Source organism: Mytilus galloprovincialis, chromosome 7, assembly GCF_965363235.1.
Source record: "Mytilus galloprovincialis chromosome 7, xbMytGall1.hap1.1, whole genome shotgun sequence".
NCBI classification, from domain to species: Eukaryota; Metazoa; Mollusca; class Bivalvia; order Mytilida; family Mytilidae; genus Mytilus; species Mytilus galloprovincialis.
In genome coordinates, this window is record NC_134844.1 from 93,450,366 (window position 1) to 93,592,548 (window position 142,183).

Here is a 142,183-nt window from a genome sequence, read left to right on the forward strand (position 1 = left end):
CCATTTTGAATGTCGAATTGGAATCAATGTAAATAAAAATGTTTGTTACAAAAACATATCTTAAAAAATAAATGGACGTGCAGATTTCCGACTATATGGTCGAGGATAAAACTAAGGGCCCCTCTGATATAACTTGGACATCAAAAGGTGATTTGTCATAGTTTAAACATTGGTTATAAAGACTAATATCATCTATAATCTGACCAATTGAACCCTTGTTCACCTCTTGAAGTCATATTTAGCTTGATATACAGAATAAAACACTTTCAGAGGAGCATCACTGCTGGATTTTTTTTCTTTTCACTAAGTAAGTAACGGAACAGGAACTTGTGAAATGGTTTTAAATGTAAAATATGAATTCTGCTTTACACAATTTTAAGTCCTATTCCCACACAAATAACACAATTAGCAACACTTGATGCATATTGATCAGGATATTCACAACATGCAGCTAGCTATCACGTTTGGTTTCAATAGTTTCAATTGTTCTTGATAAACAGATTACTTCCCTAAGTATAGCAATTGCTTATGTTCAAGTGATGCGTTGAGTTGAATCAAGATTTTTTTTATATAATAATATTATCAACTTCTTAGTTCTAAATTACATGATCTTGATTCCAAATATGCCACTTGTCTTTAGAATGTACAATCTGATGTTTATCACAGATCCATTCGTCAGTTGTGAATGCTGTCTTTTGAGGAATATGGCATTCTAACCTGGAGCATGCATATTCAATATGGAAGGGTAGTTTTTGACTGCTAGAGGTGGCCTGGACTGTGAACCGATAGAACTCTGATTATCTCTCCAATGTTGTAAATATGCTTTCCTTGATGCCCGTGGCAATATCTTGAACAATCAGCCCGTTTGAGTTTTTAGGGATTATGTGCAGCATATTCTTGTTTCCTTCAACACATACCACAATATCATGTACCTTATCGATCGATAATCCAATAAATCCTGAAAACAGAAGTTTTCTCCCTATATATTCCTTCACAGTCCACATACTGAGACATGCGCTAATGAGACGATTTGGTAAAGATGGTGGTATAATTGTCCCATTGAAAACAAAGGCTAGGCTGATTGCTTTCTCTGGTGTTCACTTATTTGCCATTAAACTTGTGTCGTTTCTTTGTGTTAGCATACAGGGAACAAAGACGTTTCCCACTGGTAACCGATTTCCTGTTTTCGTATCATACCTTCGCTGCTCTGACAGAATATCAAGGTGGATGAGCATATCAAATATAAACTCTTTATACGGTAATATTTCATTGAAGTGCTTTTGCTCTCAAATAAGATACAGATCTTTTCTTTGTATGATTCCACTTCCTGACATCCTTTCAAAAGTTTTCCTTATGTCTCCTTTTTTTGGCCAAAAGCCTTTATTTGTAAAATGAAAATAGAATAAAATATCAACAGTGAAGAATTTAACATCGCATTACTTCTATATTGGATTGTTTAGCCTGTTTTATATGGTTTTTTTACGTTTTCTATTTTCTGTACCTTTTTCTTATACTTCAGAGAACATTTAAAGCTGGATTTTTAAATCGTGCACTATGCATGTTTATTGTTTACTAACAAAAAATAAACCATGACTTGATATGTACAGCCAAATACTATCTAAGAAAATGAGATACAGTGAATGCTAACATGCATTTATTTATGAAAATATGTTCTCTTTTTTAGAAGACTCATGGTTGCGCTTTAATGAAGTAGTGTGGCTGGTCCAGAGCTTACATTTTGACATTATTTTTAGTGTTTAAAATCAGCCGTGAGTCTGAAACTGTGAATTCGTTTAATATGTTGTGCTGACATAACAGATTTACGATGGAATTTAACTTTATTAAGCGAGTGTTAACAAATCTGTCATTTTTTTAAATGTCGGGATCGGAAACAAAAAGGTCTTTTACTTCTATTTTATCATATCGAAAGGTTAACAAAGGAAACGACATGACAGACGGCTGGTCTTGTAATTCATTTCCGGAGTTATTTTAAGGGGGAAATGACAAGATTGTGCAATGTGAAAACTGTACTTTATATTGTTGCAATCAATGTTTAAATCTCTCAGAAGATGATTATAAACACGTTGAGTCACAAAGCCTGCATTGGTTGTGTGTTATGTGCGAGATTAAAGGTTATAGAGGGTAGGATGTCAAAATTTGAGGACCAAATTAAAAATAAAGTTGATTAATCCAAGGTCAAGGATATAATACTGGAACTTGCTAGTAATAATGACACCAATGAGGCTGCAGCTAAAGTGGTTGAATCTGTAAATCAGAAAGATTCAGATTCAAGAGATAGTGCACTGCGCAAATAGAACATATACTCATATGTATTGCAGCAGAATCAAACGCAGATGAAGGTAACGAAAGACAGGTGAATGAGCGTCACTAATAAGGCTTGTGTAGACGAAACGCGCGTCTGGCGTACTAAATTATAATCCTGGTACCTTTGATAACTATTCACATCACTGGGTCGATGCCACTGCTTGTGAACGTTTCGTCCCCGAGGGTATCACCAGCCCAGTAGTCAACACTTCGGTGTTGACATGAATATCAATAATGTGGTCATTTTTATAAATTTCTTTTTTACAAAACTTTGAATTTGTCGAAAAAACTAAGGATTTTCTAATCCCAGACAAAGATTACCATAGCCGTATTTGGCATAACTTTTTGGAATTTTGGATCCTCATTGCTCTTCAAGTTTGTACTTGTTTGGCTTTATAATAATCCCGGTACCTTTGATAACTATTGAAAACACAAACTTTATGAATAGCAGTTTGATTTTCTTGAATCTGATAATAATAGCATTAAAAAGGGGACAATATTTATGTAAATGTTGTTCCCAGGTTATTCAAAAGAAAATTATTTTATGTAAACCGTTACACAAAACATAAATGAAGCAAATATGATTTTTGACCATGTATTTCGAAGGCAGAGTTTATTGTTGACTGTTTTCTCAGTGTATATTTTTTTTTATAGTTTTCAAAAATATTATACTCACACGACAAAAACACAATTAAATATAATACTCCTTTACAACAAATTCAGGTGTTTTCTCTTACAGATAATAAAATAATGTCATCCTTTCAGTGCCTCCCTCTTTGACTTCGAATTTTAAGGCATCACAACCTCCTCATGTCTTAACGTTGACATCTTATCAACCATGGCTCTGGGTCAACGCTGTCAACAAGAACACGTAACGAATGCTTCCTCAGACAAGGCCTTTTTCAGAAACGCTTGATTGACAGTGGCTCAATCTGTCAATCAGCTCTAAAAACGACAAAAACATCTATTATCAGCTCCAAGCTTCATCTCTTGACCATACCCAGCTTAAGATGGGTTTAAACATCGACAAATTGTCATCTTATCTGACATTATTTTTATGGATTACGCAATTTATTGGTGTGTTTTGAATCTTTCAAAGTTAGTACATTATCTTCATGGATTACGCAATTCATTAGTGTGTTTTGAATCTATCAAAGTTAGTACATTATCTTCATGGATTGAACATTGTATTGGTGTGTTTTGAATCTATCAAACTTTGTACATTATTTTCATGGATTACGCAATGTATTGGTGTGTTTTGAATCTATCAAAGTTAGTACATTATCTTCATGGATTGAACAATGTATTGGTGTGTTGTGAATCTATCAAACTTAGTACAGTATTTTCATGGATTGAACAATGTATTGGTGTGTTGTGAATCTATCAAAGTTAGTACATTATATTCATGGATTGAACAATTTATTGGTGTGTTTTGAATCTATAAAAGTTAGTACATTATCTTCATGGATTGAACAATGTATTGGTGTGTTTTGAATCTATCAAACTTAGAACATTATCTTCATGGATTAAGCAATGTATTGGTGTGTTTTGAATCTTTAAAAGTAAGTTCATTATCTTCATGGATTGAATAATGTATTGGTGTGTTTTGAATCTATCAAAGTTAGTACATTATCTTCATGGATTGAACAATGTATTGGTGTGTTTTCAATCTATCAAAGTTTGTACATTATTTTCATGGATTACGCAATTTATTGGTGTGTTTTGAATCTATCAAAGTCAGTACATTATCTTCATGGATTGAACAATGTATTGGTGTGTTTTGAATCTATCAAAGTTTGTACATTATTTTCATGGATTACGCAATTTATTGGTGTGTTTTGAATCTATCAAACTTAGTACAGTATTTTCATGGATTAAGCAATGTATTGGTGTGTTTTGAATCTATCAAAGGTAGTACATTATCTTCATGGATTGAACAATGTATTGGTGTGTTTTGAATCTATCAAAGTAAGTACATTATATTCATGGATTGAACAATTTATTGGTGTGTTTTGAATCTATCAAAGTTAGTACATTATCTTCATGGATTGAACAATGTATTGGTGTGTTTTGAATCTATCAAAGTTTGTACATTATTTTCATGGATTACGCAATTTATTGGTGTGTTTTGAATCTATCAAAGTCAGTACATTATATTCATGGATTGAACAATTTATTGGTGTGTTTTGAATCTATAAAAGTTAGTACATTATCTTCATGGATTGAACAATGTATTGGTGTGTTTTGAATCTATCAAACTTAGAACATTATCTTCATGGATTAAGCAATGTATTGGTGTGTTTTGAATCTTTAAAAGTAAGTTCATTATCTTCATGGATTGAATAATGTATTGGTGTGTTTTGAATCTATCAAAGTTAGTACATTATCTTCATGTATTAAGCAACGTATTGGTGTGTTTGAAATCTATCAAAGATAGTACATTATCTTCTGGGATTAAGCAATCTATTGGTGTGCTTTGAATCTATCAAAGTAAGTTCATTATCTTCATGGATTAAACAATGTATTGGTGTGTTTTGAATCTATCAAAGTTAGTACATTATTTTCATGGATTAAGCAATGTATTGGTGGGTTTTGAATCTATCAAAGATAGTACATTATTTTCATGGATTAAGCAATGTATTGGTGGGTTTTGAATCTATCAAAGATAGTACATTATTTTCATGGATTAAACAATGTATTGGTGTGTTTTGAATCTATAAAAGTTAGTACATTATCTTCATGGATTAACCAATGTATTGGTGTGTTTTGAATCTATCAAAGATAGTACATTATCTTCTGGGATTAAGCAATCTATTGGTGTGCTTTGAATCTATCAAAGTAAGTTCATTATCTTCATGGATTAAACAATGTATTGGTGTGTTTTGAATCTATCAAAGTTAGTACATTATTTTCATGGATTAAGCAATGTATTGGTGGGTTTTGAATCTATCAAAGATAGTACATTATTTTCATGGATTAAGCAATGTATTGGTGGGTTTTGAATCTATCAAAGATAGTACATTATCTTCTGGGATAACACAATCTATTGGTGTGTTTTGAATTTATCAAAGTAAGTACATTATCTTCATGGATTAACCAATGTATTGGTGTGTTTTGAATCTATCAAAGATAGTACATTATCTTCTGGGATTACGCAATCTATTGGTGTGTTTTGAATCTATCAAAGTTAGTTCATTATCTTCATGGATTGAACAATGTCTTGGTGTGTTTTGAATCTATGAAAGTTAGTACATTATCTTCATGGATTAAACAATTTATTGGTGTGTTTTGAATCCATCAAAGTTAGTTCATTATCTTCATGGATTGAACAATGTATTGGTGTGTTTTGAATCTATCAAAGTTAGTACATTATTTTCATGGATTAAGCAATGTATTGGTGGGTTTTGAATCTATCAAAGATAGTACATTATCTTCTGGGATAACGCAATCTATTGGTGTGTTTTGAATCTATCAAAGTTAGTTCATTAACTTCATGGATTGAACAATGTCTTGGTGTGTTTTGAATCTATGAAAGTTAGTACATTATCTTCATGGATTAAACAATTTATTGGTGTGTTTTGAATCTATCAAAGTTAGTTCATTATCTTTATGGATTGAACAATGTATTGGTGTGTTTTGAATCTATCAAAGTTAGTACATTATCTCTATGGATTAAACAATGTATTGGTGTGTTTTGAATCTATCAAAGTAAGTATATTATCTCTATGGATTAAACAATGTATTGGTGTGTTTTGAATTTATCTAAGTTAGTACATTATCTCTATGGATAAAACAATGTATTGGTGTGTTTTGAATCTATCTAAGTAAGTTCATTATCTTCATGGATTAAACAATGTATTGGTGTGTTTTGAATCTATCAAAGTTAGTACATTATCTTCATGGATTGAACAATGTATAGGTGTTGTGAATCTATCAAACTTAGTACAGTATTTTCATGGATTGAACAATGTATTGGTGTGTTTTGAATCTATCAAAGTTAGTACATTATCTTCATGGATTAATAAACAATTTATTGGTGTGTTTTGAATCTATCAAAGTTAGTACATTATCTTCTTGTATTAAGCAATGTATTGGTGTGTTTGAAATCTATCAAAGATAGTACATTATCTTCTGGGATTACGCAATCTATTGGTGTGTTTTGAATCTATCAAAGTTAGTTCATTATCTTCATGGATTGAACAATGTATTGGTGTGTTTTGAATCTATGAAAGTTAGTACATTATCTTCATGGATTAAACAATTCATTGGTGTGTTTTGAATCTATCAAAGTTAGTTCATTATCTTCATGGATTGAACAATGTATTGGTGTGTTTTGAATTTATCAAAGTAAGTACATTATCTTCATGGATTAACCAATGTATTGGTGTGTTTTGAATCTATCAAAGATAGTACATTATCTTCTGGGATTACGCAATCTATTGGTGTGTTTTGAATCTATCAAAGTTAGTTCATTATCTTCATGGATTGAACAATGTCTTGGTGTGTTTTGAATCTATGAAAGTTAGTACATTATCTTCATGGATTAAACAATTTATTGGTGTGTTTTGAATCTATCAAAGTTAGTTCATTATCTTTATGGATTGAACAATGTATTGGTGTGTTTTGAATTTATCAAAGTTAGTACATTATCTCTATGGATTAAACAATGTATTGGTGTGTTTTGAATCTATCAAAGTAAGTACATTATCTATATGGATTAAACAATGTATTGGTGTGTTTTGAATCTATCTAAGTTAGTACATTATCTCTATGGATTAAACAATGTATTGGTGTGTTTTGAATCTATCTAAGTAAGTTCATTTTTTCTATGGATTAAACAATGTATTGGTGTGTTTTGAATCTATCTAAGTAAGTACATTATCTCTATGGATTAAACAATGTCTTGGTGTGTTTTGAATCTATGAAAGTTAGTACATTATCTTCATGGATTAAACAATGTATTGGTGTGTTTTGAATCTATCTAAGTTAGTTCATTATCTCTATGGATTAAACAATGTATTGGTGTGTTTTTAATCTATCAAAGTTTGTACATTATCTTCATGGATTACGCAATTTATTGGTGTGTTTTGAATCTTTCAATGTTAGTACATTATCTTCATGGATTGAACAATGTATTGGTGTGTTTTGAATCTATCAAACTTAGAACATTATCTTCATGGATTAAGCAATGTATTGGTGTGTTTTAAATCTTTAAAAGTAAGTTCATTATCTTCATGGATTGAATAATGTATAGGTGTGTTTTGAATCTATCAAAGTTAGTACATTATTTTCATGGATTACGCAATTTATTGGTGTGTTTTGAATCTATCAAAGTTAGTACAGTATTTTCATGGATTAAACAATGTATTGGTGTATTTTGAATCTATCTAAGTTAGTACATTATCTCTATGGATTAAACAATGTATTGGTGTGTTTTGAATCTATCTAAGTAAGTTCTTTTTTTCTATGGATTAAACAATGTATTGGTGTGTTTTGAATCTATCTAAGTAAGTACATTATCTCTATGGATTAAACAATGTCTTGGTGTGTTTTGAATCTATGAAAGTTAGTACATTATCTTCATGGATTAAACAATGTATTGGTGTGTTTTGAATCTATCTAAGTTAGTTCATTATCTCTATGGATTAAACAATGTATTGGTGTGTTTTTAATCTATCAAAGTTTGTACATTATCTTCATGGATTACGCAATTTATTGGTGTGTTTTGAATCTTTCAATGTTAGTACATTATCTTCATGGATTGAACAATGTATTGGTGTGTTTTGAATCTATCAAACTTAGAACATTATCTTCATGGATTAAGCAATGTATTGGTGTGTTTTGAATCTATCAAAGTTAGTACATTATCTCTATGGATTTAACAATGTATTGGTGTGTTGTGAATCTATCAAACTTAGTACAGTCTTTTCATGGATTGAACAATGTATTGGTGTGTTTTGAATCTATCAAACTTAGTACAGTATTTTCATGGATTGAACAATGTATTGGTGTGTTGTGAATCTATCAAACTTAGTACAGTCTTTTCATAGATTGAACAATTTATTGGTGTGTTTTGAATCTATCAAAGTTATTACATTATCTTCATGGATTGAACAATGTATTGGTGTGTTTTGAATCTATCAAACTTAGAACATTATCTTCATGGATTAAGCAATGTATTGGTGTGTTTTAAATCTTTAAAAGTAAGTTCATTATCTTCATGGATTGAATAATGTATAGGTGTGTTTTGAATCTATCAAAGTTAGTACATTATTTTCATGGATTACGCAATTTATTGGTGTGTTTTGAATCTATCAAACTTAGTACAGTATTTTCATGGATTCAGCAATGTATTGGTGTGTTTTTAATCTATCAAAGTTAGTAAATTATCTTCATGTATTAAGCAATGTATTGGTGTGTTTTAAATCTATCAAAGATAGTACATTATCTTCTGGGATTACGCAATCTATTGGTGTGTTTTGAATCTATCAAAGTTAGTTCATTATCTTCATGGATTGAACAATGTATTGGTGTGTTTTGAATCTATCAAAGTTAGTACATTATTTTCATGGATTAAACAATTTATTGGTGTGTTTTGAATCTATCAAAGTTAGTTCATTATCTTCATGGATTGAACAATGTATTGGTGTGTTTTGAATCTATCAAAGTTAGTTCATTATCTTCATGGATTGAACAATGTATTGGTGTGTTTTGAATCTATCTCAGTTAGTTCATTATCTCTATGGATTGAACAATGTATTGGTGTGTTTTGAATCTATCTAAGTTAGTTCATTATCTCTATGGATTAAACAATGTATTGGTGTGTTTTGAATCTATGAAAGTTAGTACATTATCTTCATGGATTAAACAATGTATTGGTGTGTTTTGAATCTATCTAAGTAAGTTCATTATCTTCATGGATTAAACAATGTATTGGTGTGTTTTGAATCTATAAAAGTAAGAACATTATCTATATGGATTAAACAATGTATTGGTGTGTTTTGAATCTATCTAAGCTAGTACATTATCTCTATGGATTAAACAATGTATTGGTGTGTTTTGAATCTATCTAAGTAAGTTCATTATCTTCATGGATTAAACAATGTATTGGTGTGTTTTGAATCTATAAAAGTAAGTACATTATCTATATGGATTAAACAATGTATTGGTGTGTTTTGAATCTATCTAAGCTAGTACATTATCTCTATGGATTAAACAATGTATTGGTGTGTTTTGAATCTATCTAAGTAAGTTCATTTTTTCTATGGATTAAACAATGTATTGGTGTGTTTTGAATCTATCTAAGTTAGTACATTATCTCTATGGATTAAACAATGTATTGGTGTGTTTTGAATCTATAAAAGTAAGTACATTATCTATATGGATTAAACAATGTATTGGTGTGTTTTGAATCTATCTAAGCTAGTACATTATCTCTATGGATTAAACAATGTATTGGTGTGTTTTGAATCTATCTAAGTAAGTTCATTTTTTCTATGGATTAAACAATGTATTGGTGTGTTTTGAATCTATAAAAGTAAGTACATTATCTCTATGGATTAAACAATGTCTTGGTGTGTTTTGAATCTATGAAAGTTAGTACATTATCTTCATGGATTAAACAATGTATTGGTGTGTTTTGAATCTATCTAAGTTAGTTCATTATCTCCATGGATTAAACAATGTATTGGTGTGTTTTGAATCTATCAAAGTTTGTACATTATCTTCATGGATTACGCAATTTATTGGTGTGTTTTGAATCTATCAAACTTAGAACATTATCTTCATGGATTAAGCAATGTATTGGTGTGTTTTAAATCTATTACAGTTAGTACATTATCTTCATGGATTGAACAATGTATTGGTGTGTTTTGAATCTATCAAACTTAGAACATTATCTTCATGGATTACGCAATTTATTGGTGTGTTTTGAATCTATCAAAGTTAGTACATTATCTTCATGGATTGAACAATGTATTGATGTGTTTTGAATCTATCAAAGTAAGTACATTATCTCTATGGATTAAACAATGTATTGGTGTGTTTTGAATCTATCTAAGCTAGTACATTATCTCTATGGATTAAACAATGTATTGGTGTGTTTTGAATCTATCTAAGTAAGTTCATTATCTTCATGGATTAAACAATGTATTGGTGTGTTTTGAATCTATAAAAGTAAGTACATTATCTATATGGATTAAACAATGTATTGGTGTGTTTTGAATCTATCTAAGCTAGTACATTATCTCTATGGATTAAACAATGTATTGGTGTGTTTTGAATCTATCTAAGTAAGTTCATTTTTTCTATGGATTAAACAATGTATTGGTGTGTTTTGAATCTATCTAAGTTAGTACATTATCTCTATGGATTAAACAATGTATTGGTGTGTTTTGAATCTATCTAAGCTAGTACATTATCTCTATGGATTAAACAATGTATTGGTGTGTTTTGAATCTATCTAAGTAAGTTCATTATCTTCATGGATTAAACAATGTATTGGTGTGTTTTGAATCTATAAAAGTAAGTACATTATCTATATGGATTAAACAATGTATTGGTGTGTTTTGAATCTATCTAAGCTAGTACATTATCTCTATGGATTAAACAATGTATTGGTGTGTTTTGAATCTATCTAAGTAAGTTCATTATCTTCATGGATTAAACAATGTATTGGTGTGTTTTGAATCTATAAAAGTAAGTACATTATCTATATGGATTAAACAATGTATTGGTGTGTTTTGAATCTATCTAAGCTAGTACATTATCTCTATGGATTAAACAATGTATTGGTGTGTTTTGAATCTATCTAAGTAAGTTCATTTTTTCTATGGATTAAACAATGTATTGGTGTGTTTTGAATCTATCTAAGTTAGTACATTATCTCTATGGATTAAACAATGTATTGGTGTGTTTTGAATCTATAAAAGTAAGTACATTATCTATATGGATTAAACAATGTATTGGTGTGTTTTGAATCTATCTAAGCTAGTACATTATCTCTATGGATTAAACAATGTATTGGTGTGTTTTGAATCTATCTAAGTAAGTTCATTTTTTCTATGGATTAAACAATGTATTGGTGTGTTTTGAATCTATAAAAGTAAGTACATTATCTCTATGGATTAAACAATGTCTTGGTGTGTTTTGAATCTATGAAAGTTAGTACATTATCTTCATGGATTAAACAATGTATTGGTGTGTTTTGAATCTATCTAAGTTAGTTCATTATCTCCATGGATTAAACAATGTATTGGTGTGTTTTGAATCTATCAAAGTTTGTACATTATCTTCATGGATTACGCAATTTATTGGTGTGTTTTGAATCTATCAAAGTTAGTACATTATCTTCATGGATTGAACAATGTATTGATGTGTTTTGAATCTATCAAAGTTAGTACATTATCTTCATGGAATAATAAACAATTTATTGGTGTGTTTTGAATCTATCAAAGTTAGTACATTATCTTCATGGATTGAACAATGTATTGGTGTGTTGTGAATCTATCAAATTTAGTACAGTATTTTCATGGATTGAACAATGTATTGGTGTGTTTTGAATCTATCAAAGTTAGTACATTATATTCATGGATTGAACAATTTATTGGTGTTTTTTGAATCTATCAAAGTTATTACATTATCTTCATGGATTGAACAATGTATTGGTATGTTTTGAATCTATCAAACTTAGAACATTATCTTCATGGATTAAGCAATGTATTGGTGTGTTTTGAATCTTTTAAAGTAAGTTCATTATCTTCAGGGATTGAATAATGTATTGGTGTGTTTTGAATCTATCAAAGTTAGTACATTATTTTCATGGATTACGCAATTTATTGGTGTGTTTTGAATCTATCAAACTTAGTACAGTATTTTCATGGATTCAGCAATGTATTGGTGTGTTTTTAATCTATCAAAGTTAGTACATTATCTTCATGGATTGAACAATGTATTGGTGTGTTTTGAATCTATCAAAGTTAGTACATTATCTTCATGTATTAAGCAATGTATTGGTGTGTTTTAAATCTATCAAAGATAGTACATTATCTTCTGGGATTACGCAATCTATTGGTGTGTTTTGAATCTATCAAAGTTAGTTCATTATCTTCATGGATTGAACAATGTATTGGTGTGTTTTGAATCTATGAAAGTAAGTACATTATCTTCATGGATTAAAAAAATTATTGGTGTGTTTTGAATCTATCAAAGTTAGTTCATTATCTTTATGGATTGAACAATGTATTGGTGTGTTTTGAATCTATCAAAGTTAGTGCATTATCTTCATGGATTAAGCAATGTATTGGTGTGTTTTGAATCTATCAAAGTTAGTTCATTATCTCTATGGATTAAACAATGTATTGGTGTGTTTTGAATCTATCTAAGTTAGTTCATTATCTCTATGGGTTAAACAATGTATTGGTGTGTTTTGAATCTATTTAAGTCAGTTCATTATCTCTATGGATTAAACAATGTATTGGTGTGTTTTGAATCTATCAAAGTTAGTACATTATCTCTATGGATTTAACAATGTATTGGTGTGTTTTGAATCTATCTAAGTTAGTTCATTATCTCTATGGATTAAACAATGTATTGGTGTGTTTTGAATCTATGTAAGTTAGTTCATTATCTCTATGGATTAAACAATGTATTGGTGTGTTTTGAATCTATCTAAGTTAGTACATTATCTCTATGGATTAAACAATGTATTGGTGTGTTTTGAATCTATCTAAGTTAGTTCATTATCTCTATGGGTTAAACAATGTATTGGTGTGTTTTGAATCTATTTAAGTTAGTTCATTATCTCTATGGATTAAACAATGTATTGGTGTGTTTTGAATCTATCAAAGTTAGTACATTATCTCTATGGATTTAACAATGTATTGGTGTGTTTTGAATCTATCTAAGTTAGTTCATTATCTCTATGGATTAAACAATGTATTGGTGTGTTTTGAATCTATGTAAGTTAGCTCATTATCTCTATGGATTAAACAATGTATTGGTGTGTTTTGAATCTATCTAAGTTAGTTCATTATCTCTATGGATTAAACAATGTATTGGTGTGTTTTGAATCTATCAAAGTAAGTACATTATCTCTATGGATTAAACAATGTATTGGTGTGTTTTGAATCTATCTAAGTTAGTTCATTATCTATATGGATTAAACAATTTATTGGTGTGTTTTGAATCTATGTAAGTTAGTTCATTATCTCTTTGGATTAAACAATGTATTGGTGTGTTTTGAATCCATCAAAGTTAGTACATTATCTTCATGGAAGTTAGTTCTCTTTGATTGCCTTACTTACATTCAATTGCCATGGTGAAATGCCTCGAAGTCGAATTATTACTTGACTATGTGGACAAAATAAAATGGAAAACATTTCAGCTCATATATATTTGTTGAAATATCATAGCACTTTAAATTAGTTTGAGGCAAATAGAGTGTATTATGTATGGATATAATTTAAAGTTAAAATGTAAATTACAACATTTTATAACATTCTAAAGAGACTTGACAATATGTATAGGTAAAAAGGTTAATGTACTTCCTTTTGAGATGCATGCATTTTTTTTAAATGAAGTGAAAAAGTGTTTTTAGATTTGGTGTATTGGAAGAAATTAATGAATTTGATAACATTTTTAAATAAATTGTCAGAAATATATTAAAACAGGAGTATAAGAAGATGTCGCAATAAGTCAGCAACACAACATTTAGAACTACATCTGTAGCCTGTTTTATTTTGTCTATTTCACTGTATCTTCACCCAGTTCATTAATGATGGCGCCATTGTCATGTGTTGTTATGACCCTGCCGCCATCACAAAGGACACGAAGACACAGTGATCGTCGTAGCAAGTTGGTATAGTGTAGATTCATTTTTATTTCGTGGCTACCAATTTTCTTTGATTTTGAGGCTACAAGCAAACCACGAATTAATACGTTCAACCATGACTAATTTCAAGGTTTGTATGAACACTTTTGTACAACCACGAAATTAAATATCTTTAATAATATGATCTGTTCTTAATCCATGAGAATTGGTTCTAACGAAAATCAATGAATCCACAGTCATAGATGTTTTATGATTTTTGATGGATATAGAGCAACACAGATCAGGAAACTACCTTACGAGACGTGTTGGTAGCAAACTATCATACATTTTTGGTCATTTTGTGTTCGCCAGTCCTTCACCTTTCTTGTGAAACCTTAATTAATAAAACATATTCTACAAAATAAAGGATTTACACTTATATGTGTACGCATAGTATTATTTTGTTTCAACATGTGTCGGAATACTCATGATTTTTCCTCAATGCTAGGCATATATTTAGGACACGAAAAATGTTTCGTTTTAAGCAGAATATTGGTCTGATAGCGGAGGCGTCGTTTACAAACTTATTAAATGCTTAATATTCCAGATGGTAGAAGACCTGAATCCATCATACTGTGTGTGTCTATATGCCTAATGTTATGAAGATTTATCTGTCATATGTACTTGACCTTATCTTCATGGTTCAGTGACAATTTGAAAACAAAAGTTAAGATTTTAGTGTCCTTAATTTTTCTCTTATTATGAGTAATATGTGCGTACCTTGCAAGGTTCTCATGCGCCACACTTGACTCCTACTTCGACCACATGTCATGGATCAGTGAACAAGGTTAAGTTTCGTATTTATTATAATAAAGAAGAGACCAAAATGACACAGAACATAACAACTATAGGTCATCGTACGGCTGCTTTCAACAATGAGCAAAGCCTATACCACATAGTCATCTAATAAGGGCCTCGAAATGACAATAAAAAACTATTCAAACTATACAACTAACGGCTTTATTAATGTACAAAAAAAACGAAAAACTATATAACACATAAACAAACGAAAACAACTAAGTTACAGGCTCCTGACTTGGGACAGGCACACACATACAGAATGTGGCGGGGTCAAACATGTATGTGGAATCCCAACCCTACCCCTTACCTGGCACAGTCAATATCTCAAACAATATAGCAAAATGTCCCTATATTTGGTGTATGGAATGATTGTAAGGTTAATATGTCCAACTGGCAGGTGTCATCTGACCTTGACCTAATTTTCATGGTTCGGTTCTTAAAGTCATTTATTTGTGTTTTGGTCTGTTTTCTAATACTGTATGCAAAAGTTCTACTAAATGTTGTGAATGGAATGATTGTAAGAAGTACATGTCCATCTGGCAGGTGCCATCTGATTTTGACCTCATTTTCATGGTTCAGTGTTCAAAGTACGTTTTTGTATTTTGGTCTTTTGTTTTATAACTGTATGCAATAGTTCAACTTTATTTGGTGTATGCAAATATTGCATAATGTACATGTCAGTCTAGTATGTTGTATTTACCTTAACCTCAATGTTAATACTTGTTTTTTTAGGGTTTGTTTTTCTTAAACTATTTTTCTTAAAGGTCAACTATATTTGGTATATGGAATGATTGTAATGTGTTATGTCTGTCTTGCAATAATCATCTGACTTAGACCTTATTTTTATGATTAATTGGTCAATTTTGTGTTTTCTTGGTTAAGTAGGTCTCTTAGATACTAAATGCAACAGGTCAACAATATATTACATATGTAATGACTTGAAGATGTACATGTCTGACTGGTGGGGTTTATTTGACCTTTGCCTCATTTTCTTTGTTTATTGATCAATGTTAAGTTTTCCTGGTTGAGTTTGTTTCTTCGGTGTGCAATAGGTCAACTATATGTAGAGTATAGTTAGTGCATGGAATGGTTGCATGGTGAACATGTATTACCAGTTGGGTTATCTGACCTCGACCTCATTGTCTTGTATCATGTAAAATTGATGTGATAGTTGTAGCAAAGCTTTATATTCAGGACTATCAACATAATGTCAATGGTTACTACAGAAGGCAAGACATTTCAGCGTGTTCACTTTTGTTATTTGTCATGCATTTATGTATCTTAAATATAGCAAATTAAAAAAAAATCAAATATTTTCGTCAACAAAGGTTTTAAACAACAAGGTAACTTCATATTTTATGAAATTTATACTGAAATTAGCAAGTAGAATCATTCTTATTTCTTTGTACGCCGGTTGCTCATAAAAGATCATTATCGATATCGAAGTGATTTAATGATTTCAGTTGATTTAAATATATTTGCAGATTTGACTGACTAAAATCAAATATGTTCTTTATATCTGTACTTCCTCTATACAGGTGAAGTTGGTAGTGATATTAGGTGCTTTAAAATAATGCATCAAAATGTTATTATTGGTTCAGTTGACCATGGCTGTCACACATTCTTGTTTTATGAAATGGTTATTGCCTAATATATATTCACATATAAAAGCATTATAAATGGAAACATGTTTTAAGCAAAAACAAAACACCAAAAATTAACAGTATTGAAGATTTTTGCTATACACAGAAAGACACTCACAATCAAAATAAAGATGTAAACACAGACCCTTTAAACCGAGGGCATTTGCAACAACAGTTTAAAAAATACACAAAACAACACGAACTCCACTAAAAACCGGGAGTGCATTCAGGTGCAGAAAATCCGATAAACTGCTTATCTTACTTCATTTCTGTTGGTTTTCCCTTCTCTTCAAAATTTTTTCGACAGACGAAAGAAAGCTTGATACTTTTCCTCAGTAATTTGCACGTCCCTAAACAGTTCTGCTCAGCAGGGTGAAATAGTTGAAGAGAGTAACGATCATTTAAGTAAGTAACCAGCTAAAGAAGGATAACAACGATATTGTCACATAATTATATTTGGATACCAATTGTACTCCGATAAACATGTGTCCAAATTTCTGTAATCATATTGGCCAACACTGAATCAGAGATGTCTACACAAGATTCAAAATATAAAAATAAATTAAAAAGAAGAGTCATCAACGTGTCATACTATACTTACCTTTAAAAAGAAGCTGTCGTATGATTGCCAATGAGACAACTCTCCACAAGAGACCAAAATAACACGGAAATTAACAACTATATGTCACAGTACGGCCTTCAACAATGAGGAAAACCAATACCGCATAGTCAGTTATAAAAGGTTTAAAAGACTGCAGTTCCCAATTTTGTTTTAAACAATACATGCAATATGCATTCAAATTAAAAAGATTAACAACATCAAATTCACTGCTATAGTTATACATAAAGAAACAACTATATAGATAAGTTACGCACTGAAAAGTAAGTATTTACTAAAACAGCGAATGTAAAATCAGAACAATCAGAACAAGACCATTACTGACAAAAGCACTACTACTGACACAAGTACTGACAAAACCAGTACTGAAACAGTACTGAAAAAACCCAGTAATGAAACAGTACTGAAAAAAACCAGTTCTGAATTAATAGAATTTGTAATTGTACCGTTTTTATATAATAAGAAACAATACTAAATTAATAGAAAGTATTGCAGTCTTGCCAAAACAGTACTGATATGTAGGAGGGTAGAAATATACATACAAAAGTACATTCTTGGTAGTGTATGCACCGGTTAATACAAGGATTTTTTTTAATTTTCCCCAAGCCACTCCCGTTACATTTAGCAAAGTTAGTTTTTCCCGCTATAGTTTTGTTTTGTCTTGAAATTTATGTCAGTTGATATGTATTGTATCGTTCAGAAATAAAAGGAATGTGAAAAAGCATGTAAGTCTTCAATATAAAATATTACCGATTCATCTCATTTGTAAATATATATTAATATTTTTTCAATGTTATGTCAATTAAATTAAAAGCTTGTAATGATAACCAATATGAAGGTGAAATATACTGATTCCGTAAGGACAGAGTTGTTGGCTTTTTTTTTTTCATAAACAATAATAAAAAGAAAGAAACCTTATACAGCAAAAATAATCAGCAAAATAAGAGCTACACTTAGATTGAAATTGTGATCCCTTCTAGAAGTTATTGGTCTTGCAAGATAACCATTTGAACAATTTTTCGCACATATTATGAACGATCGGGAGAAACTTAAAACAGAAAATAAAAGTTCTGCAAAATAAAACCTAGAAGTTAGTCAAAAAAACCGAAATCGTCAATTGATCCTTTATAGAAGTTATTGCCTTAGTAGATATATTTCACCATTTGATTCATATACAAAACTGTGATATATAATGAGAACCATTATAAAATTTTAAAAACACACTAATTTAAATTAAACAGCAAAAAAATCATTTTAACAATATTAACACACACACTTCCAGGTGAGCGACCAGGCTCTTATAGTGGGTCCTATTGGTGTTTGTTTTTTTGACATCATTTGCAAGGCTTTAAAAAACTATTTTTAGCAAAAACAAAATGATACTGTTTGTTATGTTATCATTACAATATTTAATACAGTTTGTAATCTTAACATTGAAACCGTTTGTGATTTTTACATTGAAATAGCTTGCAGTTATAACAGTTTTAAACATCGACCCCAGTAGTAGGTATATATTAGACGAGATACATTTTCGAAACTGAAAAATTCATATAGAAACTCAAAAAGAGTCCATACATTATATTTGTACTTGAACTTCTAATGTCAAAGGTGTGAGATAAATGAAGCATAAATATTGCCCAATAGCAGGGATAGGGTCGATTACTTTAAAATGTAATCAATTAAATTACAATTACTTTGCTAATACGAATGTAATCGATTACATGACAATTACACCTTATTGTAAACGTAATCGATTTCATTAGATTACTTTGGATTACTTATGATTGCATTGTATATTCCAAAATCAAAGAATTTCTTATACATTGTAACCTTTTATTTTCACGAAAAAGCTAAAAAAAATTAAAAGCCTGACGATTACCCTATACCTGCCCAATATTGTCCTAATACATTAGAGGTTGTATTCAGATTAGGATTTCACACTCACATTTGTAACATTTTGTTTTAGTTTGGAGTTTTCATGTGTTTTGAGAGAGAACATAATGGTGGTATCTATCATTGCTGCCATATATGTCAGATCTTCAGTTTGTATGAACCATTTGACGAATGACGAAAACTCCATGCAAAACATGTAGTAATATAAAATGTTAGAGACAAATGATAATGTAAAAGGTAAAAAAAACACAACATAAAACTGTCGGCGATTCCAGTCATCCAATTTTATTTTTGCAACTGTTGATCAAAGACTGCGTATATTTTTTTTGGAAAGTTGATTTTCAGACCATAATTAGGGAGGCTCGCGGGTATAAGATTTTCGGAAAAAATTAAACATTTATTTTTCATTACAAGTTTTATTAATTGACTTAAGTAGTTGTTACTTAATCATATGGTACAAAAATCATTCCAAAAAATCAATTGGTGTTGGCCCAAGATGACTTTTAAAATGTAGATATCATTGACAATTATCTGCCCTTTTGCAAAAATGCCATTTTTGGGCATTAAAATTGAAATATCTTTTTAAACTCATCGGTGACCAGGGTTTCCGCTGGCGGTCGCCATTTTCGCAATTTGCGAAAAAATAATAATTGTGGCGATAAAAATTCGTCATTTGCGAAAGAATTTGGCGAAAGAAATATATAAACCGATTTATTTTCCTCCATCTTGTTTATTTACTTTTTTTCGAGTTTCTCGGACTTTACCTGATCAGACAATACTCGGAATTCATCTTGACCTCATTAAGATTTAGACAGAAAATCAATAATCAGCTGATTGCATTTTATAGCTATCGACAACAAAGGACTAATTAATAAAGGTGTTGATTGAATTGTTTCACAAAATGATATGGTCAAATGGCTTCCGCTATAAATGTCACATACAGAATTTATTTACATCTTTGCGACGCACGTGTTTGAAGCAAACTTTTGACATCTCTCCCTTTAAAGATAGTTTTGAAAAGAAAGCTGTTGTTGTGACGAAAATTGTTCAAAAGCAAGAAAAATCTCCGATTTAAAACTTTAATTCTTTTATCCTTTGACTTTAATAAAGTCGTTTGAGTGACACATGCACGTGTTTCAAGCATAGTTGTACATCTCAACTTTTTCATTTACGATGGTCAAGAAAAGAAAACTGTCGTTATGAAAAAATCTATCCAAAAGGCTGTGAACAACCCCTCGAATGAGAGTAACCCTTCAATGTAATGAGGGATCAATTTCATGTGATAAAAGCTTTTGTTTTGTTGTAAAAATTACTTCTTAGTACAAAAGGGCACAACAGGAAAAATATCTTTATGTTACTTGGCGAAAAAAATAATAAAGTGGCGAAAAATATATTGTTTTGGCGAAAGAGGTGGCGAAAAAAATAATTGACCCAGGGGAAACCCTGTCGGTGACCTATATTTTTTATTGGTTTTTTTTCGAAAAAGTTGTACATAAACCAAATAATTGTAAAATGTTTAATAGCGATTTCTGTTATTTAGTTCTTTTTTTATTTTGAAATTACCTCTTTTTTTCCTAACAGTTCAACAGAAAAAAGTACTTTTACAAACACGTATGCTTCTTTCGAAGGCAGATCGTGAGCGTAAATGGATGGTGACCCCATTTTGTTATTTCATTTTTCTATTATGTATAAGATCAAGTTCATTTACAGAAAAATATAGCGAAAACCTATTTAAATTAAAAAAAATGATTTAGACCCGCGAGCCCCCTTAATACTTAATTCGTGAATATTTACGTACTTTAAATAAGCTGTATACATTAATTTTTGTGGTTTTTCCTCATTACTCTGTTGATGCGGTCATTCTGACAGCACACCTTTTTTACTGAGAACAATACACATGTACGATGTCAGTATGCACGTTTGTAAACAATCATCTATGATATGTTAATGCATTAGGATTCTATAGATTTTATCTATATATCTTTGTAAATAGCAAGCAGAACGCCGAGACATTATCGACACATTTTGGTCAACTTCGAATTTATTGATATCAATGAGATGCAAGCATTCATGAGGGATAGGTGCGGATCAAGGATTTAAAAAAAGGGAGCCAACCTTCTCAGAAATACTTGTAAAATATAAGATATATAAACGTTACTCTTTAAAACTTATTCCATATTGTACATTTTTGTAAGTATATATACTAGCTAAATTATCCCTTTTCAAGCACTTTTTACAAACCTTTAAAAAAAAACAATTAACCACACTCTATGGTCGGGTTGTTGTTGCTTTGACACATTCCCCATTTCCTTTCTCAATTTTATAGTAAAAGAGAGATATTTAACAAAAGTTAATTCAATTCACTGTTCGAAATAATGCTTCTCGCCTTCTTAAGTAGGCTTTGTGCTGCTCAGTCTAGTTTTCTATGCTGTGTTTCGAAGACTGTTGTCTTTTTTTTTTGTCATCCTTTTTGACAATAACTTTGTCAGCTTGTCTCCGACTAAATGATTTTGAATATGCAGTTGGTATATTTCATCTATGTATTACTTTATATCGATTATTTGCAAAGCATTCTTTTTATGTTTGTAATTGACATCTTCGTTTTAAGGTGGATAAGACCATACACATTGTTGTCTATATAATGGAATTATATGCGACTGTCATACAAGTGAAAGGTTTAGCTAGCTATAAATTGAGATTTAGTCCACCATTGTCTACATAAGGAAATGCATGTACCAAGTAAGTAAATATGAGTTGTTTTCCATTCCTTTCATGTGCTTGAGCTTTAGATTTTGCCAATTGAAAAGGAACTTTCTGATTCAAATTTTCCTTTGAGTTCGAAATTTTTGTTATTTCACATTTTACTCCTTAGTTTCGTGTTGGAATATGCTGCTTTTGTGATAGGTTGGTCAGTTAGGTTGAACGTGTCGATCTTTCTTTGTTTTTTTTGCCAATTGAATAAGAATAAGAACAAAACATTTATTTATTTATTTTTTTACATAAGGACACATCCAAAGTTCATACATATATAAACAAGTAGAAGACACTACTTAAACACAAATAATGCTAAAATAACCACATCAAACACACAACGTAAATCTTAATTTTACAAGATATGTATAAACATGAAAAAGTCAGTAAATCTGGCTAAAGACTTTTATATACGCATCTAAGATGATTGAATACAAGAAGAAATATATTATATGTGAAATTAATATTATGGGATTCTTATAATTGTTGCAAAACTTTTTCTGACAAGATTATAGAATATATAAACATTAACAGGTTCATATTGTACCAATAGAAATAGCTTATAAGTGAAAAAACAAATGAGTTGAAGAAAATGAATAACTATACAAAATTTGATATTGGTGATGATATGAAATTTTTTTTTTTAAATTTGCAAACTCAACTTCTCTTTAATAACAAGAGTGCACACACTGAAATGTCTCGCCTTCGTTACTAATCATTGATATTATGTTGATAGTCCTATTAAGTATAAAGCTTTATTACAACTGTCACATAAACGTTACATTAACCAAGATAACTAAACAAAGACTAATGAACCATGAAAATGAGGTCAAGGTCAGATGAACCATGCCAGGCTGACATGTACAGCTAACAATGCTTCCATAAAACAAATATAGTTGACCTAATACTTATAGTTTAAGAAAAATAGACCAAAACACAAAAAATTAACACTGAGCAATGAACCGTGAAAATGAGGTCAAGGTCAAATAAAACCTGCGCGACTAATATATAAATCATAAAATATTTCCATACACTAAATATAGTTGACCTATGGCGTATAGTATCAGATAAAAAGACCAAAACTGAACAAGAGTGCAGACGCTGAAATGTCTCGCCTTCTTTACTTATCATTGATATTATGTTGATAGTCCTAAGTATAAAGCTTTATTAAAGACTGTCACATAAACTTAACATTAACCAAGATAACAAAACAAAGACCAATGAACCATGAAAATGAGTTCAAGGTCAGATGAACCATGCCAGGCAGACATGTACAGCTAACAATGCTTCCATACAACAAATATAGTTGACCTATTACTTATAGCTTAAAAAAAATAGACCAAAACACAAAAACTTAACACTGAGCAATGAACCATGAAAATGAGGTCAAGGTCAAATAAAACCTGCGCGACTGACATATAGATCATAAAATATTTCCATACACCAAATATAGTTGACCTATGGCATATAGTATTAGATAAAAAGACCAAAACTCAAAAACTTAACTTTGACCACTGAACCATGAAAATGAGGTCAAGGTCAGATGACATCTGCCCGCTAGACGTGTACACCTTACAATCATTCCATACAACAAATATAGAAGATCTATTGCATAAAGTATGAGAAAAAACAGACCAAAACACAAAATCTAACTATAACCACTGAACCATGAAAATGAGGTCAAGGTCAGATGACATCTGCCAGTTGGACATGTACACCTTACAGTCCTTCCATACACCGAATATACTAGCCCTATTGCTTATAGTATCTGAGATATGGACTTGACCACCAAAACTTAACCTTGTTCACTGATCCATGAAATGAGGTCGAGGTCAAGTGAAAACTGTCTGACGGGCATGAGGACCTTGCAAGGTACGCACATACCAAATATAGTTATCCAATTAGTTATAATAAGAGAGAATTTAACATTACAAAAAATATTAACTTTTTTTTCAAGTGGTCACTGAACCATGAAAATGAGGTCAAGGACATTGGACATATGACTGACGGAAAATTCGTAACATGAGGCATCTATATACAAAGTATGAAGCATCCAGGTCTTCTACCTTCTAAAATATAAAGCTTTTAAGAAGTTAGCTAACGCCGCCGCCGTAGCCGCCGCCGTAGCCGCCGCCGCCGGATCACTATCCCTATGTCGAGCTTTTTTCAACAAAAGTTGCAGGCTCGACAAAAACTGAACTTTGACCACTGAACCATGAAAATGAGGTCAAGTCAGATGACATCTGTCCGCTAGACATGTTCACCTTACAATCATTCCATACAACAAATATAGTAGACTTATTGCATAAAGTATGAGAAAAACAGACCAAAACACAACAAGAGGCTCTCAAGAGCCTGAATCGCTCACCTGAATTTTTTTGGTTTAATCTCTCATCAATGATTATTTTGGCTTTTCAATTTATGTAAATGTTCTTTGAATCGTCCTATTTTCTTCAAAAGCAAAAAAAAAATCATTTTCTCCTATGTTCTATTTTAGCCATAGGAGCTATGTTTCTTGACATACAAGGAAATGAAATATAAAATTTATACTAGATACTCTGAAACTCTAAAACTCATTTAGCCTAAGTTTGGCTGAAATTGATACAGCAGTTTCAAAGGAGAAGATTTTTTAAAGTAAGTCAACATGATGAACAAATTGTGAAAAAAGTCTTTAAAGGGCAATAACTCCTTAAGAGGTCAATTGACAATTTTGGTCAAATTGACTTATTTGTAGATCTTACTTTGCTTAACATTTGTGCTATTAACAGTTTATCTGTAATAATATTCAAGATAATGACCAAAAACTGCAAAATTTCCTTAAAATTACCAATTAAGTGGCAGCAACCCAACAATGGTTTGTTTGATTCATCTGAAAATTTTAGGGCTGATAGATCTTGACCTAATGAACATTTTTACCCCATGTCAGATTTGCTCTAAATGCTTTCGTTTTTGAGATATAAGCCAAAATCTGCATTTGACCCCTATGTTCTATTTTAAGTAACGGCGGCCATGTTTTTTGACGGATCAAAAATCGAAGCACACACTTTGTGCAGGATAATCTAAGGAACAATCATGCTAAGTTTCATCCAAATCCATTCAGCAGTTTCAGAGGAGAAAATTTTTTAAAGTTAGCAAATATGATGAACAAATTGTGAAAAATTGTCATTAAAGGACAATAACCACTTAAGGGGTCAATTGACAATTTTGGTCATATTAACTTATTTGTAGATCTTACTTTGCTGATCATTTTTGCTGTTTACAGTTTATCTTTATCTATAATAACATTCAAGATAATGACCAAAAACTGCAAAATTTCCTTAAAATTACCAATTAAGTGGCAGCAACCCAACAATGGTTTGTTTGATTCATCTGAAAATTTCAGGGCTGATAGATCTTGACCTAATGAACATTTTTACCCCATGTCAGATTTGCTCTAAATGCTTTCGTTTTTGAGATATAAGCCAAAAACTGCATTTGACCCCTATGTTCTATTTTAAGTAACGGCGGCCATGTTTTTGACGGATCAAAAATCGAAGCACACACTTTGTGCAGGATACTCTAAGGAGCAATCATGCTAAGTTTCATCCAAATCCATTCAGTAGTTTCAGAGGAGAAGATGTTTGAAAAATTGTTAACGATGACAGACGACGACGTCGACGACGACGACGGACGCCAAGTGATGAGAAAAGCTCACATGGCCTTTTAGGCCAGGTGAGCTAAAAAAAACTTAACTATAACAACTGAACCATGAAAATGAGGTCAAGATCAGATGACACCTGCCAGTTGGACATGTACACCTTACAGTCCTTCCATACACCGAATATACTAGCCCTATTGCTTATAGTATCTGAGATATGGACTTGACCACCAAAACTTAACCTTGTTCACTGAGCCATGAAATGAGGTCGAGGTCAAGTGAAAACTGTCTGACGGGCATGAGGACCTTGCAAGGTACGCACATACCAAATATAGTTATCCTATTACTTATAATAAGAGAGAATTCAACATTACAAAAAATCTGAACTTTTTTTTCAAGTGGTCACTGAACCATGAAAATGAGGTCAAGGACATTAGACATGTGACTGACGGAAACTTCGTAACATGAGGCATCTATATACAAAGTATGAAGCATCCAGGTCTTCCACCTTCTAAAATATAAAGCTTTTCAGAAGTGAGCTAACACCGCCGCCGCCGCCAGATCACTATCCCTATGTCGAGCTTTCTGCAACCTAAGTTGCAGGCTCGACAAAAACCAGACGTGCAAAACAGAAAAAAAAATATAAAACATTCCACGTTTATCACTGGGTACGTTTGGTTTGTGTGTTTGGTTTACAAAAATCATCAGTCACATTCGATTAAAACATTTATAGGCCAAATAAGCACAACTTTAATTTTGTTTTAGGTAAAACACCAACAAACACATATGTAGATATGTCTGATGATATTTGCTTGGATAGAGGTCTACAATGTTTTATGACGTTTGATTTGTTCTGTAACACTTTCAAATATTTGAGAAAATAATATAATCAAACAATTATCACTGATCTGTTTGGATTTAAAATCCTGTTAATGATGGATAAAAGATAAGAACATTTGACACAACAGATGCATTATGTGAAAAACATTAGTTGTGGAATACCATGCCATGTAGCAAAAACTATATTTACATAATAAGTGCATAATAAGTGAATATCGTCGATTTTTGTTCAAAACTATATTGATGACGAGACATTTGTAAAAAGCAGCTGTTTGATAAACACTATATACAACAAGCTACTGTCAAAATATTTAGAAACACCTTAAGAACAGGATTCTGTCTCTGTATTAGTTATTTCATTTGTACATACTTAGAACTAAATTGACTATTAATTTAACATTGAACAGCTTTAAGATTACCATGCAAAGTTTTGAACTGAAATTAGAACAAACCTAATTGCAGCTATGTAGGTTATTTAAAATTTATCAAAATAGTACATATAGTATATATTGTATCAAGTTATGACATTTCCCTTACAGAGAGGGAACAGATATAGCTGGATATTCATATACACAGGAATAAAAATGATACTAGCAATTTTTTAATAACAATTTCAATCTAGCATTGTGATTTTAAATGTAAAAATACACTTTAAACAAATAATTTTAAAAACACAGGTTGATCTCATCTGGTCATCTAGTAAATGGTGTTATTTAATAAAACGAAAAACGATTACTGCAAAGTTATTTGATAACTAAACACAACAAATTTACTCACTTGCGCACTTATTGCAAAATAAATAATAAAATTGGTATATTTAACAAGTTTATACAATCACCATGTTGATGCCACTGATGATGGATGTTTCGTTTATGAGCTAACCGCAGCTCTATTGTCAACAATTCTTTGTTGTCATGAGCTATTTATTTCCAATAGTTCTATCTAAATATTCTAATATTATATGTCATGACTCTTTCAACATTATCACATCTATTTAGGATTGAACACTCGTAAGGGGGTTTTCTACATATTTTAGCCTTTTCGTCCCATGACATTCACACATAGCATAAGCTTAAGGATGTACTTAAGTGAGATTTTTGAATAAGTATCAAATGTTCGGACTCCTTGGTGTTTTTCCATATAAAAAAGGTATAATATTTTGCCCCATAACACATATTTATCTTTTAACATAAGGCTTAAGGAGGTAGACCTAGGTTAAGGGAAATAACTCTTAAAATCATCAGTACGTTTGTGTTAACCATTTTCAAAAATATATTCTAAGCTTCTAGGTTACATAGATTATTTTCAATCTGTTTCAGGTAAATGCTTAAAATACATTGATGAACTTGACTTTTACAAACGCATAACTGATTTACAGAGTTATCTCCCTGAACCAAGGTCTACCCCCTTAAATGCTCATAAAAGTTCATTTGACAAAATTTAAGCAAATTCTTGATTTTCTTTCTTTTGATTTGAGACCCGATTAATACCAATGCAAATATAAGGTAAAAGTCGGAGTCAGCCTTTTCACGCCATATTTTATAAATCAAATTTCTAGAAAAGGAGCTCCGTGACCTAAGCATATTTTTAGCTTATTTTGATCATTAACTAATATTCTTCCATCTTTAGGTATAAATTTTGAATTCTTGATTTATTTAATTTTACCTTAGATCACCTATGCACATCCTTAATGTTAAAGATTGTTATCACTAGTATATTGTGATTTATTCACATTGATGATCATTTAAGTGATCAACTCATTAAACACTGGATTAGCAATATCTTATCTTATTGATTGTTTACAGCTGACTTTAACTTGTTGTGTACATTATTTTTAAATTATCTAAATTATTTTATTTATAGCATGTCTGCAGAGTTGACATATCTCTACTTGTAACTACTGTGCTTTCTATTTCATCTGCAAGATCTGCATACATAGAGTCTTTTCGTAGTGCTTTGAGAAACTCAATATATCCTTGCTCCTTTTTACGTAACAGTAATTTCATTAACGTCCTGTTCTTTTCCTGCGTTGTTTTACCAGATTCTATCTTTTCACTATCATTAACTGACATTACCTCTTTTGTTATTAGATGATCTACTATGTTATCATGTTGAATACCAGTGATAACCTTGAGGTAATTCTTCTGTAGACGAACTTTATACAATGGAATATTCCAGTCTGATAAGTCTACAAAATATAAAAAGCTTTTTTTTTCTCAAAAGTGACAAAAAATGTAAACAATAATCAGGCTTGGTGAATACTTGGACTATTGTACGAACGGGACTGGATTGGTCTGTAGAGATTTCATTGTCCCGATAGCGGCTTTTTTTTTTTTTTTTTTTGATTGACAGCTTATTGTGTCACGTGGTTAATTAGCCTTCAATACATGTAAACAATTGATTTTGGCGAACATGTCAGCATGTTTATACCGTTAAAACAGCAGGATTAAAATAAAATATAATTCAATGAACAAAAAATTAAAAACATATGAATTACTTCGATTCCAATAGGACAAAAACTGTCATTTAAAAACTGAAGCGAGAGTGGCTATGCGGAATGTGTGACTGTTCTTTTTTTTTACCACCCCATCCCGTTAGATAAAGCTTAAGCATTTTAATAAATCTATAGCTTGCATGAATTATTTCGGGAATAACCGTTAGAAAAAAATATGTTTAATAATTTTAATTCTCCAACCAAACATTTGCCATTTTTACTTTACATGTTTTTCTTGTATTAAGTTACCATCAAATCAAAAGTTGACATTTCAGTTGATGAGTCGCCATATTGACTTGATGAAATCAGTAATATTCGAATAATGCAATACAATAGAAAATTAGGCTCACGTAAAATAAAACTTTCAACTCTAGCGTTTTCATTTGTATGATGTCATGTTTTGAAATAACTTAAATGCGCCAAAATCAGTTATATACTTTCACGGAATTTTAATTTATTTCTATTTTGTTGATTTCTTCGAGCTCTTGTGCATTACTTCTTTTTATTAATCATCGGAATAAGAAGACACGTTATGTTTCTCTTTTTAATTGCAATTTTTAAAACAATAAAATCAGCAAAGGGTTTGCAAATAGCTTCCAATACATTTGGATTTACATGGGAAGTATATTGTAACAGCCATTATTATGTATCTCTGAGTCTGCGCTAAGTATAGATATATCGAGAATTTTATCATGGTGTTGTTTACAAAGCGAAAGAAGCACTTCATATTAGAATTAATTATTTAAACAAATTGAATATATTTACTAGAAAGAAATATGGGGATGTACTAAACGTAGTAATGCCGATTTAAAACTAGGAAAGTTAATATAAAAAAGAAGATGTGATATGATTGCCAATGAAAATGAATGAGACAACTGTCCACAAGAGACCAAAATGACACAGATATTAACAACTATAGGTCACCGTACAGCCTTCAACAACGAACAAAGCCCAAACCACATAGTCAGCTATAAAAGGTCCTGATACGACAATGTAAAACAATTCAAACGAGAAAACTAACCGCCTTATTTATATGAAAAAATGAACTAAAAACAAATATGTAACACATAACCACTGAATACCAGGCTCCTGACTTAAGACAGGCACATACATAAATAATTTGGCGGGGTTAAGCATGTTAAGTTCTTCTTTATTTTAACATAATCATCAAATTTCTTTTGAAAGTTAACTACTTTCGTTATTGTTAAAATAACATTAATAAGTAGTCAATTAATGCTGTTAAAAACAATTATGGCCGAAATGGCGGCGCTTTACTTGATCGCTAAGAAAACAACGTGTGGAAGGTCGATAGATCTTAATTAATTTTAATAAAAACAATAATTGAAATCAATGTCGACAATTTAGTTGGGTCTCATAAAATATTTTAATAGCCTCATTGTTTTCTAAATTTTGTGTTTACACATAAATTTCTCAAAAATAAATCTAGCTTGGCTTCTCTTTGTTAAGAAATACTTTAAAACATTTTCATCTGTTTCTTCTGTTTATTATTGTTTCAATATGTGTAGTAAAACAGACTTTTGGGATGGTGATATTGATTTCATTTTTTTATTTCATGGGGATTACACTGATGTTGATACTGGCGATTTTTTCAAAGATGGCTAAAACAGTTTCCAGTCCAGTTAGTCTTCAAGTGTTATGACTGGATATACCTCAATGTAAGTTCCTAATTACGAACATTTGTTTCTCACCAATGCAGTAACCCTACTTTACCTATGTATGCAGAAATTATCAAGATTATACCTTCATTCTCTACAGGTACTAATGCTGCACTTTGGGTCATTTCTTGTGAATCACATTTTAAATTATTTGCGAGCTCTTCATATCCATATGTATCCAATCCGTCAACAAATACACCATACGCAGGTTCTCTTCTTTTAATCACAATATCCAGCAATGCTCTGTTCTTATCATCTTGTCCGGCATGTTGTTCAATACGGCGTCTGTCATCTACTGATAACACCAGATGTGTCATCATATGATCTAAAATCTGGCTTGTTTGTACTTCTTGTATGATTCTGTTTTCATTTTCTCTGATTCTGTCTGTAAATAAGCAGATCGGAAAAAAGTATAATGAATCATCAAAAAAACAATGCTTAAAATTATCTTACATTGCTGTTGTATATAAAATGTCATTGCCCGAAAACTTATCATTCTTTTGAAAGAAAAAAGCAATGAAATGAACACAAGAATTAAATAAATTGCACATTCAAAATTTAAAGTAAGATGTATATATATATAAAGTAGACATTGCATAATTGACAGTGTACCTCTTATTCATTATTTGTGTAATGCATTGAACATGCCTTTCAGTCCATTCGTCATCTTAATATTCCAAAGAACCAATACCTGACAGATGTATTATCAATTCAAACCATTTTGAACATTTAGTAATGACTTCCCAAGAGAAAACGAAAACGGGATCCATCGGGATCCCAATGCAATCCCGGTGAAATTGTCGGGATAAGCCGGGATAAGCATCTGGAGGCGGGATCCCATTCGGGATAAATATCTGAAACTGGGATCCCATTCGGGATAACTGTCTGAAGCCGGGATTCCAGTCAAGATGAAACGGGATAAATATCGGACACTGGGATCCCAATCGGGGTAACTGTCTGAAGGTGGAATCCCAATCGGAACTGTTTAAAGCCGGGATCCCAATCGGGATGACTGTCTGAAGCTGGGATCCCAGTCTAGTTAAAACGGGAAATTGTATGAACCATATATTATGTTGTTGAAAATATGTAAGTGTTTCTGTGGTCGGGTTGTTCTCTTTGACACATTCCCCACTTCCATTTTCAATTTTATTTTTATATGTCTCTGATAACATCAAGTACAGGTTATTGGTGTTAATTAACAATGCGTATGACACCAAAGCTGTCAGTTGAAGCCAATCACATTTAAGTGTCACTTAATATTCAGTTTGACAGATATTAATATAAAGTCAGAAAAATGCCGAGATTTTCGCGATAAAAATGGCAGGGCGTCCGAGAAATGTCAACGAGTGTTTTGCCAGAAAAGCTTGGGCGTTTCTGTTGTTCCCCAAGTTCCCATAAGTGCGTTTCTATTAGTTGTCGTCCGGCATCAATGATAAGATAATGATCGACATCTTAAAACTTTGATTTCTCAACTTATGTAAACTGTAAAAAATCATAACCACGTGCTTTGTTTTCAACTGTACTGCCGCGGGACAGTTCGACCCTAGAAAATACTGACTACTGTCCTAAATAATGCGGCCACTATCTTATCCGCATGCACCATGTGCCGATTAATAAAGTATAATTTTCTTATATTTAGTAAAAACTGACCAGTAATTAATACTTGTATGCGATACCCTTAATTTATTTATAATACCGTTACGGAGACAGATCAACTTGGCCGATATAAATTGGGGCGAGATTGTCACGTCGACGTTTGTGTACTGGTAAAAACGTCATCAAAATTTGTTTACGCTGAATTATGGACAGGACGAAGATGAAGATGTCTTCAGATAAGTGCATTAATAATTTAATTTAACATGTGTATATGTGCATATAATGATTATAAAAATAATTTATTGAGGAACTATGATTTGTATGGTTTTTATCTGAGCAAATCAACTTCAGAAAGTCTGAAAGCATAAACTGAAAATATATTTATTTTTAACATATAACGTTACAATGAATAAACTTGTTAACTTGTCACATAACAGGCATAAATAGTAGGTATGTCAAAATTTAATTCAGTTGTGTGTATGTTTATTTGGTGAAAATAATAAGTCGCTATAGTTATTTATCGTCAGGGGATAAAAAAAGGGGAAGGTAATTAATTTGCCAAAAAATTAAAATAACCTTCCAAGACTTCATAATTATTTGGACTAGCTTCCACTCTACTGTATTCTATAAACATTAAACATGCAATAATATTTCTATTGAATTTGTTGCTTCAAAACGTATTGAACAAATGATTCTTTGTGGATTTTTTTGATACTTTTAGGGGATATACTGATCTTTTTAAATGGAGCTTCCAACGAAACAGATTGCATGCAGATATTCCAGTTACCATAATTTACTCAGCAATTTTTGTTGGAAGTACAGAGACAGCAAATTGATTAACAGAAAGGAAAACATGACATGTATCCTTTTGCATAAATAACCCAGGATTCCCAGTGGCAGTGCAATTTGAATTGGTGCATGTATATCCTGCTGGTATTTATTTTTGGGATCCCGCTTTTTTTTCCCGGGAATCCCAGTATATTTCCACTGGGATTTACATCAGGATCCCGCTTCTTTTACGGGAATCCCGAAATTTATCCCAATACACTTACATCGGGATCCCGCTTATTTAGTGGGAATCCCGAAATTTTATCCCAGTGGGATCCCAATCAAAATCCCACAATATCCCACCTAATTCCACCGGGATAAAATTTCGGGAATCCCGGACTTTTGGCGGGATTCCCGAAATTTTATCCCGGTGGAATTAGGTGGGATCCCACTTGGAATCCCATCAAAATTCCAGCCGGGATTCCAGTGGAATTCCAGATTTATTTTCTCTTGGGTTTATAATATATTGATGTCAATAAATTCGAAAAGAATCATCATGTAACATTATCAGTATGGAATAAAAGGATGATAACACATTACCCTTTCCAATAAATCTTTCTGTTTCGCATTTTTCATTGAGTTCGGTATTTTTGTTATTCTGCTTTTACCTGCAGCAAGTTTTGTTGGAGCTGACATGTGTCATGTGTTATTAAGCATGTATTAGGCAATTAGTGGCCACGGTCTGGAAGCAACAAATTGATTTGTGAAACATTAGTTAAGAGATTTTTGCTTCAACACATGGTGAGGTACAAATTAGACCAACGTTGTTTGATATATTATACATATGGTTGTATATAATTTCATTCAACGAACATAACGACAGGGGCAATGTATAATACTAGGCAAAACTATTTTACAAATAATGGTTTAGCTCTGATTCTATATATGTCTGTTATAAATCTATGATATACATAGTTCCTGTAATCATGGTAATGAATAACTGATTTTAATAATAAGTATGTAGTGTTTTTTTAATTAACTCAGACCGTGAATTAGTATTACCTGTAACAATTTCTACTACTTTAAGTGTTTTTGGATCCACATCCTTCACAACGTTCTCTAAACAGTTTGCTCCTCTCCCAATATTTACCAAAGCTTCTTCAAGAACCCGTAGTGTAGGTTTCACTCTTCTGTCTTTCCTCCAGGTAAATAATACTTCTTTATTCTGGGCTGGAGAATCACGATTGTATTTCACTTTTATGTTCTCTATATCTGTGACTAACAATCCAAGTTCTGTTCCTAGCTGAAAGACCATATTACCAATCAATGGTGCTACTTTATCTAATATTTCATCTGTAGGAATGCAATCTAAGATATCACCAGGAATACCTACAAGAGAAAATTATCCAAAATATTTCCAAATAAAAATTCAAACTGACTTGAATATTAAAGGTGTAAAACTTATTGATTTATTTGTTAAATTGTTTTCACACAAAGTAAACAATACAAATACAATGTACCTATAATAACACTTCTGTATCATGATGTTTAATTGAAAGTATATAGTTTACTTAAATGATTTATTATTTCTAAAGAGAGGACATAACAAAGTCATCAAAGATCACAAACAAATAATTTTGAAATAATAGACGTAAAAAGAAATTGACGAAATATAAGAAAAATCTGAAAGAAAATCTTAGTATTTCGAATGCTTTTACTATAATTGTTCATAATAACAAATAGATACACATGGTACATCTCAAGGTATATTATGGTTCATAATAACAAATAGATACACATGGTACATCTCAAAGTATATTATGGTTCATCATAACAAATAGATACACATGGTACATCTCAAAGTATATTATGGTTCATCATAACAAATAGATACACATGGTACATCTCAAGGTATATTATAGTTCATAATAACAAATAGATACACATGGTACATCTCAAAGTATATTATGGTTCATCATAACAAATAGATACACATGGTACATCTCAAAGTATATTATGGTTCATCATAACAAATAGATACACATGGTACATCTCAAAGTATATTATAGTTCATCATAACAAATAGATACACATGGTACATCTCAAAGTACATCTCAAAGTATATTATAGTTCATCATAACAAATAGATACACATGATACATCTCAAAGTATATTATGGTTCATCATAACAAATAGATATACATGGTACATCTCAAAGTATTTTATGAGGACAGAAAAGCATATGCAGTTGGAGAAGTTTAAAATCTTAGCTTCCACTAAAGTTAAATGCATTTAGTGTTCGCTAGGGTGAGCTGACATTTCAGCTGATGAAGTCAGTATCAAAACATGAAATGTCATTATTCTTTTTATTGGAAATTAATCTTAAGTATGATTTTTTTATTGTTGAAAATATGAAGTAATATGTCATATCTAAATATTAGGGGAATATCATGGTATACTCCTGTTCATGAGAGTAATACAAGCAACATGCACATATATCAAGAAATGTATTATTGGCAAAATAAGTACACCGCTGTTCAAAAGTCATAATTCGATTCAACAAAAAAAAACATATCCGGGTATCAAACTAAACCATAAGGAAACTCATCAACTATAAGAGGAAAACCACGGAACAACAGAAACATTGAACTACACAAGCAAACATACATAGAAACGGACAGTATGATATCAACTGCCATATTCTTGACTTGGTACAGGACATTTCACTAAAAAATGGTTGATTGAACCTCGATATATGGCTAGCTTAACCTGTTGCTTATATAGCAATGCTAACAATACTAGACAGGAATACTGTACAAACGAACGCAAGAACACTCAACACAGAGAAACACATACAAACAAATATGTAAATTACAACATATAAGCCGCAGAGTATCGACAGACACCTCCATGAATTTACTACAGCGCACCAGGACAACACAACAAAAAATAAACTGCGCGTCACATGTAAGGATTAACACCACAAATACTGAAATAATTTTTGTGACGATTTTATTTCCGCAAGATTTTTTTTTTTTTTAAAACATTGTAGATTTGTTTTTATTTTATAGACACTTTCATAAGTATTATAATTTATTTACAATAATATTAAAATTATCATTGTGTTGGTGATGGCGTTATTATTTTTATTTTCTAACCATGTTGCAAATTGCTTGTTCTTCCAATTCAAAACTGTGTATAAACAAACAAAAACATCCTAAGCATATAGTGGTTCTAAACTGAAAATCATTTAAATGAAGTAGCTGAGCATGTAAGACCAAACAGGAAATTTATAAAATTTCAATCCTGGTATCTATGATGAGTTTATTTACAACCACTGGGTTGATGCCACTGCTGTTGGAGTTTTAATTCCCCGAGGGTATCACAAGCCCAGTAGTCAGCACTTTTGTGTTGACTTGAGTTATCATTGATATGTTCATAATTGTAAATTTACTGTTAACAAAACTTTTAATTTTTGAAATGCTAGGGCTTTTCTACCTCACGAATAGATTACCTTAGCAGTATTTGGCAAACCTTTTAGGAATTTTTGGTCCTGAATGCTCTTCAACTGCGTACTTTATTTGTCCTTTTAACATTTTTTTATTAGAGTGTCACTGATGAGTCCTTTATAGACGAAACGTGTGTCTGGCGTACATATAAAATTCCAATTCGGGTTTCCATGATGAGTTTATTTACATGGAAACAAACAACCTGAACCCACAACACCGAAGAGGAACCACGAGTTACTCGACTATACCGACAAATAAGACATATGTAAAATGAAACACAAATACTAAATTCAAACCAAGAAAAAAAAAAGACAAAATATCTGCACGAAATAACCTATCAGACCTAGACGTACAAGAAAGTAACAACAAAATCCCCAAAAGCGGGATAAATAAATAATACTGAACCACATCATCTCTAACAGCAAACATAAGATATACAAATATATCTAATCGGACTTCAAGAAAGAAACATCAAAACTAAATAAAAAAAATAGTTACATGGATGCTGGATATTAATACAGAGACACGTCGTATAGCAATGCAAATTCACACTCAGCAAAACAGTCATACTTAGAATCCTTTTTGGTACAAGGCAGACTAGACAACGTACATTGCAAATCACAATCTTAGACGTGGTAAAAGATTAACCAATTCGTGATGGTGTCCATAAAATTTGCGGACTGTAATTTGTTATCTTTTACCTAATAAATCTGTTAGGGCGGTTTCTATGCCATCGAACTAGAGATTAAGGATACTACAGATACAGTTAAGTCGGCCTCATATCTTGACTTAGAAATTGACAATGAGGGTCGGTTGAAAACAAAACTTTACGACAAAAGAGATGATTTCAGCTTTCCAATTGTGAACTTTCCATTTTTAAGTAGCAACATTCCAGCAGCACCTGAATACGGTGTATATATCTCCAAATTGATACGATATTCCTGTGCTTGCATTTCCTATCATGATTTTCTTGAAAGAGGGTTGCTGCTCATAAGGAAGCTATTAAACCAAGAGTTCCAACTGGTGAAGTTGAAATCATCCCTTCGTTAATTTTACGGACGCCATCACGATTTGGTTGACCGTTATGGAATAACCGTTTCACAAATGATATCGGATATGTTCCTTACGTCGTAACTACAATCACCTTCCCTTTCATGAATGTGACCTACCGAATTAGACTATTTACCGGATTTGTTATGACATAAGCAACACGACGGGTGCCACATGTGGAGCAGGATCTGCTTAGCTTTTCAGAGCACCTGAGATCACCCCTAGTTTTTGGTGGGGTTCGTGTTGTTTATTCTTTAGTTTTCTATGTTGTGTCATGTGTACTATTGTTTTTCTGTTTGTCTTTTTCATTTTTAGCCATGGCGTTGTCGGTTTATTTTCGATTTATGAGTTTGACTGTCCCTTTGGTATCTTTCGTCCCTCTTTTCTGCATAAAGAGCACACTGCTGTAATATCAGTGTCATCTGTCAAAAAGTGTACAAATGAGAACGCTAATGATGCAATTTTTCATATAATTAAAAACCAATTCTTCAGAGAACAATTGAAGGTCTTTCCACCTCGATAATAAGAATGAAATTTAAACCAGGTGCTCCGCAGGGCGCAGCTTTATACGACCGCAGAGGTCAAACCCTGAACAGTTTGGGAAAGTATGGACAAAACATTCAAGCGTGATACAGCTCTGAATTTGGATTGTGATCAAATTTTTGACAATACATGGTTTTTTTTTACACAAAACAAGTGTCAAGATTTTACAAATCAATTAAAGATTTCTTCTTCAAACTTTTTAAATCTAAAATTAAATAGTTGACACAGCATAGGTTTCTGACACAGAATGAATGTGGTCTTATGAACTTAAAAGTTTTTTTTTGCCTTTGAGCAATTCACTATGCTTTTGAATATTAATCCTCTCAAAAAAATGTTTGAAGAAATTTTACTTTTTATTTATGAAATCTGAAAGGAGAAAAATTTAACCCCCTCCCCCCCTTTTTTTTCACATCCCCGTTTCCCTTTTTCCAAAACTGATATCAATTCAAATTTCTAATGGAGTTTGCAACAATAGCTACTCTTTTAAATACATCATAAAATATTAAAATGTAAAATAAAGTGCTTGTTATCACTGAATGGTAAAGATTGGTTGGTAGTAAAAGTGAATATACATTGTTTATTGTATAAAACAATAAAAACCAGATGCTCCGCAGGGCGTAGCTTTATACGACCGCAGAAGTTGAACCCTGAACGGTTGGGGCAAGTATGGACACAACATTCAAGCTGGATTCAGCTCTAAATTTGGATTGTGATTAAATAGTTGACACAGCATAGGTTTCTGACACAGAATGAATGTGTTCTAATGAACTTAAAATTTTTGTTTTCTCTTAGAGCAATTCACTATGCTGTTGAATATTAATCCTCTCAAAACAAGAATGTGTCCTCAGTACACGAATGCCCCACTCGCACTATCATTTTCCTGTTCAGTGGACCGTGAAATTGGGGTAAAAACTCTAATTTGGCATTAAAATTAGAAAGATCATATCATAGGGGACATGTGTACTAAGTTTGAAGTCGATTGGACTTAAACTTCATCAAAAACTACCTTGACCAAAAACTTTAACCTGAAGCGGGACAGACGGACGGACGGACCAACGAACGAACAGACGGACGGACGGACGCACAGACCAGAAAACTTAATGCCCCTCTACTATCGTAGGTGGGCATAAAAATGTTTGAAGAAATTTTCTTTTTTATTTATGAAATTTCAAATGAGAAAAATTGAACCCAATTTTTTTAATCACATCCCCCTTTCCCTTATTCCAAAAACTAATCTCAATTAAAATTTCTAATGGAGTTTGCAACAATAACTACTCATTTAAATACATCATAAAATATTAAGATGTAAAAAAACTGCTTGTTATCACTGAATGGTAAAGATTATTTTAATTTATCAGTTGGTAGTAAAAAGTGAATATACATTGTATATTGTATATAACAAAGATTTAAGTTGATTCTGGACAAAGAAAGATAACTCCAATTAAAAAAAATCTTGCTATTGCACAATATTTTGCAATTAGATATTTCTTGCTTACTATTCTGGACAAAGAAAGATAACTCTAATTAGAAAAAAATTTGCTATTTCACAATATTGTGCAATTAGATATTTCTTGCCATTGCGCAATACTGTGCAATTGAAAAGACTTGCTATTGCACAATACTTAATATAATAATTTTAGATCCTGATTTGGACCAACTTGAAAACTGGGCCCATAATAAAAAATCTAAGTACATTTTTGGATTCAGCATATCAAAGAACCCCAAGATTTCAATTTTTGTTGAAATCAGACTAAGTTTAATTTTGGACCCTTTGGACTTTAGTGTAGACCAATTTGAGACAGGACCAAAAATGAAGAATCTACATACACAGTTAGATTTGGTATATCAAAGAACCCCATTTATTCAATTTTTGATGAAATGAAACAAAGTTTAATTTTGGACCCCGATTTGGACCAACTTGAAAACTGGGCCAACAATCAAGAATCTAAGTACATTTTTAGATTCAGCATATCAAAGAACCTAACTGATTCATTTTTTGTCAAAATCAAACTAAGTTTAATTTTGGACCCTTTGGACCTTAATGTAGACCAATTTGAAAACGGGACCAAAAGTTAAGAATCTACATACACAGTCATGACAGTTAGATTCGGCATATTAAGGAACCCCAATTATTCAATTTTGATGAAATCAAACAAAGTTTAATTTTGGACCCTTTGGGCCCCTTATTCTGTTGGGACCAAAACTCCCAAAATCAATACCAACCTTCCTTTTATGGTCATAAACCTTGTGTTTAAATTTCATAGATTTCTATTTACTTATACTAACGTTATAGTGCGAAAACCAAGAAAAATGCTTAATTGGGTCCCTTTTTGGCCCCTAATTCCTAAACTGTTGGGACCTAAACTCCCAAAATCAATACCAACCTTCCTTTTGTAGTCATTAACATTGTGTTTAAATTTCATTGATTTCTATTTACTTAAACTAAAGTTATTGTGCGAAAACCAAGAATAATGCTTATTTGGGCCCTTTTTTGGCCCCTAATTCCTAAACTGTTGAAACCTAAACTCCCAAAATCAATCCCAACCGTTCTTTTGTGGTCATAAACCTTGTGTCAAAATTTCATAGATTTCTATTAACTTAAACTAAAGTTATAGTGCGAAAACCAAGAAAATGCTTATTTGGGCCCTTTTTGGCCCCTAATTCCTAAAATGTTGGGACCAAAACTCCAAAAATCAATACCAACCTTCCTTTTGTGGTCATAAACCTTGTGTTAAAATTTCATAGATTTCCATTCACTTTTACTAAAGTTAGAGTGCGAAAACTAAAAGTATTCGGACGCCGGACGACGACGACGACGACGACGACGCCGACGCCGACGCCAACGTGATAGCAATATACGACGAAAATTTTTTCAAATTTTGCGGTCGTATAAAAACTTCATCAGCAACATTTTATATTGGCAAATTTCCAATGAAGTTATTTACATAAAGTTATTGGCAAATAAAAATAGAAAATGACATCATAGTCATGTCTGGCAAATGCCCAACATACACTATCTAAAAACATTTTAGATAAGATAAGGAAAAAAAGCTTCATCAGCAACATTTTATATTGGCAAATTTCCAATGAAGTTATTTACATAAAGTTATTGGCAAATAAAAATAGAAAATGACATCATAGTCATGTCTGGCAAATTTCCAACATATATTATCAACTACTATTCTATACAAAGAAAGATAACTCCAATTGAAAATTAATTGCTATTGCACAATATTGTGCAATTAGATATTTCTTGCTATTGTGCAATACTGTGCAATTGAAAATTTCTTGCTATTGCACAATACTTGATATGGAATCCTGATTTGGACCAACTTGAAAACTGGGCCCATAATCAAAAATCAAAGTACATATTTAGATAAAGCATATCAAATAAGCCCAAGAATTTAATTTTTGTTGAAATCAAACTTAGTTTAATTTTGGTCCCTTTGGACCTTAATGTAGACCAATTTGAAAACTGGACCAGAAAGTAAGAATCTACATACACAGTTAGATTTGGCATATCAAAGAACCCATTTATTCAATTTTTGATGAAATCAAACAAAGTTTAATTTTGGACCCCCATTTGGACCAACTTGAAAACTAGGCCAATAATTAAAAATCTAAGTACATTTTTAAATTCAGCATATCAAAGAACCCCAAGGATTCAATTTTTGTTAAAATCAAACTACGTTTAATTTTGGACCCTTTGGACCTTAATGTAGACCAATTTGAAAACGGGACCAAAAATTAATAATCTACATATATAGTTAGATTCGGCATATCAAAGAACCCCAATTATTCAATTTTTGATGAAATCACACAAAGTTCAATTTTGGACCCTTTGGGCCCCTTATTCCTAAACTGTTAGGACCAAAACTCCCAAAATCAAACCCAACCTTTCTTTTATGGTCATAAACCTTGTGTTTAAATTTCATAGATTTCTATTAACTTATACTAAAGTTATTGTGCGAAAACCAAGAATAATGCTTATTTGGGCCCCTTTTTGGCCCCTAATTCATAAACTGTTGTGACCTCAACTCCAAAAATCAATCCCAACCTTCCTTTTGTGGTCATAAACCTTGTGTTAAAATTTCATTGATTTCTATTTACTTATACTAAAGTTATTGTGCGAAAACCAAGAATAATGCTTATTTTGGTCCTTTTTTGGCCCTTTATTCCTAAACTGTTGGAACCAAAACTCCCAAAATCAATCCCAACCTTCCTTTTGTGGTCATAAACCTTGTGTCAAAATTTCATAGATTTCTATTCACTCAAACTAAAGTTATAGTGCGAAAACCAAGAAAATGCTTCTTTGGGCACTTTTTGGCCCCTAATTCCTAAAACGTTGGGACCAAAACTCCCAAAATCAATCCCAACCTTCCTTTTGTGGTCATAAACCTTGTGTTAAAATTTCATTGATTTCTATTCACTTTTACTAAAGTTAGAGTGCGAAAACTAACCGTATTCGGACGACGACGACGACGATGACGCAGACGACAATGCCAACGTGATAGCAATATACGACCAAAAAATTAAAATTTTTGCGGTCGTATAAAAACGATGTTAGAAAAAGTCAATCCTTGTTGATGTAATTTGGTTCTTCAAATTGATATAAAAGAATAAGTAAGATTAATAGGTATATATGCAGAAGACTTAATTGTTTTATTATGAATAGAAAACAATGTTTAGCAAAGGTCAAAATCTAGAACGTCAAATTGACCTTTGACCTTGACTTCAATTTCAAGGTCATAGGTCAGTGATCTCAAATTAAAAGACCCCAGGTCAATCATTTGTATGGGTGTGGAGAAATAATGATTTCAAATACACAAGGGGAGAAAACTCCTATTAGGGTTAACCAAAACACTTCAACTGAAATAGGTTGAAGTTTCGCTTTTTTGTAAACAGTAATTTGGCAAACAAATCATATCATTAACTGTAACAGTTTCTTTTGAATAACGATAACAAGCAAAGTTCAAAAATGTATAACATGACCTTGACCTTTGACCTTGACCTCAAGTTCCTTCAAATGGACCAAGGTCTCCATATCAAAAGACTGTAGGCCTCTACGACTTATAACGTATGAATTTATCCAACAAATCGCCTATCTTAAATTTTCAAAGGGAAATAACTCCCATAAGATGTCTTCCGATCACTCAAGTCAAAATAAACCAAATCATTCTCACGCGTAGACGAACAATTTGGTGAAAACAGTTTGCTAAAATCTTTTACGGTTTTAGAGATATAGCGATAACAAGACAAATGGGATGCGGGGAGATAACTTCTATAAGAATAAGTGTTCGGTCACACAGGGTGAGTTTTGAAACCCCCATTACTGTACAACATTATTGTCCAAAAAATCCTTTCGATATGTTGTACGACAAAAAAGCATCTCAGACGGCAGAAGAAGAAAAAAAAATAATCAGAAGAAAAACAAAAGGTCTTTCAACGAAAAGTGGAAAGACCTAATTAATGTTTCAAATGGGCATTGGATCGACACTGATCTTTTAACGGGAAATTGCTGATACAAACCTATGATATATGTTTGATAAAAATCAGACAGGAATTTGTCATACGACAAAACAGAAATACGCACAAACATACATGCAGACAGATGAAAAGACGGATGCCTGAAATGTATATGCCACCTGCAACACGTTGTGCAGGGGGCATCAAGTATAAGGCATAACTATCAACATTGAAAAAATCAAACAGTATCTCTTACAGTCATAATATGATACTCAAAATGTCAGGGAATATATCAAGTCATATACGGTGATACACATGCAGTTTTAAAGTATAATAGTTTTACTTGCCAATGGGTGTATCACAAGTGTTTGGTATCCAAATAACATTATCATGTTTGTAGATATGTTTTCATTCTACTCAAACATTATTCTAAATGCTTGTCAAATACAATTGGTAGATACAAAGGTTGAACATGAATCTGTATACACACCTCTAAGTTTGTTTATGCTTTCATGGAGACAATATTGATGTGATTACTTATGATGCATTTACTCACAATGTCTTAATTGCAGTTTGTTAAATATCGATCTGGGCATTAAGATAACACCTAAAACAAGGAACATGCAAACAAAATTATATATCTCTTTTCAACTGTTAGGGGTTTATATTAATTAATTAATTAATATATGTTTTATGTTAGTTTGCATTCTTTGGCAGAATAATTTAGAAATACTATATGAAAAATAAGACACTTACTAGATTTTACTCGTTTTCTCCTCTTAACCTGCAAATAAAGTGATACAAAACATTAATGCGTGCATGCTTCATTGTACCAAGTCAGGAATATGACAGTTGTTGGGTTAGTTTCGTTTGATGTGTTATATTATTTGATTTTGCCATTTGATTAGGGACTTTCCGTTTTGAAATTTTCTCAGATTTTTATGATTTTACTTTTTAGTTATCTTCAGAACTTGATCGAGCAGAACCTACTTTTCATAATACTTTAAGGACAATTGTTGTATAAATTGAAATTTGTACTAAAATAAAGATTCCAATTAGATTAACAACATATCACAAAATACTCAAATAAAGAATTCCTATCCCTTTCCCCTTCTCCATTTGTTTAGGACAAATAAAACCGTCTTTGAACAAGATTGGCAAGATTCAAACGATACCATACTGTGGATTCATTTTTATTCATGGTACTAATATAATACAAATTTTCGTGGGTTTCTTGAGTCCCAGCAAACCACAAATTTAATAATACCGAAAATTTTGTAATGACTTGGATATTTTATCTGGTTGACATGCAATCAAAATGGTTGTTAAAACGTGTTTTTGAAATAAAAATATAGTAATATTTTGATAAAAAAATGATCAAATTCTTAGTATATCAGTGAGATTTTTTTTTTTAATTGTTTAAATGCATTCATTGTATATATTAAACGCAAACTGTCTATTACTGTGTCATAATTTGCTTGCTGATTAAATACCAATAGAAATAAGAACCAGTCATTGCCTGTTAAATATCATACCTTTCATTACTTTGGTTTATTGACAAAATTTTAATAAGGTAGGATAAGGTAGGATAAGGTAGGATACGGTAGGATAAGGTAGGATAAGGTAGGATATGGTAGGATATGGTAGGATAAGGTAGGTTAAGGTAGGAGAAGGTAGGATAATTAGGACACAAATTGCTTTTCAAACAACATTTCAATAAATTGCTGTAGAAGCGTTTTTGTTTACCTAACTATTTGACTTTGTTCTCACTGGCAATTACCAAGCCAGGATCTGACATTTCAAAATCTTTACAGTGATTTCTCTTTTTTGTATATCATCATTTAAACAGAAATCCAAGAAAATAGGTACTTGATACATCTTTTTTTGATATTTTTGAAACAGCTATCCACCAATTATCGTATCCCACGAACCGTCTTTGTATCTCTATCTATAAGAGTTGATACCCACGAAAATAAATGAATTAACATAAAAATGGTCCATAACCAAAGCGGCAAACTTATTGTAAAATGAATTATCTTTCATTGTTATGTTAACCCCCTATATCTATTATCGCTAATAATCAACTGCTTTCTGGTTTGGTTATTGTATGCCATTGTTCTTCAAATGTCTTATCTTCAATTTGGTACTTAGCAACATCAAAATGAAGGGAATACATATAAACCTGCAACTGCTAATCTTTCACTTGTATTTCCTATCATGTTTTTTTTGAAAGAGGGTTGCTGCTTACAAGGAAGTTATCAAACCAAGAATTCCAAATGATGAAATTGAAATCATTCTTTTGTAAAATTTTTAGGACGCCTTCACGAGTTGGTTGACCGTTATGGAATAACCGTTTCACAGATGATATCGGATATGTTCCCCATGTCATAACTATAATTCCCTTCCCTTTTCACGAATATGACCTACCAAATTAGACTATATAATAATATAAGCATTACGACGGGTGCCACATGTGGAGCAGGATCTGTTTACCCTTTCAGAGCACCTGAGATCTTTCCCAGTTTTGGTGGAGTTTGTGTTGCTTAGTCTTTAGTTTTCTATGTTGTGGCTTGTGTTCTACTATTTGTCTGTTTGTATTTCTTAGTTTTTTAGCCATTGCGTTGTCAGTTTATTTTTTATCTATCAGTTTGACTGTCCCTTTGGTATCTTTCGCCCCTTCTTTCACGAGAACCTGAGATCGCACATGTTTTTGTGGGATTCATGTCGCTTAGTTTAAGGGGAATTGTTATGTAGACTGTGCGTTTATATCTATTTGTTAACTATCGTTCCTTTTACTTCGTCTTTTCGTTGTCACTTTTTTTGCTTTGCTAATTACAATTACTACTGTCATATTGTATACACATCTCTGTCTACTACATCTGTCTACTGTTGAAGGGTGTATGATATATTTAGGAGCAGTTTGGGTTTTAGGGGTTTTGTGGAAGCTGTATATATGATATTCATATTACAAATCTACTTTTTCAATAATTAATAATAGTGAAATGAGATGAACCTTCTCAAAATGTGAAGTCATAATTGCCAAAGGCAAATATGAATGAATCGTGGATAAAAAACAGGAAAAATCTCATAGACATGAATTGATAAAAAGTACAAGGCAACAATAGTATTAATAGCTTACCATACACAGTTTGTGTGTAGTTATTTCTAACTTTCTTAAACCTTTCTCTAAGTCTGCAAACTTGGCTGAATAGTTTTCTTTCAAATTTACAAGTGTTAAAAACTTGACTATCTGTGCATTCTCTGGGTAGTTGTCTTCCATATCACACCATTCTATCTCTTCCATTCCAAGATGCAGCGCTAAATCATGTATCATGCGTTTAGTGCAATTAACAGAAAAACGAAGCAACTCTGGATTACTTGGAGGCTGACATAAAGCATCTACACTTAAACCTAAAATTATTATAAAAACAGATATAAGATTATATAAAAGTTAACTTTGCATGTGTTTCTTAGTGTTTCTCAGTGCTTGGCTGTTAAGGTTGATAACTAATGTGCATGCTCAGTAATCAAGGATTAGTTATATATTCTCTATTTTTATGTACGACTTTTGCTTACTTTAAATTTCATTGCTCTGATACATTAAAGGTTGTGTCCAATGCAATGCCATAGAAAAACTGGCCTCCATTATATAACCAGGAGTGGTGAAGGTATTGTTAAACATCAACAAACAATCAATCTATTCACAGGCCTCTACATTAACATTTTTTCTAACTTGTCCCTTCGGACAAGTGGCAAGAAAATCAGCTTGTCCGAACTCTTAACTCACTTGTCCGAATTCATAATTGAAAATCTAACATATTGATGATTTATGCAATAATAACACTTGGGCTTTGATTGTACCTAATAAAAGCAGCATTTTGTAATGTTATATGAATACCGCATCAAAATACATTTCATTATTTCAGAATGAAAGTTTTTTTGCAAGACTGTTTTCTCTGACTCAATGTCATTATCATTTGTCAATCATTAAAACATCATTTCTTCCCAAACCACTACGTTCCCCTATGGACCTATTCATTCTTTAGTAGTGGTATGGGTTAAACCAAGGATGTAAATACACCTGGCCACCTTGAACATGTATATGAGTAAACCTGTTTAATTTATTGATGATGTCAAAAAAAGCTTTTACAATTTATTTTGATTTGTATATACATTGATATATGATCACGAAGTACATACACATTTCACTAAAAAATCAGGCTGCCTTTTTAGATTTTTTTTTTTTTTTTTCATCTTTAAATTTTTATATTATAGATCTTATCAAATAAAACCTCTTTTAATGTATTGTTATGCATAAAAGCAAAATCAAATGAAACATACTTTAATTTAATATTTTAAAGTTTAGGTAAAACTCCATATGGAGGTGCTCCTAATTCAAGGAAGCTTATACTAAGAAGATACATTAACATTGGTTTCTTTCCCCTTACTTTAAAATATCCCCCTGGTCAATGGCTGCCAGCATGTTCAATACTCCAAATCAGAGACATATTATACAAGTTTTATATGTCTCTGGTTCAATCAATGAATAATTATTTCATTAAGTATGATCAATAAAACAATCATTCATATTTTTGGGAATGTATAAGTCTTGAATTTGATCTTTTTTAATCTGACCTTGATTTTTCACTTGTCCCATCGGACAAGTAGTATGGTGAATCTACTTGCCCGACACCTGTGTCCACTTGTCCCGGACAATCGGACAAACGTTAATGTCGAGCCCTGATTCAATGTATTTTATTCAAGTGTGATGAAGGTATTGTTAACATCAACAAACAAACAATAAATCTATTCAATGTACTAGCCATGGAAAAAGTGGCATCCTTTATATAGCCAAGTGTGGTGAAGGTATTGTTAAACATCAACAAACAATCAATCTATTCAATGAACCAGCCATGGAAAAACAGGCCTCCTTTATATAGCCAAGTGTGGTGAAGGTATTGTTAAACATCAACAAACAATCAATCTATTCAATGTATAATCAATGGAAAAGTGCCTCAATTATATAGCCAAGAGTGGTGAAGGTATAGTTAAACATCAACAAACAGTCAATCTATTCAATGTACCAGCCATGGAAAAACATGCCTCCTTTATATAGCCAAGTGTGGTGAAGGTATTGTTAAACATCAACAAACAATCAATCTATTCAATGTACTAGCAATGGAAAACTGGCCTCCTTTATATAGCCAAGAGTGGTGAAGGTATTGTTAAACATCAACAAACAATCAATCTATTCAATGTACTAGCCATGGAAAACTGGCCTCCTTTATATAGCCTATCCTATATTAAAGGGTTTTTCAGAGGCAATTACCTGTTGGCATAGCACTTGAAAGGTAGGTGTCAAAATCAAGCAAATTGAAAGTGACGTGTATTCTATGGTCCATAACATTGTGTTGAAGTTCATAGGAGGCAGATGTATAATAATTGCTTAATCTGCGGAATCATCATCAGTGGTCGTTTAAATGTTGTTGGACAAGTGAAGCAATGTAAAGGGATGACAAACTGTGTTAATAATTGTTTAATATGAAGTGTAAACAAACGTGTACTTTTGTGAGAAAGAATAACATAAATAGCATGAATAGTAAGGAGGTATACTAGAAAGTAAAATTAATGTGATTTTACTTTATATATTACTTCTGCAGAAATCAGACTTCCCAAAGTTAATATGACTATAAAATGAATTATGTAGTCTTCGGTGGTTGATCAAAATTAGCAAATTAAATGTTTACCTGGACAATCAGAATCACACTGCACTTGTTCCTATAACACAAAAGGAAAAAAAAACTAAATGTATTTGTAATAACAATTCATTTTCACATTCACAGTGATTAGTGAATAACAAAATCACCGCATCATCTAGTTTTCCGATTTAGAAAAGAGGTGTTAATATAACCAGAAATATTTACACACTCTGCGTTTTTGTTAGTTGTTTTTCTCCTTTGTACTGCTTTGACAAGTTTAGTCCTTTTCTACTGATTTTGATAGTTTGTTGTTATGTTGTACTGTTACATAACTATCCAAGGTTACTGGGAGAGTTTGGTAACAGCAAACATGTTTAATCCCAGAAAACTCTGTCCCAAGTCAGGAGCCTTTAATTAATTTATAGTTTGTTGTTTGTGCTGTATATCATATGTGGTTTTGGTTTATTGTTATGTACATTAATCACGATGTTATCTTGTGTTTGCACTTTTTTACATTTGTCATGTAGGGTACTGTAATTAAAACTATTATAATGTTTACTAGGGCGCATCTTTATACGACCGCAGAGGTTGAACCCTAAACACAGACAATTATGTATAACTCTTCATTAGCTTGATACAGCTCTGAATTTGCATTGTGAGTAATTATTTGACACATCATAGGTTTCTGACACAAAATGAATGGGGTTTAAGAACTGAAAAATTTGAAATTGGTATATATCTAATATGGTCAAATATCCAAAGTCTAAATTAACAGCGGCTATATTCAGCATATCAAAGAACCCCAATTATTCAATTTCTTCTCATATCAAACACAGCTTGATTTTGGACCAATATTAGGACCAATTTGAAAACTGGCATAACAGCCGTTTTTCCAAATCTAAGAAAATATGCAAGTGAACATTTTATTCAGTTGGAATTCATTGAAAATCTGTAAGATCAACATCTTACTAATTTAAATCAATTAACTACTGTTATGCTAATTCAATTTTTTCTCTAGATTTTATAGTTGAAGTGATGGAGCCAAATAAATAAGGTAAATTTAACCCCTCCACATTTTGCCCCTGTCCCAGGTCAGGAGCCTCTGGCCTTTGTTAGTCTTGTATGATTTTTAATTTTAGTTTCTTGTGTATAATTCGGAGTTTAGTATGACGTCTATTATCACTGAACTAGTTACATATTTGTTTAGGGGCCAGCTGAAGGACTCCTCCGGGTGCCGGATTTTCTCGCTCCATTGGTGGCCTTCAGCTGTTGTCTGCTGTATGGTCAGGTTGTTGTCTCTTTGACACATTCCCCATTTCCATTCTCAATTTTATCAGTAAGTAAGGGCAACCACTTTTTTTTAAATCAGCTTATAACGCTGGCCATGTTGATGTATCTGTAGCTACTTATCTTACAGATCCACTCACCTCTTTCTGGTTCCAGATACTCCGATAGTGTTTTATGTTTTCACCATGTTTGCAAAAACATTCTTTTGTTTCAACACCTATCTTTTCATCTGGAGTGAAACAGCTTAATTTTGAACAGGAATACTCTGTATGAAATGGTAGCTTGTTGCTAGTTTTACAATGAATAGTGGAATGATAAAATTCTGAAATTCTCTCCAAAGTAATAAACAAGCATTCTCTGACACTAGTGGCTATTTCAGGTATTATCAACCCCTTGGAGCGCTTGTGGACTAGGTACAATAAGATCTTGTTTCCTTCTACACAGATAACAATGTCATGCTCTTTATAAACTGATAACCCAACAAACCCAGAAAACATAAGTTTCCTACCACGGTATTGTTTTAATGTCCACATACTGAGACATGCGCATATTAGACGGTTTGGTAAGGCTGGAGGTATGATGGTTCCTTTGAAAACAAAAGCTAAACTGAGAGTCCTCTCTGGTGTACATTCGTGTGTCAAGTAATCTGTATCGTGTCTTTGTGTTAGCATACAGGGTACAAAGAAGTGTTCCACTGGTAGACGACTTCCTGTTTTTGAATCATATCTACGCTGCTCAGATACGATATCTAGGTGTATCAGCATATCAAATATGTACTCTTTAAATGGTAAAATCTGACGGAATTCTTCTTGCTCCCAAATCTGGTAGAGGTCTAATTTTTGTATCATTCCATTTAAAGACATCTTTTTGAAGGTTTTCCTTGTTTTCTCTTCTTTTGGCCAGAATTCAACATCTATGAAAATGAAAATAAGAAAAGAATATCTTAAGATTTTAAATTAAGATTTTAGATTTAAGTCAAAAATATATTAACATTATAAGGTATTAATTCTCTAAATCGCCCACCTAGATCAGAATAGGAAAACAAACTAATCTTGATAATTCAATTAAATGTCCTATTTCAAAACAAAGTAATTTTCTTATTCTGTATGCAAAGCATCTGATGATAAAAATTGAATACTTTCCAATATAGAAAAATATTACCGCAACAAAGCATGCATATTTCTTTAATAATGTTCACAATATTAGAGAGAATCTGTATATTTTTTGTACAAGCAACATAAATGGCAATGGTGAAATGTGATCTGAATGTATAGTTCAATCTTGCTTCTTCTTATGATGAAAAAGAATGTATTTTAGTTATAAAGTCCTTTACAACATTTTTGCATGTTTCTAAATGATTTTGTTTTTGGTTTGATTATCATTGTTTTAATGTAAGTGATTGTTTATTTGAAACCAGATAGTGGTTATGAAACCAACCAAAGGTGCGAATTTTTTTTTTCATTTTGCAATTTAAAAGACTTAAATCATTTAATGGTTTATAGAAAATAATGCTACTGTAATTTACGTATTTAAGGGAAATCAGCAATCATAAACAAACTGAACGACAACACAATACAAAAATGAAAACGAGAAGAAAGTCCATTAGGTATGTTTAAATTAGTGTATTTCCTAACAACATTTGTAAAGCTGTTGATCGTCCTTCTTAATTTAAACACGGATTTTTTTCTTGCAATTTTATTTTGCTGGGGAGATTATGTTTAAAGAAAACAGAGCCATCAATGATGAGTTTTAAAGAGTTTCATCCCTTGTTTTCAAAATCATCATCTAAACAAAGGTCTATAAAACGTCACAATGAAAACTATATGTTTTTAAAACAATATATGTTTGTTCTCTTAAAATTTCAACTCAAACGATGATGTATGGCATTAACCTTGTCAGTTAATTGCTGTCTTTGATCGTAAATTTAAGTGTATAGTTGTTTTCAGGGTAAAATCTACTACAACTAGTATACTAGTATTCTTATTCAAAAGTATTTTGATTAGATTTTGACTTGATCTAAATAATACATTCCTTTGACTTGATTAAGTCTTATTTTATTTGCCAGCTATGGTATATAATAGTTCAATAGTTGATAACTGGATTGATTACAGGCAGTGTACTTCTAACATTCTAATATTATATTAATTTTACAAGAAATTCATGCTTTGTTTTTTAGGTTCAGATTTCAGGATGAGATTTCAACAATAAATTGAGAAGATTTGCAATTTTGATTTTGGCTACAAATACTTCATTTTCACAGGTGTATGAGTTGAGTATGAATATAACAACTACACTTTGTCTCAAACATAATTGTGTTGGTCCTTAATTGAAACCCGGATAGGAATACTTGCATTTTCAAAGTTTCTATACATTGTTGAGATATTCTATATTTAGAAACTATGTAGTTTTATAGTTATACCTAAACCTTTATACCTATTAAATAACAGTTTCAGTTTAAACTAAGAAAACTTTTTTTTTTTAAATTTGCAATTGTGTTTTTACAAACATTACAAAACGTAAGTTAAATCAGCCATCATCTTCAAATTTTCATAAATATTAATGCTGTGAATATAAACTAAAGGCTCCGAGTATAGCATGTGTCTCTCACCTGATATTTTTGTTTACAATTAATGCATGAAATAATGCAACCATTATAATTTTGTTTTAGCTTCAGAGATATATGCCAAAAACTGCATTTTGCCCTTATGTTCCATATTTAGCCATGTCTCACTCTGCCATGTTGCGAATTGGTTGGCAGGCAGGGTCATCCGACACATTTCTTAAACTTAATATTTTAATGATTATTGTGACTAAGTTTGGTTAAATTTGTCTCAGTAGTTTCAGTAGAGACTTTTGTAAAAGATCACAAAAATTTACGAAAAATTGTTCAAAAATTAGTAAGGGTTTTGCGGAAACCAGTGTCTCTTTGACTTTTGTTTTGAGTCGCAGGCTCAACAAAAATTGGGAAAGAATTATTAAAAAAAATTCATCTAGATACTATCTTTTGATTGCAAGAAAGCTTCTGTTCAAGTTTGGTAAAAATACAGGATGGTTTATGAATATAATTAATGTTTTAAAAAACTTCAACTGTAGACTGTATGTTCTGTATGTTCTGTTAACACTAAGTCTATTTATAAATAATATACGGAAAAACAGGAAATAAATTTTTACAAAATTTCCTTATAGATACTAGCTTCTTATGATAAACAACATGCACACATTTCTGTCCAAATTTGGTACAAATCCAGTACAGTTTAAGAACGTTTCAAAATTTTAAAACACTAACCACAGAGTGAAAGTTATGTTACCTGAAAAAAAACTAAGTCCATTTATAAGTAAAATACGGAATAATAGGATTTTTTTTTTACAAAATTTACTTCTGGATACTAACTTATAATCATAAATAAGCTTCTGTCCAAGTTTGGTAAAAATCCAGGATAGTTTAAGAAAGTTTTTGAAATTTATTAAAACGACGATGGCGCCGACGACAATGTAGTTCGTTATTTCTCGCTTGTCCATCAGGCGCGACAAAAATGACTTTAAAGGGCAGTAACTTATTATTGAGTCAATTGACCACATTTTTTATCATGTTGACTTATTTGTAGATCTTAGTTTGGTTAAATTTGTCTCAGTAGTTTTAGGAGAAGATTTTTGTAAGATTACAAAAAATTAGGAAAAAATTTTATTATAAAAGACAATAACTTTTTAAGGTGTCAATTCACCATTATGGTCATTTTGACTTATTTGTAGATCTTACTTGGCTGAACACTATTGCTGTATGCAGTTTATTTCTATATATAATAATAATATTCAAGATAACCAAAAAATGCAAATTTCCTTAAAACATTACCAATTCAGGGGCAGCCACCCAACAACAAGTTGTCTGATATGTAGGAAAATTCCAGGGCAGATAGATCTTGACCTGATAAACAATGTTACCCCATGTCAGATTTGCTCTAAATGCTTTGATTTCAGATATATTAGCCAACATCCAAATTTTACCCCCATGTTCTATTTCAGCCATTGCGTTCATCTTGGTAGGTTGGACGGGTCATCGGACACATTTTTAAAACTATATACCCCAATGTTGATTGTGGCCACGTTGGTTAAATTTTGCACAGTTGTTTCAGAGGAGAAGATTTTTGTAAAAGTTAACAACGGACGACGACCGACGGACGACAGACGATAAGTGATGAGAAAAGCTCACATGGCCCTTTTAGCTAGGTGAGGTAAAACTGATCAATTTTGACTAACTGTAATACATAAAAGTTCTGACAAACCAACAACAAGATTAGTATAGGGCACCGTTCAACAGTCCTCAGTGCTCTGGAAAATTGCTGGTTATCAATATTTTGGTATGTTAGTGTTTTACCAGCCATATCATCACTACTCACTGAAAATATATACACACCTGTAATGAAAGATCTCATAACTTCCACCATAAGAAGGGGACTGATGATAACATTATCTCTAAGTTGTGGGGTATCAAAATACACAATCTTCCCTAGAGAATGCTGAAAATGTAGAAAATCTGTTAGCTGCTCAGGAGACAGGACAGACACCTCACTGATGGCATTTAATTCTTTAATTTCAGCCAATGACATAATTTGTTTCCCTTCTGCCACCAGTTCAGCGATCTCGAGCTCCAGTGGAACACATGCGTTCGGCATCCTTTCACCCCAACATGGGTGGTTGAATGTAAGTTCTGTAATTGTTTTCTTCAGAACTTCTATTTCAGGGTCAGCTTGATCTTTGGCATTGACAAATATTAAAGGCCTAAGGACCAGATGATGTTGTCCTTCATGGTCTTTAAACAACTCCTCAATTCCACTATAAAGCTCTTCACGTCTTGTCTCAACACTCTCCTGTTGAAAATAAAAAGTTGAAAGAAAAATTCGTAAGTGTTCTGCGGAACCCAGTGTCTCAACTACTCTTTCTGTTAATCGCAGGCTCAACAAAAATGAGGAAATAAATCAATAAAATATTCCTGTTGATATTATCTTTAAATTGTAAGAACCTTCTGTCCAAGTTTGGTAAAAATCCAGGATTGTTTATGAATCTAATACTGTTTAAAAACTTTCAACTGCAGACTAAATGTAATGTTAACTGGAAGAAAACTAAATTAACCTAGATCTTAGACTTTCAAAGATAACAGACTGGAACTGTTAGCAGTTGTTAAATCTTACATTCCAAGGGGAATAAAATGAAAAGGGTCTTTTGAAAGAAAAACTTGCTATTGATATTTTTGTTTGGTAATTCACTTTACCTACCTCATGTACCTAGTAAAGAAACACAATTAAACAAAATAAGTCACATTTAATAAGTTGACAATAAATCTAAAACAGGTCAAGAGTGTATTTGCATGAACATATGGCTATTGTTTAAGTTCAATTTTTTGTTGATAACAAATTGAACTTATTTTAAAACAAAGCATGAATCGTCATCATGCATTCCCTGTCCAGATTTTAGATTTCACCAACTGTAACATCACTGAAGATACATTTATTGTTGAAACGTGCATCTGGTGCAGAATCACTAAATGCTAAAGTTTCATATCATCAATAGTTATCAAAGGTACCAGTATTATAATTTAATACGCCAGACGCGCGTTTCGTCTACATTAAGCTCATCAGAGACGCTCAGATCAAGATAGTTATAAAGCCAAACAAGTACAAATTGTAGAGCATTGAGGACACAAAATTCCAAAAACTTGTTCCAAATACGGCTTAGGTAATCTATTCCTGGGATAAGAAAATCCTAAGTTTTTAAAATCAAAGAGCAGATTGCTCTTAGCGATATGATTGCCATTGTTTTCATTGATTCATGTATTAGTATTATTTTCAAAAATAATTCAACTGCACGTGTCAAATGCTCGTAAAATGTAATTTACGTAATCTTAATTTTTTATTCAACTTTAAAAATAGCCAATCCTCGATACAAGTGTATGAACAATGTACTTATTGTGTTTTAATTTTGTACTATCAATTCCAAGTTAGTTTACTTTCCACAGCAGTCACTGAGAATGAGAGAATGTATTTCACTTCCTACCTTAATTTAATTATCACCTATTTTCCTACGTGAATTCTAGGTGGAACCCCATTCCTAACTCTTTAAATATTTAATTTCCTTTTGGTCAGTGGGCATGACTTCTTTCCGTACACATTCCTCTGTTTTAATTGCGATCAGTTTTAATATAATAAGACGTCTATCGACAGAATGATTTAATTTTTCTCGACGTATCATCGTTTGACGAAAGTTACTTACGGAAGGGAGACAACTCAAAGCAATAATATGGAAGACTCCATTTTGGCATAAGTGGTGTTCTAGATGTGGACTACATCTTTTTTAATTTATATGATGCATATGATTTCAAATTATGCAACAATAACCCTCAATAGCAGACAGACATAGAAAGGATCTTGTGAGTTTCAAATTAATCAATGGAGTGGGGAATCCAGAGCAACCATTCAAGCTGATATCCCTTCAAGTTGAGAAAACTATACGCATGCGCAAATTACCTAACCAAACCCTAGACTTGTGATTTGTAGCAAGGACGTATATGTAAATGTTAATTAACGACCATCATTTCTTAATGGAAGCACTATATCAAATATCAGTTTCATAACGGTAACATATAAGAAAACTCCACTTCAGTTCTTGTATAACAGAAATACATGTATCGATTGGAATTCAGAGAGCTCTCGCATGTTATTAACTAGAGGCTCTAAAGAGCCTGTGTCGCTGACCTTGGTCTATGTGAATATTAAACAATGGACACAGATGGATTCATGACAAAATTGTGTTTTGATGATGTGTTTGTAGATCTTACTTTACTAAACATTCTTGCTGCTTACAATTATCTCTATCTATAACAGTACTTTCTGTGGAAAACGTTATTGAAAATCTTCTAATTGTAAGAAAATTGTTAAAAATTGACTATGAAGGGCAATAACTCCTTAGGGGGTCAATTAACTATTTTGGTCATACTGACTAATTTTTAGTTCTTACTTTGCTGTACATTATTGCTGTTTACAGTTTATCTCTATCTATAATAAAATTCAAGATAATAACAAAACTAGAGGCTCTAAAGAGCCTGTGTCGCTCACCTTGGTCTAGGTGAATATTAAACACAGGACGCAGATGGATTCATGACAAAATTGTGTGATGGTGATGTGTTTGTACATCTTACTTTACTGAACATTCTTGCTGCTTACAATTATTTCTATCTACAATTAACTTGGCCACGTAGTTTCAGAGGAGAAGATTTTTGTAAAGGATTACTAAGATTTACGAAAAATGGTTAAAAATTGACTATAAAGGGCAATAACTCCTAAAGGGGTCAACTAACCATTTCGGTCATGTTGACTTATTCGTAGATCTTACTTTGCTGACATTTATTGCTTTTTACAGTTTATCTCTATCTATAATAATATTCAAGATAATAACAAAAAACAGCAAAATTTTCATAAAATTACCAATTCAGGGGCAGCAACCCAACAACAGGTTGTCCGATTCATCTGAAAATTTCAGGGCAGATAGATCTTGACCTGATAAACAATTTTACTCCATGTCAGATTTGCTCTTAATGCTTTGCTTTTTGAGTTATAAGCCAAAAACTGAATTTTACTCCTATGTTCTATTTTTAGCGGTGGCGGCCATCTTGGTTGGTTGGCTAGGTCATGCCACACATTTTTAAAACTAGATACTCAAATGATGATTGTGGCCAAGTTTGGTTTAATTTGGCCCAGTAGTTTCAGAGGAGAAGATTTTTGTAAAAGATTACTAAGATATACGAAAAATGGTTAAAAGTTGACTATAAAGGGCAAAAACTCCTAAGGGGGTCAACTGACCATTTCAGTCATGTAGACTCATTTGTTAATCTTACTTTGCTGAACATTATTGCTGTTTAAAGTTTATCTCTATCTATAATTATATTCAAGATAATACCCCAAAACAGCAAAATTTCCTTAAAATTATCAATTCAGGGGCAGCAACCCAACAACAGGTTGTCTGATTCATCTGAAAACTTCAGGGCAGATAGATCTTGACCTGGTAAACAATTTTACCCAAGTCAGATTTGCTCTAAATGTTTTGGTTTTTGAGTTATAACCAAAAAACTGCATTTTACCCCTATGTTCTATTTTAGCTGAGGCGGCCATCTTGGTTGGTTGGCCAGGTCACGCCACACATTTTTTAAACTAGATACCCAAATGATGATTGTGGCAAAGTTTGGTTTAATTTGGCCCAGTAGTTTGAGAGAAGAAGATTTTTGTAAAAGATTACTAAGATTTTGCGAAAAATGGTTAAAAATTGACTATAAGGGCAATAACTCCTAAAGGGGTCAACTGACCATTTCGGTCATGTTGACTTATTTGTAAATCTTACTTTGCTGAACATTATTGCTGTTACAGTTTATCTCTTATCTATAATAATATTCAAGATAATAACCAACAAGAGTGCACACGCTGAAATGTCTCGCCTTCTATACTAATCATTGATATTATGTTGATAGTCCTAAGTATAAAGCTAAGCTTTATTACAACTGTCACATAAACTTAACATTAACCAAGATAACTAAACAAAGACCAATGAACAAGAGGTCATGGTCAGATGAACCATGCCAGGCAGACAGGTACAGCTAACAATGCTTCTATACAACATATATAGTTGACACATTACTTATAGTTTAAGAAAAATAGACCAAAACACAAAAACTTAACACTGTGCAATGAACCGTGAAAATGAGGTCACGGTTAAATAAAACCTGAGGGACTGACATAAAGATCATAAAATATTTCCATACACCAAATATAGTTGACCTATGGCATATAGCATTAGATAAAAAGACCAAAACTCAAAAACTTAACTTTGACCACTGAACCATGAAAATGAGGTCAAGGTCACATGACATCTGCCCGCTAGACATGTACACTTAACAATCATTCCATACAACAAACATAGTAGACCTATTGCATATGGTATGAGAAAAACAGACCAAAACACAAAAATTTAACTATAACCACTGAACCATGAAAATGAGGTCAAGGTCAGATGACACCTGCCAGTTGGACATGTACACCTTACAGTCCTTCCATACACCGAATATACTAGCCCTATTGCTTATAGTATCTGAGATATGGACTTGACCACCAAAACTTAACCTTGTTCACTGATCCATGAAATGAGGTCGAGGTCAAGTGAAAACTGTCTGACAGACACGAGGACCTTGCAAGGTACGCACATATCAAATATAGTTATCCTATTACTTATAATAAGAGAGAATTCAACGTTACAAAAAATTTGAACTTTTTTTTCAAGTGGTCACTGAACCATGAAAATGAGGTCAAGGACATTGGACATGTGACTGACGGAAACTTCGTAACATGAAGCATCTATATACAAAGTATGAAGCATCCAGGTCTTCCACCTTCTAAAATATAAAGCTTTAAAGAAGTGAGCTAACACCGCCGCCGCCGTAGCCGCCGCCGCCGTAGCGGCCGCCGCCGTAGCCGCCGCCGCCGTAGCGGCCGCCGCCGTAGCCGCCGCCGGATCACTATCCCTATGTCGAGCTTTCTGCAACAAAAGTTGCAGGCTCGACAAAAACAGCAAAATTGCCTTAAAATTACCAATTCAGGGGCAGCAACCCAACAACGGGTTGAACGATTCATCTGAAAATTTCAGGGCAGATAGATCTTGTCCTGATGAACAATTTTACCCCGTCAGTTTTGCTCTTCATGCTTTGGTTTTTGAGTAATAAGCTAAAAACTGCATTTTACCCCTATTTTTAGCTTTGGCGGCCATCTTGGTTGATTGACCAGGTCATTGGACACATTTTTTAAACTAGATACCCCAATGATGATTGTGGCCAAGCTTGGTTAAATTTGACCCAGTAGTTTCAGAGAAGAAGATTTTTGTAAAAGTTAACCACGCCGGACGACGGACGACAGACGACGGACGCCGGACGCCGGACGCCAAGTGATGAGCCAGGTGAGCTAAAAATTGGGAATATCTTCTGACGTGTTTCTAAATTTATAAAAACACTAGATATAAATACTGCTTAATTCTGATTTTCTGTGTTGTTAAAAACACCCATACAAGACAAGAGAAAGATAGAAACATGAACATTATGAGAAGAACATTACAGGACAGTTGTTTAAGTTCAATCCTTTTGTTTTCTATACCATTTCAAGCAAGATAAACTCAAGAATCTAAGATGTTCCTTGATGTTTTGAATAAAACGGTTGACGTGAGGGCATGGCCCTGAGTCAATGGTATAAGTCCACAGATTGTTTAAAAGCAATCGTATCCCCAAAAAATCAAGTTTTGTAAACAAGAAATTAAAAAAAATGACTATATAATTGATATTCATGTCAACACCGAAGTGCTGACTACTGGGTTGGTGATACCTCCAGGGACGAAACGTCCACCAGCAGTCGCATCAAACCAGTGGTATAATAGTTATCAAAGGTACCAGGATTATAATTTAATACACCAGATGCGCGTTTCGTCTACATAACCCCATCAGTGACGCTCAGATCAAAATAGTTATACAGCCAAACAAGTACAAAGTTGAAGAGCATTGAGGACCCAAAATTCCAAAAAAATGTTCCAAATGCGGCTGAGGTAATCTATTCCTTGGATAAGAAAATCCTAAGTTTTTCGAGAAAATATCAAAGTTTTGTAAACAGGAAATTTATAAAAAAAAAAATGACCATAAAATTGATATTCATCTGAACACCGAGGTCCTGACTACTGGGCTGTTGAAATAAAACTGGATTAAATATAAACTTTAACATTTAAACTAAGCAATTGTTAAAGTCAATAGACCATGCCCGAGAGTGACACGGCAAAGAAAATGCAAACTTTAACATTTAAACTGAGCAATTGTTATAGTCAATAGACCATGCCCGAGAGTGACACGGCAAAGAAAATACAAACTTTAACATTTAAACTGAGCAATTGTTTAAAGTCAATAGACCATGACCGAGAGTGACACGGCAAAGAAAATACAAACTTTAACATTTAAACTAAGCAATTGTTAAAGTCAATAGACCATGCCCGAGAGTGACACGGCAAAGAAAATGCAAACTTTAACATTTAAACTGAGCAATTGTTTAAAGTCAATAGACCATGCCCGAGAGTGACACAGCAAAGAAAATACAAACTTTAACATTTAAACTGAGCAATTGTTATAGTCAATAGACCATGCCCGAGAGTGACACGGCAAAGAAAATACAAACTTTAACATTTAAACTGAGCAATTGTTTAAAGTCAATAGACCATGACCGAGAGTGACACGGCAAAGAAAATACAAACTTTAACATTTAAACTAAGCAATTGTTAAAGTCAATAGACCATGCCCGAGAGTGACACGGCAAAGAAAATGCAAACTTTAACATTTAAACTGAGCAATTGTTTAAAGTCAATAGACCATGCCCGAGAGTGACACAGCAAAGAAAATACAAACTTTAACATTTAAACTGAGCAATTGTTAAAGTCAATAGACCATGCCCGAGAGTGACACGGCAAAGAAAATACAAACTTTAACATTTAAACTGAGCAATTGTTTTAAGTCAATAGACCATGACCGAGAGTGACACGGCAAAGAAAATACAAACTTTAACATTTAAACTGAGCAATTGTTTAAAGTCAATAGACCATGCCCGAGAGTGACACGGCAAAGAAAATGCAAACTTTAACATTTAAACTGAGCAATTGTTATAGTCAATAGATCATGACCGAGAGTGACACGGCAAAGAAAATACAAACTTTAACATTTAAACTGAGCAATTGTTTAAAGTCAATAGACCATGCCCGAGAGTGACACGGCAAAGAAAATACAAACTTTAACATTTAAACTGAGCAATTGTTATAGTCAATAGACCATGACCGAGAGTGACATGGCAAAGAAAATACAAACTTCAACATTTAAACTGAGCAATTGTTTAAAGTCAATAGACCATGCCCGAGAGTGACACGGCTAAGGAAATACAACTGAGCAATTGTTTAAAGTCAATAGACCATGCCCCTGAGTGACACGGCAAAGAAAATACAAACTTTAACATTTAAACTAAGCAATTGTTAAAGTCAATAGACCATGCCCAAGAGTGACACGGCAAAGTAAATACAAACTTTAACATTTAAACTGAGCAATTGTTATAGTCAATAGATCATGACCGAGAGCGACACGGCAAAGAAAATACAAACTTTAACATTTAAACTGAGCAATTGTTTAAAGTCAATAGACCATGCCCGAGAGTGACACGGCAAAGAAAATACAAACTTTAACATTTAAACTGAGCAATTGTTATAGTCAATAGATCATGACCGAGAGTGACACGGCAAATAATCACCATGACAATGAGATGTATCAAATTGAATATTAATACAATTCCAAACCAAATATCATTTACTTATCGTCCTTCCCTACGCCTATATCAATCTGCTCTGTCACTCATTAATTCTCGTATCAAGACTTCAAAATGAGACCAGGCATTATCAGCGACGTCACAATGTGAGAGGAGAAGTTATCAGCGATGTCACAATGCAAGAGGAGACGTTATCAAGCTTGCTCACCAAAAAGGTTCACATTGTGGCTCGCTGCTGATATGTTACGATATCAATGTGTAGAAAACCCGATAATCTATACTTATCTATAAGTGGTTCTTCATATATTCTACTATGTTTATAGGCCCTGTAATCTGATCTTTAGTCTATTACCCACAAATATATTAGAATCCTGTTCTTTCAAAAGTGAAGAGCTTTACACGAAGTTTGGTCAAGAGCTAAGACATTTGGGCATATTATCATTATGTAAGCATTAGAGCTCTTATGAAGCAGTTTTTACACATTTTTCAAGTGTTTTAAATGGCAATGACTTACTACTATATATCTAACATTAGATCACTCACCAATGGTACTTTGTCCTTGTGAGTGGCAACAAACAAGATCTTTGGGATGCCTGCATATACAACCTTACAATAGGTCAGGATGGAATTGACCCAATATTGCAAGAATACTACAAAATAAAATCAAAATCAGTATAAACAAAGTATATACATTCTGCATTTTTCATATTTGTGATACTACACTTTTAAAAGTTTGTCATTGTCTTCTGTCTTGTAAACCCGTTATTTGAAGAAGAAAAAAACGGCTGAATACTTAGTCAACCTCAATTATTTAAACAGCTGATAATAGTCGTCCTTTAAGTTGGATTCTCTGTCAAAAGGTGACAACTATTTCAGTGTATATGTATATTCCATATTGTTGTATTTGTTCTTCAGACTACTCATTAATAAATAGTTTAAGGAAGGCATATTAAAAAAAGATAACAACGCTTAAAACCTGCATACAATTAAAACGTATACAAACTAATATTTCACACCACCAAAATAATGGCCAGTTCAAGTTGCGGTCCTGTTTAAGATTTTATGGAACAGCCCTTGGATTTTGTGTTTGTTCTAATCGCTATCTTGCTTTTTAAATTATCATTTATGGCCGAGAACACAGTTATTCCGTAATGCATTTATTTAAAAAAAAAAAATTAAATTAAAAAAAATCACACCTGCTCTATCCAAAAAGATTTGTATAGTATATATAGGGTACCACTTTTGGGACAAATTATGTCAAAATTATAGAAATATCCATCAGCTCTAACTCAAACTGTGGACGATTAAAGGTTACGATGGTCTATAATGCAGTGTGACAGCTTTATATATACTAATTATTGGCTTTTTCAAAATGGACCAAATCCCTACTTTACCAAATTAAATGCTTGCTGGGCACAGTCTGATACAACTGCAGAGGTCAAACCGTGAACAGTTGGGGCAAATTTGGACACAATATTCAAGCTCGATGCTGTCTGAATTTGGATTGTGATCAATTTTTTGAAATAATATAGGTTTCTGACACAAAATAAATGTAAAAGATCTTAAAAATCTATTCTTAAAACTTTTCAAAAAATTTGGAATTTGAAAATTAAAAAAAAAAAATTAAATATGAACCATTACAAGAGTGCAAACGCTGAAATGTCTCGCCTTCTTTACTAATCATTGATATTATGTTGATAGTCCTAAACATAAAGCTTTATTACAACTGTCACGCAAACTTAACATTAACCAAGAAAACTAAACATTGACCAATGAACCATGAAAATGAGGTCAAGGTCAGATGAACAATGCCAGGCAGGCATGTACAGCTAACAATTCTTCCATACAACAAATATAGTCGACCTATTGCTTATACATTGTTATAGTTTAAGTAAAACAGACCAAAACACAAAAAACTTAACACTGAGCAATGAACCGTGAAAATGAGTTCAAGGTCAAATAAAACCTGCGCGACTGACATATAGATCATAAAATATTTCCATATACCAAATATAGTTGACCTATTGCATATAGTATTAGAAAAAACAAATCAAAACTTAACTTGGACCACTAAACCATGAAAATGAGGTCACGGTCAGATGACATCTGCCAGCTAGACATGTACACCTTACAATCATTCCATACACCAAATATAGTAGACCTATTGCATACAGTATAAGAAAAACAGACCAAAACACAACCAGGTGCTCCGCAGGGCGCAGCTTTATACAACCGCAGAGGTTGATCCCTGAACAGTTGGGGCAGGTATGGACAAAACATTTAAGCGTGATACAGCTCTGAATTTGGATTGTGATCAAATTTTTGACATTATATGGGTTTTTTAAACAAAACAAATGTCAAGCCACTCCATCATCATCATCATCTCAATTCAAATTTTAAATGGACTTTGCAACCATAAACACTCATTTAAATACATCAGAAAGTTATAAAAATAGAAAATGACATGATAGTCACGTCTGGCAAATTTCCAACATACATTATCTAAAAACATTTTAGAAAAGATAAGGAAAAAAGCTTCATCAGCAACATTTTATTTTGGCAAATTTCCAATGAAGTTATTTACACAAAGTTATTGGCAAATAAAAATAGAAAATGACATGATAGTCATGTCTGGCAAATTTCCAACATATATTATCTAAAAATATTTTAGATAAGATAAGGAAAAAAAACCTTCATCAGCAACATTTTATATTGGCAAATTTCCAATGAAGTTATTTACATAAAGTTATTGGCAAATAAAAATAGAAAACGACATCTTAGTCATGTCTGGCAAATGTCCAACATACATTATCTAAAAACATTTTAGATAAGATAAGGAAAAAAAAATTTCATCAGCAACATTTTATATTGGCAAATTTCCAATGAAGTTATTTACATAAAGTTATTGGCAAATAAAAAAAGAAAATGACATCATAGTAATGTCTGGCAAATTTCCAACATATATTATCAACTACTATTCTATACAAAGAAAGATAACTCCAATTGAAAATTAATTGCTATTGCACAATATTGTGCAATTAGATATTTCTTGCTATTGTGCAATACTGTGCAATTGAAAATTTCTTGCTATTGCACAATACTTGATATGGAAACCTGATTTGGACCAACTTGAAAACTGGACCCATAATCAATCAAAGCGCGAAAGCGCTGTAAAGGCAGTTAATTACAGGTTGTGTGTATTTCTAGTCCAGTTATATCATTATCTTCCATAGAACAGAGGTGGTTTGTAGAATTTAAGATTCTTTTGTACCTAGTTCACCTATATCTATAGTCTACTGTTTACAGTATATTTTCTGTGCCTCGCCATGAAATGCATTTTTAGCCATGGCCTTGTCAGTTTGCTTTGAATTTATGAGTTTGACTGTCCCTTTGGTGTCTTTCGTCCCTCTTCTTTAGACATAAAAGAACTTTTCCTTTTTCAATATAAATAGACTATTTTTAATTATTGATTGTATACGCATATTCTATGACTCCCATAAAAAATAGTTCACAAAGATTGACTAGTCTCTGTACTGTTGTATAGCAAGAACATCAAGTAACATAATGGTAAATGTACATAGTAACATGTCAACTTTTTTGATGACCATACCTGCCAACTGTCAGTATTTGCAGAGTATTTCCCCCATCGAGCTCGAGGCTCCCAAATGGAGATTTTGTAAGAGCAATTTTGTCGACTATTTTAAAGAAAACAATTAATTCAACAATGGCTATGAGCTTGTTAATGCACGAAGAAGCCAAAAACCACATTAGAATATATTTGAAGGGAATCCATGACAAATCGACCCACTTTGAAAAAAAAACCGCCCCAACCTGGATTACCAAATCGCCCCACTTGTGAAATGTGTTAAATCCTGTTAATATTACTCCTGCCAACTCGCCCCACCTAATAGAAAACGATAATATCTAGATAAATATATTATTAACCAGGATGAATTTAGTAATGCCAACTCGCCCCACTTATGGAAAAAGATGTTATCCCGTTGAATATAACTTAAATTCCTTATATTGCATTATGATACAATTAACAGGTTTCTTTTCAATTGTTATGCAAATAACTAAGCTTCAAAACTTAGTTATTCTTCAACAATACATTTTTTTTTTTGAATTATAATTTCAGTATATCAATAAAAGTAATTAAATAAATTTTCGGTTTGTTTGTATTCTTTGTAGATTAGTTTTCATTAAAATGGTGCGAGTTTTTATTTTTAATTATATATATATATTAATCTATATATTAGTATTACCATTTTTTTTATAAGTAGGGCGAGTTGGCAGGAGTAATATTAAATATGATTTAACCAATGTCACATGTGGGGCGATTTGACAAATCAGTTTGTGGCAGGTTTTTTAAAAGTGGGGCGATTAGCCAGTGGGGCGACTTGTCCTGCTTCCATTTGAAGGCCCCCTTGAAGGTTTTGTATGACTATATGAACCATCTTTCACGTAAAACCCCCATGTGCATTTTGAAAAGTTGGCAGATATGTTTTTAACTCCAGGCAAAATCTACCGGTATGAATGAAAAAGAAGTTTTCAATTAAGGCTCTGTGGCCATAACAGCTGTCTCATTAGCATTTTATCCACTTCCCATACTTGCAATTAAAACAATAGAAGAAAATTATTCAACGCAAAAACAAAACTTACTTGTAAATATGAAATTCTCTTTACGGTATGAGTTTTTCTCATTGTTTGAGATTGTACAGTAGTACCTGTAACTGCTTATACCTATTTCTTATTCACTTTTGCTTGATAAACTCACTAAATATCATGTATATATACATTGTACAACATCTCCTTATTTTTATATGCATTCCAATAACATGAACAATTGTAATTCAATTCTATATATACCAAAGCAAAATGAACTACCCACTTTCATTCACTAGTATGCATCTTTTGGCAAAATACAAGTTCTTAAATGACACAATATATATTTATTGGTTAAAAAATAAAATTTAGTATACAACTCTTTAACAGGTATAAAAAAAGCATAGCTGTGTCATAACTTGTAAAATCTGTGCTGAAAACATAGACATTGATGGTATTTTCCATATGTGAAGCTCAAAATTAGCTTGTCAGTTGGTGATGGATAGTTATAGTTCCTTTCTGCAGGCTAGGATGAATGACTTTTCAGGAAAACCAATTTCACAAATCAAAACTTTCCTCTAGATTTCTCCTACAATATTCCTCCATTTTAGTTCTTTTGGTTTAATTGGACACCATCCTGATTTTTAATTTTGCAAACCATTCAGTCTCTTGCTTGCAAATGGTGCATGAAAATTGGATGGGTATGGCAGTAGACAAGTCTCTTAAAGTGGGTTTGTGCTCTGAAAAAAAGTTTTATAACTTAATTAAGTTTTTTTTTAAACTTGTGCTTTTTTTTAAACTTGTGCAACACACATACCTAAATAACTATAACATAGAAGAGAGCATCATTCGTGTCAATATTTTGTTTCTGTTTACATTGTCATTGATATTTTTTCAGAAAGCCTGAGGCATAGCTCATGAATTCCTGTCATTACATCCTTAAATTAACATAATTACTGCTAGAATAATTATCAGTATGATATACGTAGGGTACACTATCATTGTACAGCCCAAGTCTTCAGTATATATAATTGTTGCATTCATTCACTCCTGTGTTCAGTCGTTCAAAAATATTTAAACATCAACAAATGAACTTTAATAAGGACAAGAAAACAATAGAAAAGATACGTACATACAACCCGTGTTTAAGTGTATTTGAAAGAGAAATATATCTGGTTAAACGATGTATAAAGGAGAAATATATCTGGTTAAACGATGTATAAAGGAGGAAAACATTGTAGATATTGCATTACGATGCTTTCTACCTAATAGCACGTGGATATGTTTACATATTTAGACTTGACCCAGTATGACCTGTACCTTGTAGGTCACCGCTAAGTTTAAACACTAGACTAAAGTCGTGTATAAGACAATAAAATGCTTAGGCCTGTACTATTTGTGTGAAGTAAATGAATTTGTTCTGTACATTTAAATTGTTTTACCTGATAGCAAGGACGTATATCTATCCGTTTCCTTCTCAATTCACTTTGTCAAATTCTTCGAGATTCTTCAAAACATACGTATTACTGCGCCCGGAAGTGAAAAAAATATGAGAAATCCTCTTAAAATAATGCTATTTTCAATTTTGTGGAATCCATTTTGTTATATTTATTATAAAAAGATAAAAAAAATTACCGATTAATTATGAATTTGCATATCATTATATGGAACGTTTATGGACTATTTTTCCATAGCTGTAAGTCGGTCATTTTGGCGGGAAATCATGTACACATACACACGTAGATTGGCTGGTACCCGATCGTAATGTCACACATCACAAATATCAAATAGCTAATACCCGGAACGTAGTACCGGGAACCAGGATAATACGTAGACAACATACATAACTAATACCGAAATTGAAAACGCTTCTCGTTCATAAACCGAATTCCGCTTTGAATTATAGAAGATGCAATATGAATCATGTTCAGTCGACTTTTTATTGTTATATCAACGTCTGAACTAATTAAAAAATCTTTAGATGTCAGATAACACTCGAAATTGACCCGACCTCTTTCCACACGGAATACAAATAATGATAGTTTGTAGTCAGGTTGACTGCTTATAATGCAAAATACACATTAATAACAAGTTCTATAAAACAAACAATACACACTGATCGTTTCTTTAGTCCCCAATGTAAATGAAAGAAACAAAAACCATATCATACCATAAAAAGAAGAGGAGAAAATCGAACATTTCCGGATCTATTTCTGGCAAAAGACCCCCTGCATAGATTGCGTATGAAAAGATGAACCTCATGACTTGAAAGTCAGGCCTTAAAGCACTGCCTTTAAAAATCAAAGTACATGTTTAGATAAAGCATATCAAATAAGCCCAAGAATTTAATTTTTGTTAAAATCAAACTTAGTTTAATTTTGGACCCTTTGGACCTTAATGTAGACCAATTTGAAAACTGGACCAAAAATTAAGAATCTACATACACAGTTAGATTTGGCATATCAAAGAACCCATTTATTCAATTTTTGTTGAAATCAAACAGTTTAATTTTGGACCCCCATTTGGACCAACTTGAAAACTAGGCCAATAATTAAAAATCTAAGTACACTTTTAAATTCAGCATATCAAAGAACCCCAAGGATTCAATTTTTGTTAAAATCAAACTAAGTTTAATTTTGGACCCTTTGGACCTTAATGTAGACCAATGTGAAAACGGGACCAAAAATTAAGAATCTACATACATAGTTAGATTCGGCATATCAAAGAACCCCAATTATTCAATTTTTGATGAAATCACACAAAGTTCAATTTTGGACCCTTTGGGCCCCTTTTTCCTAAACTGTTGGGACCAAAACTCCCAAAATCAAACCCAACCTTCCTTTTATGTTCATAAACCTTGTGTTTAAATTTCATAGATTTCTATTTACTTATACTAAAGTTATGGTGCAACAAGAGGCTGTCACAACGACAGCAAACCTGATTTATTTACATTTATTTGTGTCCTGGCAATATCACAAGAACCATTACTGATGAATGGTGAAAGTGAAAATCATCAATATCAAATTTGACCTCCATTATGTCATCAGTATCAACATTTTGAAATAATAATATTTGAAAAGCTTAGATTGAATGGTTCATGAGTAAATGCAACAACGTGAATGGAAACACCATTTTACGATCTTTCAAGAACCATAACTCCTGAACGGTAAAAGTCAAAATTGTCATGATGGAACTTGACCTCTATTTTGTCATCAGTAACAACATATTAAAATTTCAAAAGCTTTGGTTGAATGGTTCATGAGAAAATGCACAGACACGACGGGAAACACCATTTTTCAATCTTTCAAGAACCATAACTCCTGAACGGTAAAAGTCAAAATCGTCATTATTGAACTTGACCTCCATTTTGTCATCAGTAACAGCATATTAAAATTTCCGAAGCTTTGCTAGAACAGTTCATGCATAAATGCACGGACACGACTGGAAACTCCATTTTTCAATCTTTAAAGGACCATAACTCCTGGACGGTTAAAGTCAAAATCGTCATTATTGAACTTGACCTCTATTCTGTCATCAGTAACAACATATTAAAATTTGGGAAGCTTTGGTAGAACAGTTCATGAGTAAAATACTAAATGCACAGACACGACTGAAAACTCCATTTTTCAATCTTTCAAGAACCATAACTCCTGAACGGTAAAAGTCAAAATCGTCATTATTGAACTTGACCTTCGTAAAGTTGTCAGTAATAACATATTAAAATTTTAAAAGCTTTGGTTGAACGGTTCATGAGTTAATGCACGGACAACATTTGATTGCCGCCTTTCAAGAACCACAACTCCTGAACGGTAAAAGTCAAAATCGCCATTATTGAACTTGACCTTCGTATAGTTGTCAGTAATAACATATTAAAATTTTAAAAGCTTTGGTTGAACGGTTCATGAGTTAATGCACGGACAACATTTGATTGCCGGCCGCACGCCCGGCCGCCCGGCCGCCCGCCGTACATCCCCAAATCAATAACCGACATTTTTGTCACAAAAATCCGGTTAAAAACCAAAAATAATGCTTATTTGGGCCCCTTTTTGGCCCCTAATTCATAAACTGTTGTGACCTCAACTCAAAAATCAATCCCAACCTTCCTTTTGTGGTCATAAACCTTGTGTTTAAATTTCATTGATTTCTATTTACTTATACTAAAGTTATTGTGCGAAAACGAAGAATAATGCTTATTTGGGCCCTTTTTTGGCCCTTAATTCTTAAACTGTTGGAACCAAAACTCCCAAAGACAATCCCAACCGTCCTTTTGTGGTCACAAACCTTGTGTCAAAATTTCATAGATTTCTATTCACTTTTACTAAAGTTAGAGTGCGAAAACTAAAAGTATTCGGACGACGACGACGACTCCAACGTGATAGCAATATACGACCAAAAAATTTTAATTTTTGCGGTCGTATAAAAACTTAACTATAACCACTGAACCATGAAAATGAGGTCAAGGTCAGATGACACCTGACAGTTGGACATGTACACCTTACAGTCCTTCCATACACCGAATATACAAGACCTATTGCTTATAGTATCTGAGATATGGACTTGACCACCACAACTTAACCTTGTTCACTGATCCATGAAATGAGGTCGAGGTCAAGTGAAAAAAAAGAGAGTTTAACATTACGAAAAAAATCTCCACTCTTTTGTAAGTTGTCACTGAACCATGAAAATGAGGTCAAGGACAGTAGATGTGTGACAGACGGAAACTTTGTAACGTAAGGCATCTATATAAAAAGTATGACGCATCCAGGGCTACCACCTTCTAAAATATAAAGCTTTTAAGAAGTAAGTTAACGTCCCTGCCGCCGTATCACTATCCCTATGTTGAACTTTCATCGACACACATTGCAGTTTAATATAATTTTTCCCAGAACAAATTCAAGATTAAATTTTAAAAATATGATGTTGTCTGACAATAAGTGCAGCACTCCGTTCATGCTTATGATAAAATCTATACTTCATATAATAAAATCATCAGCTCCTTTTTTGTGAGAATTCACTTATTTTTTTTGTCTATGCTTTAATTTCCGAAAAGAATTTAAACTTGGTATATTTAATAAATATTATTGTCTTTCTGGGGATTCATTTATTTTCATGGGTATCAATTTTCGTGGATTGAGAAGAAAAAAAGACAATTCGTGGTATACGTAAATTCGCAGATCACTGATTAAAATAAAAACAGAGACTTCATTCGTGATATCCCTTTTGATTTAGGAGATCATATAATCTCCTTTGTTTGATCAATGATTAAAAAAAATCATTGAAAAGGTTTTGAATTGTCAAAATCCTCACTTGGCCATTCTAAGTGATAGTGTTCCTTGAAAACTTCAATTACAATCGTGGACAGAGACAACTAATAGTTTGTTTGTCTTACAATTTATAAATTTTTGTCGGAATTTTATGAGGCATTCAACTGTATGATTGATATATGATTGAACGCTTATTTCCCCTCATCACGGTATAATGAACAATCATATAAGTAAAAGGTGTGAAAATAAACAATTTTATCGTAATTAATCCTGTAAACTTTTAATCAAAGTAAACCAATCTATGACACGGTAATTAACAACTTGCATTTATTTTCATAATTTATAATTGAACAAAATACCTTTATCTTCTTTCAATAAAACACGTGTTAATTTGAAATGTTTATCGCTAGTCAACACTATAAGAGAACTGCACAATATAACCGGAAATAAACATCCGAATCCAAACACATTTCACGTGATAATTTTTCGTTGAATTCTTAAATTCAAGGTTCGCTGTGACCCCACAAAAGCCACGAAAATTGGTAAATCACGAATAAGAATGAATCCACAGTACTTCATATCAATGCTGCAAAATGCGAAACATACTGAGGTTAATATTGTAGTTTGTGACAAGCTAAAAGTGACAATGTAAATAAATTATGTAAACATTGAGGTTTGCTTAAATATTTAGAAAAGATATCACCTTGCTGTTATAAAAATGTATCCTGTTTGCATTATCTGTGTGTAATTAATATGCATATTACCTGCTGGCGTTGGTGTCATGTGCTGCCCTGGAAAACACATCACATCAGGGACCTGTTCATGCAAATCTTTGCTTCCATCAAATACTACAAGAAACAACGCCCGGAACGTCATGAAGGTCTGATGTGTTGTTAGATAAACATATTGTCCACCAAAGTCCCAGAAGATAAGACGCCCAACTTTCATCTTATACTTCCCACTTTTGAGGACTTTTTCCATTTTCCTTCTTATTTCCTCTTTAGTCATTCTTGTTCTCATTTTCTTTCCCATTTGTTTTACCGTGTGAGGCACATTGGAGGATTTCTTAGGTGGTAGAGATTGTGCTGCTGCTGACTTTTCTGAGGGCAAAGAGGACAGTGTGGCTTTGGCATAACCAGTTGGACTTGTATCTGAAGCCTGGTTGAACTTTTCAGTGAGTTCACTCTCCTCTTCTTTGAGAGAAGTCATTAACACTTTGTTGTACACAACATCCAGGGCGTTATAAGAGTCTGAAATTAAATTTAATACATCAGGCAAATGAAATCCAAAACAGCTACAGGCTGTCGAAACCAAGTGAAGAATATAATGAAAATCATAATTAAGATCAAAATTAAATCTTATCAAATGTAACACTCACATAATGCTATTAACATATTTTAAAGAGCGTCATGTTTTAACTGATTGATTGATGACATTATTGATTATCGAAAATAAATGTCAAATTATTCCATAATTTTAACATTTAAATTCAATTTGAATTAACTTGGTGCCTGAATAGAACTCACAAAACATATGGCTACAATGTGATGTGATTAAAATCAGTGCTATAGCATGTCTGCTGATAGGGAGGTCCACACAACAGCATGTGGTAAGATGTTTCTACTTGTGTATTTTCTCACCTGGATCAATTAGAATCCACTCTTTGGTCTCAATGTCGAGGCCACAGCGACCTTCAACGAGAGAAATGCCGTCAGTCGGCTGTCGACCATCTAGTATAATATCACCAGCTAACAGCTTCACAAGAGTAGACTTCCCAACGGAAAACTGGCCAGTTACCATGCATCTCATATCAAATGATTCATAGCTGCCCTTCCCTAATAAACGATTTAACATGGCAGACTGTTGCCCTTTTCCGATGGGATCTTAAAAAAAAAATAAAGTTTGAAAGTTTAAATTTCATCATGTTTGTGAAAAAAATGTATGCATACACACACTCAAAGATAATTTCTCCACTTTTTGTCTCTGACACTGGACAATGTTTCAACAAATTTATCTTAAATAATACTATTAACCAAAGATATATGTTTCTTATGATGCTGGAGATGTGTTATTTACAGCAATGACTTGTGACATATTTCCTATAAAGTCACAGTGGTCTTTAAATAACCTTAATAAGAAGTTTGCTGACAGCCCTCTCTCCGTCATCAAATCAATAAATGAGTATGCTAATGTTTTGATCTGTCAGAGTGTCGATATGTCAATGTGTTGATATGTCCATGTGTTGATGTATAAATTTGTTAATGTGTTTATATGTCAGCGTGTTGATATGGAAATGTGTTTATGAATGAGTCTGGTAATATGTGGATATATCAGTGTACTAGTGTAAATGGTAATTTGTCAGTGTGTCGATATATAAATGCATTGAGTTTTGAGTCTGTTAATGTGTAGATCTGTCAATGTGTCAATGTGTCAATGTGTTTATGTATGAGTCTGGTAATATGTGGATCTATCAGAGTGTCATTGTATTAGTGTAAATATTGATCGTTTCGATATATCAATGTATTGAGTTTTGAGCCTGTTAATGTATAGATCTGTCAATGTGTCAATATGTCAATGTGTTTATGTATGAGTCTGTAAATGTGTCTATAATCTATGTCAATGTGTGAATGGTTGAGTTTGTAAATGTGTCTATATGTCAATGTGGCAATGGTTGAGTCTCTTAATGTGTTGATCTGTTGTTGTGTCCATACGTCATGTGTTGATATATGAATCTGTTATTGTTTTGATCTGTCAGTGTGTCAATATGTTAATGTGTTGATGTAAGAGTCGGTTAATATGTTTATTTGTCAGTGTCAATATGTGTATGTATAAGTCTGTTAATGTGTTGATCTGTCAGTGTTATGATGTATAAGTCTGTTAATGTGTTGATCTGTCAGTGTTATGATGTATAATACTGTTAATGTGTTGATCTGTCAGTGTTATGATGTATAATACTGTTAATGTGTTGATCTGTCAGTGTTATGATGTATAAATCTCTTAATGTGTTGAAATGTCAGTTTGCCGATATGTCTATGTGTTGATATGTCAATGCGTTGATGTATGATCCTGTTCATGTGTTGATCTGTCAGTGTATCGATATGTCAATGTGTTGATGTATAAATCTGTTAATGTATTAATATGTCAATATGTCAATTTGTTAACTGGTCAATATGTCTATGTGTCTATGTGTCAATGTTTGAATTTGATTCTCTTTTGATTCCTCAATTTTGAAATATTGATCTGCCAACTGATTTATATGTCGATTTGTTAAAAGTCAACTGGTCATTGTGTCTATCCTTCTATAGGTCAACTGGTCAAGGTGTCTATCCGTCTATAGGTCAAATGGTCAATGTGTCTATCGTCTATAAGTTAACTGGTCATTGTGTTCATCGGTCTATAGGTCAACCGGTAAAGGTGTCTATCGTCTATAAGTCAACTGGTCAATGTGTCTATCCTTCTACAAGTCAACTGGTCAATGTGTCTATCCGTCTATAGGTCAACTGGTCAATGTGTCTATCTTGCTATAGGTCAACTGGTCAATGTGTCAATCGTCTATAAGTCAACTGGTCAATGTGTCTATCCGTCTATAGGTTAATTGGTCAATGTGTCTATCCTTCTATAGGACAACTGGTCAATGTGTCTATCCATCTATAGGTTAACTGTTCAATGTGTCTATCCATCTATAGGTTAACTGATCAAGGTGTCTATCCTTCTATAAGTCAACTGGTCAATGTGTCTATCCGTCTATAGGTTAACTTTTCAAGTTGTCTATCCTTCTATAAGTCAACTGGTCAATGTGTCTATCCTTCTATAAGTCAACTGGTCAATGTGTCTATCCTTCTATAGGTTAACTGGTCAAGGTGTCCATCCTTCTATAGGTTAACTGGTCAATGTGTCTATCCTTCTATAGGTCAACTGGTTAACTGGTCAATATGTCTATCGTCTATCGGTCAACTGGTCAAGGTGTCTATCCGTCTATAGGTCAAATGGTCAATGTGTCTATCGTCTATAAGTTAACTGGTCATTGTGTTCATCCGTCTATAGGTCAACCGGTAAAGGTGTCTATCGTCTATAAGTCAACTGGTCAATGTGTCTATCCTTCTACAAGTCAACTGGTCAATGTGTCTATCCGTCTATAGGTCAACTGGTCATTGTGTCTATCTTGCTATAGGTCAACTGGTCAATGTGTCAATCGTCTATAAGTCAACTGGTCAATGTGTCTATCCTCCTATAGGTTAACTGGTCAGTGTCTATCCTTCTATAGCTTAACTGGTCAAGGTGTCTATCCTTCTATAGGTTAACTGGTCAATGTGTCTATCCTTCTATAGGTCAACTGGTAAACTGGTCAATATGTCTATCGTCTATAGGTCAACTGGTCAAGGTGTCTATCCGTCTATAGGTCAAATGGTCAATGTGTCTATCGTCTATAAGTTAACTGGTCAATGTGTCTATCGTCTATAGGTCAACTGGTCAAGGTGTCTATCCGTCTATAGGTCAAATGGTCAATGTGTCTATCGTCTATAAGTTAACTGGTCATTGTGTTCATCCGTCTATAGGTCAACCGGTAAAGGTGTCTATCGTCTATAAGTCAACTGGTCAATGTGTCTATCCTTCTACAAGTCAACTGGTCAATGTGTCTATCCTTCTACAAGTCAACTGGTCAATGTGTCTATCCGTCTATAGGTAAACTGGTTATTGTGTCTATCTTGCTATAGGTCAACTGGTCAATGTGTCAATCGTCTATAAGTCAACTAGTCAATGTGTCTATCCGTCTATAGGTTAATTGGTCAATGTGTCTATCCTTCTATAGGACAACTGGTCAATGTGTCTATCCATCTATAGGTTAACTGGTCAATGTGTCTATCCATCTATAGGTTAACTGATCAAGGTGTCTATCCTCCTATAGGTTAACTGGTCAATGTGTCTATCCGTCTATAGGTTAACTTTTCAAGTTGTCTATCCTTCTATAAGTCAACTGGTCAATGTGTCTATCCTTCTATAAGTCAACTGGTCAATGTGTCTATCCTTCTATAGGTCAACTGGTCAAGGTGTCTATCCGTCTATAGGTCAAATGGTCAATGTGTCTATCGTCTATAAGTTAACTGGTCATTGTGTTCATCGGTCTATAGGTCAACCGGTAAAGGTGTCTATCGTCTATAAGTCAACTGGTCAATGTGTCTATCCTTCTATAAGTCAACTGGTCAATGTGTCTATCCTTCTATAGGTCAACTGGTCAAGGTGTCTATCCGTCTATAGGTCAAATGGTCAATGTGTCTATCGTCTATAAGTTAACTGGTCATTGTGTTCATCGGTCTATAGGTCAACCGGTAAAGGTGTCTATCGTCTATAAGTCAACTGGTCAATGTGTCTATCCTTCTACAAGTCAACTGGTCAATGTGTCTATCCGTCTATAGGTCAACTGGTCATTGTGTCTATCTTGCTATAGGTCAATTGGTCAATGTGTCAATCGTCTATAAGTCAACTGGTCAATGTGTCTATCCTTCTATAGGACAACTGGTCAATGTGTCTATCCATCTATAGGTTAACTGGTCAATGTGTCTATCCATCTATAGGTTAACTGATCAAGGTGTCTATCCTCCTATAGGTTAACTGGTCAATGTGTCTATCCGTCTATAGGTTAACTTTTCAAGTTGTCTATCCTTCTATAAGTCAACTGGTCAATGTGTCTATCCTTCTATAAGTCAACTGGTCAATGTGTCTATCCTTCTATAGGTCAACTGGTCAAGGTGTCTATCCGTCTATAGGTCAAATGGTCAATGTGTCTATCGTCTATAAGTTAACTGGTCATTGTGTTCATCGGTCTATAGGTCAACCGGTAAAGGTGTCTATCGTCTATAAGTCAACTGGTCAATGTGTCTATCCTTCTACAAGTCAACTGGTCAATGTGTCTATCCGTCTATAGGTCAACTGATCATTGTGTCTATCTTGCTATAGGTCAATTGGTCAATGTGTCAATCGTCTATAAGTCAACTGGTCAATGTGTCTATCCTTCTATAGGACAACTGGTCAATGTGTCTATCCATCTATAGGTTAACTGGTCAATGTGTCTATCCATCTATAGGTTAACTGATCAAGGTGTCTATCCTCCAATAGGTTAACTGGTCAATGTGTCTATCCGTCTATAATTCAACTGGTCAATGTGTCTATCCTTCTATAAGTTAACTGGTCAATGTGTCTATCCGTCTATAAGTCAACTGGTCAATGTGTCTTTCCTTCTATAGGTTAACTGGTCAATGTGTCTATCCTTCTATAGGTCAACTGGTCAATGTGTCTATCCTTTTATAAGGTTAACTTTTCAATGTGTCTATCCTTCTACAGGTCAACTGGTCAATGTGTCTATCCTTCTATAGGTTAACTGGTCAAGGTGTCTATCCTTCTATAGGTTAACTGGTCAATGTGTCTATCCTTCTATAGGTCAATTGGTAAACTGGTCAATATGGTCAATATGTCTATCGTCTATAGGTCAACTGGTCAAGGTGTCTATCCGTCTATAGGTCAAATGGTCAATGTGTCTATCGTATATAAGTTAACTGGTCAAAATGTCTATCGTCTATAGGTCAACTGGTCAAGGTGTTCATCCGTCTATAGGTCAACCGGTAAAGGTGTCTATCGTCTATAAGTCAACTGGTCAATGTGTCTCTCCTTCTACAAGTCAACTGGTCAATGTGTCTATCCGTCTATAGGTCAACTGGTTATTGTGTCTATCTTGCTATAGGTCAACTGGTCAATGTGTCAATCGTCTATAAGTCAACTGGTCAATGTGTCTATCCGTCTATAGGTTAATTGGTCAATGTGTCTATCTTTCTATAGGACAACTGGTCAATGTGTCTATCCATCTATAGGTTAACTGGTCAATGTGTCTATCCATCTATAGGTTAACTGATCAAGGTGTTTATCCTCCTATAGGTTAACTGGTCAATGTGTCTATCCGTCTATAGGTTAACTTTTCAAGTTGTCTATCCTTCTATAAGTCAACTGGTCAATGTGTCTATCCTTCTATAAGTCAACTGGTCAATGTGTCTATCCTTCTATATGTCAACTGGTCAAGATGTCTATCCGTCTATAGGTCAAATGGTCAATGTGTCTATCGTCTATAAGTTAACTGGTCATTGTGTTCATCGGTCTATAGGTCAACCGGTAAAGGTGTCTATCGTCTATAAGTCAACTGGTCAATGTGTCTATCCTTCTACAAGTCAACTGGTCAATGTGTCTATCCGTCTATAGGTCAACTGGTCATTGTGTCTATCTTGCTATAGGTCAATGGTCAATGTGTGAATCGTCTATAAGTCAACTGGTCAATGTGTCTATCCGTCTATAGGTTAATTGGTCAATGTGTCTATCCTTCTATAGGACAACTGGTCAATGTGTCTATCCATCTATAGGTTAACTGGTCAATGTGTCTATCCATCTATAGGTTAACTGATCAAGGTGTCTATCCTCCTATAGGTTAACTGGTCAATGTGTTTATCCGTCTATAGGTTAACTTTTCAAGTTGTCTATCCTTCTATAAGTCAACTGGTCAATGTGTCTATCCTTCTATAAGTCAACTGGTCAATGTGTCTATCCTTCTATATGTCAACTGGTCAAGATGTCTATCCGTCTATAGGTCAAATGGTCAATGTGTCTATCGTCTATAAGTTAACTGGTCATTGTGTTCATTGGTCTATAGGTCAACCGGTAAAGGTGTCTATCGTCTATAAGTCAACTGGTCAATGTGTCTATCCTTCTACAAGTCAACTGGTCAATGTGCCTATCTGTCTATAGGTCAACTGGTCATTGTGTCTATCTTGCTATAGGTCAACTGGTCAATGTGTCAATCGTCTATAAGTCAACTGGTCAATGTGTCTATCCGTCTATAGGTTAACTTTTCAAGGTGTCTATACTTCTATAAGTCAACTGGTCAATGTGTCTATCCTTCTATAAGTCAACTGGTCAATGTGTCTATCCTTCTATAGGTTAACTGGTCAATGTGTCTATCGTCTATAAGTCAACTGGTTTATGTGTCTATCCTTCTATAAGTCAACTGGTCAATGTGTCTATCCTTCTATAGGTTAACTGGTCAAGGTGTCTATCCTTCTATAGGTTAACTGGTCAATGTGTCTATCCTTCTATAGGTCAACTGGTAAACTGGTCAATATGTCTATCGTCTATAAGTCAACTGGTCTATGTGTCTATCTGTCTATAGGTTAATTGGTCAATGTGTCTATCCTTCTATAGGACAACTGGTCAATGTGTCTATCCATCTAAAGGTTAACTGGTCAATGTGTCTATCCATCTATAGGTTAACTGATCAAAGTGTCTATCCTCCTTTAGGTTAACTGGTCACTGTGTCTATCCGTCTATAAGTTAACTTTTCAAGGTGTCTATACTTCTATAAGTCAACTGGTCAATGTGTCTATCCTTCTATAGGTTAACTGGTCAATGTGTCTATCCTTCTATAGGTCAACTGGTCAATGTGTCTATCGTCTATAAGTCAACTGGTTTTGTGTCTATCCTTCTATAAGTCAACTGGTCAATGTGTCTATCCTTCTATAGGTTAACTGGTCAAGGTGTTTATCCTCCTATAGGTTAACTGGTCAATGTGTCTATCCTTCTATAGGTCAACTGGTAAACTGGTCAATGTGTCTATCGTCTATAAGTCAACTGGTCTATGTGTCTATCCTTCTATATGTCAACTGGTCAAGATGTCTATCCGTCTATAGGTCAAATGGTCAATGTGTCTATCGTCTATAAGTTAACTGGTCATTGTGTTCATCGGTCTATAGGTCAACCGGTAAAGGTGTCTATCGTCTATAAGTCAACTGGTCAATGTGTCTATCCTTCTACAAGTCAACTTGTCAATGTGTCTATCCGTCTATAGGTCAACTGGTCATTGTGTCTATCTTGCTATAGGTCAACTGGTCAATGTGTCAATCGTCTATAAGTCAACTTGTCAATGTGTCTATCCGTCTATAGGTTAATTGGTCAATGTGTCTATCCTTCTATAGGACAACTGGTCAATGTGTCTATCCATCTGCAGGTTAACTGGTCAATGTGTCTATCCGTCTATAGGTTAACTTTTCAAGGTGTCTATACTTCTATAAGTCAACTGGTCAATGTGTCTATCCTTCTATAAGTCAAGTGGTCAATGTGTCTATCCTTCTATAAGTCAACTGGTCAATGTGTCTATCCTTCTATAAGTTAACTGGTCAATGTGTCTATCCTTCTATAGGTTAACTGGTCAATGTGTCTATCCTTCTATAGGTTAACTGGTCAATGTGTCTATCCTTCTATAGGTTAACTGGTCAAGGTGTCTATCCTTCTATAGGTTAACTGGTCAATGTGTCTATCCTTCTATAGGTCAACTGGTAAACTGGTCAATATGCCTATCGTCTATAAGTCAACTGGTCTATGTGTCTATCTGTCTATAGGTTAATTGGTCAATGTGTCTATCCTTCTATAGGACAACTGGTCAATGTGTCTATCCATCTACAGGTTAACTGGTCATGTGTCTATCCGTCTATAGGTTAACTTTTCAAGGTGTCTATACTTCTATAAGTCAACTGGTCAATGTGTCTATCCTTCTATAGGTCAACTGGTAAACTGGTCAATATGTCTATCGTCTATAAGTCAACTGGTCTATGTGTCTATCTGTCTATAGGTTAATTGGTCAATGTGTCTATCCTTCTATAGGACAACTGGTCAATGTGTCTATCCATCTACAGGTTAACTGGTCAATGTGTCTATCCGTCTATAGGTTAACTTTTCAAGGTGTCTATACTTCTATAAGTCAACTGGTCAATGTGTCTATCCTTCTTTAAGTCAACTGGTCAATGTGTCTATCCTTCTATAAGTCAACTGGTCAATGTGTCTATCTGTCTATAGGTTAACTGGTCAATGTGTCTATACTTCTATAAGTCAACTGGTCAATGTGTCTATCGTCTATAAGTCAACTGGTTTATGTGTCTATCCTTCTATAAGTCAACTGGTCTATGTGTCTATCTGTCTATAGGTTAATTGGTCAATGTGTATATCCTTCTATAGGACAACTGGTCAATGTGTCTATCCATCTAAAGGTTAACTGGTCAATGTGTCTATCCATCTATAGGTTAACTGATCAAAGTGTCTATCCTCCTATAGGTTAACTGGTCATTGTGTCTATCCGTCTATAGGTTAACTTTTGAAGGTGTCTATCCTTCTATAAGTCAACTGGTCAATGTGTCTATCCTTCTATAGGTTAACTTGTCAATGTGTCTATCCTTCTATAGGTCAACTGGTCAATGTGTCTATCGTCTATAAGTCAACTGGTTTTGTGTCTATCCTTCTATAAGTCAACTGGTCAATGTGTCTATCCTTCTATAGGTTAACTGGTCACTATGTCTATCCTTCTATAGGTCAACTGGTCAATGTGTCTATCTTCCTATAGGTTAACTGGTCAATGTGTCTATCCTTCTATAAGTCAACTGGTCAATGTGTCTATCCTTCTAGAGGTCAACTGGTCAATGTGTCTATCTTCCTATAGGTTAACTGATCAATGTGTCTATCCTTCTATAGGTAACTCATCAATGTGTCTATTAGTCTAAAGGTCCACTGGTCATTGTGTTTATCTTGCTATAGGTCAACTGGTCAATGTGTCAATCGTCTATAAGTCAACTGGTCAATATGTCTATCCTTCTATAGGTCAACTGGTCAATGTGTCTATCTTCCTATAGGTTAATTGATCAATGTGTCTATCCTTCTATAGGTAACTCATCAATGTGTCTATTAGTCTAAAGGTCCACTGGTCATTGTGTTTATCTTGCTATAGGTCAACTGGTCAATGTGTCAATCGTCTATAAGTCAACTGGTCAATATGTCTATCCTTCTATAGGTCAACTGGTTTATGTGTCTATCTTCCTATAGGTTAACTGGTCAATGTGTCTATCTTCCTATAGGTTAACTGGTCAATGTGTCTATCCGTCTATAGGTTAACTTTTCAAGGTGTCTATACTTCTATAAGTCAACTGGTCAATGTGTCTATCCTTCTATAAGTTAACTGGTCAATGTGTCTATCCTTCTATAGGTCAACTGGTCAATGTGTCTATCCTTCTATAGGTCAACTGGTCAATGTGTCTATCCTTCTATACGTCAACTGGTCAATGTGTCTATCGTCTATAAGTCAACTGGTTTATGTGTCTATCCTTCTATAGGTCAACTGGTCAATGTGTCTATCCTTCTATAGGTAAACTGGTCAAGGTGTCTATCCTTCTATAGGTTAACTGGTCAATGTGTCTATCCTTCTATAGGTCAACTGGTAAACTGGTCAATATGTCTATCGTCTATAAGTCAACTGGTCTATGTGTCTATCTGTCTATACGTTAATTGGTCAATGTGTCTATCCTTCTATAGGAAAACTGGTCAATGTGTCTATCCATCTACAGGTTAACTGGTCACTGTGTCTATCCGTCTATAGGTTTACTTTTCAAGGTGTCTATACTTCTATAAGTCAACTGGTCAATGTGTCTATCCTTCTATAGGTCAACTGGTAAACTGGTCAATATGTCTATCGTCTATAAGTCAACTGGTCTATGTGTCTATCTGTCTATAGGTTAATTGGTCAATGTGTCTATCCTTCTATAGGACAACTGGTCAATGTGTCTATCCATCTACAGGTTAACTGGTCAATGTGTCTATCCGTCTATAGGTTAACTTTTCAAGGTGTCTATACTTCTATAAGTCAACTGGTCAATGTGTCTATCCTTCTATAAGTCAACTGGTTTATGTGTCTATCCTTCTATAAGTTAACTGGTCAATGTGTCTATCGTCTATAAGTCAACTGGTCAATGTGTCTATCCTTCTATAAGTCAACTGGTCAATGTGTCTATCCTTCTATAAGTTAACTGGTCAATGTGTCTATCCTTCTATAGGTCAACTGGTCAATGTGTCTATCGTCTATAAGTCAACTGGTTTATGTGTCTATCCTTCTATAAGTCAACTGGTCAATGTGTCTATCCTTCTATAGGTTAACTGGTCAAGGTGTCTATCCGTCTATAGGTCAACTGGTCAATGTGTCTATCCGTCTATAGGTTAACTTTTGAAGTTGTCTATCCTTCTATAAGTCAACTGGTCAATGTGTCTATCCTTCTATAAGTCAACTGGTCAATGTGTCTATCCTTCTATATGTCAACTGGTCAAGATGTCTATCCGTCTATAGGTCAAATGGTCAATGTGTCTATCGTCTATAAGTTAACTGGTCATTGTGTTCATCGGTCTATAGGTCAACCGGTAAAGGTGTCTATCGTCTATAAGTCAACTGGTCAATGTGTCTATCCTTCTACAAGTCAACTGGTCAATGTGTCTATCCGTCTATAGGTCAACTGGTCATTGTGTCTATCTTGCTATAGGTCAATGGTCAATGTGTCAATCGTCTATAAGTCAACTGGTCAATGTGTCTATCCGTCTATAGGTTAATTGGTCAATGTGTCTATCCTTCTATAGGACAACTGGTCAATGTGTCTATCCATCTATAGGTTAACTGGTCAATGTGTCTATCCATCTATAGGTTAACTGATCAAGGTGTCTATCCTCCTATAGGTTAACTGGTCAATGTGTTTATCCGTCTATAGGTTAACTTTTCAAGTTGTCTATCCTTCTATAAGTCAACTGGTCAATGTGTCTATCCTTCTATAAGTCAACTGGTCAATGTGTCTATCCTTTTATATGTCAACTGGTCAAGATGTCTATCCGTCTATAGGTCAAATGGTCAATGTGTCTATCGTCTATAAGTTAACTGGTCATTGTGTTCATCGGTCTATAGGTCAACCGGTAAAGGTGTCTATCGTCTATAAGTCAACTGGTCAATGTGTCTATCCTTCTACAAGTCAACTGGTCAATGTGCCTATCCGTCTATAGGACAACTGGTCATTGTGTCTATCTTGCTATAGGTCAACTGGTCAATGTGTCAATCGTCTATAAGTCAACTGGTCAATGTGTCTATCCGTCTATAGGTTAACTTTTCAAGGTGTCTATACTTCTATAAGTCAACTGGTCAATGTGTCTATCCTTCTATAAGTCAACTGGTCAATGTGTCTATCGTCTATAGGTCAACTGGTCAATGTGTCTATCCTTCTATAAGTTAACTGGTCAATGTGTCTATCCTTCTATAGGTCAACTGGTCAATGTGTCTATCGTCTATAAGTCAACTGATCAATGTGTCTGTCCGTCTATAGGTTAACTTTTCAAGGTGTCTATACTTCTATAAGTCAACTGGTCAATGTGTCTATCCTTCTATAAGTCAACTGGTCAATGTGTCTATCCTTCTATAAGTCAACTGGTCAATGTGTCTATCCTTCTATAAGTTAACTGGTCAATGTGTCTATCCTTCTATAAGTCAACTGGTCAATGTGTCTATACTTCTGTAAGTCAACTGGTTTATGTGTCTATCCTTCTATAAGTCAACTGGTCAATGTGTCTATCCTTCTATAGGTCAACTGGTTTATGTGTCTATCCTTCTATAGGTTAACTGGTCAAGGTGTCTATCCTTCTATAGGTTAACTGGTCAAGGTGTCTATCCTTCTATAGGTTAACTTTTCAAGGTGTCTATACTTCTATAAGTCAACTGGTCAATGTGTCTATCGTCTATAAGTCAACTGGTTTATGTGTCTATCCTTCTATAGGTTAACTGGTCAATGTGTCTATCGTCTATAAGTCAACTGGTCAATGTGTCTATCGTCTATAAGTCAACTGGTCAATGTGTCTATCCATCTATAGGTTAACTGATCAAAGTGTCTATCCTCCTTTAGGTTAACTGGTCACTGTGTCTATCCGTCTATAGGTTAACTTTTCAAGGTGTCTATACTTCTATAAGTCAACTGGTCAATGTGTCTATCCTTCTATAGGTTAACTGGTCAATGTGTCTATCCTTCTATAGGTCAACTGGTCAATGTGTCTATCGTCTATAAGTCAACTGGTTTTGTGTCTATCCTTCTATAAGTCAACTGGTCAATGTGTCTATCCTTCTATAGGTTAACTGGTCAAGGTGTCTATCCTTCTATAGGTTAACTGGTCAATGTGTCTATCCTTCTATAGGTCAACTGGTAAACTGGTCAATGTGTCTATCGTCTATAAGTCAACTGGTCTATGTGTCTATCCTTCTATATGTCAACTGGTCAAGATGTCTATCCGTCTATAGGTCAAATGGTCAATGTGTCTATCGTCTATAAGTTAACTGGTCATTGTGTTCATCGGTCTATAGGTCAACCGGTAAAGGTGTCTATCGTCTATAAGTCAACTGGTCAATGTGTCTATCCTTCTACAAGTCAACTTGTCAATGTGTCTATCCATCTATAGGTCAACTGGTCATTGTGTCTATCTTGCTATAGGTCAACTGGTCAATGTGTCAATTGTCTATAAGTCAACTGGTCAATGTGTCTATCCGTCTATAGGTTAATTGGTTAATGTGTCTATCCTTCTATAGGACAACTGGTCAATGTGTCTATCCATCTGCTGGTTAACTGGTCAATGTGTCTATCCGTCTATAGGTTAACTTTTCAAGGTGTCTATACTTCTATAAGTCAACTGGTCAATGTGTCTATCCTTCTATAAGTCAAGTGGTCAATGTGTCTATCCTTCTATAAGTCAACTGGTCAATGTGTCTATCCTTCTATAAGTTAACTGGTCAATGTGTCTATCCTTCTATAGGTCAACTGGTCTATGTGTCTATCTGTCTATACGTTAATTGGTCAATGTGTCTATCCTTCTATAGGACAACTGGTCAATGTGTCTATTCATCTACAGGTTAACTGGTCATGTGTCTATCCGTCTATAGGTTAACTTTTCAAGGTGTCTATACTTCTATAAGTCAACCGGTCAATGTGTCTATCCTTCTATAGGTCATCTGGTAAACTGGTCAATATGTCTATCGTCTATAAGTCAACTGGTCTATGTGTCTATCTGTCTATAGGTTAATTGGTCAATGTGTCTATCCTTCTATAGGTCAACTGGTCAATGTGTCAATCGTCTATAGGTTAATTGGTCAATGTGTCTATCCTTCTATAGGTCAACTGGTCTATGTGTCTATCTGTCTATAGGTTAATTGGTCAATGTGTCTATACTTCTATAAGTCAACTGGTTTATGTGTCTATCCTTCTATAAGTCAACTGGTCAATGTGTCTATCCTTCTATAGGTTAACTGGTCAAGGTGTCTATCTTTCTATAGGTCAACTGGTCAATGTGTCTATCGTCTATAAGTCAACTGGTTTATGTGTCTATCCTTTTATAAGTCAACTGGTCAATGTGTCTATCCTTCTATAGGTTAACTGGTCAAGGTGTCTATCCTTCTATAGGTTAACTGGTCAATGTGTCTATCCTTCTATAGGTCAACTGGTAAACTGGTCAATATGTCTATCGTCTATAAGTCAACTGGTCTATGTGTCTATCTGTCTATAGGTTAATTGGTCAATGTGTCTATCCTTCTATAGGACAACTGGTCAATGTGTCTATCCATCTAAAGGTTAACTGGTCAATGTGTCTATCCATCTATAGGTTAACTGATCAAAGTGTCTATCCTCCTATAGGTTAACTGGTCATTGTGTCTATCCGTCTATAGGTTAACTTTTGAAGGTGTCTATACTTCTATAAGTCAACTGGTCAATGTGTCTATCCTTCTATAGGTTAACTTGTCAATGTGTCTATCCTTCTATAGGTCAACTGGTCAATGTGTCTATCGTCTATAAGTCAACTGGTTTTGTGTCTATCCTTCTATAAGTCAACTGGTCAATGTGTCTATCCTTCTATAGGTTAACTGGTCACTGTGTCTATCCTTCTATAGGTCAACTGGTCAATGTGTCTATCTTCCTATAGGTTAACTGATCAATGTGTCTATCCTTCTATAGGTTACTCATCAATGTGTCTATTAGTCTATAGGTCAACTGGTCATTGTGTTTATCTTGCTATAGGTCAACTGGTCAATGTGTCAATCGTCTATAAGTCAACTGGTCAATGTGTCTATCCTTCTATAGGTCAACTGGTCAATGTGTCTATCGTCTATAAGTCAACTGGTTTATGTGTCTATCCTTCTATAAGTCAACTGGTCAATGTGTCTATCTTCCTATAGGTTAACTGGTCAATGTGTCTATCCGTCTATAGGTTAACTTTTCAAGGTGTCTATACTTCTATAAGTCAACTGGTTAATGTGTCTATCCTTCTATAAGTCAACTGGTCAATGTGTCTATCCTTCTATAAGTTAACTGGTCAATGTGTCTATCCTTCTATAGGTCAACTGGTCAATGTGTCTATCGTCTATAAGTCAACTGGTTTATGTGTCTATCCTTCTATAAGTCAACTGGTCAATGTGTCTATCCTTCTATAGGTTAACTGGTCAAGGTGTCTATCCTTCTATAAGTTAACTGGTCAATGTGTCTATCCTTCTATAGGTCAACTGGTAAACTGGTCAATATGTCTATCGTCTATAAGTCAACTGGTCTATGTGTCTATCTGTCTATACGTTAATTGGTCAATGTGTCTATCCTTCTATAGGAAAACTGGTCAATGTGTCTATCCATCTACAGGTTAACTGGTCACTGTGTCTATCCGTCTATAGGTTTACTTTTCAAGGTGTCTATACTTCTATAAGTCAACTGGTCAATGTGTCTATCCTTCTATAGGTCAACCGGTAAACTGGTCAATATGTCTATCGTCTATAAGTCAACTGGTCTATGTGTCTATCTGTCTATAGGTTAATTGGTCAATGTGTCTATCCTTCTATAGGACAACTGGTCAATGTGTCTATCCATCTACAGGTTAACTGGTCAATGTGTCTATCCGTCTATAGGTTAACTTTTCAAGGTGTCTATACTTCTATAAGTCAACTGGTCAATGTGTCTATCCTTCTATAAGTCAACTGGTCAATGTGTCTATACTTCTATAAGTCAACTGGTCAATGTGTCTATCCTTCTATAGGTTAACTGGTCAATGTGTCTATACTTCTATAAGTCAACTGGTCAATGTGTCTATCGTCTATAAGTCAACTGGTTTATGTGTCTATCCTTCTATAAGTCAACTGGTCAATGTGTCTATCCATCTATAGGTCAACTGGTCAATGTGTCTATCATCTATAAGTCAACTGGTTTATGTGTCTATCCTTCTATAAGTCAACTGGTCAATGTGTCTATCCTTCTATAGGTTAACTGGTCAAGGTGTCTATCCTTCTATAGGTCAACTGGTCAATGTGTCTATCGTCTATAAGTCAACTGGTTTATGTGTCTATCCTTTTATAAGTCAACTGGTCAATGTGTCTATCCTTCTATAGGTTAACTGGTCAAGGTGTCTATCCTTCTATAGGTTAACTGGTCAATGTGTCTATCCTTCTATAGGTCAACTGGTAAACTGGTCAATATGTCTATCGTCTATAAGTCAACTGGTCTATGTGTCTATCTGTCTATAGGTTAATTGGTCAATGTGTCTATCCTTCTATAGGACAACTGGTCAATGTGTCTATCCATCTAAAGGTTAACTGGTCAATGTGTCTATCCATCTATAGGTTAACTGATCAAAGTGTCTATCCTCCTATAGGTTAACTGGTCAATGTGTCTATCCGTCTATAGGTTAACTTTTGAAGGTGTCTATACTTCTATAAGTCAACTGGTCAATGTGTCTATCCTTCTATAGGTTAACTGGTCAATGTGTCTATCCTTCTATAGGTCAACTGGTCAATGTGTCTATCGTCTATAAGTCAACTGGTTTTGCATCTATCCTTCTATAAGTCAACTGGTCAATGTGTCTATCCTTCTATAGGTTAACTGGTCACTGTGTCTATCCTTCTATAGGTCAACTGGTCAATGTGTCTATCTTCCTATAGGTTAACTGGTCAATGTGTCTATCCTTCTATAGGTAACTCATCAATGTGTCTATTAGTCTATAGGTCAACTGGTCATTGTGTTTATCTTGCTATAGGTCAACTGGTCAATGTGTCAATCGTCTATAAGTCAACTGGTCAATGTGTCTATCCTTCTATAGGTCAACTGGTCAATGTGTCAATCGTCTATAAGTCAACTGGTTTATGTGTCTATCCTTCTATAAGTCAACTGGTCAATGTGTCTATCTTCCAATAGGTTAACTGGTCAATGTGTCTATCCGTCTATAGGTTAACTTTTCAAGGTGTCTATACTTCTATAAGTCAACTGGTCAATGTGTCTATCGTCTATAAGTCAACTGGTTTATGTGTCTATCCTTCTATAAGTCAACTGGTCAAGGTGTCTATCCTTCTATAGGTTAACTGGTCAAGGTGTCTATCCTTCTATAGGTTAACTGGTCAATGTGTCTATCCTTCTACAGGTCAACTGGTAAACTGGTCAATATGTCTATCGTCTATAAGTCAACTGGTCTATGTGTCTATCTGTCTATAGGTCAATTGGTCAATGTGTCTATCCTTCTATAGGACAACTGGTCAATGTGTCTATCCATCTAAAGGTTAACTGGTCAACGTGTCTATCCATCTATAGGTTAACTGATCAAAGTGTCTATCCTCCTATAGGTTAACTGGTCAATGTGTCTATCCGTCTATAGGTTAACTTTTGAAGGTGTCTATACTTCTATAAGTCAACTGGTCAATGTGTCTATCTTCCTATAGGTTAACTGGTCAATGTGTCTATCCTTCTATAGGTAACTCATCAATGTGTCTATTAGTCTATAGGTCAACTGGTCATTGTGTTTATCTTGCTATAGGTCAACTGGTCAATGTGTCAATCGTCTATAAGTCAACTGGTCAATGTGTCTATCCTTCTATAGGTCAACTGGTCAATGTGTCTATCGTCTATAAGTCAACTGGTTTATGTGTCTATCCTTCTATAAGTCAACTGGTCAATGTGTCTATCCTTCTATAGGTCAACTGGTCAAGGTGTCTATCCTTCTATAGGTTAACTGGTCAATGTGTCTATCCTTCTATAGGTTAATTGGTCAATGTGTCTATCCGTCTATAGGTTAACTTTTCAAGGTGTCTATCCTTCTATAAGTCAACTGGTCAATGTGTCTATCCTTCTATAAGTTAACTGGTCAATGTGTCTATCCTTCTATAAGTCAACTGGTCAATGTGTCTATCCTTCTATAAGTCAACTGGTCAATGTGTCTATCCTTCTATAAGTCAACTGGTCAATGTGTCTATCCTTCTATAGGTTAATTGGTCCATGTGTCTATCCTTCTATAAGTCAACTGGTCAATGTGTCTATCCATCTAAAGGTTAACTGGTCAATGTGTCTATCCATCTATAGGTTAACTGATCAAGGTGTCTATCCTCCTATAGGTTAACTGGTCAATGTGTCTATCCGTCTATAGGTTAACTTTTCAAGGTGTCTATACTTCTATAAGTCAACTGGTCAATGTGTCTATCCTTCTATAGGTTAACTGGTCAATGTGTCTATCCTTCTATAGGTCAACTGGTCAATGTGTCTATAGTCTATAAGTCAACTGGTTTTGTGTCTATCCTTCTATAAGTCAACTGGTCAATGTGTCTATCCTTCTATAGGTTAACTGGTCAAGGTGTCTATCCTTCTATAGGTTAACTGGTCAATGTGTCTATCCTTCTATAGGTCAACTGGTAAACTGGTCAATGTGTCTATCATCTATAAGTCAACTGGTCAATGTGTCTATCCTTCTATAAGTCAACTGGTCTATGTGTCTATCCTTCTATAGGTCAACTGGTCATTGTGTCTATCCTTCTATAAGTCAATTGGTCAATGTGTCTATCCTTTTATAGGTTAACTGGTCAATGTGTCTATCCTTCTATAGATTAACTGGTCAATGTGTCTATCCTTCTATAGGTCAACTGGTCAATGTGTCTATCCGTCTATAGGTTAACTGGTCAATGTGTCTATCCTTCTATAGATTAACTGGTCAATGTGTGTATCCTTCTATAGGTCAACTGGTCAATGTGTCTATCCGTCTATAGGTTAACTTTTCAATGTGTCTATCCTTCTATAGGTCAACTGGTCAATGTGTCTATCCTTCTATAGGTTAACTGGTCAATGTGTCTATCCTTCTATAGGTCATCTGGTCAATGTGTCTATCTGTCTATAGGTTAACTGGTCAATGTGTCTATCCTTCTATAGGTCAACTGGTCAATGTGTCTATCCGTCTATAGGTTAACTGGTCAATGTGTCTATTCTTCTATAGGTCAACTGGTCAATGTGTCTATCCGTCTATAGGTTAACTGGTCAATGTGTCTATCCTTCTATAGGTCAACTGGTCAATGTGTCTATCCGTCTATAGGTTAATTGGTAAATGTGTCTATCCTTCTATAGGTCAACTGGTCAATGTGTCTATCTGTCTATAGGTCAACTGGTCAAGGTGTCTATCCTTCTATAGGTCAACTGGTCAATGTGTCTATCTGTCTATAGGTCAACTGGTCAATGTGTCTATCCATCTATAGGTCAACTGGTCAAGGTGTCTATCCTTCTATAGGTTAACTGGTCAATGTGTCTATCCTTCTATAGGTTAACTGGTCAATGTGTCTATCCTTATATAGGTTAACTGGTCAATGTGTCTATCGTCTATAAGTCAACTGGTCAATGTGTCTATCCTTCTATAGGTCAACTTTTCAATGTGTCTATCCTTCTATAGGTTAACTGGTCAATGTGTCTATCCTTCTATAGGTTAACTGGTCAAGGTGTCTATCCTTCTATAGGTTAACTTTTCAAGGTGTCTATACTTCTATAGGTTAACTGGTCAATGTGTCTATCCTTCTATAAGTCAACTGGTCAATGTGTCTATGGTCTATAAGTCAACTGGTCAATGTGTCTATCCTTCTATAGGTCAACTGGTCAATGTGTCTATCCTTCTATAGGTTAACTGGTCAATGTGTCTATCTTTCTATAGGTTAACTTTTCAATGTGTCTATACTTCTATAGGTTAACTGGTCAATGTGTCTATCCTTCTATAGGTTAACTGGTCAATGTGTCTATCCTTCTATAGGTTAACTGGTCAATGTGTCTATGGTCTATAAGTCAACTGGTCAATGTGTCTATCCTTCTATAGGTCAACTGGTCAATGTGTCTATCCGTCTATAGGTTAACTGGTCAATGTGTCTATCCTTCTATAGGTCAACTGGTCAATGTGTCTATCCGTCTATAGGTTAACTGGTCAATGTGTCTATCCTTCTATAGGTCAACTGGTCAATGTGTCTATCCGTCTATAGGTTAACTGGTCAATGTGTCTATCCTTCTATAGGTCAACTGGTCAATGTGTCTATCCTTCTATAAGTTAACTGGTCAATGTGTCTATCCTTCTATAGGTCAACTGGTCAATGTGTCTATCCTTCTATAAGTTAACTGGTCAATGTGTCTATGGTCTATAAGTCAACTGGTCAATGTGTCTATCCTTCTATAGGTCAACTGGTCAATGTGTCTATCCTTCTATAGGTCAACTGGTCAATGTGTCTATCCTTCTATAAGTTAACTGGTCAATGTGTCTATGGTCTATAAGTCAACTGGTCAATGTGTCTATCCTTCTATAAGTCAACTGGTCAATGTGTCTATGGTCTATAAGTCAACTGGTCAATGTGTCTATCCTTCTATAGGTCAACTGGTCAATGTGTCTATCCGTCTATAGGTTAACTGGTCAATGTGTCTATCCTTCTATAGGTCAACTGGTCAATGTGTCTATCCGTCTATAGGTTAACTGGTCAATGTGTCTATCCTTCTATAGGTCAACTGGTCAATGTGTCTATCCTTCTATAAGTTAACTGGTCAATGTGTCTATCCTTCTATAGGTTAACTGGTCAATGTGTCTATCCGTCTATAGGTTAACTGGTCAATGTGTCTATCCTTCTATAGGTCAACTGGTCAATGTGTCTATCCTTCTATAAGTTAACTGGTCAATGTGTCTATCCTTCTATAAGTTAACTGGTCAATGTGTCTATCCTTCTATAGGTCAACTGGTCAATGTGTCTATCCTTCTATAGGTCAACTGGTTTATGTGTCTATCTTGCTATAGGTCAACTGGTCAATGTGTCTATCCTTCTATAGGTCAACTGGTCAATGTGTCTATCCGTCTATAGGTTAACTGGTCAATGTGTCTATCCTTCTATAAGTCAACTGGTCAATGTGTCTATCCTTCTATAAGTCAACTGGTCAATGTGTCTATCCTCCTATAGGTTAACTGGTCAATGTGTCTATCCATCTATAGGTTAACTGATCAAGGTGTCTATCCTCCTATAGGTTAACTGGTCAATGTGTCTATCCGTCTATAGGTTAACTTTTCAAGGTGTCTATACTTCTATAAGTCAACTGGTCAATGTGTCTATCCTTCCATAGGTTAACTGGTCAATGTGTCTATCGTCTATAAGTCAACTGGTTTTGTGTCTATCCTTCTATAAGTCAACTGGTCAATGTGTCTATCGTCTATAGGTTAACTGGTCAAGGTGTCTATCCTTCTATAGGTTAACTGGTCAATGTGTCTATCCTTCTATAGGTCAACTGGTAAACTGGTCAATGTGTCTATCGTCTATAAGTCAACTGGTCTATGTGTCTATCCTTCTATAGGTCAACTGGTCATTGTGTCTATCCTTCTATAAGTCAACTGGTCAATGTGTCTATCCTTTTATAGGTTAACTGGTCAATGTGTCTATCCTTCTATAGATTAACTGGTCAATGTGTCTATCCTTCTATAGGTCAACTGGTCAATGTGTCTATCGTCTATAGATTAACTGGTCAATGTGTCTATCTTTCTATAGGTTAACTGGTCAATGTGTCTATCCGTCTATAGGTCAACTGGTCAATGTGTCTATCGTCTATAAGTCAACTGGTCAATGTGTCTATCCTTCTATAGGTTAACTGGTCAATGTGTCTATCCTTCTATAGGTCAACTGGTCAATGTGTCTATCTGTCTATAGGTCAACTGGTCAAGGTGTCTATCTGTCTATAGGTCAACTGGTCAATGTGTCTATCATCTATAAGTCAACTGGTCAATGTGTCTATCCTTCTATAGGTTAACTGGTCAATGTGTCTATCCGTCTATAGGTCAACTGGTCAAGGTGTCTATCGTCTATAAGTCAACTGGTCAAGGTGTCTATCTGTCTATAAGTCAACTGGTCAAGGTGTCTATCGTCTATAGGTTAACTGGTCATTGTGTCTATCCTTCTGTAGGTTAACTGGTCAAGGTGTCTATCCTTCTATAGGTTAACTGGTCAATGTGTCTAGCCTTCTATAGGCTAACTGATCAAGGTGTCTAGCCTTCTATAGGTTAACTGGTCAAGTTGTCTATCGTCTATATGTCAACTGGTCAAGGTGTCTATCCATCTATAGGTCAACTGGTCAATGTGTCTTCCGTCTATAGGTCAACTGGTCAAGGTGTCTATCCGTCTATAGTTTAACTGGTCAATGTGTCTATCCTTCTATAGGTTAACTGGTCAATGTGTCTATCCTTCTATAGGTTAACTGGTCAAGGTGTCTATCTGTCTATAGGTCAACTGGTCAAGGTGTCTATCTGTCTATAGGTCAACTGGTCAAGCTGTCTATCTGTCTATAGGTCAACTGGTCAATGTGTCTATCCGTCTATAGGTCAACTGGTCAATGTGTCTATTCATCTATAGGTCAATGTATTAATATTCCAAAAACTACTTATTCTGTAAAATCCAGTTGAGCTGATAGCTGGATCTGGTTGTCAACTGAGCAGGTTGAGAATGCTATATAAATCGGGTGAGAATGAATTGAAGTTTTATGTAAGATGTTTATTTTAAGGTTAATATGATCTGTAATCAATCAATCTTCATCAATAGCCTACAATACTTTTCCTATTAATTTCTTTATTTTTTATTTTAACATTAAATGCAGATATCAAGGTTTCTATATATTAGAAATAAGTAACTATAATCATTCCAGTTTCCATATATTAGAAAAAAGAAACTGTACATCATTCCAGCCAGTATATATAATAATTAACATTAGATGATAGACTTGTGTGATGAACCAGTAGGAATGATAGTATCGCCATTGTAAGCAGACATCAAGGTTTCCATACATTAGAAACAAGTAATTATTATGTCAGCCAGTATCTGAATAATTAACATTAGATGATTACCTTCAACTACTGGTGCTGCAGGATCCGGTGATTGGGTGTCAGAAGTAACTTCTGGGGATGTCTTTGACATGACGGTCTACAAAAGAAAAACATGTAATAAAACTAGCATGTCTCATGTGAAAACTTGTCAAATAGCTTCATTGAAAGACGTAGAGTGACCTATCGTTGTTAAATTCTGTGTAATTTGGCGATTGGGATCATCAATCTGTAAGAAACTATCATGCCTCATGTGAAAACTTGTCAAATAGCTTCATTGAAGGACGTAATATGACCTATAGTTTATATAATTTCTCTTTGGTCTTTTGTGAAGAGTTGTCTCATTGGCAATCAATACCAAATCTTCTTCTATTTATCATACATCTATCGTACGTAAAGGCCCAATTTTGCCACTGGAAATAAAGATTGTAAGAACAATTTCAAATTTGACTATAGTTTGCACATAATGTTTGGTAATGCTTACAAGATGAAGAAATACACATGTCAGACACATTATTCTGACAACCAGTCTTTAAGGAGAAGCAAGGAATACATATTTTAAAGTGTTGGTTCGACCAAGCAGGTGAGACAACCCACACTTCCTGCCCCTTGAGGCAGGTACCTTACTAAAACACCACATACATGGTTGTTGGGGTCAAAAATCTAAATAACCAAAATAAGGGACAAACAAAATTTTACTAAATTTTTGTAATGTTCTGACCTTTTTCAGATAATTTATATTTTTTTTTAGATTTCGTTCAGAAGCAGCTAATGCCAAGTTCAAAAACAGTAGTGTTATCAACCATAATCATAATGGAGAAAATGCATAATTTTTTAAAGTATGTGTTACTATTGTGACGAAAAAAATTTAAGTATGGAGACTTAAACTAAAGTGTGTATTCTTGTGTTTGTGCTTTGTTGTTTGGTGTCTACGTTTCACACGTCCACGGACGACAAATGCCAAGTATACTCTTAAACAGGGTAACCCTAAAATTCTTTGGTAGCGTGATTAAGGGAATCCTGGTCATATAAATAAATAAATGGATCCTGGTGTAGTCTGAACGAAGTCTTGCAAGTTACATCTAGAAATTGACAATGAGGGTCGGTAGAAAACAAAACTTTACGACAAAAGAGATGATTTCATGAATATGACCTACCGAATTAGACTATTTACCGGATTTGTAATCACATAAGCAACACGAAGGGTGCCACATGTGGAGCAGGATCTGCTTACCCTTCTGGAGCACCTGAGATCACCCCTAGTTTTTGGTGGGGTTCGTGTTGTTTATTCTTTAGTTTCCTATGTTGTGTCGTGTGTACTATTGTTTTTCTGTTTGTCTTTTTCATTTTTAGCCATGGCGTTGTCAGTTTGTTTTAGATTTATGAGTTTGACTGTCCCTTTGGTATCTTTTGTCCCTCTTTTACATAAACACAAAGTCGATTAAAAGCTCAATTATGTATTATTCAAAATTTAAAGTACATGTTACAGTTATACAAGTTTACAACATCTATAACTGCAGGCTCAACAATACGGTGACATAATCCTAAATCTCCTACGTACACAAAATCGTCTCTCCTCCTCGTATATCGTATCTCGTCTCCCTTCTCACTATCTATTTCTCTCTTGTATACTACTGTAGTAACCTGATTACAATATGGTTAAATGAATCTGAACAAAGAAATATTCTACAGGAGATATATTACAGGAGCCCGGAGCCCGGAGCTAAGGTCAACCGAAACTGAGGTAAACCAAGGCACCTATATAAACAAAGCAACGGGGCACCAGCTGATTAACATGATTGACATTACATTTAACAAGTACAATCTGATTGAAGGCGGTAAAAATAGATTGTAAGGAATTACTTTATACCGGTTAATGAGAATAAGTAATCTAATTATACCATGATAATAAAATCCAATGATGCATGTAATAAACGAAAAACGTTACACTATATTTGTTTTTATTTATCCCATTGTTTAATTGCAAATAAAAGCACAAATTCTGGTTTTAGGCTGTTTTCTTATTTTTGTGATTCCATGTTTATTGCTTTAAAGGAGTAAAACCACCAATTCAAAATCCCGGTCTATTACAACAATTTTTTTCAATTTTCACAGCTTTCTAAATTTTTTACATAAGTTTAACTTAACAAAAAGGTGTATAATGAAGCGTACATGTTTCATCTTTCTACCTGCCAATTCTAATTCATGTTTAATGTCTTGTAGTTAAATACCAACGGCCGAAGGTAACTACTAAACATAGTCCCTGTTTTTTTCTGAAAATCTTAAATTAATATAGTATGGAGAGCATTAATCCTCATTCTTTAATGCAAACTCATAAGCAAGTAAATCATGTCTAACAAGAATGTGTCCAAAGTACACCGATGCCCCACTGGCACTATCATTTTCCATGTTCAATGGACCGTGAAATTGGGTAAAAAATATAATAAGGCATTAAAATTAGAAAGATCATATCATAGGGAACATGTGTACTAAGTTTCAAGTTGATTGGACTTCAACTTCATCAAAAACTACCTTGACCAAAAACTTTAACCTGAAACTCGCACTTTCATTTTCTATGTTCAGTGGACCGTGAAATTGGGGTCAAAAGTTTAATTTGTCTTTAAAATTAGAAAGATCATATCATAAGGAACATATGTACTAAGTTTCAAGTTGATTGGACTCCAGCTTCATTAAAAACTACCTTGACCAAAAACTTTAACCTGAAACGGGACAGACGGACAAACGAACAGACGAACGAACGAACGGACAGACAGACAGACGGACGAACGGACGCACAGACCAGAAAACATAATGCCCCTCTACTATCGTAGGTGGGGCATAAAAATGGTTTAAATATATTTCTCTTTCAACAAAAGTTTTATTTCTGCAAATTGTTTAAGTAAACAATAACATCAAGAGCACTATATATTTTTTTAGGGAAGGACTACTTTAATATAGAACTTTACATTCTAAATTGGAGTGTATGGATTGGTGGTCTGACATATTCACCACATGTTTAATCCCCACGGTAATTGTTTTTCCTTCTTACATACATGACATACCATACCAGTAATTTTTCCACAAAAATATATTTTTTTATTTACCATAAAATTCACAAAATCATATTTGATCATCATGATCATAAGTAGAAAAAACAATACTTGCAATATAGTGACCTATAGTTGTAAATTTCTGTGTCATTTGGTCTCTTGATGAGAGTTGTCTCATTGGCAATCAGACCTTATCTTCTTTTTATTGATTGTATTTGAATACACATTTTTCGACTTAGAAAAATATAGGATACAAATGAAATGTCAAATGAGTGTACAGGCCTATCAGATGGTGCCTCATTTGCAGAGTCTGATGAGACTAGCATTGATGAAAACTAGAACTAAGTCCTGTGACATGACTAGATTCAGTTGTACCCTTCTGGAGCACCTGAGATCACCTCTAGTTTTTGGTGGGGTTCGAGTTGTTTATTTTTTGGTTTTCTGTGTTGTGTCATATGTGCTGTTGTTTGTTTGTCTTTTTCATTTTTGGCCATGGTGTTGTCAGTTTGTTTTGGATTTGTGGGTTTGGCTGTACCTTTGGTTTCTTTCTTCATCCTTTTTTTGTACTTGACTCATATTTTTGAAAAGTATTTCAAAAGAAAAAGATCAAATTCAGTTCTATTGTTTAAATTCGTTTTGTTCCTTTAATCAACTTAAGATGTAACCAGGTGCTCCGCAGGGCACAGCTTTTTACGACCCCAGTGGTCGAACCCTGAACAGTTAGGGCAAATTTGGTCAAATTCAAGCTTGATACTGTCTGAATTTTGATCGTGATCAAATTTTTGACATAATATAGGTTTCTGCCACAAAATTAATGTGGTTCAAGATCTAACACATCTATTGAAGAACAATACTGTGCAATTGAATATTTCTTATTGAAACTTTTCAAAATTTGAAATTTGAAAAATGTTGAAAAAAAAAAAATCCCTTAAAAAAATGGTAAACTGAGACCCCCCCCCCAATTTATTGAACCCCCCCCCCTTTGGAGCAATATTTCTTAAACTCAATCCCATGCTTTCCTTTGTAATATTGAACCTTGTAGTACGATTTCAGAGAGATCCATACACATAAACACAAGTTATTGTCATGATTGTTTGGAAACTAGAAACATGCTTCTTTTTGGCCGTTTTTTGGCCCTTAATTCCAACATATTTTGGGCAAAACTTAATCCCAGCCTCCCCTTTGTTATATGGTACATTGTGGTACAATTTCAGAGAGATCCATACAATTACACACAAGGTATTGTCTGGAAACTAGAAAAATGCCTGTTTTGGCCCCTTTTTGGCCCTTAATTCCTAAACTTTGGCCCCATAACCCCTTAAATGAATCCAAACCTTCTCTTTGTGATTTTAAACATTGCAGTATACTTTCAGAGCAATTGAAATACTGGTAAACAAGTTATTATCCTGAAACTAGAAAAATGCTTGTTTTGGCCCCTTTTGGGCCCCTAATTCCTAAACAGTTCTGACCATCATCCCAAAAATAAATCCCAACCTTCCTTTTGTGGTATTGGACCTTCTGAAAAAATTTCATTAAGATCTATTCACTTAAACTAAAGTTATTATCCAGAAACCAAAGTGTCTTCTGACGACGACGACGCAGACGACGCTGATGACGCAGATGACGCTGATGACACAGACGACGACATCATACCATTATACGAACCCAAAAAATTTTTGGGGTCGTATAAAAAGGTTATTTTTAGTAAAAAAAAATTGGAAAAGTAACAATTTCATTCGGACAAGTAAGTTTTGGTATGTACTTGTCCTACTGGACAAGTTGAAAAAGAAGTTATTTCAGAGGCCTGTCACCAATGTTGTCAATTTCATTAACACCTGTTAGCATATTTTGATTCATCCAGTTAGCTAGAAAGGTTATGACCCTTAAAATCATCCAATGATTTGTTGAGATCACCGGCATCCACATGTTGATTAAATATTTTTATACAATGGGTTCTGAAAGGGATACATTTCCATAGAATTAGAGAAACAATTAATTCAATCTGTTCATACACTGATACATAGTGCACATATTTTGCTTAAATAAAAGGAGATGTGATGTATCAACCAAGAAGACAGCAAGCCAACAAAACAAATACCAAAAAGATATCAAAACAGATGAGTACACAGTTTTCAAACATTTTTCTTTCACATATGCCAACATCTACATTAGGCAACAAACTTGGAATTGTCAACATACATTGTTAACTGACAACACGTATCACATATGCCAACATATTCATTAGGCAACAAACTTGTAGTTGTCAACTTACATTGTTAACTCAGACAACAAATAAACAACTAAGGCAAATGTTTTATTGTAACTTCTTTGTACCAAGTTTGTTGTGACTCTAACAATCTGTGACATATTTGTAAATATCTCTTTTTTATTAAGAAAAAATATCTACCTTAAGGAAGTCCATCACTTCTTTCTTCTTCCTTTTCTCTTCTTCATCATTATAGCTTTCCATTTTTACCAGATCATAAGGAGTCCGACCCTGAAATACAATCAAATAATCTTTCATCAATCAAACACATATACATCTTCCTTTATTTTATAAACTGTAAAACGATAAATAATAGCTAATTGTTGAATAAATTTTACCTATCTATACTATTAAAAGAGAAGACCTCATTTTGTGTGTCGCGCTTCTCTTCCTTCCACAATAAATTAATCATCATGCCTCTGTGTTCTTTAGGTAACATGCATAGTGCATTTGTCATCCATTCTTATGACTATTCAGATTGAGTAATTTTGGGAGAAAAACGACAAAATAGGTGTCCGGATATTGTTTCTGTTATCAGACTTACTTTTAGTCATGGATAAGACTTCCAGTTTTAAACGTGCACAAGAACAACCAATCGTATGATAGATTACAAAAATGAAAAATAAATAAGCCAATCAGAGCGTTCTCCATATCATGGTTTTTAGGTCGCAAGAACCACAACTATTATACCTCCTTAGAGACAATTATGTTTTATCCACGTGTAAACTACGATTATATTACTATAATATACAGAGACTCTCTGTATTTTGTCTACCTTTTTTTCTGAAATATTTACTATCTAAGGGGTCCTACCAGTTGCATATATATTGAAAAAAGTAAAACATGTGGAAACAAGAATGAGTGTCCATAGTATACAGATGCCATATCAGCACTATCTTTTACTATGTTAAAAGGATTATGTAATGGGGTAAAAGCTCTAATTTGGCGATAAAATTGGAAATATAATATCATAGGGAACATATTTACTAAGTTTATAGTTGTTGGACTTCAACTTCATCAAAAACTACTTTGACAAAAACTTAAACCTGAAGCAGGAGGAACGGACGAACGAACAAACGAATGAACAGACTTGAAAACATAATTCCCATTAATGGGGCATACAAATTTATTGTTAAAAGTGAAAACTTTAACCTGAAGCTGGACAGAAGGACGGACGAACGGACGAACAGACTAAAATTCCCATAAATGGGGCATAAAAAATTATTGTTGAAAGTGAAAGTAGTGATTTGGCCAAAATGAAGATAGTGTAGAGATAAGAGGGAGGCAGGACTTATTCGGGACGTCAGGATCGTGTGTTTTTAGCTAAGGATTACGGGATTGATCTTTACGGGATGTGGGAATATTTTTTTTAATTTTGGGATGTCGGTAATGAATTTTTTTTAAAATACGCACCTCAGGATTTCATGTTTCTAAGCCGGGGATTTTGGGAAGGTAGGTTTGTAGTGTATGATAGGTGGAAGGTATATTTGTAGTGTATGATTGGTGGAAGGTATGTTGGTAGTGTATGACTAGTGGAAGGTATGTTTATAGTGTATGATTGGTGGAAGGTATGTTGGTAGTGTATGATTGGTGAAAGGTATGATGGTAGTGTATGATTGGTGGAATGTTTGTTTGTAATGTATGATTTGTGACAGTTGTGTTTGTAATGTATGATTGGTGGAAGGTGTGTTTGTAATGTATGATTGGTGAAAGGTGTGTTTGTAATGTATGATTGGTGGAAGGTGTGTTTGTAATGTATGATTGGTGGAAGGTGTATTTGTAATGTATGATTGGTGGGAGGTGTGTTTCTTATGTATGATTGGTGGAAGGTGTGTTTGTAATGTATGATTGGTGGGAGGTGTGTTTGTAATGTATGATTGGTGGTAGGTGTATTTGTAATGTATGATTGGTGGGAGGTGTGTTTGTAATGTATGATTGGTGGAAGGTGTGTTTGTAATTTATGATTGGTGGAAGGTGTGTTTGTAATGTATGATTGGTGGAAGGTGTGTTTGTAATGTATGATTGGTGCAAGGTGTATTTGTAATGTATGATTGGTGCAAGGTGTATTTGTAATGTATGATTGGTGGAAGATGTATTTGTAATGTATGATTGGTGGAAGATGTGTTTGTAATGTATGATTGGTGGAAGGTGTGTTTGTAATGTATGATTGGTGGACGATGTATTTGTAATGTATGATTGGTGGACGATGTGTTTGTAATGTATGATTGGTGGAAGATGTGTTTGTAATGTATGATTGGTGGAATGTGTGTTGGTTGTGTATGATTGGTGGAAGATGTGTTTGTAATGTATGATTGGTGGAAGTTGTGTTTGTAATGTATGATTGGTGGAAGGTGTATTTGTAATGTATGATTGGTGGAAGGTATGTTGGTAGTGTATGATTGGTGGAAGATGCGTTTGTAATGTATGATTGGTGGAAGGTGTGTTGGTTGTGTATGATTGGTGGAAGATGTGTTTGTAATGTATGATTGGTGGAAGGTGTATTTGTAATGTATGATTGGTGGAAGATGTGTTTGTAATGTATGGTTGATGGAAGGTGTGTTTGTAATGTATGATTGGTGGAAAGTTGTGTTTGTAATGTATGATTGATGGGAGATGTGTTTGTAATGTATGACTGGTGGAAGATGTGTTTGTAATGTATGATTGGTAGAAGGTGTATTTGTAATGTATGATTGGTGGAAGGTGTATTTGTAATGTATGGTTGGTGGAAGGTGTATTTGTAATGTATGGTTGATGGAAGGTGTGTTTGTAATGTATGATTGGTGGAAGGTGTATTTGTTATGTATGATTGGTGGGAGGTGTGTTTGTAATGTTTGATTGGTGGGAGGTGTGTTTGTAATGTATGATTGGTGGGAGGTGTGTTGGTTGTGTATGATTGGTGGAAGATGTGTTTGTAATGTATGATTGGTGGAAGGTGTGTTTGTAATGTATGATTGGTGGAAGATGTGTTTGTAATGTATGGTTGATGGAAGGTGTGTTTGTAATGTATGATTGGTGGAAGGTGTATTTGTAATGTATGATTGGTGGAAGATGTGTTTGTAATGTATGATTGGTGGAAGGTGTATTTGTAATGTATGATTGGTGGAAGATGTGTTTGTAATGTATGGTTGATGGAAGGTGTGTTTGTAATGTATGATTGGTGGAAAGTTGTGTTTGTAATGTATGATTGATGGGAGATGTGTTTGTAATGTATGATTGGTGGAAGGTGTGTTTGTAATGTATGATTGGTGGAAGGTATGTTTGTAATGTATGATTGGTGGAAGATGTGTTTGTAATGTATGATTGGTGGAAGATGTGTTTGTAATGTATGATTGGTGGGAGGTGTGTTTGTAATGTATGATTGGTGGAAGGTGTATTTGTAGTGTATGATTGGTGGAAGGTGTGTTTGTAGTGTATGATTGGTGGAAGGTGTGTTTGTAATGTATGATTGGTGGGAGGTGTGTTTGTAATGTATGATTGGTGGAAGTTGTGTTTGTAATGTATGATTGGTGGAAGGTGTGTTTGTAATGTATAATTGGTGGAAGGTGTGTTTGTAATGTATGATTGGTGGAAGGTGTGTTTGCAATGTATGATTGGTGGAAGTTGTGTTTGTTATGTATTGGTGGGAGTTGTGTTTGTAATGTATGATTGATGGAAGGTATGTTGGTAGTGTATGATTGGTGGGAGGTGTGTTTGTAATGTATGATTGGTAAGAAGTGTGTTTGTAATGTATGATTGGTGGGAGGTGTATGTGTAATGTATGATTGGTGGGAGGTGTGTTTGTAATGTATGATTGGTGGAAGGTGTGTTTGTAATTTATGATTGGTGAAAGGTGTGTTTGTAATGTATGATTGGTGGAAGATGTGTTTGTAATGTATGATTGGTGCAAGGTGTATTTGTAATGTATGATTGGTAGGAGGTGTGTTTGTAATGTATGATTATTGGAAGGTGTATTTGTAATGTATGATTGGTGGAAGGTATGTTGGTAGTGTATGATTGGTGGGAGGTATGTTTGTAATGTATGATTGGTGGAGGATGTGTTTGTAATGTATGATTGGTGGGAGGTGTGTTTGTAGTGTATGATTGGTGGGAGGTGTATTTGTAATGTATGATTGATGGAAGGTGTGTTTGTAATGTATGATTGGTGTGAAATGTGTACGTAATGTATGATTGGTGGAAGGTTGGTAGTGTATGATTGGTGGGAGGTGTGTTTGTAATGTATGATTGGTGGGAGGTGTATTTGTAATGTATGATTGGTGTGGTGTGTTTGTAATGTATGATTGGTGGAAGACGTTTTTGTAATGTATGATTGGTGGAATGTGTGTTGGTTGTGTATGATTGGTGGAAGATGTGTTTGTAGTGTACAGTACTTGCAACCTTAGGCGTTACTATTTCAGCGATCAGTCAGCGGTCATCGATCAGTCACCGATCAGTCAAGTTCGCGTCAAACTCACGTCAGCAATCTGTCAGACTTATAGTAAAAGTAATTGACTGATCGGACTGATAGTACCGATCGACCTTGATGACGGATTGAACTTTAATACGTCACATGATAAACTAATACAAATTACGGAATCTTAGTTTCGTTTAATCTAATTAAAATGGCGACTCTTGAAAATCGAACGTTAAATTATACATTTTGTTTATTAATTATTTAGCAAAGTTTTATGAATTGAAATGAAAAGAAATGTATAGATAAAACCTAAATTAAAATATCATCATTAAAGAATGGTCTTTTTCGTTTTATTTAGGTTATATATTTTCAAAACCGGCAAGTTCTAAAACGGTGTCTACATCGCGGTTTTTATTTTATTATTTTCCAAACATTCTCGGGAAAAACAAAATGAAAGAATCAGTTATTGAAAAATGTAGTCTATTGTTTTTCAATATTTTAAATTTTTGTATCCTTATCATCATAAAATTCTTAAAAAAAACTTATCATAATCACGGACTTTCTATATTCTCGTCACAATCGAAGCATTTAAAATAACAAATTACAAAAATAACTGCTGTATTTTTTAACAAGAAATAGAAATAATTTTAAACAATGCAAACAACATTACATTATATTTTTCTGATAGTCTTTTTTTAATAAAAAAGATTTTTCTGATAGTCTTTTTTTAATAAAAAAGATAACTACTCCTAAACAATAAAAAGTACATCATTACATCTCAATTCTAATTAGCAGACTTGTCTCAAGATGGTAAAATAAATGATTTCAAATAAAATAGTATCATCTTTAATAAAAAGAAGAATAATTTTGGTTATTCTAAACAATGCGAATAAAATTTTAGTATGATTTCTCTGACATTCCTTCAATTTTATGAACAAAAAAACTATTTCAAACTATAAAAATTACAAAATCCAATGGCGGTCAATAATTTTCAGTAAAATGAAGAAATATTTGCATTTTAGGCAATGCGTACAAAAATTTTATATCTTTTTCCTTAAAGTAAGCATGTTTTATGAAGAACAGCCAATCTTGATGTACAAAAAGTACTGAAACCATATGACGGTTAATAATTTGTATTAAAATAAATCAAAAACTGCATTCTTATTCCACAAAAATAAAAGTTTAAGTATTTTAATTCTCATTATATCTCAATCAATTCTAATTAGAAGACTTGTCTCAAAATGGTAAAAATAACTGATTTCAAATAAAATAGTATCATTTTTGATAAAAAGAAGAATAATTTTGATTATTTTAAACAATGCGAACAAAATTTTAGTATGATTTTTCTGATATTATTTTAATTTTATGAAAAAAAAACTATTCTAAGCTATAAAAAGTACAAAATTCCAATGGCGGTCAATAATTTTCAGTAAAATGAAAAAATATTTGCATTTTAGGCAACGCGTAGAAAATTTTAATATCTTTTTCCTTAAAGTAAGCATTTTTTATGAAGAACAGCCAATCATGATGTACAAAAAGTACTGAAATCATGTGACGTTATTATTTGTATCAAAATAAATCAATAACTACATTCTTATTCCACAAAAATAAAAGTTTAAGTATTTTAATTCTCATTATATCTGAATTCTGATTAGAAAACTTGGATGGTAAAAATAACTGATTTTAAATGAAATAGTATCATTTTTGATAAAAAGAAGAATAATTTTGATTATTTTAAACAATGCGAACAAAATTTTAGTATGATTTTTCTGATATTATTTTAATTTATGAAAAAAAAAACTATTCTTAAATATAAAAAGTACAAAAATCCAATGACGGTCAAGAATTTTCAGTAAAATGAAGAAATATTTGTATTTTAGGCAACGAGTACAAAAATTTTATATCTTTTTCCTGAAAGTTAGATTATTCTATGAAGAACAGCCAATCATGATGTACAAAAAGTACTGAAATCATAATCAATAACTGCATTCTTATTCCACAAAAATAAAAGTTTAAGTATTTTAATTCTCACTATATCTCTATTCTGATTAGAAGACTTGTCTCTAGATGGTAAAAATAACTGATTACAAATAAAATAGTATCATTTTTAATAAAAAGAAGAATAATTTTGGTTATTTTTAACAATGCGAATAAAATGTCAGTATGATTTCTCTGACATTCTTTTAATATTATGAAAAAAAAATATTCTAAACTATAAAAAGTACAAAAAACCAATGGCGGTCAATAATATTCAGTAAAATGAAGAAATATTTGCATTTTAGGCAACACGTACAAAAATTTAATATCTTTTTCCTACTTTGATTATTTGTTCATGTTGATTGGTGATTTAAAGTGTGGTCTGTGGGTTGGTCTAATTAATGTTTGTAAATCAAGTGACTACACCATGTTAAATACTTTGATTATTTGTCCATGTTGATTGGTGATTTAAAGTGTGGTCTGTCGTTTGGTCTGATTAATGTTTGTAAATCAAGTGACTGTACCATGTTAAATACTTTGATTATTCGTCCGTGTTGATTGGTGATTTAAAGTGTGGTCTGTCGGTTGGTCTGATTAATGTTTGTAAATCAAGTGACTACACCATGTTAAATACTTTGATAATTTGCCTGTGTTGATTGGTGATTTAAAGTGTGGTCTGTCGGTTGGTCTGATTAATGTTTGTAAATCTAGTGACTACACCATGTTAAATACTTTGATTATTTGTCCGTGTTGATTGGTGATTTAAAGTGTGTTTTGTGGGTTGGTCTGATTAATGTTTGTAAATCAAGTGACTACACCATGTTAAATACTTTGATTATTTGCCTGTGTTGATTGGTGATTTAAAGTGTGGTCTGTGGGTTGGTTTGATTAATGTTTGTAAATCAAGTGACTGTACCATGTTAAATACTATGATTATTTGTCCGTGTTGATTGATGATTTAAAGTGTGGTCTGTGGCTTGGTCTGATTAATGTTTGTAAATCTAGTGACTACACCATGTTAAATACTTTGATTATTTGTCCGTGTTGATTGGTGATTTAAAGTGTGGTCTGTCGTTTGGTCTTATTAATGTTTGTAAATCAAGTGACTGTACCATGTTAAATACTTTGATTATTCGTCCGTGTTGATTGGTGATTTAAAGTGTGGTCTGTCGGTTGGTCTGATTAATGTTTGTAAATCAAGTGACTACACCATGTTAAATACTTTGATTATTCGTCCGTGTTGATAGGTGATTTAAAGTGTGGTCTGTGGGTTGGTATGATTAATGTTTGTAAATCTAGTGACTACACCATGTTAAATACTTTAATTATTTGTCTGTGTTTATTGGTGATTTAAAGTGTGGTCTGTTGGTTGGTATGATTAATGTTTGTAAATCAAGTGACTACACCATGTTAAATACTTTGATTATTTGTCTGTTTTGATTGGTGATTTAAAGTGTGGTCTGTTGGTTGGTATGATTAATGTTTGTAAATCAAGTGACTGTACCATGTTAAATACTTTGATTATTTGTCTGTGTTGATTGGTTATTTAAAGTGTGGTCTGTTGGTTGGTATGATTAATGTTTGTAAATCAAGTGACTGTACCATGTTAAATACTTTGATTATTTGTCTGTGTTGATTGGTGATTTAAAGTGTGGTCTGTGGGTTGGTATGATTAATGTTTGTAAATCAAGTGACTACACCATGTTAAATACTTTGATTATTTGTCTGTGTTGATTGGTGATTTAAAGTGTGGTCTGTGGGTTGGTATGATTAATGTTTGTAAATCAAGTGACTACACCATGTTAAATACTTTAATTATTTGTCTGTGTTGATTGGTGATTTAAAGTGTGGTCTGTAGGTTGGTCTGATTAATGTTTGTAATTCTAGTGACTACACCATGTTAATTACTTTGATTATTTGTCTGTGTTGATTGGTGATTTAAAGTGTGGTCTGTGGGTTGGTATGATTAATGTTTGTAAATCAAGTGACTACATCATGTTAACTACTTTGATAATTTGGCCGTGTTGATTGGTGATTTAAAGTGTGGTCTGTAGGTTGGTCTGATTAATGTTTGTAATTCTAGTGACTACACCATGTTAATTACTTTGATTATTTGTCTGTGTTGATTGGTGATTTAAAGTGTGGTCTGTGGGTTGGTCTGATTAATGTTTGTAAATCAAGTGACTACACCATGTAAATTACTTTGATTATTTGGCCGTGTTGATTGGTGATTTAAAGTGTGGTCTGTGGGTTGGTCTGATTAATGTTTGTAATTCTAGTGACTACACCATGTAAATTACTTTGATTATTTGTCTGTGTTGATTGGTGATTTAAAGTGTGGTCTGTGGGTTGGTCTGATTAATGTTTGTAATTCTAGTGACTACATCATGTTAACTACTTTGATTATTTGTCTGTGTTGATTGGTGATTTAAAGTGTGGTCTGTGGGTTGGTCTGATTAATGTTTGTAATTCTAGTGACTACACCATGTTAATTACTTTGATTATTTGTCCATGTGTTTAGATTTGATTGGTGATTTAAAGTGTGGTCTGTGGGTTGGTCTGATTAATGTTTGTAAATCAAGTGACTGTACCATGTTAAATACTTTGATTATTTGTCTGTGTTGATTGGTGATTTAAAGTGTGGTCTGTGGGTTGGTCTGATTAATGTTTGTAAATCAAGTGACTACACCATGTTAAATACTTTGATTATTTGTCTGTGTTGATTGGTGATTTAAAGTGTGGTCTGTGGGTTGGTCTGATTAATGTTTGTAAATCAAGTGACTACACCATGTTGAATACTTTGATTATTTGTCCGTGTGTTAAGATTTGATTGGTGATTTAAAGTGTGGTCTGTGGGTTGGTTTGATAAATGTTTGTAAATCAAGTGACTACACCATGTTGAATACTTTGATTATGTGTCTGTGTGTTAAGATTTGATTGGTGATTTAAAGTGTGGTCTGTGGGTTGGTCTGATTAATGTTTGTAAATCAAGTGACTACATCATGTTAATTACTTTGATTATTTGTCTGTGTTGATTGGTGATTTAAAGTGTGGTCTGTGGGTTGGTCTGATTAATGTTTGTAAATCAAGCGACTACATCATGTTAATTACTTTGACTATTTGTCTGTGTTGATTGGTGATTTAAAGTGTGGTCTGTTGGTTGGTATGAATAATGTTTGTAAATCAAGTGACTGTACCATGTTAAATACTTTTAATATTTGTCTGTGTTGATTGGTGATTTAAAGTGTGGTCTGTGGGTTGGTCTGATTAATGTTTGTAAATCAAGTGACTACAACATGTTAAATACATTGTTCACATAATATCAAGTGAATTTTTGTTCTATATATCAATTTAAAATGTATACATTTTTTGTTAAGAAAGATAGCGAATAAAAATGAAAACTGAATATTACCCATTTTGATTTCACCCAAGGACTGCATCCTTGATCTGTTAACCATTTTGTTACAGCAATATGTCCATCCACAGCAGCATAATGTAAAGCTGTTTCTCCATCCTATAATAATATAAAATATCAACATGTTAACGGTGTGTGATAATAAATCAAGAGAGGTGTCAATCAATTTATCTAAATGTAAGAAATATAACATTGGCTAAGATAATAAACAATTATACTTGTGTACAAACTGATAAATGGTAGATTAAGATATATAAACTAAATATATATTTTCTGATTCAGTTCTACAAAACAGGTAAAAATAATAGCAAACCCTATTTAATATAAGTCTAACAAGTATTTGTTGTCCATTTAACATGTCTGATTAACAACATGATTTTATGTTGATTCTGTCATGTCTGTAGAATAATCAAAGTTAAAAAAAAAAAAAAATTCAAGAAACATTAAATCGAGTTATATTTTCTGTTTCAGTACGAAGAGACAAGAAAAATAAGACCCCACTTTATATAATTCTCTCAAATATTAGGTCTCCATTAAACCCGTCTGATTAACCATGATTCAGTAGAATGATCAAAGTGAAAAAAAAAAACTTTTTTTCAAGAAACATAAAAACGAGTAATATTGTCTGATTCAGTACGAAGAGACAAGAAAAATGAGACCCCACTTTATATAATTCTCTTAAATATTTGTTGTCCATTAAATCTGCCTGATTAACAATGATTCAGTAGAATGATCAAAGTGAGAAAAAAAAACTTTTTTTCAAGAAACATAAAAACGAGTTATATTTTCTGATTCAGTACGAAGAGACAAGAAAAATGAGACCCCACTTTATATATTTTTGTCAAGTATTTGTTATTTTTAAAAGAGGTTTTACATTAGATCTGTAGAATTAACATTATCTGACTAAAGATGTTAACACAACTTGTTCTCATCAACTTCTCATTAAAATCAGATGTTATAAAAATAACTTTTTGTCAGGAAACAAAATAAAACCTTAACTATCTGATTTTGTTCTGTGTTACGAATAAAATGAGACCCCACTTTATATAATTCTAACAAATATTTGTTGTCCATTAAACCTGTCTGATTAACAACATGATTTTGTGTAGATTCTGTATAAAGTGATGTTTTGTCAGAGTAAGGTAATTATATCTATCATTACCGAGTCTGTTGCCTCTAACTGACTGCCCTGACTGAAGAGGTACGTCACTACCTCCAGGTGTCCTTCCCAAGCCGCCCACATTAATGGTGTCCTTCCCCACTGTAATATCAACATATAACAGACATCAAAACTTGTGTCATAAACTGGACAATGTTGTGTAATAAATATAAACAAAATATATATCACATGAATCAGTGGTCAAAACTGAATAAAATGACCAGTCACACTTGTATTTATATTCTACATAAACAACAAATAAACAACATGTTTTTTTGTGAGATGTCAGAACTTCCATCAGAACTGTCAGGTTATAAAAAAAAACTTTTTTCAAGAAACATAAACAATATTTATATCAATGGACTCAGCTTAATTAACAATTAAAATAAGACCCCACTTTATATAATTCTGTCAAATATTAGGTCTCCATTAAACCCGTCTGATTAACAATGATTACGTAGAATGATCAAAGTTTAAAAAAAAAAAAATTCAAGAAACATAAAAACGAGTTATATTTTCTGATTCAGTACGAAGAGACAAGAAAAATAAGACCCCACTTTATATAATTCTGTCAAGTATTTGTTATTTTTAAAAGATGTTTTACATTAGATCTGTAGAATTAACATTATCTGACTAAAGATGTTCTCATCAACTTCTCATTAAATTCAAATGTTAACAGAATAATTTTTCGTCAGGAAACAAAATAAAACCTTTACTATTTGATGCAGTTCTGTGTTACGAATAAAATGAGACCCCACTTTATATAATTCTGTCAAGTTTTTGATGTTTTTTTTTTTAAATCTGTCTGATTTTAAAACAATGATGATCAAAGTTAAAAAAAAATTAATTTCCATAAAAATAAAAACAAATTATATTTTCTGATTCAGATTAATGAGACAGGAAAAATGAGACCCCACTTTATATAATTCTAACAAATATTTGTTGTCCATTAAACCTGTCTGATTAACAGTATTTTGTGTTGATTCAGAGTAATGATTAAAGTATAAAAAGTATTCAGTTGTGTTACATGTAAAATGTTTGTGTGATGTATAACAGTTGCTTCATATCATATGTGCTGTTGCTTATTATGGTAATATAGCAATGGTGTATGCTGTGTTTGTATTTTTTGTTTGCCTTGCCTGTAAATGTGATATGTCACTTGTTTGTGAGCAGTGTAAGAGTGTCATTGCTATGTCACTTGTTGGTGTTGAGTATGTGTACGTCATTGCTATGTCACATGTCGGTGTTGAGTATACGAGTGTCATTGCTATGTCACATGTCGGTGTTGAGTATACGAGTGTCATTGCTATGTCACATGTCGGTGTTGAGTATACGAGTGTCATTGCTATGTCACATGTCGGTGTTGAGTATACGAGTGTCATTGCTAGGTCACATGTTGGTGTTGAGTATAAGAGTGTCATTACTATGTCACATTTTGGTGTTAAGTATAAGAGTGTCATGGCTAGGTCATATGTTTGTGTTGAGTATATGAGTGTTATGGCTAGGTCATATGCTTGTGTTGAGTATATGAGTGTCATGGCTAGGTCATATGTTTGTGTTGAGTATATGAGTGTTATGGCTAGGTCATATGTTTGTGTTGAGTATATGAGTGTCATGGCTAGGTCATATGTTTGTGTTGAGTATATGAGTGTTATGGCTAGGTCATATGTTTGTGTTGAGTATATGAGTGTCATGGCTAGGTCATATGTTTGTGTTGAGTATATGCGTCTTATGGTTAGATCATATGTTTGTGTTGAGTAAAAGTCTTTCATTGCTAGGTCACTTAATGGTGTTGTGTATAAGATTGTTCTGCCTAAGTCACATGTTGGTGCTGACTATACTAGTGTCATTGCTATGTCACATGTTGGTGTTGAGTATAATAGTGCCATTGTAATGTCACATGTTGGTGTTGAGTATAAGAGTGTCATTGCTATGTCACATGTTGGTGCTGACTATACTAGTGTCATTGCTATGTCACATTCTTGTGTTGAGTATAAGAGTGACAGTGATATGTCACATGGCTTGTGTTGAGTATAATAATGTATTGCCATTTCTCATTCAGTTGTTCACTTAAGATGTCACATGATGGTTTTAAGATGTCACATGATGGAGATTTAATATCATTGTTATGTGTTGGTGTTGAAAATAAGAAAAGCATTGCTGTATCACATGTTGGTGTAAAGTAAATGTGTCATGACTAGGTCACATGATGGTATTGTGTATAAGAGTGTCATGGTTAGGTCACATGTTGGTGTTGAGTTTTATATAAGAGTGTAACTGCTATGTTAGATGTTGGTGTTGACGAATAGAGTGTTATGGCTATGTCACATGTTGGTGTTGAGTATACAAGTGTCATTGCTATGTAACATGCTTGTGTTGAGTATACGAGTGTTATTCCTATGTCACATGTTGGTATTGAACATATGAGTAACAGTGATATGTCACATGTTAATGTTGAGTAAAAGAGTGTTATGGCTATGTCACATGTTGGTGTTGAGATAAGAGTGTCAGTGATATGTCACATGTTGGTGTTGAGTATAAGAGTGTCATTGCTATGTCACATTTTGGTGTTGAGTAAAAAGAGTGTCAGTTATATTTGTCACATGTTGGTGTTGAGTACAAGAGTGTCATGGCTAGGTCACATGATGGTGTTGAGTAAAGAGTGTCAAAGATTTGTCATATTATTGTGTTGAGATTAAGTGTGATTGTTATGTCACATAATGGACCTGATATGGACTGTCACTGCTATGATAGAAACAATTGTTTTGAAGTGGTTACTTTAAAATCATTTTAGCTACACACTTGTTTAAAGCATAGTGTTACGTCTAAACTGGGTTTTTTAACGATGATCCAGGAAACAATACTGTTTCGAAGAAATATATTCATAAAAAAGAAAATTCTCTGATTTTAGTCTTTTTCCTTCGAATAGAATTTATTGGATATAAATCCTGTGTTCCCAGAAGTCTAAATTGATGATTTCATGATCTATATTGCAATTTTACAATATCTTTTTAATTGAAAATTGATATGTCATGTATTTTGAATTACAATAGACAACACTCAGCAAACTGATTTTTATTTTGTTAAATAAAAGGAATATTTTGACCGAAGAAGGGGAACATGTAAGACCATTAGAAACAATATCTGTCCAGCCGTTACACTGACAAGGCACACAGACAGGGGATCTCTCATTGGTAAAATGTCATGTTCAGTACAGGAATGGTAAATGCATGTTGTATAATAAGGGGTAACAGGTCATATTCAGTACAGGGGTGGTAAATGAACGTTGTATAATCAGATGTCACATGTCATTATCAGTACAAGAGTGGTAAATGCATGTTGTTTGATCAGGTGTCAAGTCATGTTCAGTACAGGAGTGGCATATGAATGCTGCACATGTCATGTTCAGTACAGTGGTGGTAAATGAATGTTGTATGATCAGGTGTCACATGTCATGTTCAGTACAGGAGTAGTATATGCATGTTTTAGGATCAGGTGCCACATGTAATGTTCAGTACAGAAATGATAAATGAATGTTGTATGATGAGTTGTCATGTGTCATGTGTCATGTTCAGTACTGGAGTGATAAATGAATGTTGTATGATGTGGTGTCACATGTAATGTTCAGTATAGAAATGATAAATAGTTGTTGTATGATCAGGTGTCACATGTCATGTTCAGTACAGGAGTGGTTAATGAATGTGTATGATGTTGTGCCACATGTAATGTTCAGTATAGAAAAGATAAATAATTGTTGTATGATCAGGTGTCACATGTCATGTTCAGTACAGGAGTAGCAGATGAATGTTGTATGATCTGGTGTCACATGTCATATTTAGTACAGGAGTGGTAAATGAATGTTGTATGATCAGGTGTCACATGTCGTGTTCAGTACAGGTGTTGTATGATCAGGTGTCACATGTCATGTTCAGTACAGGAGTGGTAAATGAATGTTGTATGATCAGGTGTCACATGTCATGTTCAATACAGGAGTGGTAAATGAATGTTGTATGATCAGGTGTCACATGTCATGTTCAGTACAGGAGTAGTAGATGAATGTTGTAAGATCAGGTGTCACATGTCATTTTCAGTACAGTAGTGGTAAATGAATGTTTTATGATCAGGTGTCACATGTCATGTTCAATACAGGAGTGGTTAACGAATACTGTATGATCAGGTGTCACATGTCATGTTCTACACAGGAATGGTGAATGCATATTGCTTGATCAGGTGTCAACTGTCATGTTCAGTACAGGAGTAGTAGATGAATGTTGTATGATCAGGTGTCACATGTCATGTTCTGTACAGGAATGGTGAATGCATATTGCTTGATCAGGTGTCACATTTCATGTTTAGTACAGGAGTAGTAGATGAATGTTGTATGATCAGGTGTCACATGTCATGTCATGTTCAGTACAGTAGTGGTAAATGAACGTTTTATGATCAGGTGTCACATGTCATGTTCAATACAGGAGTGGTAAACGAATGCTGTATGGTCAGGTGTCACATGTCATGTTCTGTACAGGAATGGTGAATGCATATTGCTTGATCAGGTGGCACATGTCATGTTCAGTACAGGAGTAGTAGATGAATGTTGTATGATCAGGTGTCACATATCATGTTCAGTACTGGAGTAGTAGATGAATGTTGTATGATCAGGTGGCACATGTCATGTTCAGTACAGGAGTAGTAGATGAATGATGTATGATCAGGTGTCACATGTCATGTTCAGTACAGGATTAGTAGATGAATGTTGTATGTTTAGGTGTCACATGTCATGTTCTGTACAGGAATGGTGAATGCATATTGCTTGATCAGGTGTCACATGTCATGTTCAGTACAGGAGTAGTAGATGAATGTTGTATGATAAGGTGTCACATGTCATGATCAGTACAGGAGTAGTAGATGAATGTTGTATGATCAGGTGTCACATGTCATGTTCAGTACAGGAGTAGTAGATGAATGTTGTATGATTAGGTGTGACATGTCATGTTTAGTACAGGAGTAGTAGATGAATGTTGTATGATCAGGTGGCACATGTTATGTTCAGTACAGGAGTAGTAGATGAATGTTGTATGATCAGTTGTCACATGTCATGTTCAGTACAGGAGTAGTAGATGAATGTTGTATGATCAGGTGGCACATGTCATGTTCAGTACAGGAGTAGTAGATGAATGTTGTATGATCCGGTGTCACATGTCATGTTCAGTACAGGAGTAGTAGATGAATGTTGTATGATCAGGTGTTACATGTCATGTTTAGTGCAGGAATGGTAAATGAATGTTGTATGATCAGGTGTCACATGTCATGTTCAGTACGTATACATGAGTGGTAAATGAATGTTGTATGATCAGGTGTCACATGTCATGTTCAGTACAGGAGTGGTAAATGAATGTTGTATGATCAGGTGTCACATGTCATGTTCAGTACATGAGTAGTAGATGAATGTTGTATGATCAGGTGTCACATGTCATGTTCAGTACATGAGTAGTAAATGAATGTTGTATGATCAGGTGTCACATGTCATGTTCAGTACAGGAGTGGTAAATGAATGTTGTATGATCAGGTGTCACATGTCATGTTCAGTACATGAGTAGTAGATGAATGTTGTATGATCAGGTGTCACATGTCATGTTCAGTACAGGAGTGGTAAATTAATGTTTTATGATCAGGTGTCACATGTCATGTTCAGTACAGGAGTGGTAAATTAATGTTTTATGATCAGGTGTCACATGTCATGTTCAGTACAGGAATGATAAATGCATATTGTTTGCTCAGGTTAATTTACTGCGTAGTTCCAATAGTTTTTCAGTAAGACGCTACCAAAATCCATAAATCTATAGCTAGCGAAGACTCGTGGAATCCGAGATTTTATTAATTTTATACTGAAAAGCCGATCAGATTCATTTCCAGCTAGATATACAGTTCCCAGGCAGAAAACAGGGAAAGTGTATGTGAAGTATAATGAAATTAATTACAGTTTTCCAGCTTTAATCTAATTATGAAGTTATGGGACAGCAACCCAATGAAATAAAAGTGTTATTACATATTTCATGTTTGTTCTTGTTGTTTTGTGTAATGTTGTAGAGATTGTTGTTTGTCTTTTTAGTATTTTTGTTTCTGTCAAGTTATTCTCCTTCTACTTATGTAATGCGACTGTCTCCTTGGTATTCTATCCACAATTTGATAGGTGTGGTATACATCAATGATTTGTTAATACATTTCTAATATTTTGTGTAAAAACAGGAGTTACTTTACTATTGTTGTGTAACATATTTCTTACTACAGAATTAATAATAAATGACTAATATTCTAAAAACAACTGTTTGAAGGGTTTTACATTAGTATTTTTTTGGGGCCCTTTATAGCTTGTTGTTCTGTGTGAGCCAAGGCTCTGTGTTGAAGACTGTACCTTGACCTATAATGGTTTACTTTTATAAATTGTGACCTGGATGGAGAGTTGTCTCATTGGCACTCATACCCCATCTTCCTATATCTATTGATTTATCTCAGGGTTGGCAAAAACCCGGGTTTTATGAGTATAGCCCAGCCCAGTGGGAAATACTGGGAAAACCCGGGTTTTACTGGGTTTTAGTGGGTAATACTGGGCAATGCTGGGTAATATAAAATACTGGTCTAAATTTTAGAGAGGATTTAGTGAATAAACACAGATGTAATACAGTTAAGATATTTATAACTGGTTTTGCGTGTCTAGATTGGTCAAACTGTAAATATAAAGCAAAAAATCTTTTTTTTCCAAATAAGTATAACTCCTATTAACATGATTAAGAATTACAATTACATGTAAAAACATACATTTAAATAATGTATATTTACTGTCACTAATTAATAAGTAATTATTCAGATTAGAACACAGATTTGTTTATGTAACAATAATCAGCCCTTTCAATTCTTTAAAGGTTAATAGCATGACCCCTTAGGGTGTTTATTTAGCAATATCATCATTGAATTTTAATATGAATATTAAATGACAATTCACTTAAAAAAAGCAATTTTATCAAAGTTTGGATTATTGAAACAATGCTTGGTAATTAACAAGCTATCCTTAAATGTGCTAGTCTTGTATTCTGCCTACATATAGAATTATTGAAAAACAAGTGAAATTAAATATTCATTCTTCTAGAAATGACTCTCAATGGCTATCTGTATAAAAAGAATGTATTTAGCTGTAATACTATGAAACTACAACAAGTCTTTACTATATTGTGTTAAAAAAAAAGCTTAAAAAATCATATTGCCCAGTAATGCCCACTATTTCCATTTCTGGGAGTATTGCCCAGCCCGAGAAAACCCGGGTTTTCCCACCCGGGAATTCCCGGGCGGGTAATACTTTGCCAACCCTGATTTATCTGGTTCATCTTGTGTGTACTGTAAGTAAATACATTTAAATGTTTCAAATATTTCTACATCACTTACTCTTTTATATTCCAAATTAGCTCCATTTTGTAAAGATAATTCCACATCTTTAATATTTCCCTTGTGAGCAGCTGTCCAAAGTTTCTGTAAGTAAAACAAAGCTTAAGCATTTCTCTCCTGCACACAATACTCATGATAATGTCTTACAAATGTAATAATTTAAATTAAGTAAGTAAGTTAGTATATTGGTAATTATAGTGACATGTGTTATTCAATGAACAAATTATCATTAACAAATTAACAAACTACTTTTTATAGTTTGATTTATTCTACTTATTATGTCCACTTTTACAGTTTACTTCTCAAATGCAGTGACAACAACTGATCAAGACAGTGAAATTGCTGTTTGTAATTTCAGAGTTTTTGGAGAAAACACAAAAACTTTGACGCTGTATAATGTATCAGGTTTGCTCCTTGAAATTTTGTCCATTACAATTCTTATAACTCTTGTCATTTTGATTTTCTTTTATTTGCCCTCTATGAATCTCCCTGACCATCATCCCTTACGGCCTCTATTATGACAAGACCTACCTATTGTATTTATTGTGAACTTGTTCTCGTCCTGAATATGCATAAAATATTTGCCACTGGACGTTAAGCAACCAACAATCAATCAACCCTCTATGAATACAATGAACTACACACATGTAGCTTTCTGTACAGTTTAAAGACAAAAATAGGTCACATGACTATCGAACTTTAAAAAGAAAATCTTACCTTATCCCAATCTTCCATCATCCTGCAAAAAAAGAAAAAAACACATTTTTAAATATATATTAGTTTATAATTCTAATATTTTAACCATTGATTTAGGTTATAATGTTTCTCCACTATGTAAAGGTTAATGTATCCATCATCTGCGAAGAAGTAAAGGGTTGACAAGGCATACAGACATAAGTTTACTAAAGACAGTTGATTTTATTATCTCCCCTTTAACATGTAAACTTTAGTTTACCATAAACAATACCTATCCAGTTGTTACAAGGACAAGGTACATGGACATATAGACAGTATATTGAAGTAAGTTGATTTGATTATCTCCCCTTTAACATGTTAGACCACCAGAAATAATCTCTGTTCAGCTATTACACTGACAAAGTACATGGACATATAGACAGTATATTGAAGTAAGTTAATTTGATTATCTCCCCTTTAACATGTTTAGACCACCAGACACAATATCTGTGCAGCCGTTACACTGACAAGGCACATATACATATGGACAGTATTCTGAAAAAAGTTAATTTGATTATCTCCCCTTTAAAATGTTAGACCACCAGAAACAATATCTGTCCAGCTGTTTCACTGACAAGGTACATGGACATATAGACAGTATACTGAAGTAAGTTGATTTGATTATCTCCCCTTTAACATGTTAGACCACCAGACGCAATATCTGTCCAGCTGCACTGACAAGGCACATGGACATACACAGTATATTGAAGTAAGTTGATTTGATTATCTCCCCTTTAACATGTTTGACCACCAGAAACAATATCTGTCCAACTGTTACACAGACAAGGCACACATACATATTTACAGTTATATCGAAGTAAGTTAATTTGATTATCTCCCCTTTAACATGTTTAGACCACTAGAAACAATATCTGTCCAGCCGTTACACTGACAAGGCACACATACATATGGACAGTATACTGAAAAACATTAATTTGATTATCTCCCCTTTAACATGTTTAGACCACTAGAAACAATATCTGTCCAGCCGTTACCCTGACAAGGCACACATACATATGGCCAGTATACTGAAAAACGTTAATATGATTATCTCCCTTTTAACATGTTAGACCACCAGAAGTAATATCTGTCCAGCTGTTACACTGACAAGGTACATGGTCAAAAGGACAGTATATAGAAGTAAATTAATTTTAGATGTAACGCGTCTTCTGATTGGCTGACGTTATTTTGTTGTGAGCCCATATACATAATTTAGTCATGTGACCGTGACGTCATTCACGTTTTTTCATGGTTTTCTACGGCTTAAAATGGAACTTAGAATTAAATTATATCATTAAATCAATTTGATTACCTCCACTTTAACATGTTAGACCAGAAACAATATATGTCCAGCTGTTACACTGACAAGGCACATATAGACATATGGACAGTATATTGAAGAAAGTTAATTTGATTGTCTCCCCTTTAGCATGTTTGATCACCAGAAATAATGTCTGTTTAGCTGTTGCAATGACAATGTTTTTATTTATTGGCTCATGTCATCAAAGCTAATAAGATATCATATAATACTTATAAAAAGACTCGATGTAGTGAATGTCCAAAAAGAGACACTTAATACATCAGAAATATATATATATATATACCGAGTATGATTAAATACCCAAAATCCTAAACAGAAGTCTGTTCGTTCTAGTTCTGAAACTGTCAACAACTACAAATCATCCTTCATAAAACTCCAATTGCAACTTCAGCTTATTTCAAAGGGTATCATCATGGCGTTAACACCAGCTGCCACAGGTCAATAACAATCTGCAAATAAACATCAAATTTAAATCATGTAAAAATAATAGATATCGTCATATGATGCTGGGTAAGCCAATCAAATTAAATCAGTTTTTGTATTATGTTTTCGTATCTTACTCCTTGCAGTGTGTTAATGATATATATCTCTTAAGTAGATAACAGGCCACAACTATCATGACTATAAGAGAATCATTTTATTTGATATTTCTTCCGTTCCTATGTTGAGCGATTGGTTGAAAAAATGATAATGCTACATTGCACTTATTATTTGGCAAATTAAATTCTTATCTATAAATGATAATCAGCAAAGTTGTTGTATGGGAATTGTAATTAGGTACTTAACACTTTCCTCCATTGAAATTTTTTTTTTGCATACTTGTTTCGCATAGGATTTTTTTAATAAAATGCTGAACATATGCTTTAAAGTATTAAGGCATTGCGAAAAACAACTATTTTATCAAATAAATTTAAGTCAGATATTCCTATGATATTCCTTTTCATATTGGATACAAATTTTATTAAGTCAACTGCAGATACTTTGTAGTCAAAGTGTTTCAACTGAGGTACTACAGAGGCGTCAAAAGGCGTCATTATGGAGGAAAGGGTTAATAGAACTAGAATTCATGCGATCCCCTTTATCTGGTAAATGACATCACAAAGGCACAAAACGAACTTTAATAGAACTAGAATACAGGCGATCCCCTTTATCTGGTAAATGACATCACAAAGGCACAAAACGAACTTTCATAGAACTAGAATACAGGCGATCCCCTTTATCTGGTAAATGACATCACAAAGGCACAAAACAAACTTTAATAGAACTAGAATACAGGCGATCCCCTTTATCTGGTAAATAACATCACAAAGGCACAAAACAAACTTTAATAGAACTAGAATACAGGCGATCCCCTTTATCTGGTAAATGATGTCACAAAGGCACAAAACGAACTTTAATAGAACTAGAATACAGGCGATCCCCTTTATCTGGTAAATGACATCACAAAGGCACAAAACGAACTTTAATAGAACTAGAACACAGGCGATCCCCTTTATCTGGTAAATGACATCACAAAGGCACAAAACGAACTTTAATAGAACTAGAATACAGGCGATCCCCTTTATCTGGTAAATGACATCACAAAGGCACAAAACGAACTTTAATAGAACTAGAATACAGGCGATCCCCTTTATCTGGTAAATGACATCACAAAGGCACAAAACAAACTTTAATAGAACTAGAATACAGGCGATCCCCTTTATCTGGTAAATGACATCACAAAGGCACAAACAAACTTTAATAGAACTAGAATACAGGCGATCCCCTTTATCTGGTAAATGATGTCACAAAGGCACAAAACGAACTTTAATAGAACTAGAATACAGGCAATCCCCTTTATCTGTCAAATGACATCACAAAGGCACAAAACGAACTTTTCTGGTTAAGGAGACTCGCGGGTATAAGATTTTCAGAAAAAAATTGAACATTAATTTTTCAATACAAATTTTATTTATTACCTTAAGTAGTTGTTACTTTATCATATGGTACAAAAATCATTCCAAAACATCAATTCGTGTTGGCACCAGCGGACTTTTAAAATGTAGATATCATTGAAAAAGCTAATTATCTCCCTTTGTTGCAAAAATGCCATTTTTTGGCATTAAAATTGAAATATCTTATTTAACTCATCGGTGACCTAGATTTTTTATTGTTGTTTTCGAATAAGCTGTTTATAAACTAAATAATTGTAAAATTTTAGTGATTTCTTAATTTAGTTCTTTTTTTATTTCGATATTACCGCTAACTCTCCTATTAGTTCAACAGAAAAAAAGGACATGAACAAAAAAGTATGCTTCTTTCGAAGGCAGATTGTGAGCGTAAATGAACGGTGACCCCATTTTTTTATTTCATTTTTCTATTAAGTATAAGATAAAGTTCATTTATAGAAAAATATAGACAAATCCTATATTAAATAAAACAAGAGTGCACACCCTGAAATGTCTCGCCTTCTATACTAATCATTGATATTATGTTGATAGTCCTAAGCATAAAGCTAAGCTTTATTACAACTGTCACATAAACTTAACATTGACCAAGATAACTAAACAAAGACCAATGAACCTTGAACAAGAGGTCCAGGTCAGATGAACCATGCCAGACAGACAGGTACAGCTAACAATGCTTCTATACAACATATATAGTTGACACATTACTTATAGTTTAAGAAAAATAGACCAAAACACAAAAACTTAACACTGTGCAATGAACCGTGAAAATGAGGTCACGATTAAATAAAACCTGCTCGACTGACATAAAGATCATAAAATATTTACATACACCAAATATAGTTGACCTATGGCATATAGCATTAGATAAAAAGACCAAAACTCAAAAACTTAACTTTGACCACTGAACCATGAAAATGAGGTCAAGGTCACATGGCATCTGCCCGCTAGACATGTACACTTAACAATCATTCCATACAACAAATATAGTAGACCTATTGCATATGGTATGAGAAAAACAGACCAAAACACAAAAATTTAACTATAACCACTGAACCATGAAAATGAGGTCAAGGTCAGATGAAACCTGCCAGTTGGACATGTACACCTTACAGTCCTTCCATACACCGAATATACTAGCCCTATTGCTTATAGTATCTGAGATATTGACTTGACCACCAAAACTTAACCTTGTTCACTGATCCATGAAATGAGGTCGAGGTCAAGTGAAAACTGTCTGACAGACACGAGGACCTTGCAAGGTACGCACATATCAAATATAGTTATCCTATTACTTATAATAAGAGAGAATTCAACATTACAAAAAATTTGAACTTTTTTTTCAAGTGGTCACTGAACCATGAAAATGAGGTCAAGGACATTGGACATGTGACTGGCAAAAACTTCGTAACATGAAGCATCCAGGTCTTCCACCTTCTAAAATATAAAGCTTTTAAGAAGTGAGCTAACGCCGCCGCCATAGCCGCCGGATCACTATCCCTATGTCGAGCTTTCTGCAACAAAAGTTGCAGGCTCGACAAAAATTCATTTAGACCCGCGAGCCCCCTTAAAGTGGTCTATTGCATTTACTTTTTAAATTTAACTTTAACTTATGAATTTTACAATTCTTATTAGATTTCATTTTACTTGAAATACTTTTCTTTTTGATTTCTTTTGCAAACTAACACTAATAGTTACATTTCATTTTTTGAACCTAACATTTGAATTTCTATTCGTTTTTCAGTTCAGTTGACTATGTTTTACGTGTCGATTGTTGTACATTTGTAAACAAATCGTTGCTTTTTATTTGATGTACATCTTTGTTCAGGCATGGGCCTCGGTGGCCAAGTGGTCTAAGTAGTTCTACTACTGACAATCACTAGCCAGTAAAACACTGAGGTTGTGAGTTCAAACCACGCTCGTGCAGGTGCAGTCGACTCCAATCTTAATTGACTAGGATTGTCAGTTTTCCTATCAAAGGTTGGTGGTTTTCTCCGGGCACTCTGACAGGCTTCCTCCACCTATAATAAACAGCTGTGCCATGAGCGCATCATATGCCTGTCATGTTTTCTAGGAATAAAGTTAAATAACTTCTCAATGTCATATCAGAAATTCATGAAAAATTAAAGGGAGGTTATCTTAATAGACATAAACCAGGCACCAAAGTTTAATAAAAAATAATCAAAGCACAAAGGTATTGTCCAACCAGATGTTCTGCAGGGCGCAGTTTTATACGACCGCAGAGGTCAACCCTGAACAGTTGGGGCAAGTATGGACACAACATTTAAGCTTGATACAGCTCTGAATTTGGATTGTGATTAAATAGTTGACACAACATAGGTTTCTGACACCATGGACACAGAATGAATGTGGTCTAAGAACTTAAACTTAAAAATTTTAGATTGGACATTTACCTATTATGGTCCAATATCCAAAATCTAAATACATGGTTAGACTGAGCATATCATAGAACTCCAAGAATTCAATTTTTTATGAATTCAAATAAAGTTCAATTTTAGACCCTTTAGACCTCAATGTGGACCTATTTGATAACCGGGCCCAAATATTAATCAAAGAGCAGATTGCTCTGAGGGATACGATTGCAATTGTTTCATTGACACATGTATACATGTAGCTGGATAATATTATATTCAAAACTAATTCAACTGCACATGTAAAATGTAATTTATGTAATTTTAATAGTTACAAAATAGCCAATCCCAGATAAAAGTGTATGAACAATGTACTTAGGCCTAAAGGCTATTGTGTTTTATTTTTGTACTATCAATTTAAAGTTAACTTTCCACAGCAGTCACTGAGACTCGGAGTGAGAAAAGGTATTTCATTTCGTATATATCTTATCACCTATATTTTTCCTATGTTAGTTCTTGGAGGAGCTTTATTCCTAACTTTTTAAATATTTAATTTCCTTTGGGTCAGTGATCATGACTCCTTCCGTACACATTCCTCGGTTTAAATTGCTATCATTTTTAATAGAATACCACGTTTATCGACAGAACGAGCTAATATTCGACATGTTCTTTTTGATTCAGAATTCATGGAAGTTACTTCCGGAAGGGAAACAACTCGACACGATAATATGGAAGACTCCATTTCGCCTAAAGGGGTGTACTAGTAACAACTTTAAGATGTGGACTACATTTATTTTAATTTAAATGATGCATATGATTTAAAATTATGCAACAACAATAACCTTCAATAGCAGACATACATAGAAAAGATCCATGCAATGAATTATAAGTTAACTAATTGAGCGGGAAATCCAGAGCAACCATTCAATTTAATACCCCTTGAAGTCAAGAAAACTATACGCATGCGCATAATTATTAAAACAAACCCTGGAGCAAGAACGTATATTAAATGTTAATTAAACGACCTAGATGATTATCTATTTCTTTATGGAAGTACAATCTCAAATATCAGTTTCATAACTGTAACATATAAGAAAAACTCCACTTCAGTTCTTATATATGACAGAAATAGATTTATCAGAATTCAGAGAACTCTCGCATTTTTATCAAAATGGGGAATTCCCTCTGACGTGTGTCTAAATTTATAAAAACACTAAATATAAATACTGCTTAATTCTGATTTTCCGTGTTGTTAAAAACATGCATATAAGTCAAGGGAATTATCAAACATGCAGATTATGAAAAGAACATTACAGGAAAATTGTTTAAGATCAATCCCTTTGTCTGATTGTACCTTTAAAAGCAAGACAATCATAAGAATCTGTGATGTTCCCTAATGTTTAGAAACTAGAGGCTCTCAAGAGCCTGTGTCGCTCACCTTGGTCTATGTGCATATTAGACAATGGACACAGATAAATTCATGACAAAATTGTGTTTTGGTGATCATGATGTGTTTGTAGATCTTACTTTACTGGACATTCATGAACTTGGACCAGTAATTACAGTGGAAAATATTAATTCATCTAAAATTCAAATAAAAATTGGGTGCAAACATGTAGGGTGGTAACAAAGTTGGGGGGGGGGGAACATGCGAGGTGCGAAAGTGTATTGGGCGCGAATGGACCTGATACCGGTAGGGTTAGGGCAAACAAACATATTCTTTTAAATGGCCTGAATGTTGTATAAAGCAAACTAAAATAATCAAAAAGAAGGTCAGGGCTCCTTAACATTTTAAGAAGAAAGCAGGTTTTCTGTCTCAGAAGAGGATCAAATTAATCAGAAGACATAAACCATACAAAATATAAGTGCAATTAAAGTAACTTGTATTGGATGAACTTGGTTTTAAATAAAACTCCTTAAGCAAACATTTCTCTAGCAAAGTGTCTATATAAATTTGTAAGATTTGGAAATAACGCGACATGGCGCTGATCAGCTGAACGAGCACCTGCTAGAATAGAGCGTTAAACTTGTTCAATTTCGGAAAATTTTTCTTACTTACTCGGACTGTTGATTTTATGGTACCATGTAACAAATAAATTATAAGATATGTCGCACTTCTAAGGACAAAACTTGTTAAAACGATATTGTTTTTGGCTTTATTTACACTTGGCTGCCATCTTGAAATATTTAGATATCACCAAGGCGACTACGTCACTAGAGTCGGATTATCGCCCCTGATTTTCTAACTTTATAAGCGATTTTATAAATAAATGTACAAATGTCTGAAGTTTTATTGTTTATATGGTCATAATTTCGTGAGTTTAATTGTTTTCACTATCTGATGGGATGAATTAAGAATACATGTGGAAGTTCGCTTGTCACGTTGGTCAGATTTTCGGAATCCTCTTGTTTTATCCATTTGAATGCCTTTAAAAAAAATGCCCACAATCGGAACTACTCGGCCTTTCTGGTTGCACGAAGAAATAACCTCGTATGCACTAGGCGGATAAATCGCACTATTTTGTAAATCATGTGACATTATTTTATATCACATGACATGGAAATGGGCGATCGACCACCATGCCTGTGTTGTGGCTTAAGCAAAAGCAAATATTTTGGCCTTTTCAGTAAAAGAAGTGAACTTGACAATATTAAACCAAACCTGCAACTTTTATTCGAAAATACTATTGACTTTAGATTAATCAGCAATACTGTTATTTGTGATCATTGTGTAAATATTGTTAAAACTTTCAAAAATATCAAAGAGAAATTATCTCATGCAATTTTAAATTCAGTTAATGTCAATAATAAACCAATCACAAATCAACTTATAAAAACTCCAACTGCTAAGAACAGTAAGAAGAGATTGGCCTCAACACCAGCATCAGAATTGAGATTCAAATTAACACCCAAAAGAGAACCAGTTATTTCATCTCTGGTCCGTTCATTCGAGAAGTTGAATACACCTTATCGCTATTACTTTAAAGTTGAACGTAAGCGGCCCGCGTCAAAGGTCGACCGGATTCGGAATCGGTATCGTAAGCGGCCATTGTATATGTTTTGCTTGGAAACGTCCTTGTTTTTTATCGTCTGCTTCCGGTATAAACCTACTGCCGGTCTGTTTTTCTACTTTCTTTTATTTATTATACTTTACTATGGATCCTGGTGACCAAAATACATCGTTAGAAGAATTTAAAACATGGAAAACAGACAATTTACAGAATTATTTAACAATGAGAGGACTAACGAAAGAAGGGACGAAAGACGAGCTGGTTGCTTTATGTTTTTCTGCTGCCAAGTTGGGTTTGCCGGTCAAACCCAACCAGAGTGAAGTATTGCTGGACAATGTTAATTGATACAACCGTATTTTATATAACTGTGATATCCCCGATCCCCTCACTTTACATAGCGGCTGGTTCGATGAGAAATCTGGTATTTCAAAGTGGCCTCCAACTTTTCTTTCCGACATTTCTACTTATTTAATTGATCATGGTGATGTTGCCTCTTTAAGCCAGGTGCTTAAAGATTACAAAGTTGGCAAATCGTATGAGTATTTTACATGTGGCTGGCTCCAGGAAGTTTTTTATCACCCTCTGGACAGGGACACTTGTTTATTGAAGGCCAAATGCTGCCCATCACAACGGATAAGAAACGATTTGCATAATGTTTGGGTGTGCATCAAGAAGAGTGATGGCCGCATCAAAGGAGCATAGTGTTCTTGTACTGCAGGGTAATATATTTTATTATTATATGTTATAAAAGGGAAGGGGCGTCTGAATTTCATATTATTATTTTTAAAAACCCATAACATAAAATTCATTTCCCATCCAAAGACATGAAAAGTCCCCACCCCCATCCCCTCAAAAAAAAATAAAAAAAATCAATACTTTTCATCAGATAAGATATCTCCTTAGATGAGCACTGCCATCACTCTCATTGATGCGCAGCCCATGCTTGTAAAATTGCTCTTGGGCCTGTAGAAATCATATCTACATGCCAACAGAACATAACTAAAAATTTTCAAAAATTAAGCTCCGGCCTGTCAATTTAACACTTCATCGTGAAGACTGTATATCAGTCAGGGGACTTACTTAAATGAGTGATTATTAAATCACTGATTCAAGTAACATTATATTCATAAAGGTTGTAAGTTAGAGTTGTCTTTCTTTGATAATCACCTATTTAAGTAGTACAAATTTATCACTAGACTAAGTGATTTAATTTTACTGTAGCTTTAAATATAGAATACTAATGATCCAGGGACTAATTATGTTTCTAAACTTATCAGAACCAACATCTGTGTTGTCTAGGATGGCCAGGTCATTTCAGGTGATGACCTTGTACTGAATCTAGGATAATGACATAAAAATCACTTGTTTAAGTATCATACCTCAATTTCCTTCCCAAAAAATCTCTTCTTCAAGTATCATTATTTTAATAACCGCCACTAATTTCAACACCCCCGAACAGTGAAATTTTTATCACGAACAGTAGAATTTTATTACATAATTTGAAAGATGAAACCTTGAACTTTACAGGAAAAATACTCCCACTGCTGGGAAAAATCTTTTAATAAAGTATCAGTTCATTATGTAAAGCCATTATTACAGCATTTTTTCAACTAAAATAGATTTTTTAGCTAAATGATAGCATCACAGGCATAAACCTTGCTACTTAAAAGAAGCAAAAAAATCATTTTCTTTCAATTTTACAAATGAAAAAATATTATTTAAACCTATGTGTTTAAAATTTTGGTAAAACTACAAAATCACAATTTGTGACAAAACTTCGAATTTGCTACTCAAATAAGTGATTTAAAAATCACTTATTTCAGTAAGTCCCCTGACTGGTATATATAATGTATATATATTCAAATAGGAAGCAAAAATTACATGTACATTATATGTTATTCAGGTATCAGACATTTAAATGAATTACTCAAAATATTAAACTTTAAGAGACAATAAACATGTAATGAATATATACATGCTACATTGCAAATGTTCAACAAATATCTGCACTGCCTGGAAAATAACATTAATTCAATGGAAATCCGTAATATATGTGTACTTCAGGTCTGAGAGTCAGACAGGGTATATACTGTAAGTCTGTGACATTCCCGGCTTAGGTCTTATCTCCCCATCGCCTTCAGCTTAACTTGTTTTATTATGTATTTTATGAATATATATATAATACATCTGCACATGTACAATGTAGGTTTTTTAAATAGATATAGGAAGATGTGGTGTGAGTGCCAATGAGACAACTCTCCATTCAAATAACAATTTAAAAAAAGTAAACCATTATAGGTCAATGTACGGCCTTCAACACAGAGCCTTGGCTCAAACCGAACAACAAGCTATAAAGGGCCCCAAAATTACTATATTTTATATCTGAAAATAAGTTAAGAAGATGATGTATAAACAGGAGACGAATGGATGTAGAAGTAATTATATATAGGACAAGCTCTATGGCCTTCCTCAATGATTTTAACCAATACAACAAGTCAAAATTACAAAGACTCACAAATGACAAATGTAGACCACTTGGAACTAGAAAACTAAAAGTCAAATGTATGAATCAAACAACAAAGAACAAGAATGTATCAAAAGTACACTGATCAATGGACCATGAAATTTAGGTCAAAGCTTTAATTTATAAATAATATAACCAATATGACAATTTCTGAGTTCTCATATTAGACTCGTATATATTTAATCAGCATTGAAGATCAACTTATTGATATTTCAGACTTGGACAAACATGCAATCATGTTGCCAGTTTGCTTTTCAAATTGGAGTCATCCAACAGATATGGTATGGGGGCATGCACATCATCAGCATGCAGTTGGGTAGTTCCCAAAAAAGTGAAAGATATGCAACCCAAACTGCTCGCCAGCATGCCTCCGAGGAAATCAAACAGATCAAAGTCAGGTTTGTTTTACATCCTCTTGGATAACACAGTAACTACTTAAATAATTCACAAACATACATGTACAAAAACAAATAACAAAACACGTTCTAGTTAAAAATATTATGGGCACTTGTATTGTGTTAAATTTCCAATATTTTGTCTGGCAAATCAATTAGTATCAATCAGGCATACACAAGAAACTGAGTAAAGAAAAAAATTAAGTGCATACATCATGATTTGTAACTCTAAAAAACCTTTGTCATAACCAACGAGATTCATCAAAATGCTTTTATTTAAAGTTTTACAGCATTTATAGTTGAACAACATGAACAATAAAAAACATAACAATATTGTTCACTCAACTTCACTGATACTCATTTGTGATCTGTAAAAACAAGTATTTTATTCAGATACATGTATACGGAATAATGCATTAGTTCATTATATAAATTAAATATCATAGCCAACCTTAAGTTAACATATGCAGTTAATTTTTTATATATATATATATATAAACGTAACACCAATTGCAATGATTATCATTGTTAGAATATAAGTTATAACAAACAATATTCATTTACAAAAATGTATAAACTATATACAACCAGATGCTCCGCAGATGTTGATACTACAGTTTTAACCAGATGCTCCACAGGGCGCAGCTTTATACGACCGCAGAAGTTGAACCCTGAACAGTTGGGGCAATTATGGACACAACATTCAAGCTGGATTCAGCTCTAAATTTGGATTGTGATTAAATAGTTGACACAGCATAGGTTTCAGACACAGAATGAATGTGGTCTAATGAACTAAAAAAATTTTTTTTGCCTTTGAGCAATTCACTATGCTGTTGAATATTAATCCTCTCAAAAAAATATTTGAAGAAATTTTCTTTTTATTTATTAAATCGGAAAAAATCGTATAAAAAAGAAGATGTGGTATGATTGCCAATGAGACAACTGTACAGAAGAGAACAAATGACACAGAAATTAACAACTATAGGTCACTGAACGGCCTTCAACAATGAATATATACTTATATTATATATGTTAAATATCTGTCAAGATCAGATAATCTATTTATCATAAAAGTAAGTTTTTTCTAACATTTGCCTTGTATTGGAACTCGCAGCTTAAATGACTACATTGACATTGATAATGAAAATACAAAAACACATATTAAGCCATCTCTTTTAAGTAAGAATACCCAATTCAGTGTTTAAATGCAAAAATTTGAACTAAAATTCAAATTTTATGAATAAATTATACTTGTCTGACAAATGTACTAAAAGCGAGTCTAATACCATGAGGATTGAAATCCTTAAGTACATATGTCAGGTAAGTACATTTGTACCTTAATTTATGATATAAAATTAACTTTCTATTTCATTTATTACAGTCAAATCCAGAACATTGATGCCCACTAGTAGGAAATCGTTTAACCCTATAACTACAATAACTACAGAGAAGGGAGAAATTTTGAGCAGCTTTGCTATCGCCATGAGAGGCATATTACCAAATGCTTGTATATTTAGAGGTATTATTTTATGAGTGTTACTAATTGATATATTTCAAAGCAAAAAAATACAAATCTAAAGCAAAATGTATAAAAATTACATATTGGATGTTAACTAAATACATGATATCAAAGAACCCAACATTTACAATTTTTTGTTGAAATCAAAAAAAGTAAAATTTTTGGACCCAAAATTTGGTCAAACTTGAATATTGGGTACATAATCAACAAGTTAAATACATTTTTACATTCAGCATGTCGAAGAATTTAAAGAATTCAATTTTCTTTAAAATCAAACTTAACTTAATTTTGGACCCTTTGACCTTAATGTAAAAAAAAATAGAAACAGGACTGAAAATTAAAAATCTTAATACACAGTTAGATTGGGTATACCCAAGAACCCAAATAATTCAATTTTTGAAGAAATCAATCAAAGCTTAAATTTTTACTCTTTTGACCCTATTGTGGATTAATTTGATAAAGGGACACAAAAATCGAAAATCTAAATACCGGTACATGGTTATACTCAGCATATCAAAGAACTCCATACATTCAATTTTGTTGAAATCAAATGAATTTTAATTTGGGATACATTGGACCTCAAAAACAGGGCCAAAAATATCCTAAATCATAAACAGTTTGGGCCATAACCCCAAAAATCAACCCCAACCTTCCTTTTTTGTTATGGATCTCATGTTGTACAATTTCATAAATATCCATACATATACACACAGAAGTTGTTGTCTGGAAAATAGAAAAACACTTATTTGGACCCCTTTTTAGGCCCTTAATTCCTAAACTGTTGAGCCTATAAACCCCAAAATCCCAACTTTCTTTTTGTAATTTCAAACCTTGTTCACTTAAACTATCCTTATTGTCTAGAAATTAAGTGTCTCCTAATGAAGCTGAAGACGACGCGGAACATTGATGATGTGATAGCAATTTACGATTTTTTGCGGTCCTATAAATAATTGGACACTTTGGACCACATTGTAAACCAATTTGAAACACAGGTAAAAAAATAAAAAAATCTAGTACACTATTTGAATGAACATATCGAAGAACCCCAAGAATTTAATTTTTGTGCTTCAATATTCATGATATTTTTTAATAATTTAATTTTGGATAGAACACGTCTTCTGATTGGCGTACGTTATTTTGTTATCAGCCCATAGACATAATTTAGTCATATGACCGTGACGTCATCAACGTATTTTCATGGTTTTCTACGGTTTAAAATGGAAATTAGAATTAAATTATAAGAAATGACTGTAATATTTTTTCTGTCTATTCAAAATAACATAAAAAATGTGGTGCACACTGTTAAATAACAGCTTCATGCGTTATTCAGTGTGCACCAAATTTTAATGTTATTTCTTCATAGACAGAAAAAACATTACAGTCATTCCTTAAATAAAAATACAAATAACATGTTAATGATTATTGAAACTACCTATTACTTCTAATGCAGGATTACCTAAAGATGATGTAAATGAATATGATGAAGATCATAAAGAAACAGAAGGTTCCACTGGACCAGAAACAGAAGATCCCACTGGACCAGAAACAGAAGAACCGGCTGGACCGGAAACAGAAGATCCCACTAGAAATGAAATATATATTTTCGATATTTTTAATTATACATTGGATTTTATAACTTCTAAATTTCAATCACAGACATCATGTTATGATTTTTTAAATTTTTTACCAAAACTAACAGATGATGAGGTGTTTTTTATTGAGAAATCTACTGTTGGTCAACATGATAATTGTAATTGGTTTTCACTCAGAAAGGGACGTATTACAGCATCTAAATTTTATCAAATTTTTACTAAAGTTAACTCTATTAAATCTAAATCTTCAATAGATAGTAATTCTTTAATTAAAATTGTGATCGGATACACAAGTGTTAACCCGAATATTAAATCTTTAAAACATGGTCGTGAAACAGAACCTATTGCTGTTGATAATTATATTTCAATTTACAAAAAAAACCATAGTAATGTGACTTTCAGAAAATGTGGAATGTTTGTAGACCAAAATAATTGTTTTTTATCTGCCACACCGGACCTTTTAGTATCTTGTTCTTGTTGTGGTGATGGCTTGTTAGAAATCAAATGCCCTGTTGTACCTTTATGTTCAGATTGTACTGGTTTTTGTTCCTGTCATCTGCCAGGATATATTGTTTATAAAAATTGTACATTTTCTGTTAAACAGAATCATTCTTATTATACACGAGTTCAAGGTCAGATAGCCATAACTGGCAGAAAATGGTGTGATTTGTTTATTTTTACTGTAAATGGTTACTTACAACAAAGAATTGTGTTAGATGAGGAAACATTTTATAATGTATTATTTCCTAATTTAAAGTATTTTTTTATTAATTGTATTTTACCAGAATTACTGAGTCCTAAATTAAACTCTGTAGAACAGCCACCCGAATCAATGGAGGTTGAAACATCTTTATGTGACACACAATCTTATTTCTGTCCTATTTGTAAAAATTTAATAAAAGAATCTGAAAATGTCTCAAAATACAATGAAAGAAGTGTTGGATGTGATAAATGTGAAATGTGGTTTCATTTTCCTTGTGTCAAGTTCACAAAAACTGATTCAAAGAAAAAGACATGGTTTTGTCCTAACTGTAGATAATATAAATATGTAAAATACAATATTTTTTAATTATATGGGATAACAATTGAGATTTTTCAATATATTTCAAAGTAAATGTAATTTCCAACTAGGTAAAATTTTAATAAATTAGCATATTTTGCTAATTATTCTTGTTATATTTTAACATGCTCTGGGATATATTATTTTTCATCAAAAATTACTTTCCTATTGTTAAAAGATGCAATATATCACATTCCAACACTTCTTATTTGATTTGTTTATCTGAAATAAAAACTGTATTCAATTTGCTACAGCTTGTACACAAAACAGGTTAATAGCTTGCTACTGAAAATATCTATGATGTATACATTGTACTGTATGAGAAGTGCCAGATAGAATATAAAGCTTAGTTTAAACAATCTACCTGTAATACAAAATAAAAGATCCTTTTTATACGACCGCAAAATTTGAAAAATTTTTCGTCGTAAATTGCTATCACGTTGGCGGCGTCGTCGTCGTCGTCGTCGTCTTCCGAATACTTTTAGTTTTCGCACTCTAACTTTAGTAAAAGTGAATAGAAATCAATGAAATTTTAACACAAGGTTTATGACCACAAAAGGAAGGTTGGGATTGATTTTGGGAGTTTTGGTCCCAACATTTTAGGAATTAGGGGCCAAAAAGGGCCCAAATATGCATTTTCTCGGTTTTTGCACCATAACTTTAGTATAAGTAAATAGAAATCTATGAAATTTAAATACAAGGTTTATGACCATAAAAGGAAGGTTGGGTTTGATTTTGGGAGTTTTGGTCCTAACAGTTTAGGAATAAGGGGCCCAAAGGGTCCAAAATTGAACTTTGTGTGATTTCATCAAAAATTGAATAATTGGGGTTGTTTGATATGCCGAATCTAACTATGTATGTAGATTCTTAATTTTTGGTCCCGTTTTCTAATTGGTCTACATTAAGGTCCAAAGGGTCCAAAATTAAACTTAGTTTGATTTTAACAAAAATTGAATCCTTGGGGTTCTTTGATATGCTGAATTTAAAAATGTACTTAGATTTTTAATTATTGGCCTAGTTTTCAAGTTGGTCCAAATGGGGGTCCAAAATTAAACTTTGTTTGATTTCATCAAAAATTGAATAAATGGGTTCTTTGATATGCCAAATCTAACTGTGTATGTAGATTCTTAATTTTTGGTCCAGTTTTCAAATTGGTCTACATTAAGGTCCAAAGGGTCCAAAATTAAACTAAGTTTGATTTTAACAAAAATTAAATTCTTGGGCTTATTTGATATGCTTTATCTAAATATGTACTTTGATTTTTGATTATGGGCCCAGTTTTCAAGTTGGTCCAAATCAGGATTCCATATCAAGTATTGTGCAATAGCAAGAAATTTTCAATTGCACAGTATTGCACAATAGCAAGAAATATCTAATTGCACAATTTTGTGCAATAGGCAATAGCAATTAATTTTCAATTGGAGTTATCTTTCTTTGTATAGAATAGTAGTTGATAATATATGTTGGAAATTTGCCAGACATGACTATGATGTCATTTTCTATTTTTATTTGCCAATAACTTTATGTAAATAACTTCATTGGAAATTTGCCAATATAAAATGTTGCTGATGAAGCTTTTTTTCCTTATCTTATCTAAAATGTTTTTAGATAATGTATGTTGGACATTTGCCAGACATGACTATGATGTCATTTTCTATTTTTATTTGCCAATAACTTTATGTAAATAACTTCATTGGAAATTTACCAATATAAAATGTTGCTGATGAAGTTTTTTTTATTGTTTTATACAATAAACAATGTATATTCACTTTTACTACCAACCAATCTTTACCATTCAGTGATAACAAGCACTTTATTTTACATTTTAATATTTTATGATGTATTTAAAAGAGTAGTTATTGTTGCAAACTCCATTTGAAATTTGAATTGATATCAGTTTTGGAGAAAGGGAAACGGGGATGTGAAAAAAAAGGGGGGGGGTTAAATTTTTCTCATTTCAGATTTCATAAATAAAAAGAAAATTTCTTCAAACATTTTTTTGAGAGGATTAATATTCAACAGCATAGTGAATTGCTCAAAGGCAAAAAAAAACTTTTAAGTTCATTAGACCACATTCATTCTGTGTCAGAAACCTATGCTGTGTCAACTATTTAATTTTAGATTTAAAAAGTTTGAAGAAGAAATCTTTAATTGATTTGTAAAATCTTGACATTTGTTTTGTGTAAAAAAGAACCATGTAATGTCAAAAATTTGATCACAATCCAAATTCAGAGCTGTATCACGCTTGAATGTTTTGTCCATACTTGCCCCAACTGTTCAGGGTTCGACCTCTGCGGTCGTATAAAGCTGCGCCCTGCGGAGCACCTGGTTTTGTATGTTTTCATTGTATTCTTATATCAACTAAATTTTCAAAAAGTTATAGACTTGTATTCTACTCAATTGTCAGGTTGTTGTCTCTTTGACACATTCCCAATTTCCAATCTCAATTTTATTTCTATCTAACGCAGCTCATATATCAACATTCTAAACAAATGTTCATACATATTGAATAGCTATAATATAATACAAGGTATATAATTGAGAAAAAAAAAATGTGTTGGCCTACAGTGTAACATGTACTTTTAATATATATAAATCATATTGAATGTTGGTTTTTTTACACCAGTGAAGAATCTCTTCAAACGTGGTACTCTATTATTTTAAATCTTTGATCCAAATCTAAGGCATTAATTTTGTAAAGGGAAACAACTTCAGTAAAAAAAAATATTTATAACAGAACATGCAGAAACAACAGTAACTTGCAAATAGATTTTTACATTTCATGCTTTTTAGAACACAGGTTTTTTTTTCATGTTTAAAAAAGTGAATATTTTAAGCAGCTTCATAACATTAAAGAAAATATATTATTGCTAATACAATTTTAGTTTTATCATTCATTTTCATAATATTTGTTGACCGCTTGATTTACCAATATTTGAAAATTGTTACATGCTGAAACTGTTCAGTAAATGGAGCAAAATTTTGATCATTATCTAAAAGTAATTCCAAAAGAGAATATTACTGTAGTTGTTAATCTTAAAATAATTGCGATTGTTTCAAAAATAACTGAATCAATATAACAGACTATAGTAAAGATAGATTATTACTCATGTCAATCTGTGTTTGCAAGTAAAACATTGTACATGTAATAAATATAAATTGTTAATTTAAGAACCCAATTTGTCTAAAAAAAAGCTTCAAATATTTTTATAAAATAATGAGTTACCTTCATAGTCATATAGACTAACTACTTTTTTCAATAGAATTACAATTTTCAACATGATTTATATTTTCAAAGAGTTTTATTTAAAAACTGAGCTTCTTTCAAAGTTGCTCAATGTAGAGTAACAAGTTAAGTTCATAGGTATCAGTGGCGGATCCAGGGGGTATGTTGGTTCCGGCGGTGCGCACCCCCCCTTTATTTTTGCCGATCAATGCATTTGTATCGGGACATATGTTTTGCACCCCTTTGCACCCCCCTTTGCCCTGGGTTAGCACCCCCCCCCCCCCTTTCGAAAATTCCTGCATCCGCCCCTGGGTATGTTGATTTTTTTAAAATCTGGCAATTGAATTTTGAAATAAATGATGCCATTAAATAATAAGAGTTATCTCCCATAGATCATTCTTTACTTCATTTTCAAATAATAAAGGGTCAAACCTTTAGGCATTATAACTGCATGTTGATTGCCAGATTTGAAATAATCAATATTAAATGCAACAACAAATTAGTTTTCGGTTACAAGAGTTATAATTAATTATTCAACATTTGACTGAAATGCATTTCTAAAGTATTTTCTTCATCAGATATAAATTAAAATATTTTCTTTCTTTTTTTCTATATGTGGAAAGCATTTTGTATGATACATGTATTAACCATTTTTAAAGTTTTTAAAATTCTCAAATTTATTCTCATGAACCATGTGCTGAAAGCATTTATTTGTTGTTGCCTTCATACCTTGGTAATGGGGGGTATAGATTACAAATGCCACAACAAGTTTGAACAATGTCATCTAAATGTGGTACCAGTGTTATGGGTAGTTCATGTTTTAGAATTCTGAAACATTTTACTCTTCTTATGGCCTGTTCTATGTGGATTCTTCTATTTGCAATTTGTTTAGTTGTTTGGACCTCCTGATTAGACATTTGACATGCCCCGCGCCTACCTGGAGGAACTAAAAGATAAGATTGGTGTAATGTTAACTCATCCCTAATTTGAAAACCACGGTCAGCCATAACTGTATCCAGTGGTTCAAGTATGTCTAAGAATCCGCAATGATTTGTGATATATTTATCACTAGTTCTACCTCCCCAACATTTAGAAACAAAGTTTATCAAACCAGATGGATTGATGCTTAGTAAAAACTTGCCAGTGTGATGGTGTTTATAGTCTGACCAAGTTTGACTCTGCATTTCTAAATTATGCGGTGTTTCTAAATAGACTTCTGTACAGTCGATAATATGACGCACTGAACTATAGGTTTTGTTTCTAAATGTTGGGGGGAGGTTTTTTGGATTGAACACTAAGCTAATTAAAAACTTTGATAAAACCTTTATCCAAGTATTGAAAATGCATGACACATGCGACTGAGACACTCCAAATCTGTCTGCAAGGTCTTCATTAAGTAGACCAAGCCTTAACTTCATGATTTGCTGTATTAATTTCCAAATCCTGATCAATGACAATTTCATTAATGACATTATTATTAACATGGTCTGCATGGCTTTGATTGGCTGTATTAACATGATTAATTTCCAAATCTTTATCAATGACAACTTCATTAATGACATTACTATTAACATGGTCTGCAAAGTTGTGTTTTGCAGTGTCGATCAAAAGATCTTGATTTATGACCGTTTCATTAGAAACACTCTTTTTTTTCTTTTTTTTTTTTGTGGAGTCGGATCTATATTTTCTCGATCAATTGGTGGTGGTCTAGCAAAAGTTACTGTAGTAGCTGAGTTATGACCAAGACACAATGTTGGATATGGGTTATTGTCATTCGGAAATCCATCTACAAAGTGTTTTGAGCAAATACGAGAATCTTCAGTAGGGATCCAAAGTTTATTTCCGCTACTTCTGTTTACATTTTTTATCCAGACTTTCCTGTTGTAAGAGTATTTTTTTTCATTTGGAAATGTGAATAGTGTAAACGGTGGTCTACATATACACCTTGATGTGCCGAAATTACAGTTATGAAAATCACAGAATTGTTCTCTCCATTTGAATAATTTTACTCCATTATTTGGACAATCATTAACACAACAAGCACGTTTACTCATTTTGAAT

General features: G+C 33.3%; 2 protein-coding genes across 2 annotated transcripts; one reads left to right on the forward strand and one right to left on the reverse strand.

Annotated features, from left to right (window-relative positions):
* Positions 1 to 28,231: 28,231 nt before the first annotated feature.
* LOC143084323 (uncharacterized) lies at positions 28,232 to 96,823 on the reverse strand. The gene is made up of 11 exons (XM_076260735.1): positions 96,752 to 96,823; positions 74,344 to 74,586; positions 73,468 to 73,953; positions 63,378 to 63,484; positions 54,878 to 55,331; positions 50,607 to 51,379; positions 49,228 to 49,258; positions 46,859 to 46,891; positions 33,975 to 34,301; positions 30,634 to 30,933; positions 28,232 to 28,566 (listed from the first exon to the last, which is right to left on the reverse strand). Exons 1-11 carry the CDS (start codon positions 96,819 to 96,821, stop codon positions 28,232 to 28,234), a joined length of 3,159 nt encoding a protein of 1,052 aa, XP_076116850.1. The 5' UTR covers positions 96,822 to 96,823.
* Positions 96,824 to 129,825: 33,002 nt separating this feature from the next.
* LOC143083998 (uncharacterized) lies at positions 129,826 to 137,282 on the forward strand. The gene is made up of 4 exons (XM_076260407.1): positions 129,826 to 130,525; positions 132,547 to 132,728; positions 134,107 to 134,244; positions 135,695 to 137,282. The coding sequence occupies exons 2-4, from the start codon at positions 132,614 to 132,616 to the stop codon at positions 136,873 to 136,875; spliced, it is 1,434 nt and encodes a 477-aa protein (XP_076116522.1). The 5' UTR covers positions 129,826 to 130,525; positions 132,547 to 132,613; the 3' UTR covers positions 136,876 to 137,282.
* Positions 137,283 to 142,183: the final 4,901 nt, after the last annotated feature.

Excerpts from the sequence above, each read along its gene's own strand:
- LOC143084323 (XM_076260735.1), bottom strand. The coding sequence starts at position 96,821 with ATGTCAAAGACATCCCCAGAAGTTACTTCTGACACCCAATCACCGGAT. Across the intron at positions 63,485-73,467 it reads CATGACACCAACGCCAGCAG|TATTCTTGCAATATTGGGTC; the intron begins GTAATATGCATA and ends TTTATTTTGTAG. Across the intron at positions 55,332-63,377 it reads ACAAGGACAAAGTACCATTG|GAGAGTGTTGAGACAAGACG; the intron begins GTGAGTGATCTA and ends TATTTTCAACAG.
- LOC143083998 (XM_076260407.1), top strand. The coding sequence starts at position 132,614 with ATGGGGGCATGCACATCATCAGCATGCAGTTGGGTAGTTCCCAAAAAA. Across the intron at positions 132,729-134,106 it reads ATCAAACAGATCAAAGTCAG|TCAAATCCAGAACATTGATG; the intron begins GTTTGTTTTACA and ends CATTTATTACAG. Across the intron at positions 134,245-135,694 it reads AAATGCTTGTATATTTAGAG|GATTACCTAAAGATGATGTA; the intron begins GTATTATTTTAT and ends CTTCTAATGCAG.